Source organism: Pristis pectinata, chromosome 34 (assembly GCF_009764475.1).
Source record: "Pristis pectinata isolate sPriPec2 chromosome 34, sPriPec2.1.pri, whole genome shotgun sequence".
Classification (NCBI taxonomy): domain Eukaryota; kingdom Metazoa; phylum Chordata; class Chondrichthyes; order Rhinopristiformes; family Pristidae; genus Pristis; species Pristis pectinata.
In genome coordinates this window covers 9093710-9212765 of record NC_067438.1, presented here as the reverse complement: position 1 = coordinate 9212765, position 119056 = coordinate 9093710, and the positions used below count along the sequence as shown (strand labels likewise).

The following is a 119056-nucleotide window of genomic DNA, read 5'->3' as shown; positions in this document are numbered from 1 at the left end:
CCTATCTGTAAATCTCATTTACCGGCACTGGCTTGGTAACCATTAGTGCTGTGGTGATTCAAGTGCTGTTCAGTGAGATCAGGTTTACGATGTCCCAGTGTCTGAATCAACTCAGGGTCCAGTCCGTGGTATCCAAGCTGTGCTCTGTACACCCCACACCTACCGGTTCTTGTATATTTCCTACTGGTTCCTCTGACCCCCACCACCTCCTCTCCGAAGAATGGTGATGGGCTGAGGGATAATTCTCCGGCTCTTCAGTGATCGGGGCCATTAGGTTCCAAAGGTGGGAGCTACAACAGTGGGTGCGGCAGGATAGTTGGAGACGGACAATTCTGGTTGGCACCGACACACAGGCTGTGGACCAGTGGAGCTCACTGGTCAATGATCGGCAGCAGGAAGTCGGACTGGTTTCTCTCCCACACCCAAGGTTCAACTGAGGTCAGTTACCACACCCTGTTGTGGCAGTGATTAACTGAATGAGTGCATTTTCTGGTCAATTAGCCTGTCAGCCCTGACTTCCAAGCATCACATAGGATGCACCACAGACTGCTTGGTGTCCTGTTGTCCATTGACTTCACTCCCAGTATCCTGTGACATCTCCCAGTGCGTAGGGGCTCCCCTTCCTCTGGTCCTGCGTCATCCTACCAGCAGTGCACTTTGATCAGACGGAAGGAATGATTCAAAGTTTGCTGCTTAGACTGATCCTTCCCTTGGACGTCTCCCATTCCTCAGTGAGCAGCACTGAATCAGATGGGTGTGGGTTCAAGTCTCTCTCCAGGATCCAAGGACACAATCCAGGCTGACCTCAGTGCCATTTTCAGAAAGGAAATCTAACCAGGGTCCCATGCATCACCTCAACTCGATGCACACGTGTCAGAAGACAAAACCAGGATGAGTAGATAAGTTCTCCTGGGTGACCTGGCCGAGATTTATCAGCCAACATCACTAAGAGCAGACCACCTGGGTGTGACGGTCTGTGGGAGCCCACAGTGTGAGAACTGTGGCTGAGATTCTTCCAACACAACTGCACTACGTTCACTGAGGAACATCTTCCGAGTTTATGGAAGGCTTGGTGACGATGTGAGGTCTTTCCTTTCATCTTTGGATAAACTCACTGAAGAGACTGAGCTCCATAACTTGTGCCGGCAACACTTCATTGTCATGAGAACTGAGTGCCTTGTTTGTTCCCTTCAGAGAGCAGAAAGATGTTGACCTTGGCCTCCAGCCAAGCTTTCCCAGCAGGCATACAGCACTGGCATCTACCCGCCAATGTGGAAAATTGCCCAAGCATGTCCTGTTCACAAAATTCTGAAGAAATCCAGTCTAGCTAATTACCGCTCTCAATCAAAAGCGGAAAAGAGAAAGGTGTCGTTGACAGTGCCACCAAGCAGCACTTACTCACCAGTGCCCAGTTTGGCTGTTGCCAGGGCCACACCGCTCCAAACCTCATCACAGCCTCGGTCCCAGCATGGACTAAAGTGCTGAATTCCAGAGGGGAGAGAGAGATGGACCTTGACATCAAGGCAGCATTTGATCAAGTAAGGCATCGAGGTGCCCTGGTAACACTGAAGTCAATGAAGGTCAGAAGGAAGATCTTTCAGTGGTTGGAGCCATGCCGCGCTTAGGAAGGTGGTTGTGGTATGTAATGGACGTTACCATCTTGGCCCTAGGATGCCAGTGCCGGACTGCCCCAGGACAGTGTCCTACGCCCAACCACATTCTGCTGCTTCATCGATGACCTTCCATCCTATCGCAAGGCCAGGAGTGGGGATGGTGACTGATGACTTTGCAATGTTCAGTTCAGTGGGTAACCAGTCAACAAGTGAAGCAGCCCACGCCTGCGTGCAGCAAGACCTCCACAACATTCGGGCGCCCACCAGTGAAGATCCATACCACAAAGTGCTGGACAATGGCCATCAACAACCTGAGAGAATCTGTCCACCTACCCTTGACATTCAATGGCGTTACCACTGTGTGTCACCCACCATTGGTCTGCTGGGGGTCACCACTGACCGGAAACTCACCTGGACCAGCAGGTAAGTACTGTGGCTCCAAGAGGAATGGTGCCCTGCTGTGACATCCCAGTGCCTGTCTACCATCTGCGGGAGGTGATGGTGCATCATCAACTCCCCTCAGCACCATCCTGGACGCAGCAGCACATTTAATTGGCACCCCACCCACCACCCCAGGGATTCGAGTGCTTCAAGGTGGCAGCTCACCACCATCTTATGTCGGATAATTAGGGATGGGCAATAAATGCTGTCCTTGCGGGGAGAGCCCAGACCTCAAGTGAATTTATTAAGAAAAGTAGGATTGTGTAACCGTGACGTCCCATGTTGGCTTCAGCTAATAGGTGGCATGGTGAAGGACTTCAAACAGGTAGTTTGCTGCAACAATCAACGGTTGGTCATCTGCTCTGAGAATCCCCTCATTATTCTAACATGGAACCCTTTTAATTGCAGGTCTTCGTCCGGTGGAGACCGTCATTGTGGTGGCATCGATTGTTGGGATAGTATCTTCTGTAGTGTCATTTGTTGGATTGCTGCTACGGTGCTGCTTGAGGAGAGAGTTGATACAAGGTAGGTGTTAAAAAGTCTAAGTTACTCTTATAAACCCATGGATACTCAGTTAAGTTAATCCGAATAATTTAAAATTTTGAGCAAAAGTGTGATTGTGTGAATTTCATTGCATTCCCAGTACCACATTCCCAATACTACTTTTTCCGATCATTACTAAGTGTGCTCCATCTCACAGCTGAGTAATTTTTCTATTCACCCTGACTTCTCTCCTGATGAGAGTGTCGTGGGTGAAATATCCCCACGAGGGGTGGTCTGAATTCACTGGTCAAAAAGTAAGAAAACTGCAAATGCTGGAAATCTGAAATAAAAGGAAGAGTGCAAAGAAGGTTTACTAGGATGTTTCCAGGACTTGAGAGTGTGAGTTATAGGGAGAGGTTGGGCAGGCTCGGACTTAAACCCTTGGAATAAAGGAGACTGAGGAGTGACCTTATAGAGGTGTGTAAAATCATGAGGGGCATAGATAGGGTGAATGGGCACAGTCTTTTTCCAAGGGAAGGGAACCAAATATGAAAGGGCATAGGTTTAAGGTGAGAGGGGCAAGATTTAAAAGGATCTGAGGGGCAACTTCTTCACTCTGAGGGTGTGGGTATATGGAACGCGCTGCCAGAGGAGGTGGCAGATGTGGGTACAATTACAATGTTTAAAAGACACTTGGAAGGGTACATGGATAGGAAAGGTTTAGAGGGACATGGGCCAAATGCTGGTAAATGGGACCAGTTTAGATGGGCACCTTGCTTGACATGGACGAGTTGGGCGGAAGGACCGGTTTCCATGCAATATTACCCTGACTCTAAATTCGCTGGAAACACTCAGCGGGTCAGACAGCATCCGTACAGAGAGAAGCAGAGTTAACATTTCAGGTCATGACCTCTCGTCAGAACAAGGAAACGTTGGAACACGGGCATGTTTTAAGGGGGAGGTCTGGAGGTGACAGGGAGGATGTCCGCAGAGAACGGATGTCACAGCCAGTCACTGGCTGAAGGAGGGATCTGAAGCCTTGTTAGTGGCAACCCCTCTCAGTCAAAATCCGTCATCCATTTTGTCACGGTCTCTGCTCTTATCTAAAGTGTATGTTTTGTGTTCTGAGCATTTGTGGAATTCTGGATACAACTTCTGGTGTATTCACAAGTTCCTGTCTGGGAGCAGACTTAAGTCCAGTGCCTGGAAACAGCACTGCGGCCTCTGATCAATGCAATCACAAGGAATGCACACCAGCGTCTTTACTTCTTTAGAAGGTTAAGGAGGTTCAGCTTTTCATCGAACACTCCAACAAACTTGTACAGATGTGCTGTTGTAAGTACCCTGACGGGTTGCATCATGGTCTGGTACAGCAATTCGAATGGGCAGGAACGTAAGAGGCTGCAGAGAGTAGTGGACCCTGCCCAATACATCACGGGCACATCCCTGCCCACTGTCGGTAGTATCTACAGGAAGTTCTACTTCAAGAACTCAATGTTATCATCAAGATCCCCACCACCCAGGCCATGCCATCTTCTCACAGCTACCACCGGGCAGGAGGCACAGAAGCCTGAAGTCCCACACCACCAGGTTCAAGAACAGCTACTTCCCTTCAACCATTCTGTTCTTGAACCAACCTGCGCAACCCTAAACACTACCTCAGTACACAACACTGTGACCACATTGCACTAAAATGGACTTTGTTTCTTTTTGTTCTAATTGTGTTCTTGCATAATTTTGTATAATTTAATTTATGTTTTTCTTGTGAATGCTGCTTATCTGATGCTCTGTAAGTTTTTCATTGCACCTGTGCGTACATGTACTTGTGCAGATGACAATAAACTTGACTTTGACCTCTGATAAACTGTCAACATCTGCAGCAGAATTCTCAAGAAAAAAGTGTAAAATAACAGGTATGATGTGAGTCTGGACAATTGCAGACAGCCTGACACTGCCAGGGATGTGAACAAGGAACCTGTGTGCTTTGTTACCTGATGTGCACAAGCTGGGTGTGAGGATCTTCTGGGCAGTGCAATGCGTTTTATAAACGGTACCACTCTTCCAGAGGCTCTGCTTTGTGCTCTCCTCCTGCCCCCGACAGGAATGAGTGCCCAGACCTCCAATCCCCTCATCTTTAAGGTGCAGTCTTTAGCTGAGGCAGTGGTGCTGTTCCATAACTGATACGATTAGTGTCGTCTGCAGCCTGACCTCCACAAAGACAAGTACTCTTACCCAGGATGTACTGTTCACCTTCTCACTGTAAAATAGCTTACAGAGGGTTCCAAATGTTCTAATGTTTGTCTTCATTTCTCCACAGCGTCAGTGAAACAGTCCAAAATTTTGTCTTTGCTCCTGTTTATCTTCAACAAGGTGTCTCTTGTTGCCATCTTAATTGCCCTCATTTCCTGGATTGTGATTAAAGGTACGTGCATGAATAATATTCGTTGTTTACATGAAACTGATCTGTTCAGGCAAGGAGGGAGGGAGGAGGCTGCGGACCTTTGCCATCACAGAGTCTACTGGTTCTCTTTAAACCATTAGCATCTGTGGCCCCACGACGGTGGTGGTCTTCCATCGCTGTACGTGGACCAATCCGCCTGTTGTGTTTTCAGTCGCCCTTCCCCGATGCTGGTCATGTTTGTTCAGTCAGGGACTGCACCATTGGTTACTGATTGGAAAATCATACCCAGCTATTCTTCGACGGGCAGAGGTAAGAGGACCTTACGTAAGAAGTTAGACCCCAGTAACCACTGCACTATTCAGTAAGATCTTGGCTCCTTTTACATCAGCTCCACTCTCTCTGTAGGAGCTATGTTGCAGCTACATCAGGTGCTGGCTACTCACACGGGTGTTTATGGGGATCATACATTAGGACGGAGCACAAAACAACTTACCAAAATGATAGCCGAGTTCAAAGGCTCAAATTATGAGCCGATATGACACTGATAAGTATCTATTAATTTTGGGAGTATTTAATCAAAGTTTTTTAGTACATTATGGGAAGTGGTCAGGTAGATTGGCTGCAAGTATTTCTAGTAGTTTGGGAGTCTAAGACCAGAGGAGCAGAGACGAACAAACAAAAAACAGAGCCAACATTTCAGGGCAAAGGTGGGAAAGGAAAAGGTGGCAGAAGTCTCACTGGGTGGAAGATCAGCTGTTACCTTCCGATGGAGACTGGTCGATCTTTGAGCAAAGGTGTGAGGGGATGGTGGGAGATGTGCGCGAGTGGAGTCGGGTCTGGACCAGACATGCTCTGGTTCAGGAGCAGAGCAGGTTCGGGGGGTTAAATGACCTGCTTGTGTTTCAATCTTTCTGTGTTCCTGGAAGGTCCCTCACCACTTTCTCAAGGAACTGGGAAGGAATGTAGTCGTTCCAGTGCCAGCCACAACCTGAGGCAATTTGTATAAAGTATGAGTGAGTGTTGGGGAATGGTAACCGTGCATTATATTCATTTAACTTCCCTTCCTTAACTGTGGGTCATAATTCCAGGAGCTGCCTCTGTACCTGTGGTTGCTTTGTGCATTGCACTTGTCCTGCTGGCTTTGAACGTCTGCCCGACCATCAACATTGGGAACTTGGGCTACCCGTGTATCAGTCGCTTCTTAGACAGCACAGGTAAAGAGAAAATCATTTATCAGATAAAATCCATTCATAAACAGTGAAATTGTCCTTCTAATTCATCCCACCATCCGCACTTAACAGGTTTGCAAGCTTCGATTGACTTCTGCGGAATCATAACCTTCTTTCTTGGGATCGTCTGTTCAATCGTCATCCTTGTTAAAGAGATTCAGCAAAGCAGTGAGTTTACCAACAGCCCTTCGTTGCCTTTTGTTTCAGTTCTACCAACTGTATTCAGCTTCGTGACGTCTCTGCTGTGAACAGGTGAATGGCCGAATAGGAAAGGCTGCAGGCCTGGTCCATGCTGAGTGAGCCTTGGGAAGAATATGATTGATCTCACTGAGTCCCCTGCCAGATTCAGGAGGGTAAGGCCGCTGATTGGGGCACGGTGGTTAGGTCACTGGACTGGCAGACAGACTTCTGTACTATTGATCCAGAGGGGAAAATTCAATCCCACCATGGGAGCCTGGAACTTAAATTCAAGTAATTTAGAAAAACTAATCTTGAGAAACTACTTTTCAAAAAAAACCCTCCTGTGGTTCAATAATGTCTTTGAAAGGAAGGAAGTCTGCCATCTTTACCCTGTTTGACCCATGTACAAACGCACCATGGTGGTTGTCAGGGACAACAGCAATTAGGGATAGACCACACCCTGTGAACAAATAAATCAAAGTAAGCTAGCTTCATTAGAACCCCATTAAAGGAGGGCACAATGGAGCAAAATTTTCCACTGATCCTGTTGCATTGACACTCAGTGAAGCAGCCTTGTTCTGCCCCTTTATGAGGGGCCACAGAGTGAGAGCAGATTGGCGCACAACGGTAGTTCCACCCGTTATTAGAATAACAATTGAAGAGCCTTGGCCAAACCAGTGACATGAAGGACTGGAGAGATGTCAGGAAGTGTTCTTCACTGGAAGTAATTGGTCTCTGGAACATCTCTAAGACAGGACAATGAGGGGAAAAAAGACATCTCGCACTCTCCCAGGACTCACCTATATCAGGTGATGTGTAAACGTAGGCTTGTTGTTTGGATATGTGTCAGGCCCCCTTTGTCAGAATTAATTTTTTGATCATAGAGTGTTCTAACAGAGAATCATGTTATTTATCTAATCAAATCTACATTGGTAGCATATCCTTACATGGTCCATCTTGTCTATTCCTACTCTCCTGCTTGCTCTGTAACCTTCTCAATGTTTCTCTGTCTGTGATCTTTCTCCCGAGACCGTTCTCGGTTTTGAACCTCATTCTAAGCTCAGTGCTTTCTTGGAGTTGGGCTTGAACCGACAACTTACTACCTCGGAGGCAAGAGCCATTGAGACCCAGCCAACAGCTGGCAAAAGAGGGAAGTTACTGAGGGAACCTTGTCTGTCTCTGATCATGGAGATAAAGGCAAGTGTTCCTCATCAGGCCTGGGAAGGAGGGCTTGGTCAGAGTCGATTATCATGGTTAACGTCAGTAGAAAGTGGAACTGGGAGCAGGAGGAGGCCATCTGGCCCATCGAGCCTGCTCCATCGTTCAATAAGGTCATGGCTGATCTGGCCGTGGACTCAGATCCACCTGCCTGCCTTTACCCCACAACCCTTAATTCCACTGTCAGCAGCTGGTGTCTAACATACAGTGAACACAGCTCATCAGACACTTGCCCTTGGCTGAAGAGGAGGATCTCCCCTCGGATTATAGAGTTGTACAACATGAAACAGGCCCTTCTGCCCACCACGTCCATACTGACCTTCTTGTCCACCTACACTAATTCCATTTGCCCGCCTTAGGTCCATATCCTTCTGTGTCGTGTCTATTTAAGTGCCTGTCTAAATGTCTGAAACGGAATTGATAAAAAAATGTCATACCATGTTCTCTTCTCGCCTATTGAGCACCCCTGAGTTTAATTGCCTCCCTGAATGTCTTCACTTGCCCTCCTGCCTATCTCTCTTTCTTCTCATTTAAGTTGCTGACCAAACATCTGGCCAGCAGCCCTGGTGTCTCCTTTAGGCAGTTCCGTTCCAACTATTGTGTCTGTGCTAAAGCTGCAGTGAGATTCTGGTGCTGCTGTTATAATTCAAATGTGATTTTTGCACAATTCACTTTTGTACTTTTTCAGATGAAGGTTGTTACGTGACAATTCCAACCTGGAGCATACTGACCCCGTTGTTCACCGTTCTTGCTGTAATCTTCACTGCATGTGCAGCAGTGTGGTGGAGTAAGTATTGAAGAGTTGAGCATTTTTTATATAAGATGCACAGTTGGAGTGAAAGCGTTTACCACTGGGTCCAGCTGTTAAAATATTTCAGTAGAACTGACTCGATGAAATCTAGGGAGCGTGTTCTGCCCCTTCATATCACACATCACCGTTGTGTAAACTAAGGACCAAATGCCTGGTGGTTTGTGTGGGACTTGGTTGTTACTCAGTGCAACAACAGAAATGAGCAGTACCTCAGGCAGACACATGCCAGTTGGGATATGTCTGAGATACTTACTGGTCCATAATAGTGGGGTCTTCCTCACTTTGTGCCGGGGTTTGTTGGAGAATAAGTGGCAGAGATTTAATTGCTTTCATTGGGCAGCAACTCCCAGGACACTTGTGGATGAATTACCATCCTGCGATCAATTCTGATCAAGACATTCCAGTGCCCCAACCTGCCGTGGTTCTGGGACTACTTACCTTTCACACACTTTCTCTTTCACTGCTTTCACATTCTGGGTTGTGAGGGGAAGACTGGGGAGCGATGTGGGGAAGCACCTCTCCTAAACAACCCTCAGGTTCTCGAGCTGACCAGCATAACCCAAAACCTACCTCAGCAACGGAATACCACGGACCACCTCCTGCACCACTGTGGACTTGTCTCTGAGTATGACTTTGCTTTTTGCACTAAGGTCCTGTTTTTGCACAGTCTTTTTTCTCTCTCTCTTGTATAATTTATCTGTAATTTATGTTCTGTGTGATGTCTGTACCGATGTCCCTGTGAAGCTGCAGCAAGTTTTTCAATGTACCTGGACCTAACCGTACCTGTGCACGTGACAATAAACTCAACTTGGCTCAACTTGACTCCATTACAATCACTGTCAGGAGGGATGAGTGGTGGAAACCCAGGTCACTGGTTCATGTACAGAATCCTGGAAGCTCCAAAGGGAAGACGAGAGGGAAGTAGAGTTCTGGGAATGGGACATTAGGTGAACTGCAGCCCCTCCTGGGGAAATAGAATGTGCAACTTTGTGTGGTGGGGACCGGAGGTGTGGACCAGTGTGTCTCACCCACGGGGAGCAGGTATCAGACAGCCCGGGTGATCAAACACCCATCGATTTTTAACTATTTGGAAAAAAAATTAAACAGTGAGTGCTGAAATATTCAATTATGGGGACCTGTTGAGAGCAGGAATGCATAAAATAACTCCCAGAAATCAGAAGGGCATGGCAGGTTTTCTCCCGAGGGAGTTTCATGCAGTGAGGGCAGAAATGTAATGCAATGAGAGGTCGTCAGGCTTCCACCACTGGTTGGGTGGGAGATTGTATCCTGACAACTGCTCTCCAATCCCAGGAGGTTCCATCCAGCTACCGTCACAGTTTCCGAATGAAGTGGAGGTTCATGTTCAGGACCTGCTGGGTTAAGTGATTTAACCTCTGAATCTTTAGCCCTTTCCACTGTCAGGACCTGCGCCTTCCCCAAGCCCGTTAGCCAGAGATACCACTGGCATTTACTGTTCAATAAACTGTGGAAGACGCACACCAAGTGGACCAAATCACAACAGTAAATCAGAGATGGTTGTAAAAATTTTTAAAGGCATAAATAAGACCAACCATATAACAAGTGCAAGGACCAAGAAACATTTTATTTCATTCCAGAAGGAAATGGAGATACGAGCAGTGAATCAAATGATCAAGGAATTAACAGCAGGTAATTAACTATTTTTATTTCAATGTTGTAAGTTTTTTAATTGGTGATCTAATGCTGGTTTAATATGAGCTCAGAATGTCATTGGTGTACAGAGCAAATCCAGAGTGCACTTTCAGGCTGTGCTAATCATCTCATACACGGGTTCAGACACGTACCAGAGGGAAAATTGGATTGTTTCTCATGTCACACACCACCCACTGTACTTACATCACACGTACGCATGTACACTTTGCCGTCTTGATAACGTTGCAAAGATGTGTGCAAAATAAAGGATATGTTACCCCTAGGGTAAATTCATCAAGGTCTGTTAGTTGGATCTAATTTATGGTGTCATATCCGATGTTGCTGCTGTATCTGGACATGCTGACTGTTCTAGCTTAAAGACATTTACCAACGTCAGGACATTCTCTGTTAAGTGGGTGGCCCGGCAGTGCAGCAGGTGGAGCCACTGCCTCACAGCTCCAGTGACCCAGGTTCGATGCTGACCTTCGGTATCCTGTACGCCGAGTTTGCACGTCCTCCCTGTGACCGAGTGGGTTTCCCCGGGTGCTCCGGTTTCCTCCCACATCCCAAAGGCGGATTGGTAGGTTAATTGGTCACTGCAAGATGCACCTGGTGTATAGGTGAGAGTCAGTAGAATTTTGGGGGAGTTGATGGGAACGTAGGGGGAATAAAACAGATAGGATCAATGCAGGATTCGTGTTAAATACATGGTGGATGGTCAACACAGAGCTGGTGGGTCAAAGGGCATGTTTCCATGCTGTATCTCTCTCTGACTCGAAATTGTTGTTAGCTTTGGTCTTCCCTGATTTGATGATCAGCTCTCTCCATTTCACTGCCTTTATCTTTATCTGGTCTAGCTCTGTCTAACTATGTATTGTCTCGGTGGGGTATCCAGTTATTGTATGTTACAAGTGAATTATATTTATTTCAGAGAAAGGTATACATTCTCAAAGGATGTCCTGTAATTAAGGTGATGAATGAGTTTGGTAAAACGTTCCTGTTCATGTCCTGTAAATAAAGCGATGGATGAGTTTTGGAAAAACGCCCCTGGACTGTAAATTGAGGCGACGGATGACTTCTGTAAAATCGCCCCTGCACTGTAACTATTAAGGCGATGGATGACTTCTGTAAGATCGCCTCTGCACTGTAACTAATAAGGCGATGGATGAGTTTTGTAAAATCGCCCCTGCACTGTAAATTAAGGTGATGGATGAGTTTTGTCAGATTGTCTCGGTGGAGCTCTATGGAGTAGGTTGTATTTCGGCACTGCTCCACTCCCTTTTTAATTTTTTTCCACCAGCCTTTTACTACCTATGTTAAAGTATTAATAATACTTTTATATGTTTGGACTTTTTTTAACTGCTGGAAATGACTACCAGAGGGGAAAGCAACAGCTGAATCTCAACTTACTTTTTAAGCTATATCCAAACTTTTGAATGAGAAAAGTGAAAAATTCGATCAAAGATTTTCCACTTTGGAAGTGTTGTTAAAGGAGATTGAAGGTAGATTAACAGCACTTAAACAGGAAAATGCTTAACAACAGAAACTAATTTCTAAACTGGAGGAAGCTGGCAGACAAAGGGGTCAGAGATTAGACTCATTGCAAAAGAAATTAACCTCGACTACTCAAGCACTGGAACAGTATGGACAGAAGACGATGGACTTAGAAAGTCGAAGTCGGAGAAGAAAACCTGCCGATAATTGGTCTCCGTGTAAATGTCGAAACTGGTAACCCTATTGATTTCTTTTCCAAACTTTTGATGGATGTGTTTGGCTCTGAAGTTTTCTCTGCTCACCCTATACTTGATCGGGCTCATCGAGCCCAAAGACCTAAACCTCCTGAATAGCAAAAACCACGACCAGTAATATTGAGATTCCACTATGTGAGTACTAAAGAGCATTTAATTCGAATTGCTCGTCGTAAAGGAATTAGCCAACACAAAGATCTTAAGTTCCCTCTGGTTGAAGATTACAGTCCAGAAATTATGAAAGAGAGACTGCTTTTTAAACCAATCAGAGAAAATTTCAACCTGCATTGCTATTACCAGCAAGGGTTGTTGGTAAGGGTTGTTCTCCTTGATAAATCACGTAAATGGTTTGGATCCGTGCATGAAGCTGAAAAGTTTCTTGAAAATCAACTTTAGACTTCAGATGACCAATAAATGTACTGTTGTTTTTTTTATTTTTCATATCTTCAGTTTATAAGTCAATAACTAGCTGATGGATCTGAACTTTTTAGATCCGGAGTTCTTTGCCCTTTGTTAACACTATCGTGTCTGGTTCTGGAATATGGATATTTATCATGCTCCTATTATAATTATTTTCCTTTTATTTAATTTAATTATTTTTATTTATTTATTTTTTTAAAATAATACTTATTTTGAATAATAATGAAATAATAATTTTGAATGCTCAGATTATTTTTGCTCAGTAGACTCATTAGGAAGGAGAATAGTCGGCTTTTCTTTGGGTTTTGGAAAGGTCAACAATTCCACTCTAATTCACAAGCCAAGGTGAAAGGAGTTTTTATTTTTATAGACTCCTTGATTTCATTTGTTCACTGCAAAACAATTTCAGACCTGAACAGTAGATTTTTACTTATTAATGGTTTACTTCATAACAAAAAAGTTATGGTTAATGTTTATGCACCTAATGCTGATTACCCCGAGTCCTTTAAACATTTATTTGCATCTCTTCCTAACTTAAATGAATATACGTTGATTATGGGTGGAGATTTCAACTGTTGTTTGAACCCTTTGATGGATAGGTATGTGACCAATCAGGTACTTCCAAACAAATCTGCTACCTTTATCAATTCCTTTTTAGTTGATTCTGGAATTTTAGAAGTTTGGAGGTTTTTGCACCCTAACAATAAAGAGTTTTCATTCTTTTCTCATGGTTACCACAATTACTCTAGAATTGATTATTTCTTTATTGACTCTCGATTAGCTCCATCTATTATTGACTGTAAGTACGATGCAATCACTGTTTCCGATCATGCGCCCTTGAAACTGTCAATTAAATTAACTGACGTAATTTTTGGTGCCAAGCAATGGCAGTTCAATGCTTCAGGATTTAAACTTGATTAATTTTATAAAAGGACAAATTGCCTTTTTCTTTTCAACTAACTCTACAGAAGAAATTTCCAATGGGATACCTTGGGATACTTTTAAAGTTTATATCCATGGTCAAATTATTTCATATTATGCTGGATTGAAAAAAACGAACTAATAATGAAATACGTATATTGGCCGATAAGATTAAAGACATTGACAAAAAAATACTCTGCTCCTAATCTGGAGCTTTATAAAAAGAGAATTGAACTTCAATTGCAACATAATTTTTTATTAACATCTCCAATTGAAAGTCAATTGCTGAAAACCAAGAGTTGGTTTTATATATGTGTTAATTAAATCTGGTAAATTATTGGCCAACCAACTGAAAGCTGCTTCAGCTAAACATCAGATTACCAAAGTTCCTAAGTGAGATGGTAATTTGACAGTTGACCATGACCAAATTAATAAATCTTTTCAAGAATTTTGTACCTCTTTATACCAATCAGAATTTCCTGAGGATTCCACCTTAATGTATGAGTTTTTAAGGAAATTGAACATACCGAAATTACCACTTAATGAACGTTTAATATCAGATGCACCCATTTTGGAGGAAGAAATAAAGAAAGCAATCTCTTCGATGAATTCTTGTAAAGCACCAGGTCTTGACGGGTATACAGTAGAATTTTAAAAATCTTTTTCGGATCTTCTTTCTCCTTGGTTATGTAAAATTTTTAAAGATCCCTTATTTGTAGGTAAATTACCACAATCCTTTTATGAAGCATCTATTTCTTTAATTCCTAAGAAAGATAAAGATCCTACTGAATGTGGACTCCAAAATTTTTTCCAAAATATTGGCTACTAGACTGGAAAATGTACTTTCACAAATTATTTCTGATGATCAGACAGGATTTATTAAAAATCAGTGTTTGCATTTTAATATTAGATTAATGAATATTGCATATACCCCTTCATCTAAAACTCCAGAATGTGTTATTTTGCTTGATGCCGAGAAGGCGTTTGATAGAGTCGAATGGGAATATTTATTTAACACACTTAACCATAGAACCATACAGCACAAAACAGGCCCTTCGGCCCACCATGTTATGCCGTCCATCAAACCACCCTCACACTACCTAACCCCTTCCTCCTGCATATCCCTCTATCTCACGTTCCTCCATGTGCCTATCCACCAAACTCTTGATCCTGTCCAATGTATCTGCTTCCACCACCACCTCAGGTAGTGCATTCCATGCACCAACCACTCTCTGGGTGAAAAACTTCCCCCTAACATCTCCCCTGAACCTCCCACCCATAACCTTAAAGCCATGCCCTCTCGTCTTCAGCATTGGTGCCCTGGGAAGGAGGCGCTGACTGTCTACTCTATCTATTCCTCTCAATATTTTATATACCTCTATCATGTCTCCTCTCATCCTCCTCCTTTCCAGTGAATAAAGCCCTAGCACCTTAAGCCTCTCCTCATATTCCATATGCTGTAATCCAGGCAGCATCCTGGTAAATCTCCTCTGCACCCTCTCCAACACCTCCACATCCTTCCTATAATGCAGCGACCAAAACTGAACACAGTACTCTGTGTGGCCTAACTAGAGTTTTGTAAAGCTGCATCATCACTTTGCGGCTCTTAAACTCAATCCCACGATTTATGAAAGCTAACATCCCATAGGCCGTCTTAACTGCTCTATCCACCTGTGAGGCAACTTTCAGTGAACTGTGAATATGAACCCCCACATCCCCCTGTTCCTCTACACTGCCAAGTACCTTGCCATTTACCCTGTACTCTGCTTTGGAGTTTGTCCTTCCAAAGCGTACCACATCACACTTCTCCAGATTGAACTCCATCTGCCACTTGTCAGCCTAGCTCTGCATCCTATCAATATCCCTCTGTAAGTTCCGACAGCCCTCCACACTATCCACAACACCGCCGATCTTAGTGTCGTCCCCACACTTACTAACCCAGCCTTCCACTCCCTCATCTGTCATCTATAAATATCACAAAAAGTAGAGGTCCCAGAACGGATCCCTGCGGGACACCACTAGTCACTGCCCTCCAATCCGAGGGCACTCCTTCCACCACAACCCTCTGCTTTCTACAGGCAAGCCAATTCCTAATCCACACAGCCAAGCTTCCCTGGATCCCTTGGCCTCTGACCTTCTGAAGAGAAATTTAATTTTAGTCAAAATTTTATATCTGCGATCAAATTGATATGTCATACACCTTTGGCTTCTGTACTTACCAATAATCAGAGATCCCCCTTTTTCAGGCTTTTCAGAGGTACTAGACAGGGCTCCCCCTTAAGCTCTTTACTATTTGATATTGCCTTAGAACCCTTGGCAATTGCTCTTCGTGACCCTTCCAACATATCTGGCATTAGTCGTGGAGATGGGACGCATAAGATATCACTATATACAGATGACCTGTTACTTTATATCTCTAACCCTGAGGAATCCATCCCTGCAGCACAATCATTGCTTGCTCAGTTTAGTGGTTTTTCTGGTTATAAATTAAATCTTAATAAGAGTGAGCTTTTTCCATTAAATATGCAAGTTCCAGTCTATAGGCAATCACCATTCAGATTAGTGACTGATTATTTTACTTATTTGGGTGTTAAAATTACCGAGAAGTATAAGGACTTATTTAAAGTTAACTTTTTACCCTTAATTGATCATGTTCAACAATTGTTTACTAAATTGTCCCCATTGTCCCTATCACTGATTGGTCGAATCAATTCTGTTAAGATGACTATTTTACCTAAATGTCTGTATCTATTTCAGGCAGTTCCATCCTTTATCTCCAAATCCTTTTTTGATATTATTGATTTAAAAATTCTTTCATATATATGGCAGAATAAAAACCCAAGGTTAAGTAAGAAATATTTACAAAAATTAAAAATGGATGTCGGTATGGCTTTGCCTAACTTTAGATTTTACTATTGGGCAATTAATATTCAATATTTAATCTTCTGGACACAAGATTTAGATGTAAAGCAATGTCCACGATGGGTGTATATCGAGTGTGAGTCAGTGCAAGGGTTTTCATTGGCTTCTATTTTAGGGGCCTCGCTCCCCTTTGCACTTACTAAATTGAATAAACAAATGATTCATCCAATAACTAAACACACAGTACGAATATGGTTTCAATTTCAGAAATTTTTTGGATTGAACAAATTTATTTTATCAAATCCTATTCTATCCAATTTTTTCTTTCAACCATCTAGAATTGATCTAGCTTTTCTTTTATGGAAAATGAAGGGAATAACATGTTTTTGTGATCTATTCATTGATAACTGTTTCTTGTGTTTTGAACAGTTGTCTAATAAATACAATTTTCCTAGATCACATTTTTTTTTAGATATTTACAGATTAGAAACTGATTAAATGTTACTCTACCTACTTTTCCGATACCACATCCAATTGAAATTACAGAAAAAATTTTGGGTTTTAACCCTTATCAGAAGGGCTTGATAGCCATAACTTATGATCTGATTATGAAAATACATTTAGGGATATCGGATAAAACTAAGAATGAATGGGAAAGAGAACTTCAGATACTTCTACCTATAGAGACATGGAAGAAAATTCTCCAATTAGTTAATAACTCTTCAATGTGTGCTAGACACTCTTTGATACAGTTTAAGGTGGTTAATTGGACCCATATGTCTAAGGATAAGCTAGCTCTTTTTTTCATAACCATATAAATCCTATCTGTGATAGATATAATTCGGAGGTGGCTTCTCTGACACATATGTTCTGGTCCTGCCCTCTTTTGCAAAAACATTGGAAAGACATTTTTAATATTATTTCAGTGGTATTAAGTATTGATTTACAACCACATCCTATTACTACAATTTTTGGGTTACCAATGATGGATTCTGGCCATTTATCTGCCTCAGCTTGTCGTATGATTGTATTTGTTACATTAATAACCAGAAGATCCATTCTATTTAAATGGAAAGATCCCAAACCCCCTACTACATTCCAATGGTTTTCCCAAACTATAACATGTTTAAACTTAGAAAAAATTAAGAGTGGTACTATTGACCCTTCGGTTAAATTTGAAGAAACTTGGAGCCCATTTATCCAGCATTTTCATATGATGTAAGTTGACCTTTTCCGAATCCTTCTCAATAACTTTCTATTCGAATATAGAGGAGCGGAGTTAATGACATCGTAATGTTTTTAATCGATGAAATACGACAGCCCAGCTTTTGTTTAGTTCTTGGTTAGTTTTTGTTTATTATTACAAGTTTTTTTTGTTCTGTTACTGTGTTTTTTTATTTTTGTTTTTTTTCCATATAATCAAATTTGTTTTCAAATCTTTCTCATGTTTAATTATCAAGAGATTGGGAGGTTCAGATTACATATTTTACTCTATGTCTGTACGTGTTAACTGTTATTATTGTAATCCCGATCTCTTTATATCTTGTGTATCATTACTATTGTTATGTTTATTAATTTGAAATTTAATAAAAAGATCGAAAAAGAAAGAAAGGATGAGTTTTGTAAAAACTCCCCTGGACTGTAAATTAATGCGATGGATGAGTTTTATAAAACGAATGTAATAGTCCTGTAATTGAAAGCGTCATGATTTTTATTTGAAACTATGTAATCAATCTTTTAAGCTTTTACTAATTAATAAAGAAATATAGTAGGAAAAGTCACTTTTCTGGTGTGGTTTGTGGTGTACTGCATCAAATGGATAATGTCCCAGCTACTGTTGGCAGAAAAGTTGAGGAATCAAACAGGATTCCATTTTGGACGAAGAATCCTGGGAAAAATAACTGTTGGTGACAAAACAAATTAGAGAAGGAAAATAATAATAGAGGTTAAATGCAATGATTTGTGAGCAGCAGTAAAAGTCCTTCATTAAAATAATCATGCTGAGAGGGAGAAGGGTAGGGTGGGGACAATCATTCTGAATATCGATGGGAGACTGATGCACTGAAACAGTAACTCGGCGCGCAGAGGGATTGTGTGTGTGCTGTCACGACAAGCACAGCACATGGGGATGACGTAGATTGGGCTTCAAGTGAGGAGGATTATACCTCATCCAGATGAGGATTATGGACCCCCGCCAACGAGGGTCTCATTCCCACACCAGCCATATTGTTGGGAGGTGAGGAGAAATTTGCTCAACCCCAGCCGGTGCCAATGAATCCCCCATTGACTGTTCAGTCATCTTCAAACAATAATCAACAGGAGGCAGTGTGTTAGGAGTCTCTATTTTCAGTCACATACCTAGTTGAGGTAGACCAGAAGAGAGGTCAAAAGGCGGCTGCAGTTGTGGTACTTAGCATCACGTCAGATAGAAGCCATGGCAGGATGCAAACTTCAGGATGCACATCCCATACATGAGATTTGAATCAGCCTGGAAGGAGATATGTTGCAAAGTGGGACACGTTGCCTGGAACTGAACAACAAACAGGTCCTGTCAGAGTCTGGAGTGTGAGAAATCTTGGAAGTTGTTGGAGCATTGGTTGATGTTGGGATGTTTGAATGTTTGCTTGTTCATGATCACTAACTTTCAGGGGTCTTTTGTAACTATTTAACCTTTGAAGAGCAAGTCACTTACTGGCAGTCCGCCAGGTTACGACAGGGTTCCGATCCTGAGAACTCTTCATAAACCGAACTGTTCTTAAGTCAGAAACATAGTGTGTGGGAGAGGATCATGGAAACAGCTGCAATAGGAGAGGGAGCAGGCACAAGAAGAGCGGCCACCAGCCGGCCTCACTGACACACCGAGTGAGTCTGCTCAATGCTCCCAGCTCTGCTCAGCTCCACCCAGCTCTGGTTGTTGTGGCACCTCAGTAAAATGTTGCATGAGGTGTGGCAACTTGTGAGGTAATTCCTCCATCACGGAGGTCTTAGATGACAGCAAGCGGGAGAGTCTGGACCAGCCACGGACCCTGGAGGAGCTGACAGGCTCCGTCCGTTCCCTTGAAAAAAACTCCCAGAAGCGACAGCTTACCGGCGGAGTTGTACTCGGCTCTGTGGGACTGGATGGGCCCGCAACTGCTGGAAGTGTACAGCGCTATGCTCCTGTCTGGCAGCATGTCAGAATCCATGAGGAAGGACACCATTACCCTCATCTACAAGCAGAAGGGGGAGAGGGAGGACATCAGAAATTGGAGACCCATTTCAATGTTGAATGTGGATTATAAGATCCTGTCCAAGGACATCGCCAACAGGGTCAAGTCTGCTCTGGGACAGGTGATCCACCAGGACCAGACCTGTGTTGTACCTGGCAGGAAGATCTTTGACAGCCTCGTGCTGCTTAGGGATACCATTGCCTACGTGCAGGACCGAGGGGTGGACACCTGCCTGGTCAGCTTGGCCCAGGAGAAGGCCTTCGACAGGATATCACACACGTACATGTTGCATGTGCTCTCCAAAATGGGCTTTGGGTAGGGAATCAGGAATTGGATCCAACTGCTCTACACAGACATCAGTAGCACCGTCCAAATCAATGGGTGGGAAACAGACAGCTTCCCCATGACGTCTGGAGTCAGGCAGGGCTGCCCTCTCTCCCCTGTCTTGTTCGTGTGCTGTATTGAACCTTTCGCCGAATCCATCAGGAAGGACTAGAGCATCAGAGGGGTGACGTTGCCGGGCAGTGAGGGCATCCAGGTGAAAACCTCCCTGCACATGGACGATGTCGCCGTCTTCTGCTCGGACCGGAGGTCAGTTCACAGATTGATCAGCATCTGCGACCGGTCTGAGTCGGCATCAGGGGCCAGAGTTAACCGCGTGAAGAGCGAGGTCATGATCTTCGGCAACTGGCCCGACCGATCCATTGTCCCCTTCACCGTCAGGCTTGACTACCTGAAGGTGCTGGGGATCCGGTTCAGAGGCGCCGGGGCGTGAAACAAAAATTGGCGGGAGCGGATTGGGAAGGTGAAGCAGAAACTGGGACTGTGGGAACGGTGCTCACTATCGATAACTGGGAAGAACCTGGTCATCAGGTGTGAAGCACTCTCAGAGCTGCTATACGGCGCAGGTGTGGCCTGTTCCTCGCTCCTCTGGCTCAAAAATCACCCGTAACGTCTTCTGGTTCATCTGGGGATCCAAGGTGGAGCGGGTCTGACGGGTCGCCATGCACAAGTCCCTGGACAATGGGGGTAAAGGTGTCCCCAATGTCGCCCTCATCCTGATGACCACCTTCATCTGTGGCTGCATCAGGCTGTGTGTGGAACCAAAGTACGTGGGCACCAAGTGTCACTACGTACCGAGGTTCTACCTGTCCCCATTGTTACGAAGGATGGGCCTGGCCCCATTGCCGCGCAACACCCCAGTCAGCTGGACGCTGCCGCACTACTTGCCCTTCGTGGAAAAGTTCTTTCAGACCAACACCTTTGACCACAAGTCCATCTGGCAGTGGTCAGCACGGAACATCCTGCAGACACTGCAGGAGCAGGACTAGATGGATAATGTGGGGTGGTTCCCTGAGCAGACTGTCCAGACCATCTGGCAGAATGCCTCATCGCCAGAACTCACCAACAAGCACCAAGACCTTGCTTGGCTGGCGGTGAGAGGGGCCCTCCCAGTCAGATCCTTCCTGCATGGTTGGGACATCACTCCCAGTGTGCGCCGCCCCTGTGAGGACTGCGCCGGGGACGAGACGGTCACCCACCTCTTTGCGGGCTGTGAGTTTGCGAGGAGGGTGTGGCGAAAGATGCAAGGGTCCTTGTCACGGTTCATCCCCAGCAGCAGCATAACAGAGGATTCTCTGATCTACGGGCTGTTCCCGGGGACACACACAGAGACGGACATCAACTGCTGCTGGAAGGTCATCAACTCGGTGAAAGACGCCCTTTGGTCTGCCCGAAACTTGTTGGTCTCCCAGCACTGCGAGATGTCTGTAGGGGAATGCTGCTGGCTGGCACATTCCAGGCTGCAGGAGTACGTGCTGAGGGACACACTGAAGCTGGGCGCAGCCAATGCAAAGGCTCGGTGGGGAAGGACAACAGTTTAGGGTTCTTCTGTCACTGGAGAGGGAGGGGTGGGGTCAGGCAAGGAAGCCCCTTAAATATTGTAAATATGGGATTGGGGGTAGCACCCCAGGGAGCCACATGAGTGGCATCGGTGCTGTGGGTTTTTATATAAGAAGGTAACACTAATGATTGATCTGTGCACAAATGTAAAGGTTTGCACTGTTATATTGTTGTATATAGTTTGTTTTTTATGATGAATAAAGTTTATTTTGGAATAATAAAAAAAAAGCCAGGACGTCCCGGTGGCCGCCCACTTCAATTCCACATCCCATTCCCATACTGACATGTCTGTCCATGGCCTCCTCTACTGCCACGTTGAGACCAGGCGCAGGTTGGAGGAACAACACCTCATATTCCGCCTGGGGAGTCTCCAACCTGACGGCCTCCACATCGATTTCTCTAACTTCTGGTAACCCCTCCCTTTCTTCTCCATCCCCCCCCCACTCCTTTGTCTTCCCTTATTCCTGTGGCTCCCTTCCCCCGCCGATGACCTGCCCATCTCCTCTCCTCCCCTCCCCTCCCCCATCCTTTATTTCATGGTCCACTGCCCTCTCCCACCTGATTCCTTCTTCTTCAGCCCTTTGCCCCTTCTATCGATCACCTCTCAGCTTAATACTTCACCTCCTCCCCTACCCACCTACCTTCCCCCTCTCACCTGGACTCACCTGTCCCCTGCCTGTGCGTGTGCTCCTCCCCCTACCCCCGCCTTCTTATTCCAGCTTTGCTCCCTTCCTTTCCAGTCCTGATGAAGGGTCTCGGTCTGAACGTTGACTCTTTATTTCCCTCCATGGATGCTGCCCGACCTGCTGAGTTCCTCCAGCACTTTCTGTGTATTGGTGTATATTTGAATCGATGTGGTGCCTGACAGGCTCAGCCATTCAGAGCTGATGTCCACATCTGCCCACCTCACCTTCCTTCTTTGGTTCCATGGTCTACCTTTCCCATCGGATTCCGTTAGCTGCAGCCCGTTGTTGCCTCCACCTACCACCTCCCGGCCTCTGTCGCTGTTTCCACTCTTCCCACCCCACCCCCCCAATCTACCTGTCACCCCTCCTCACCTGGATCCACATCACCAGCTCTTGCTCCACCCCTACCCCCATCCCTTTACACCGCCGATCTCCCCTCTGTCTTCCAATCCAGACGAAGGGTCTCGACCTGAAACGTCGACAGTCCGTTCCCCTCCGCAGATGCTGCCCGACCCCCCTGAGTGCTGCCAGCAGCTCGTCTTTTGGCCTCAAACTGACTTGAGGAATTTGGCCGCTCTCCGTCATGTTTGAATGGAGGTTCTGTAGACAACCTTGAGTTGTTCTGGATGTTGGAGGAAGTCTCGACCGGTTCCTTCATTCTCTGCAGCACGTTCCCCTGTGTTGCTGCCACACCACTGTAACAGTGACGGTGTACCTCACGACACAGTCTTTCTGCTGTTCAGTCAGAGTCGACCGTTCAGGTTATCATGTCACTGGTAACTAGGCAACCATCTACCGTCAGCATCTCCTCGTCTGCGAGCACCTTGACCACGTGAATGGAATTGAACATTATGCAGTCATCAGAGAACATCCCCACTCCCGAACACGTGATGGAGGGAAGGTCATTGATATGCAGTACAGGAACAGGCCATCCTGCCCAATCAATCCGTGCCAGGATTTATGCTCCACTCAAACCTCTTTCCTCAGCTAATTCTAGCAGCATGGCCCTCTTTTCCCTTTTTCCATGGTTTCTATTCCAGCCTCCTCCGCTGAATGTTATTCCAGCTTCATCTCTTCAATTCTATACAATGCGAGTTCCACGTTCTCACTGCTCTTTAGCTGTAGAAGTTTTCCTGAATCCGCCACTGGCTGACCTGTAATTGAACTGTGTAACCAAACACTCCCCTCCTTACAGCACTTCCCCTTGCAACCACTTTGATTTCACCTCTTCCTTTCCCACCATCCAGGGACCCAAGCAGTCTCTCCAGGTGAGGTAGCCATTCAGTTGTACATTTTCCAATCCAGTGTGCAGCATTCAGTGCTCATAATGGACACGTAAGGTTAAGAGGGAGATGGACCAAATGCAGGCAAATGAGACATGCTCAGATGGGCATCTTGGTCAGCATGGACGAGTTGGGCCGAAGAGCCTGTTTCTGTGCTGTATTGCTCTGTGACTTTGTCGATGTCAGGAAGTGGACATTGGCTTTGTTGGGGAACTGGAGATTCACTCACACAAATCTGTTCTCAGGTCAAACAGAAACGAATTTAGTCGATCGATATCTCACCTCAAGGAGGGGGAGAGGGTCAATCCCCTCCCGGTGTGATCCACACACCCTCCGTCTGACCGTAGAAACTCAACAGTGAAGCAGGAAATAAATATAATGACCATCTCAATGAGTTACAAACTGAGTTTAATATTCACAGTTAGAGGCACACAGTAATGTCAGCTTTTGATTGGATGTTTAGACATATCGTATAACATTTACTCAACCATCTGCACATTGAGCCGTTAAAATCGTAAACAGCAATGGTTCCACTTACTGTAAATATATTCTTTTCTTCATTCACTGCAGCAACAATGTTAATTCATCAGTTTCCTTACCGATATAAATCGGGTAATCAATATCTTCTGATTATTTCCTAATCTGAATCCGAGCATAATCTACATTCTCTTCAGGATTCTGCATCTTCCTTCCGTCGGTTCTTGGAACGTCCGGTGACTTCCTCTCTGTGTACAACACAGCAGGGCAGTTTGGTGATGAATTCTGAGAGCAAATAAAACAAACCTGGTTACAAGTTGAAGTTCTAATAAACCCCAAAGCATTTCAAAGGACGATAATGAAGCAAGAGTTGGCACTGTGGAATATACTGGGATCAATGTCTGAAAACTTGGTTAAAGGGATGGATTTTAGGAAGCTGCTTCATGGAGGAAGAGGCGGACAATTTTTGGAAGGAACGCCAGAGTTTAGCCGTGGCCAGGAGAAGACAATTGTTGGACAATTGAAATGGAAATTTCTGTAAGAGACCAGGATTGGAAACCCCATCGCTGGAGAAGATTAGAGAGTTAGGAGTGGAAAAGCAATCGATTAATCTGTAAACCTAACATTGACCGACCACCAATTGCAAACACAGTAAAATTGTTCTCCAACCACTCAACCATGCAAAGTCCTCCTCACTAACATCTGGGGAGTTGGAAGAGCTGCCCCACTGACCAGTCAGGGAACAGCCTGACTGAATCACACCTTGCAGACAATGTGCCGGACTCATGGGTTCCATCACACTCCCTGGGTATACCTTGTCCCACCAGAAGGTGGCATCACATTGCTGTACAGGCAGGAGTGAGGAGCCCTTGGAGGCCTCGGTATTGAATCTGGACCCATGAAGTCTCAATGCATCAGGTCAAATATCAGCAAGGAAAACCTCCTGATTACCACCCACCATCCTCTCTCAGCTGACGATTCAGTGCTCCTCCACGTCAAAAACACCTGGAAGCAGCACTGCCAATAGCAAAGGCACAGAGTGTACACTCCATCAAGGTGTGCTGGTACCATGACTCTCTGTCTGTCCTATTGCAAGTTGTGATTCTGAGTTGTGCAGTTCACAGGGATTGGAAGGGAAGGTGCAGGGACAATATTTCCCTTGGTCTGGTGTCTAGAACCAGGAGTCGATCTCACAATAAAGGGTCAACCATTCAGGACTGAGGTAAGATTTCTTCAAAGACTGGTGAAGTTTGGGAACTTCCCACACAAAGGGGCTGTGGCATTATATTCAGGACAGAGATCGATAATTTTTTTATATTAAGGGAATCGAGGTCTATGGGTTTCACGCAGGAAAATGGCACTGAGGTGGAAGATCAGCTGTGAATGTGAAGACCTTCACCTTCAGACTGGTGAGTCGTTGACCCTGGAGGGGCTGCCCTCCAACTAACGGTGTCTGCTGCATGTTTATAATGTTCTTTGCCAGTAGGACAAGAAACGTGTACATGAGTGAGTGAACGAGTCTTTTGCCATCCACAGCTCCCCCACCACCATGCTTCTCTTAGACCGGTTCAAGCTTGTTAACAGTTGTATACTCTTGAGGAAAGGGAATATCTCTGCCATATTCACAGGCAATGACGTTGTTTCATGGGCTTTATTAATCACTCCTGCTCCATCTCCTCCTCCCCGTTTCACATGACGGGGAAGCAGATGCCTCTCTCTCTACCCTGGAAAGACAAAACTGGACAGTTGCACCCCTAAGCAGTGCCAGCAACAGTTTAATGACGACGCAGCAACATGGATGATACTGAGTGTGTGTGTAAAATGGACTAACTGACAGGGCAGGTACAAAGCAGTATGAAGGTTGGTTAGTGAACATTCCTGACACTACAGACGTCAGTGACTGAACATGTTGCTTTGAGATTGACGGTCCCTTGCCCATCAGCCTCAAGATGATCTCCTCAAATGGAGGACGACACCGAACTGGCGAGGGCCCCACTCCCGAATCGGCAGCTTTCCTGATGCCCCCTCATTGTTTCTTTCCAAAGCGGAACAGGTGAAGGACGTTGAGCAAACTTTTAGTTCTTGTCCCTTCGGAATCTTGAAGTGAGTGTGGATGGTAGAGGGTTGGAATGTCAACGTTGGGGTGAGTTTTGGGGACGAGGCATTTATTGATGGTTTGTGGATTCTCACCACAGGCAGACTGAATATCAGCCACCTCCAACTTGTATGGCAGGCATGGCTGGTCTTCTGAACTCCCCACCCCCTCCCCACCTTCCCTGGCACACAGGAACCTCCCCCAGCCATCACCTGTGTAAATCTGGGAACTCTTTTCTCCCTCTCAGCTGTAATGTGTGTTATGGGGAGTGTGCCTTTAAAGCCTAATGCCCCTCTGAGATTAGTGCACAGGAAAGTGTCTGTGGTTGTACCAAATGGATGAGGTTCCCTGTGGAACTGCACACATCTCATTTTAACATACGATTTTGGATGCAAAGTGCTCAAAAATGGTTTGATGAGTTTTCTGCAGGGGACCTATACACATTGACACACAGCAACCATTTAGGGCTCCAAGGGTGGAAGACATTCAATTTTTAGGCACCAGTTCTGTAGGATGGTGAGAGCAAGGCCTTCTTCATCTTGTGACTAAATGTCTGCACACAGGAGTAGAAAACTTTGATAAAATGTGACACTGAATCCCCAACCTATCCTTTTCTGGTTTACTACTTTTAATGTTTTTTAAAAACATTCCAAAAAAGTTCCCATTTTAATATCCCAGGATATTAAAAAAAAATCCTTACGGAACAAATAAGTGAATAACAGAAAAGGCCCTCTCTTGGGCTCCAAAGTACCAGGATGACTGCACAGACAAATGAAACAATGTCAGCAAAACGAAGGAGCTGGTCATTGATTTCAGGAAGTGGGGTGGTGTTACTCACCCCTGTCTGGATCAATGGTGCTGAGATGGAGATGGTTGAGAGCTTCAAATTCCTAGGTGTAAATATCACCAAAACTTGTCCTGGTCCAACCATGTGGATGCTATGGCACAGAATGCGCACCAGTGCCTCTACCTCCTCAAAAGGCTAAGGATATTCGGCATGTCCCTGATGACTCTTACCAATTTTTTTTAAACAAATGCACCATAGAAAGCATCCTAGCTGGATACATCACAGCTTGGTATGGCAACTGCTGCCCGTGAGCACTAGAAACTGCAGAGAGCTGTGAACGCAGCCCAGTCCATCACAAAAACCAGCCTCTCCTTCACTGACTCTGCCTACACTTCGTGCTGCCTCGGGAAAGCAGCCAGCACAATCAAGGCCCCCTCCCACCCCAGTTATTCTCTCTTCTCCCCTCTCCTGTTGGGCAAAAGATACAAAAGCTTGAAAACATGTACCACCAGGCTCAAGGACAGCTTCTATCCCACTGTTATCTGAACGGACTTCTCGTACACTAAAATATGAACTCTTGATTTCCCAATCTACCTCATTGTGGCCTTTGCACATTGTCCACCTGCACAGCACTTCCTCTGTACCTGCAACTCTGTTCTGCATTCTGTTTTTCTTTTGGCTACCTCGATATACTTATGTACGGCATGATCTGTCTGGATGAACATAGCACATAGAACATTACAGCACAGTACAGTTGGAATACCGTGATGATAGACATGAAAGTTGTACAGGAACACAATTCCCTCTGAAAAGTTCCCAACGCGTTCCAGAAGTCATGAAGTGATGTGCTCCACCTGCACACAGATTCTGAAAGCTGTTCTGTGTTGAATGTAGTGACGCTTGAGTGGGACATCTGACACTTGTTCGACAGGGTGATAAAAGTTGGCTGGAACTCTGCCACATTTCCCTTCTCACTCACTCAGCTTGTCTGTGTCCACTTGAAGCCTCTTTACATCCTCCTCTGCACTCACAATCGTACCTCATTTTGTATCATCAGCAAACATTTGGTCAGCTCAGCCAAATCGGTGATGTGGATGGTGAATAGCCGGGGACCACACAGTGACCCCCACATCTCAGCTGAAGAGGGATCTGTTTATTCCCACTCCTTACTTTCTGTCTGATAACCAATTCTCAATCCGTGTCAGAATTTTACCCCGCCCCCCCCCCCCCCAGTTCCACATCCTCTAATCCTGTCAACCAATCTTCTGCACGTGATCTTATTAAAAGCCAAAAATCCACATACACCACACCCACTTGAACAGTCTACTAGTCGTCTCCTCAAAGAGCTCCAGCAGATGAGTCAGACGTGATTTTCCTTTCAATGATCAATGCTGGTTCTGCTTAACATTGTCTAAGTTCAATAATATGCATGACAGAGAAGCAAGAGACCAAGTGCTGAGCCATCACCCAACTGATACCCTTTAATTCCTGTCACTGAGCCAGTTTTAGATCCCATGGGTTTTATTTTGACCAGCTGACCATGCAGAACCTTGTCTACAGCTTTGCTAAAATCCACATCAACTGTATCAAGTGTGCTGCCCTCATTGTTATCACGTCAAAAGTTCAATCAAGTTAGTTGTCCACAACTTTGCCTTAACCGCTCACTGATTAATCTATGTCATTCTAGATGAACACTTATACTGTCTCTCAAAACCGATTCCAACAATTTGCTCACCACCAATGTTAAACTAATTAACCTACCTTTCTTGGTTTATCATTACGTAGAACACAGAACAGTACAGCAATACACCATCTCTTCAATCATGCTTTCATGTCCACTGTTCTCTGATACTCACTGACACAGAGCACTGGGAGTACTCTGGAGTTTACAGCCAGTGAAGTCCTGTCCGTAACCTCCAAACTCCTAAAGTTTTGGGGACCTCAGCTCTTTTCTAAGCATTTTGGGATGGACCACAACATCTGTCTGTTACCCCTCTCCCTCCTGAATATCCAGTAGGCACTCCGTGGCACCCTTGACTTTGGCACAAGGGAGGCAAATTCCTTATCGGCATTGATTATTACTATGGACTCTGTTTACTGAGCTTTATGCAAGCAAGAAATTTCATTGGACCGCAGTGTATATGACAATGAACTAATCCGAATCTGATTCTGAATCAATCCTGGAATCATGTTTGCCACTGCAGAAACTTCTACTTGTTCCCCTGCCCACACTATTCCCCACAACTATTTATCCTCCTGACTTCTCTTCTCCCTCCCTGTACTGCTGAGGCACCCAGGACACCTTGGCTCTGCTGCACTCCCCAGGAGAGCTGTCTTCCCTATTTGTGTCAAGAACCAGGTACTGGTTAGAGAGCAAGATGACTTTAGTTAGCCTTGTAAGTAACTACCAGCTCTTCTGTCCATCTGTCACTGAGTCTCTGCCTGCTTTGTGATTTTAAGCAGTGGGATGACTGCCATGTGTAATGTGCTGCCCACAGTCTGTAGTGTGGGTGGACTGCAGTAACATCAGCTGTTGCTTGAGCTCCGATGCCAGAGATTTGGACGGGGAAAGGGGGGAAAAGAGAGAGACAGAGAGACAGAGGGTCTGGCAGATGGAGTACAACATTGGTAAAAGTGAGGTCGTCCACTTTGGGAGGAAAAATAGATCAGATTATTATTTAAGTGGTGAAAGATTGCAGCATGCTGTTGTGCAGAGGGAATTTTAGAGTGTTTGTACATGAATCACAAAAGGTTGGTTTGCAGGTGCAACAGGTTATCGAGAAGGCAAATGGAACGTTGGCCTTCATTGCTGGAGGGGTTGAATTTAAGAGCAGGGAGGTTATGCTGCAACTGTACAGGGTACTGGTGAGGCTGCACCTGGAGTACTGCGTGTAGTTCTGGTCTCCTTACCTGAGGAAAGATATACTGGCTTTGGAGGTGGTGCAGAGGACATTCTCCAGGTTGTTTTTCGGGGATGAGGGGGTTAGCCTGTGAGGAGAGATTGAGTCGCCTGGGACTATATTCACTGGAATTCAGAAGAATGAGAGGGGATCTTATGGAAACATATAACATTATGAAGGGGATAGATAAGAGGCAGGAAGGTTGTTTTCACTGGTGGGTGAGACTAGAACCAGGGGACATAGCCTCAAGATTCGAGGAAGTAGATTTAGGACGGAGATGAGGAGAAACTGCTTTTCCCAGAGAGCAGTGAATCTGTGGAACTCTCTGCCCAGGGAAGCATTAGAGGCTGCCTCATTAAATATATTTAAGACACAGTTAGATTTTTGCATAGTAGGGGAATTAAGGGTTATGGGGAAAAGTCAGGTAGGTGCTGCTGAGTCCAGGGCCAGATCAGCCATGATCTTATTGAATGGCGGGAGCAGGCTCGACGGGCCAGATGGCCGACTCCTGCACCTAGTTCTTATGAAAAGGGAGTGAGGAAGGGAGTGAGAAAGGGAGGAATGAGAGCGAGAGAGCGAAAACAAGGGAACAATGACAAAAACAAGAAAGCAGGTGAGAGCTGTTGCTCAGAACTGAAAACAAAGAACATTGAAATGCATAGGAAATCAGGCAACGTCTGTGGAGACAGAATTACAGTGAGGATCACAGATAGATAACCTTCTAACACAAACAGAGAAAGTGTTACCTGTTACATTCCATACTGCGTCCAAAGACTACAACATGCCAAGTTAAAATGAAGTCAGCTCTGGCAAACCGATGGAAGAGCGGTTGCATTACATTGAAAGTTACAATGTAGAAACAATTTCACACATCAGGTGTGGCTGCCACAAGCACTTAGAGTCACACCTATTTTTGTGTTAACTGTTTTCCATTGTCAAGCTCACACCTGACCACAGCACAACATACTCTTTCCATTTAGAGGTAAACAGTACGCACTTTGCAACTTGTTTCCTGTGAAGCTGCACTTGCTCTTGACCTGGTTGTATCTTTTGCAGTAACCAGCCAGGCTCTCAGCTTGACATGTAACACCTCTGTGGCCACACAGAACACTACTGCTTGCCGCACCCTTCAGACAGGAGAATTAAGCAAGGAACAGCCACTACCAAGTCTGGTCTGTTATTTTAACCCCAAGAACATGGATCTCTTAATGTCAATGTCCTTGTTGGGACAAAACTCTTAATGCTGATGGATCGGAAACTTTATCAATCCCGTCTACACTCATGTAAGAAATCACCTAAATCCTTGACCATGATGGTTCCCATTCTAACCTCTGTGGGAGATACAAGATGTTCAACAACCCAAATGATAGTCACCTGCCCTTCCCTGTGAGCAGAAAGGCAAACTGTTAACCTTTGGACCCAGCTCTGTTCATATAGTCAAGTGTAAGGAAAATATAGATATGGATGAAAGGGAAAGGTTGAGTTATTCAGCCGAGGACTTGGAACCAAGGAACAGATGCAAGTCCGAGTGACAAGAGGAGCCACGTGAGATACTCCGTTCAGACAGAGGAGCGTTGACACTGCGGGGGTATTCACGGATGTTACATTTCTGCTTTGGACACCACATTGGTTTTTTTGGGTGGGCGCCCTGTTAGCCTCTTGTCCAAGGTACAGCAACACATTTTGTCTGACATGAGTAACAGAGAGCAGCTGCTGTCACCAATACAGACGAACCTGAGATTCATTTGAATTGGGTGTTTAGGATCAGTTGAGACAAAAGCCCAATACCAACAATCATCTAACAATTTGGAGTGACCTCTAAAGTCATTGTTCTCACACAATGAATCTCCAATCATACTACATGCTTATTCTGAAGAAGGGCTTGCTCTAGGGATGATTATGCTTTCTACAATGTAGCCTGACTTTAAGCATGGTTGTTCATATGTACAACCACAGAATATATCATACTTGTAACTGTAGCATTTTACAGGTAGTTCTTTTCAGTCACGATGTGTGTACCTGAAAGACATCCTGCATACCCAGTGATGAACTCACCTTTCTTGTCACCATCCTTGGCCTGGAAATGGAGGGGGAGAAAATTCAGATGTTGTTCCATGACGAAACCAACAGCAGACCAGAGATCAGGGAAGATCAGGGCAATTAGAGGCAAATAAGCTTTAGCAAAGAATAATGAGGTGGTGCACTTTGGAAGTAAATTAGAAACATCAGCTGCACCTTGTAGAACTGATTGGGATAGAAGAGTAAAACGATCCAGATACAGTGGCAAAGTGGCCACGAAAAACAGCATCAATGGTCTATAAAACAGGAAAACTTGCTGAGCAAACAGTATTTCCTTGGGTGCAGAGGTCAACATTAGTGACCTTCAACTTACACAAGATCTTGCCCAGTTTGCACATAACATCACCAAAAGCCTCTCCTGGTCAAATCACGTAGACACCACGGCCAAGAAAGCTCACCAGTGCCTCTACTTCCTCAGGAGGCTAAAGAAATTTGGTTTGTCCCCTACTCTCACCAACGTTTACCGATGCACCATAGAAAGCATCCTATCTGGATGCATCATGGCTTGGTATGGCAACTGCTCTGCCCAGGACCGCAAGAAACTGCAGACAGTTGTGGACAGCCCAGCGCATCACGGACACCAGCCTCCCCTCCTTGGACTGTCTTTACTCTCGCTGTCTTGGTGTAGCAGCCAGCATAATCAAAGACCCCACCCACCCAGGTCATTCTCTCTTCTCTCCTCTTCCATCAGGTAGAAGATACAGGAGCTTGAAGGCACATACCAACAGACTTAAGGACAGCTTCTACCCCACTGTGATAAGACTATTGAACAGTTCCCTTATACTATGGGATGGACTATGACCTCACGATCTACCTTGTTGTGACCTCGCACTTTATTGCACTGCACTTTCTCTGTAGCTGTGACACTTTACTCTGTTATTGTTTTTACCTGTACTACATCAATGCACTCTGTACTAACTCAATAACTGCACTCTACGATCGGTTTGCAAGACAAGTTTTTCACCGTACCTCGGTACGAGTGACAATAATAAACCAATACCAATAACAGTAGACTCGACTCATATTACAGGTGACTCATGATCAGAGAGAAATGTATTGAAGTTTGCTGATGACACCGACGTAGGTGGTGCAAATGGCAGCAGGAAATTGCAACGTGATGTTGACAGATGAAGTGAATAAGTGAACCTGAGGCAGTTGGACATAAATGTGAGGGAGCGCAAGGTCATCCACTCTGGGCTGAGAAAGATCAATCAGAGCACTTTCCAAGTAACAGGAAGCTACAGAGTAATGCAGTTTTATAAATCTCTGCCAGTTCCACGAAATGCACCCCAGCAATAAAATATTGGCCTTCGAGTGGGGTTGGTCTCACGTGAGAGATGCCATAAGTAAACCCGTCCTCCTGTGATTATAGAAGAGAGGTGGATACCAATGATGCGTTCAAAGAATTCGATAGGTTAATGGAGAAATTATTCCTTCCGTTTCTTCTGGGAGTGCATTGAGGTGGGTCGCAGTGGGGTGGGATGGGAATGTTGCCCAAGGCAAGTGGAATATCTTTAAAATTCGAGCTTGAACATTTTAAGCTGATGCCAGAAAACACATCTTCACATGTGGAAGAGTGGAAATATCTAACTCTCTCTCCAAATGCTGTTGATGTTTGGAGGTCAATTGAAATCTCATCTATAAGAGAATTAGATAAAATTCAGATATAGATCAGTCATAATTTAATTGGAAGGGGATAATTGGTCTCCAACCACTGCACTCCCTGCACCGGAGCCCCCATCCGCACGGTGTTCTCACTGAATACTTCAGTGGTGACTCTGGTGTGATGCAACACATTGGTTGTAAGGTGACGAAAGGAGGATAAAAGGGAATGTTACTAGAATGACCAGTCGTCAGGAAAGGTTAAATATTATTTTCAAAGCACAATTCTTACCAGCTTTTGTGATGTGAAAAAAAATTGAGATTAACACTCAGGGTCAATTCTATTGATAGAAATCCATCCAAAGACAGACTCAGCACATTTTGGTTACCTGAGACTCTATCATGTTTACCTCTTCGCATTTTCACAATAAGACACAAGATGATCAAAGCAACAGCGAGCACAACAACTCGAATGACGACTTCATTCTTTACCGTTGGACTCCAGTCTGTACCTGTGCACAAGAGCAGAAGGAACTGTCACAGCAGTAGGTTAGAACATAGAACAATACAGCACAGAACAGGCCCTTCAGCCCACAATGTTGTGCCGACCTATATAAACACCTACTCCCTGATCAATCTAACCCTTCCCTCCTACACAGCCCATAACCCTCCATTTTTCTTACATCCATGTGCCTATCTCTCTTAAATGTCCCTATCCTATCAGCCTCTACCACCACCCCCAGCAGTGCTTTCCAGGCACCCACCAGTGTAAAAAACCTACCTCTGACATCTCCCCTAAACTTTCCTCCACTCACCTCTTCTAGTATTGGCCATTACTGCCTTGGGGAAAAGGTGCTGGCTGTCCACTCTATCTATGCCCCTCATAATCTTACGCACTTCTATCAAGTCACGTCTCATCCTCTGTCACTCCGAAAAGAAAAGCCTTAGCTCGCTCAACCTTTCCTCATAAGACGTGTTCTCTAATCCAAGCAGCATCCTGGTAAATCTCCTCTGCACCCTCTGTAAAGCTTCCACATCCTTCAGATAATGAGGTGACCAGAACGGAACACAATACTAAGTGTGGTCTAACCAGAGTTTAGAACCACCTCAAATCTTCACCATCACAAGCCTGCAACACTCCCCGCCCGTCCTCCAACTCCCCCCTCCTCTGCAACTTAAAATATGCCACGTTTGGAACTTTTCTTTGATGAAAGTCCATGGCCCTGAAACATTCTGTTTCTTGCTCCATTGATGCTGACTGACCAGATGAGCATTTTCTGTTTCCTATCAACCTAGCAATCTTTTGTTTCACTGCCTTCAAGGCAAGTATATCCTTCAAAGGAGACCAAATCTGCACACAGTACTCAAAGTGTGGTCTCAACTGAGGCCTTCCAACTGTAGCAAGACTCTCTCATTTTCCCTCAGTCCTGATACAGGACCTCGACCCAAAACTTTGACAAATCCTTCACCTCCACAGATGCTGCTTGACCCAGAATACCTCCAGTAGTTTGGTTTTTGCTCCAGAATCCAGCATCTGCCATCTTTTGTACCCCCCTCATTCTTGCACCCAGCACCTTACAATAAGGAGCAATATTCGCTCTGGCTCTCGAATTGCTTCTTGTACCTGCACATTAACTTGTAGTAATTTATTTACAAAGACACCCAAAGCACCAATATTTAATACCTTCTCCAAGAGAAATTTGTTTTCATGTATGGCAATCTAAGACCACAAGAAACCGCAGAGAGTTGTGAACACTGCCCAGTCGATCACGTAAACCAGCCTCCCTTCCGTTGACTCAGTCTACACTTCCTGCTGCCTTGGGAAAGCAGCCAACATAATCAACGACCTCTCCCACCCTGGTCATTCTCTCTTCTCTCCTCACCCGTCAGACGGAAGATACAAAAGCCTGAGAGCACAAACTACCACACTCAGGAACACCATCTATCCCACTGTTATCAGACCCTTGAACGGACCCCTGATGCACTAAAAGATGAACTCTTGATCCCCCAGTCTACCTCGTGGCACCTTTCACTTCATTTGTCTACCTGTACTGTCTCTGTAACACTATATTCTGCATTCTGTTCTCTTTTCACAACCTTGATGTAATTATGTATGGAATGATCTGTCTGGAAGGCAAGGTTTTCATTGCATCTTGGTACATGTGACAATAATAAACCAATAAGATGCGTCTGTCCATAACTGCATCAGTAGAAGTGACCACTGTAGAAGTCCCATCTTCACTCTGAAGGCAGCCTTCATCATATCGTGTGAAACCTTCATGCTAAATGGGATGGACTGAATCTAGATCTGGCAGCTCAAAACTAGACACCCCTGAGGTGCTGTCAATGACCAGCAGCAGAAATCTAAATGACCACAATCGGTAACCTCACTGCTCAGCACGTCCCACACTCCACTGTTATAATCCAGTTAGGGGTTAACCGTGGTTCAGTGTGATGCCGAACCAGAACGCCAGGAGCAGCATCAGGTTCACCTGAAAATAAGGTCCATCCTGGTGACACTGCAACATAACTACATGTGTGCTGAATCACAAAAGACAGAGCTTTATGACCAGAGTGAGATTCTGTCGTCTCACCTCTAGTCATAAACTGTGGTGGACAATTAAACAACAAGAGTAAGAAGTTCCCAGAATATATACAGACTCAATGAAGGCAAAACTCAGCACAACAGCACTGGGGACAAGGGTGAAGTATCTGCATCCATGTTCAGCCACAGCTGCTTCCACCTTGGCTTCCTCCAGAGATCTCCATCCTCACACATGCCAGACTTCAATAATTCTGTTCACTCCACAGCACTGGACACAGCAAAGGCTGTGGGACCTCCCAGTTACAGTACTGGAGACCAGAACTAGATGTGGCTTAAGCCAAGCTGTTGCACAACACAAGTACAAATGGCATCTACCAGATAATGTGAAGAATTGCCCAGGTATGTCCTGTTCACAAAAAGCAGGAGAAATCCAATCCTGCTCATCACTGCCCAGTCTATTCTCACCCAGCAGCAAAGTGCGGAAGCTGTCATCGACCGCGCTATCAAGCCGCACTTACTCACCAATAACGTGCTGATGGGTGGGCAGTTTGGGTGTCACCAAAGCCGCTCCACTCCAGACCTCACCACAACCTTGGTCCAAGCTTAGGACAAGGAGCTGAATTCCAGCAGTGAGGTGAAACTGATCGCCCTTAACACTGAGGCAGCATTGTTCCATGTGCGGCTACGAGGAGTCCTAAAAAAAACTAATCGGTGAACATCAAGGGGAAAACTGCAGTGCTTGGAGTCAAACCATGCACAAAGGCAGGTGGTTTGGATATTAACGAACAGACATCAAAGCCACAGGAATTAACTCCAAGAACTAGGCCCAATATCTTTTTTTATACAAAATAAACTTTATTCATAATAAAAGAAACTATATACAATAATAAAAACTGTTGAAACCTTTAAATTCGTGCACAGTTCAATTCTTAGTGTTACCTTTTTATATATAAAAAACACAGCACCAATGCCACTCATGTGGCTCCCTGAGGTGATACCCCAATACCATATTTACAACATTTGAGCGGCTTCCTCGCCTGACCCCGCCCCTCCCTCTCCAGTGGCAGAAGAACCTTAAACTGTCGTCCTTCCCCACCGAGCCCTCGCTCTGGCTGCACCCAGCTTCAGTGCGTCCCTCAGCACATACTCCTGCAGCCTGGAATGTGCCAGTCAGCAGCATTCCCCTACGGACATCTCGCAGTGCTGGGAGACCAAAAATTTTCGGGCAGACCAAAGGGCGTCTTTCACCGAGTTGATGACCTTCCAGCAGCAGTTGACGTTCGTCTCTGTGTGTGTCCCCGGGAACAGCCCGTAGATCAGAGAATCCTCTGTTACGCAGCTGCTGGGGATGAACCATGACAAGGACCCTTGCATCTTTCGCCACACCCTCCTCACAAACCCACAGCCCGCAAAGAAGTGGGCGACCGTATCGCCCCCAGTGCAGTCCTCCCGGGGGCAGCGTGCACTGGGGGTGATGCCCCAACCGTGCAGGACGGATCTTACTGGGAGGGCCCTTCTCACCGCCAGCCAAGCGAGGTCTTGGTGCTTGTTGGTGAGTTCTGGTGATGAGACATTCTGCCAGATGGTCTGGACAGTCTGCTCAGGGAACCACCCCACAGTATCCATCGAGTCCTTCTCCTGCAGTGTCTGCAGGATGTTCCGTGCTGACCACTTGCTGATGGACTTATGATCCAAGGGGTTGGTCCGGAAGAACTTTTCCACAAAGGACAGGTAGTGCGGCAGCGTCCAGCTGACTGGGACGTTGTGTGGCCACAGGGCCAGGCCCATCCTTCGCAACAGCCGGGACAGGTAGAACCTCAGTACGTAGTGACACTTGGTGCCCACATACTTGGGTTCCACGCAGACCCTGATGCAGCCACAGACGAAGGTTGTCATCAGCATGAGGGCGACATTGGGGACACCTTTACCCCCATTGTCCAGGGACTTGTGCATGGTGACCCGTCGGACCCGCTCCATCTTGGATCCCCAGATGAACCGGAAAACGGCCCGGGTGATTTCCAAGCCGGAGGAGCGAGGAACAGGCCACACCTGCGCCAAGTACAGCAGCGCTGAGAGCACCTCACACCTGATGACCAGGTTCTTCCCAGTTATCGATAGGGAGCGCCGTTCCCACAGTTCCAGTTTCTGCTTCACCTTCCCAATCCGCACCCGCCAATTTTTGTTGCACGCCCCAGCTCCTCCGAACTAGACCCCCAGCACCTTCAGATAGGCAGGCCTGACGGTAAAGGGGACGTTGGCTCAGTCGGGCCAGTTGCCGAAGAGCATAGCCTCACTCTTCGCCCCTGATGCCAACTCAAACCGGTCGCAGATGCTGATCAATCTGCCCACTGACCTCGGGTCCGAGCGGAAGACGGCGAAATTGTCCATGTACAGGGAGGTTTTCACCTGGGTGCCCCCGCTGCCCGGCAACGTCACCCCTCTGATGCTCTCATCCTTCCTGATGGATTCGGCAAAGGGTTCTATACAACACATGAAAAAGACAGGGGAGAGAGAGCAGCCCTGCCTGACTCCAGACTTGATGGGGAAGCTGACCCAATATCTTCAGCTGCTTCATCAATGACCTCTTTTCCATTACAAGGTCATTGGTGGGGATATTGGCTGATGGTTCCTCCAATTTACTTGTCACTTCTCAGCAAATGTGACACTTTGCTTGTGTGCAGAAGCAGACTCAGACAATATTAAGCACAGGCTGATAAATGGCAAGTGATAATTGCAATGCAGAAGTGCCAGGCAATTAAGATCTTCAACAAAAGTCTAACCACCTACTCTTGACATTCAAGGGCACTTCTCCCAAGTCCCGCACCACCAACATTCTGTGAATAATCATTGACCAAAGTCCCATTCGAACCAGCTACACAAGTTCTGTGGCTGCATGAACATATCAGAGGCTTGGTATTCTGCAGCAAGTGACTCACCTCGTCACACTATCTCAAAGGCAAATGTCACGAACACAATGCAATACTTTCCACTACCCTGGATAAACGCAACATTCCAAACTCCAGGGCAAGGCAGCCCATCCACCACCCTAAACATTCATCTGCTTGACCACTGATATACAGTAGCTTCAGTGTGTTCCGTCTATGGAATGAAGTTACTTCCCATGTCTACTCCTACAGTCTCCCCGAATCCAGTGGCTTCTTCCACCAGGAAGGACTAGAGTCGCAAGTGTAGGAAAACACCACTGTCTGCAGACTCCAACCCCCCCCCCCCCCCAAGTCACATACATAACAACACAAGAAACAGGAGCAGGAGGAGGCCATCGGGCCTGTTGAGCCTGCTCCGCCATTCAATCAGATCACAGCTGATCTGGCCGTGGACTCAGATCCACCTACCTACCTTTTCCCCATAACCCTTAATTCCCCTACTATGCAAAAATACATCTAACTTTGTCTTAAATATGTAAAATGAGGTAGCCTCTACTGCTTCTCTGGGCAGAGAATTCCACAGTTTCCCGAACCTTGAGGCTATGTCCCCTAGTTCTAGTCTCACCTACCAGTGGAAATAACCTTCCTGCCTCTATCTTATATATCCTTTTCATAATGTTATATGTTTCCACAAGATCCCCTCCCATTCTCCTGAATTCCAGTGTGTAATGTCCCAGATGACTCAATTTCCCCTCGTAGGCTAACCCCCTCATCTCAGGAATCAACCTGGTGAACCTCCTCTGCACCGCCTCCAAAGCCAGTATATCTTTCCTCAGGTAAGGAGACCAGAACCTGACGCAGTACTCCAGGTGCAGCCTCACCAGTACCCTGTACAGTTGCAGCATAACCTCCCTGCGCTTAAATTCAGTCCCTCAAGCAATGAAGGCCAATGTTCCATTTGCTTCTTGCAAACCAACCTCTTGCGATTCATGCACAAACACTCCCGAGTCCCTCTGCACAACAGCATGCTGCAATCTTTCACCGCTTAAATCATACTGATCTTCTATTTTTCCTTCCAAATTGGATGACCCAGCATTTACCAACATTGTACTCCATCTGCCAGACTCTTGCCCACTCTCTTAACCCATCTATATCTCTCTGCAGACTCTCCACATTCTCTGGACAATTTCTTTTTCCACTCAATTTAGTGTCATCAGCAAACTTAGACATGCTACACTCGGTCCCCTCTTTCAAATCGTTAATGTATATAGTGACTTCTCTGCACTCCACTCTTACTTTACTGTTTTTTAACTTTTGCTCTGGTCTCTTCTTTGCTTCCCTCTGTCCTTCTGCATTGATTCCCATCCCCCTGCCATATTAGTTTAAACCCTCCCCAACAGCACCAGCAAACAATCCTCCTAGGACGTTGATCCCAGTCCTGCCCAGGTGCAGACCTTCTGGTTTGTACTGGTCCCACCTCTCCCACAGCTGGTTCCAATGTCCCAGGAATCTGAAACCCTCCCTCCTGCACCACTGCTCAAGCCACATCTTCATCCTAACTGTGCTGCTCTTCCTACTCTGATTGGCACATGGCACAGGTAGCAATCCTGAGATTATTACCTTTGAGGTCCTACATTTTAATTTATCTCCCAGCTCCCTAAATTCGGCTTGTAGGACTTCATCCCTCTTTTTTTCCTATATCATTGGTACCTACATGCAGCACGACAACTGGCTGTTCAGCCTCCCCTTCCAGAATGCCCTGCAGCCGCTCCGACATCCCTGACCCTTGCACCTGGGAGGCAACACACCAACCAGGAGTCCTGTTTGCAGCCACAGAAGCTCCTGTCTATTCCCCTCACCATGGAATCCCCGACCACTGTCACTCTGCCACTCTTTCTTCCTGCCCTCCTGTGCACTCACGATGCAATGATCCTGGCTACTGCTGCCTACCCCTGATGACCCACCTCCCCCAACACTATCCAAAGCGGTATGTCTGCTTTGGAGGGAGACGACCACAGGTGACTCCTGCGGTATCTTCCTGCTGTTGCTCTGCCTGTTGATCACCCGTTCCCTGTCTTTCCCTTGGCCTGAAACTGCGGTGTGACCAACTCACTAAACGTGCCATCCACAACATTCTCAGCATGGCAGATGCTGCAAAGTGAATCCATGCACAGCTCCAGTGCCGTCATACGATCCGTCGGGAGCTGCGGCTGGACGTACTTCCTGACTTGGGAATATGTCAAAGTTCCTTCAGCGTCACTGGGTCTAAATCCCAGAACTCCCTCCCCAACAGCCCCGTGGGAGCTCCTTCACCAGAAGGATGACTGCAGTTCAAGAAGGAGGCTCAGCAGCCTTTTCTCCAGGGCAAGAAGGGATGGGCAATAAATAAACATTCTTTCAGTGACATTTGCCCTTCTAATTGTTGAGACGATAATTTATTTTGGAAAGGCTGCGGTTTGAGCTCTGCTGACACAACATTGGCCACCTTGTTTCCCCCCAGTCACTCTGACTTATCCTCTTCAAAACCTACAACACTTGATTCACTAGAAATCAACCTTGATATTATCATCAAACCTGCCGATAAAGGTGGTGCTGTTGTACATAGAACACTACAGCACAGTACAGGCCCTTCGGCCCACTATGTTGTGCCGACATTTTATCCTGCTCTAAGATCTATCTAACCCTTCCCTTCCACATAGCCCCCTATTGTTAGTCTGAAGAACTGACCCATGCTTCACAAACGTCAGCTCTCAGACCTCGCCAGTCTCACTCTGGACCGTGACTCACCACTGTCTCCCAGATGGTTAGGGAATTCATCTCCTTGAGAGATCTCCCCACCACAGCTTCCAACCTTGTAGTGAGCCAACCCCACACAGCCCACCTCTACCTCCTGCCCGTCACTCACAAGCAGGACTGTCCATGCAGATCCATTGCTCATCCTACACAACTTCCACCTCCTTCAATGAGATTCCACCACCACGTGCATCTTCCTCTCCCTTCCCCTTTCACCATTCCAAAAGTACCATTCTCCTTGTGATTCCCGGGTCCTCTCTTCCATCCCCACCAACGACTCCTTCTTATGGCATCTTCCTGTGCAAGCAGAGCCTCTCCTGCCCTTTCACCTCTTCCCTTCCCACCATCCAGGGACCCAAACAATTCTTCCCAATGAAGCAGCGATTCACTTGCACTTCTTCCAATCTGGAGCTCCACCTTCAATGCTCACAATGTGGTCTTCCTAGTGTTGGAGAATCCAATCTCCCATTGGGTGACTGCTTCGCAAACCACTTGTGTTCAGTACACAGGGGTCACTCAGAGCTCATTCTCCAGCCCACTCCCACTCTGACCTCTGTGTAGCCTCCTGCACTCTCAGAACCAAGCCCAACATAAACTGAGGAACAAGACCTCATCTTGTGTTTGGCCACATTGCGGCCGTCCAGACTCAATACTGAATCCACAACTTCAGGTAACTCACATTTCTCTGACGGAGAGGTGGCCATTCCTGCTGTAAGTCAGCCCTCTGTAATATTGGCCCTACTTGTATCTGGCCATCAGCACATCCTGACCACTGAACATGCCTTACACTCTCTCACATCTCCTCTGTTGTATTCCTTCCCACTAACTGCTTCACCACCAAAGGTTTGTTCCATTTTTCCTGCCCCAATTAACCCACTTACCGGATGACTGACGACTTATCCTCAGGATAGCCCTGGCCTCACCCTATCACAGAGAACATGTTTGCCGCCTTTCCCAATTCTGATCAAGGGTCTTCAACCGACAACATTAACTGTTCATCTCTCCACAGATGCTGCCTGACCTGCTGAGTGTTTTCAGCAATTTCCGTGTTTACAATTCCCCACACACTGGGAAGGTACCTACTCGTTGTATTCCCGGCGTTGGTTCCATTCCCGATGTCGCTTCGGTTCCCGTTGACGATTCTACCTGCAGTGTCAGGCTGGACCACTAACGTTATGTTGCGTTTTTCCGTTGCCTCTGAGTGGCTAACGGATAATTCGTAAATCCCGCTGTCGTCGATCTGCAACTCTCCCAGTAACAGTGAAGCGTTCTCGTGGAACACTAGCGCCCGGTGTTTATACGGATCGGAGACAGTGATGTACAGGCTCCTTTCCTCTGAGACGCTGATACATTCCACAACTTCAGCCTCCGCTCTGGTCCATGCGATCCGCAGATACCTGTGTGGGTCTGGGACGGTGTAGGAGATGGGCAGGAGCACAGACTGGCCGGCGGTCCCATTCACACTGACCTAAGGCACCCTCAGTGTTAGAGCGGCTACAGGTGGAGATGGTAATTGTTTCAATATAAAGTGACAACATTTAAACAACAAACAAGCATTGCTCGGGCTGCAGAGTGGAACTCACTGTAATAAACACTGACCGTGTTTCACACATTTCACCACTGCGGGTGATGTTCTTGCTCCCGTTAGGTTTGATGCGGCAACTTTCTGTTCTCCGGGTCACAGGGTCTGAGCTGTTCCCCAACATCAGTCACAGCCCGGGACGTTTACTGACAACATTCCGCCGGTCCCCGGGGAAGGATCAGCCCGCGCGGGAATTCTGTACCTTCCCGTCCCCGTTCTACTCCGACTGGTGCAACTGGGACAGGACCGGGTCCATCCCGGGAGAACCGGCGGCAGTCCTGCCCTGGAATTATCCCGGACACTCTGGTTCAGCCAAGAGTGACTCTGATTCGAATCAGACAGCACAGGAGGCCAATCGGCCCATCGGACCGCTGCCGACCAGAAAGGTCTTTCACCGGCAGCTCTTTCCCCACAGCCCTGTCGTTATTTACACAAACCCAAAGTCCGAACAGAAACCAAGTGTTGAAGCTGCGCGAGTTTTAGACCTAGTTCACTGAACGGGGTGTGGAACCGACAGATTATCCCAGATAATTCCCCCAACACGTTTACATCCCAAATAAACGCGACAGCACATCATTCCAATGGTTAACCGTGGGAAGTCTCACCGGTAACAGCAGAGAGGTAAGTGAAAAGCCCGAGGCCGCACACCCCAGGAGCCTCTCTGAACGGCATGGTGCCGCGGGCTGTGTTCAACTTTTGAGGGACGTTGAGTTCCCGGGGCGAAGGTCCAACCGCTGTCGGTGCGGAGATGTCCGCAGTGATGCTCATCCAGACCCGGGTCCGGGGACCGGCTGAGGTCCCGGCATCAACAACCCAACATTAACCCTTTGATTCACGGATGGTCATTAACCTGTGGGGTGTGTCGGGACCCAACCGGCGGCACAAGGGTGTCCACTTTCTGCAATCTCTGCACCCCGCACCGCAACCTCAGCGGAATGTCAGCGGAATGGTGGAAATGACCATCTGCTCCGTGTCTGGGAGCTCCCGGAACTCGGAGCGGACTTTCCCAATAGAAATACGTCGGCACTAATTGTAACGAAGGCAGTAATTGCCTTCGGGCGTCTGACACTCACTGAAGACCGGCGGTGGGTCAACAGCCCAGCTCTACGGGTGGGGGGGGGGGTGGGGGGTGGAAATGGTTGGCAGCAGAGTGAGGCTGGTGTCTGTGGAGACCAGTGGGCAGCGATCAGAGACAGGCTGCAGTGGCGGCTGTGAGTGGTACTGAGGTCAATAACGGGGGAGCTCAATGTATTCGCACCTCCACTGGCGGAGCAACCGGCCGCTGCTGAGAGCGAGTGGACCGTCCGCTGTCCACACGGAGACACTCAAACGACAAAGATCGCTCATTTCACTTTCCTTCCAGTACGAATTGGTGACCAGTTCCGTATCGCCAATAAAAGGTCGTGGTTCGGGCGAGGGTTGGGCCGCTGTTACCCTGGATCATGGGTACTGGGACCTGGCGTCGCTGGAACGGCTGAGACACGTTGCAGTGTCCCCTGTTCCCATCACTCACTCGAGCAAGAGCCGAGATAACAAGAGATCTTCAGCGACTGATGCAGTCAGTGCGGGACAGACAGGCTCAGGTCTGTTGAAATTAAAACTATGTGTTACCACTCGGGCAGTAACTTTCCCCAATGGTAGAACATGCGGGGCATCACCCATTATATCAGTAACACTTCGTTGGTCTCAGTTGCTCTGGGGGTCTGCGCTGGGGGTGGGGAACAGGAAATGTTTGTGCTGTTCCTCGGTAATTTTACACAGTTCTCTGGCCGTCCCTTGGAAGCACCTTTGGTGTTTTCGATAAGGTGTTCACCAAACCATGTGTCCTGACCCAGCCACGTCTCTTTCCTTGGCAAGTGCGTCCAGGTCTTACTCACCCCACGTCAATTCCAACCCTCTACATTTCAGAACCACGCTGGATCACCGGTGTTGGAACTATCGGGCGTTTCTCCGTGCAGTGTTTCTCGTCACACGCTGAGGTCCGGGCTTCAGACGCTCAGACGTGCATTCCCTTGACCCCTCTCTCTGCAACAAGCCCACTCACTCTGCCTCGGTGCTGCCGTGGCCCACAGTTCCACGTGGTCATTTGTAACACTCCGAGCTGCCACAGGCAACTTTTTTCCTTCCTTTCAGAAGTGAACGGCTGAAAACCTCAGCAGCTCTTGGATTCCGAAGCCTCTCCAGGGTTTTCGCCCCCTCTCCCCTTCACCTTCCTCTGACCAGACCCACCCCCGCCGCGTTCTCATCGTTTATCCTCATCTTCCCCTCCCTGCTCCCGAGCGACCGATCCTCAGCTTCGCCTCTCTCTTGATTGAATGAATTCGAGCCCAACTTCTGCCGCTTTGTGCCTCTGAGTCCATTTCTTTCTGGGATAGCGGACTATCGGAGTTCCACTGATCCCTTTATCCAGTCCAACCCTCCCTCTCCCCCCACCCCCCACCCCCCCTGCACCTTAATATTAACCCGTTCCTTCTTTCCGAGTTCTGGCGAAACGTTTTTGACCTGAAACGCCGACTGTGTCTCTTTCCGCAGATGCTGCCTGACCTGCCGAGTGTTTCGGCCATTGTCTGTTTTTAAAACTCTGCCTGACCCTACGAAGGACCTACCTGTTGCAGCGGGTCGGACTGTTAACATTACGCTTCTATTTTCCGTTCCCGTTGAGTGGCTAACGGATAATTCGTAAATCCCGCTGTCGTTGATCTGCAAATCTCTCAGTAGCAGTGAAGCGTTCTCCGGGAACACTTGCGCCCGGTGTTTATACGGATCGGAGACAGTGATGTGCAGCCTGCTTTCCTCTGAGACGCTGGTACATTCCACAACTTTAACCCCCGCTCTGGTCCATGTGATCCGCAGATACCCGTGTGGGTCTGGGACGGTGTAGGAGACGGGCAGGAGCACAGACCGGCCGGCGGTCCCATTCACACTGTCCTGAGGCACCCTCAGTGTTAGAGCGGCTAAAGGTGGAGATGGTAATTGTTTCAATATAAAGTGACAACATTTAAACAATAAACAAGCATTGCTCGGGCTGCAGAGTGGAACTCACTGTAATAAACACTGACCGTGTTTCACACATTTCACCACCGCGGGCCATGTTCCTGCTCCCGTTGGGTTTGATGCGGGAACTTTCTGTTCTCCGGGTCACTGGGTCTGAGCTGTTCCCCAACATCAGTCACAGGCCGGGATGTTCACTGACAACATTCCGCCGGTCCCCGGGGAAGGATCAGCACGCGCGGGAATTCTGTACCTTCCCGTCCCGGTTCTGCACCGACTGGTGCAACAGCGCCGGTGTTGGGAGGTTGTGGGACAGGACCGGGTCCATCCCGGGAGAACCGGCTGCAGTCCTGCCCTGGAATTATCCCGGACACTCTGGTTCAGCCAAGAGTGACTCTGATTCGAATCAGACAGCACAGGAGGCCAATCGGCCCATCGGACCGCTGCCGACCAGAAAGGTCTTTCACCGGCCGCTCTTTCCCCACAGCCCTGTCGTTATTTATACAAACCCAAAGTCCGAACAGAAACCAAGTGTTGAAGCTGCGGGAGTTTTAGATCTAGTTCACTGAACGGCGTGTGGAACCGACGGATTATCCCAGATAATTCCCCCAACACGTCTACATCCCAAATAAACGCGACAACACATCATTCCAATGGTTAACCGTGGGAAGTCTCACCGGTAACAGCAGAGAGGTAAGTGAAAAGCCCGAGGCCGCACACCCCAGGAGCCTCTCTGAACGGCATGGTGCCGCGGGCTGTGTTCAACTGTTGAAGGACGTTGAGTTCCCGGGGCGAAGGTCCAACCGCTGTCGGTGCGGAGATGTCCGCAGTGATGCTCATCCAGTCCCGGGTCCGGGGACCAGTTGAGGTTCCGGCATCAACAACCCAACATTAACCCTTTGATTCACGGTTGGTCATTAACCTGTGGGGAGTGTCTGGACTCAACCGGCAGCACACGGGTGTCCACTTTCTGCAACCTCTGCACCCCGCACCGCAATCTCAGCGCAATGTCAGCGGAATGGTGGAAATGACCATCTGCTCCGTGTCTGGGAGCTCCCGCATCTCGGAGCGGACTTTCCCAATAGAAATACGTCGGCACTAATTGTAACGAAGGCAGTAATTGCCTTCGGGCGTCTGACACTCACTGAAGACCGGCGGTGGGTCACAGCTCTACGGGTGGGGGTGGGTGGGGGGGAAGTGGTTGGCAGCAGAGTGAGGCTGGTGTCTGTGGAGACCAGTGGGCGGCGATCAGAGACAGGCTGCAGTGGTGGCTGTGAGTGGTACTGAGGTCAATAACCGGGGAGCTCAATGTATTCGCACCTCCACTGGCGGAGCAACCGGCCGCTGCTGAGAGCGAGTGGACCGTCCGCTGTCCACACGGAGACACTCAAACGACAAAGATCGCTCATTTCACTTTCCTTCCAGTACGAATTGGTGACCAGTTCCGTATCGCCAATAAAAGGTCGTGGTTCGGGCGAGGGTTGGGCCGCTGTTACCCTGGATCATGGGTACTGGGACCTGGCGTCGCTGGAAAGGCTGAGACACGTTGCAGTGCCCTGTTTCCATCACTCACTCGAGCAAGAGCCGAGATAACAAGAGATCTTCAGCGACTGATGCAGTCAGTGCGGGACAGACAGGCTCAGGTCTGTTGAAATTAAAACTATGTGTTACCACTCGGGCAGTAACTTTCCCCAATGGTAGAACGTGCGGGGCATCACCCATTATAGCAGTAACACTTCGTTGGTTTCAGTTGCTCTGAGGGTCTGCGCTGGGGGTGGGGAACAGGAAATGTTTGTGCTGTTTCTCTCTTAATTTTGCACAGTTCTCTGGCCGTCCCTTGGAAACACCTTTGATGTTGGGTGTGAACAGTGACCGAGAGCACTGATGTACAAGGCGGTGAGCTTTGAAATGCAGATGATTAAAATTGGGTGAAAGTTTGTCTCGGGAGATGACACAAAACAAGCAGTTCGGTCTGATGTTGAACGCAGTGCGGTATCTCCAGAAATGGACGTGACCTCCATTAATTCGTTCAACTATTGAACTGTGCGACTCCCAAAGTCTATTCGGCAAATGGGTTCAGTTATGTGAACGCACACAATGGGCAAAATTCGTAACGTCTTCTGATTCTATTGACCAGTGTCTGTGTGCTGGTGTCTGTCTGTGTCTTGGAGACCTGGGTTTGTGTAGTGAAACCGCCCGGATTCACAGGGTTGAACCATTTGTATTGATGGAGCAGGGCTTCAGCGTGTGATCGGGATTGAGTCTCCGAGGGAGGGCCGTGTTTCTACATCTGCTGTCTCTTGATGATGTACTAAGGAGCTGCTTGCCTCACCCTCACGGATGGGACTGGCAAAGATCTCACATCGCTGTCTGAGGAAAGGAAGGGGCGGGGAGTTCCCAGGGTCTTGGCCAACAATGTTCCCCACTGTCCAGCAAAATGGTCCTCACAGCGTTTTTAACACCAAGAAAATATACCACGGAGCTTTCATATGCCCAAACAGGCAAATGGCATTTGTGACCATATTCGCCTATGGACCATACATAATATATGCAAATGAAAAAGAGACTTAGTGACAATTAAGCCGTGCGTTGTGTCAGTACAGGATATCTTCAGGAGGACTCGACTATTATAGGAAGAAGAACTTTGTCTTTTACCCCGGGGGACAGAGATGGTAAATGAATCCATCCCGTCCATTTTTTAAACATTGGCTTTCAAAGTTACAACAGCTACAATTAAAAGCCTGTAAAACTGCAGACTGCACAGTCAGAAGCAGCCCTACATTCACGGCCAAGTTAGAGAGCTACAGAGAAATTTGGAACACCAAGCGGGTGTGCTGGGATGATATTAAAAATATGAGTGTCCCTTCTATTTCAGGAGAATAGCTGAACCTTTCCTTGTTGCACGGCCACCGGCCACAACGCAACAGCGGGAGCTGCAGCGGAACTTCGTACTGTTGGACCTGATAATTTGTCTTCTTGTCTTCCACGGGGCAACCGGGGCGAGAGAAGCGGCATCGGCGCGGGGACCATTCATCCGCTGTTCCTACATTTGTTTCCACATCCAAGTGTATTGTTAACATTCAGTGTTGGTGAAACTGCAGATCTGCAGCTCTCTGTTCAAAATGAGCTCAGTTCAGCCCCGTGAAGATGATGTTACTATTTTCTGGGATTATGGCCCGTATCTGTAACGTTGTGCGGTTATTGCATCCCACAGGCGAAACTTTAACTCGCCGCCGGATGGGACCGCCGTGGGATTGAGAGAGACACGAACTTTTTAACTTTGCCGAACATTTTTCTTCAGTGAATTCAGAAGAATGGGCGATGCCGTCAGTTTTCGTTTAGAACCAGGCGTCGCTGTCAAGACCAGCTGTTATTGTCCGTAAGGAGGTGACGCTGAGCCGCCTCCCTGAACCGCTCAGTCCTTCTGGTGAAGGAACTCCCGCGGAGCTGCTGGGGAGTGAGTCCCAGGGTTTAGACCCAGTCAAGATGACGGAACCGCGATATGTTTCACAATCAAGGTGGTGTGCGACTCGGAAGGGGGCCTTTGGGGAGTGGTGTTCCCGGTCACCTGCTGTCTCCATCCTGTTTGGTGGCAGGGGTGGGGGGTTTGGGAGCTGCTGTCGGAGTAACCCGGGCGAGTAACTGCAGTGCATTCTGTAGACGGTGCGCACTGCGGCCCTTGTGCGCTGGGGGGGGGGGGGGGGGGGGGGGGCGGGCGGGGGGGCGTAGAGAGGGGAAATGTGTCAGGGTGCTGGATGAGGTGTTGTACAAGGAGACGGCAGATGCTGGAACCTGGAGCAACGATCTGCTGGAGGAACTCAGCGGGTCACAGATCCCCTCCAGTGGGGTGGAGGGGAAAGGAATTGTCAACGTTTCTGGTCAAAACCGCGCATCATGATTTCGGCCCTCCAGAGATATCCGGACGCAGAGTTTTCATCCGAAACGTTGAGAATTCCTTCCCCCTGCACAGACGCTGCTCGACCCGCTGAGTTCCTCCAGCAGACCGTTTGTTGTGTTGAACGAGCCAGCTGCTCTGTCCAGGATGGAGTCAATTTTCCCAACTTGTGAGTGAAGTTAAATAAGCCCAGGAGGATCAGAAGTAATTCTGACACTGTGAAGTACTTCTGTGCTTTAAAAGATTTCATTAAAGAATTCTAAATGGACTTTAGTGTTGAATGGTTAGTGTGAGGTAGAGTTTGCTTTGGATTGTTTTGCCTGTGGGAAACTTTCATTCTTTGAAGACAAGAGACGGCAGACATTGGAATCTGGAGCAACAGACAATCTGCTGGGAGAACTCAGGGGTCAGGCAGCGTCCGGGAGGGAAATGGGTCCAGACCCTTCATCTTTCTTTGACAGTGTTCGGTCTCTGGCCGCCCCCGGGTCAGTCTATAGAATTCATAGTTATACAGCACGGAAACAGGCCTTCGGCCCAACTGGTCCATGTTGACCAAGGTGCCCCATCCAAGCTGGTCCCAGTTGCCAGCGTTTGGCCCATAACCTTCTAAACCTTTTCCAATCCATGGACCTGTCCAACCGTCTTTTAAAAGTTGTTAATGTACCTGCCTCAACCACTTCCTCTGGCTGCTGAGTAGACATATCTACCACGCTTTGTGTAAAAAGTTGCCCCTCAAGTTCCTATTAAACCCCTCTCCTCTCTCCTTAAACCCATGCCCTCTAGTTCTTGATTGCGCAGCCCTGGTTCGGCTCAGCACCGCCCGGGATTTTTCCGGTTTGGTGCCGGCCTCACTTTCCAACGTGCAAGACCGGGTCACCTCGCAGGGCCTCGGCCCGACGATCCAACCGGTCTGCCCACATTGTCACTGCGGGAAAATCGCCTGAGCGAGGTTTGGGACTTGTTTCCTCACAGCAGCCAGGGACTCTGCTCCAGAAACCCTGCAGTGATCTGCACAGAGCCTCGCCCTTCACCCAGTGCGGGAGAGATCACACGGTGAGCATGGAGTGCAGTGCACTGAACTGGAGGATGTTCATGTCAATCGCTGCTTCACCGGGAAGGGCTGAGGATCCATTTCTGGTGTCCGCGACTCTACGACTCTATCACTGAGTGGATCAGGTGGTGATCAGTCCAACGGGCATCGGGAACTCTCCTGGTGCAGGTGAGGCGGACAGTTTTACAATGTTTCACTCCGATCATGACATAATCTAATAGGTACTAGCGCCAAGATGAGGGCATTTCAATGAGGTCTTGTGCCTGCCTCCTTGAGCAAATAATGTGTCAGACGCTCTCCAAACATTTTGTCAGGAGGGTGAAGTTAGATTTACCCACTCCCTTGTCTATCACACCTTGCTGGAAGGCTGGTCTGCCCTTATCCTGAGGCTGAAGTTGTCCACAAGGCCTGGTTCCCTCCGACCTCAACTCGCGCGAAGTTTCTGCCCCTACCGCAGGACAAATTTTATTTCACTTTAAACAGTTCGGTGATTTATTGGGACAATGAATTTCTTACCTCTTCCTGTGTAGTTTTTCAGTAGACACAGGTACTTCAGAAAGCATTGGGTCGGTGGTGAGGTAGATTGTCCCCTTCACTTCCGTTGACGTTTGCTCGCATGCAGTAGAACAGCAACAGTTCAAAGCACAGAACTGGCTGAAAAGGAAACAAGTCACCACTAATGTCACCAAATGTGCTCAACAACAGACTGACACAGTAACATTGGACCACCGTGTTAAACTGTTCTCTACGGTTCTCGATAGTGATCTAATCTTCAGATCTTAGACTTCCCAACTCTGGGTGACAATTTTTAGCTCAAGATCAGAAATGAATCCCTTTCGCTTTCAGGAGAGATCGAAGCCCAGACCTTGGCTCAATCCCAAAAGGAAGAAAATGGACAGGGAATCCGACCAGAATTAACTGACTAAACACTTTACACAGGTGGAGCCAAGAAAGGGGATTGACAATGTTTATTGGGGCTGTGTGAAGTTATCAGCACAGGAGTGAGGTTGGCATCTCCTACATTCCACATAGAAAAGGCATCAGAAAACATAATGGCACACCGACTGTTTAATAAAGGAACACACACACACACACACACACACACACACACACACACACACACACACACACACACACACAGGGACAGGTGTAAATTGCACTCAGCCTTGCTTGGTGCTGGTGGAGATGGGTTCAGGGTCTTGGGCGGGGAAGGGCCTCAGGAGTACGACTGGGTGTCCAAGATCTTTGGGGGCAGAGAATCCCAGAGATTCACTACCTTCTAGTTTATCCTCCCAAATCTCACTTATTCTACCATTTGTTCAAACAAATGCGAACCATCCACCCATTTGCATTGGTAAGTTTAACAGCCACCATCACGTATCGGAGGGGGAAAAAGAGAGTGGTGAACAACTGGAGGACTGGGCATTGGCTTCTGATGTTCACCTAGTTTTCAATCCCTGACAGGCACCTTCTTCTCTGCTTGGTGATACGAGCATTATTACTGGCCTTTCTCAGGACTGGCAACAGTACAGAACGGCCACAGGCTACTCCTGGAAAACCCACAAGAAATATCCCTGTTCACAATCCCACGGCCATCACGCATGAAGGAACTGAGTGACTGTAGCTAACTCTGGCCTGAAAACAAGTGGGGCTCCATGTCCTACCTCTGCAATCATTGCTGAGGAAACAACCCAGTGAATGGGTTCAAGCTGCTGCAGCTGGAGACACTTCCCACACATTTGTTCCTGTTGGGACTGGAAGTGTCCACAATTTTCCTTCTGGTCCCAGATACACATCCCCCGCCCATACCTTCATACCTTATAATTTATAAAACAGACCTCAGCCACTGGTGCCAATCCCACAGACCCACAAAGGGGCTCCCCAATAAATCCAGGCCCTGCCGGTGACACCCAGACCCCAAGACAGCCAACCCTGGAAAGTCTGCCCCAGAGATGACGGGCAGAGCGGCCTCCTTCAGTGCTCCATTATCCTGTGACTCTGACACTAAACCCGGAGCCCAACGAAGAGACAAACCGCCAACCATGTCCCCGGCACCAACCGCAAACATCTGAGTGAATAAAATTCTCCAATTCTGTACTGAATGCCCATTTCTCTATTTTAGTGGATTGAGAGGTGATCACCAGCCTGCAGTTCCCCGGATCTTCCTTGCAAACCTTCTTCACAGTTAGAAAACAAAGGACGTCATTTGTGAATCCCCACTGGTGTAGTTCCTGACAACTCCATGATCTGTAACTGTTCACTGGCCTGTCTGGGACTTTGTACAGCACATCCAATGGTAACACCTCTGCTGGATACATCATACATCTTCAAAGAACTCCTTCCCTTCTGACTCCCCCCCCCCCCAGTGAAACCAGATTCAGTCTCAGCATCTGTCAGTTCTGTGGATATGTGCTGTCCATGAGCAGAGTCTTTGTTGTGCCAGCGGATGTCTCACACTCGTCACCGGCAAAATCAAAGGAAACTTGGCATTTCCATTGCTGTCTTATCCTGCTCCAACTCCAGGAGGATTTCAGCAGCGGGACGTAATTGGGAGATCACCGGTTGAACACCTGCCAATATAAATGACAAATAACAGTGGACCCAACACAGATCCCTGTGGCACACCGCTGGTCACAGGCCTCCAATCTGAATAACAACCGTCCACTACCACCCTCTCACTCCTTCCCGTCAGCCAGTTTTGTATCTAATTGGCTAGCTCACCCTGGATCACGTGATCTAACATGCAGCCCTTGTCAAAGACCTCGCTGAAGTCCACATGGACAACATCTACTACCCTGCCCTCATCAATTCTTATCTTCTTCACTTCTTCAAAAAAAATCTTCACCAAACTTGTGAGACACGATTTCCCATGCACAAGACCATGCTGTCTATCCCAGATCAGTCCTTGTTCCAAATGCTGGCTGTTCCTGTCCCACCGAATCCCCTCCAGTAACTTCCCTACCACTGATGTGAGGCTCACCAGCCTGTAGTTCCCTTGCAATCCTTCTTAAAGAAAGGCACAACAGTAGCCACCCTCCAGCCCCCACACCCATGGATAAAGATGGTGCAAGTATCTCTGTTATGGTTCCCACAATTTCGTCCCGAGCTTCCCACAATGTCCTAGGACACACTTGATCAAGCCCTGGGGATTTTCCACCTTAATGTGCCTTAACACTGACAGCACCTTGTCTCTTGATGTTCCAAGACATCACTATTCATTTTCCTTAATTCCTTCGCCTCCATGACCTTCTCCACAGTAAATACAGATGAGAAATATTCGTTTAACACCTCCATCTCCCGGGGCTCCACACAGAGATGACCCACATTGATCGTTAAGGGGCCCTATTCCCTCCCCAGTTACCCTTTCGCTCTTAATGTAAAACCTCTCAGGATCCTCCTTTACTTTATCCACCAACACTATCTCTTGCCCTCCCTTTTCCCTCCTGATTTCCCCACTCGTGTGCTCCTACATCTCTGATACTCCTCAGGGGATTCTTTTGATCCCAGCTGCCGACCCCTGGCATACACCTTTTTTCTGACTGGTGCCTTAATATCCTTCATCAACCGGGGTTCCCTAATCCTGCCCACCTTGCCCCTCACTCCAGCAGGAACACGCTGAGCCTGAACTCTCCCTATCTCACTTTTTAAGGCCTCCCAATTGCCAGGCGTCGAGATGTTTTCATTAGTGGGAGAGCCTTAAATGAGGGATAAGATTTAAAACTGAGGTACAAAGAAATTTCTTGTTGCAGAGGGTAATGTCTTGCCCCAGAGAGTTGTGGATGCCAGATCATTGCAAGTATTTAAAGCGGAAGTAAATATATTTTGAAAGATCAGGAGATTGGATGCTATGAGGAACTAGTACTGGGAAAGCCTGGGATCGATCAGCCATGGTCAAGTTGAATAGCGAGTGCCTACTCCTGCTCCTATTTTCTTGTGTGAAATGATCAGAAACTAGGAATATGTGATGAAAAATATCCAAAAGTGACAGGAAGAACATTTTGTTTTACAGAACGAGCGGTTAGGGGTCTCAATTGCACCACCAGAGATTGTACTGGAGGCAGATTCAATGCTAGCAGTCAAAATGGAGCCTGCATTTAGTACCAAGGAAAGAAGCTCCAGGGCTATGGGGACAGGGTCCAATGTGGCGTGCTCTTTATGGACAGGATATGCTATGAGACTTCCTTCTCTGCTGTTGCAACTGATGGAGTTGTCACTGTCCGGGTGACAATAGAGACAGCTGGGGGGAGGGGGTGAACGAATAACTCCAAAGCACAGTTGGGAGTTTCTCTCAGCAGGTAACTTGGACGAAATTTCAAGCAACTGGAAAAGCCGGTTGGTGAAGACGACCTGATTAAAGCTGCCGGCACAATTCGCCGCCGTGTCACGAGAATAACACTGCTTGGAAAATAACGTAGAATATATAGCGAATATACTACAACCAGAAAGCAATGAACGGATGAATGAGCTCTGTCTTTAGATGAGTGACCAGGGGAGAGCGCGAACGCAGTCCCCCACTACCACAAATTATGCAGTCGAGTATCCCGCATTTGGGGACATCGCAGGCGTCAGCACACCCGCAGTGCAATGGGATAGCCTCGTCCTGGAACCTCGGCCATCCTGATCACCGACGGTTCCCTGCCAGGTAAGTATGCTTTACCCCGCTCCCGCTCACCCAGCCAGCCACATGCATCACCCCTTAACATCAACACGAGCCACATTGTCAAACATTACATTGCTTCTGTTTACCCACAATCATACTAGAGAAACACATAGCTCCATATTTTGCCTTTCCCGTCTTCCTAGTGTTACCTTTCCCCGTTTCACGCTTTCTTTTCGCCCTCCGTATCTGCATATCTTCCTTAAATGGAAGCGGCCGCCCTGCAGTGCCGCGGCTCCCCGCTGGGTGTCACACCGCCCCAGGGTTTCATTCACAAATCGCGGGCGTGGGGCTGGGAGCCGGTCCGGGGCTCCCGTCCGCTCTCTGAGCCTCTGCAGACCCCGCCTCGTCCTGTCCGGCCGGGACCCACAGACCGGGCTTAGCCAGCGCTCCCTTGAGCTCGGCTCACACAGGGTCAGGGCTCTGGAGGCCGTCATCCAAGCAAGGGCTTGGAGTGTGTGAGAGCTCTGATGTTGGATCAGTGTCATGAGGGTTCATTGAGGAAACGTGCTGTTGTGTAACTCGGAAACCATGCACAATTACACCCAGAATTGAAGTAAAAACCCCGATATGATTCCATTCCATCTAAAACTGGGGCCTTAAATCTGAATAAAGACCGTGGCATGACTTGGCCGTGACCGAGGGGAAAACTTTTTTTTACAAAATAAACTTTATTCATAATAAAAGAGAAACTATATACAATTACAAAACAGTGCAAACCTTTACATTTTTGTACAGATCATTCATTAGTGTTACCTTTTTATATAGAAAACAACACACGTGTGGATCCCTGGAAACTACCCGGTCCAGTATTTACAATATTTAGGGGCTTTCTCCCTGTCCCCGCCCCTCCCTCTCCAGTGGCAGAAGAACCTTAAACTGTCGTCTTTCCCCACCGAGCCTTTGCGTTGGCTGCACCCAGCTTCAGTGCGTCCCTCAGCACGTACTCCTGCAGCCTGGAATGTGCCAGCCGGCAGCATTCCCCTACAGACATCTCGCAGTGCTGGAAGACCAACAAGTTTTGGGCAGACCAAAGGGCGTCTTTCACCGAGTTGATGACCTTCCAGCAGCAGTTGATGTATGTCTCTGTGTGTGTCCCCGGGAACAGCCCGTAGATCAGAGAATCCTCTGTTACGCTGCTGCTGGGGATGAACCATGACAAGGACCCTTGCATCTTTCGCCACACCCTCCTCGCAAACCTACAGCCCGCAAAGAGGTGGATGACCGTCTTGTCCCCAGCGCAGTCCTTCCGGGGGCAATGCGCGCTGGGAGTGAGGTTCCAACCATACAGGAAGGATCTGACAGGGAGGGCCCTTCTCACCGCAAGCCAAGCGAGGTCTTGGTGCTTGTTGGTGAGTTCTGGCGATGAGACATTCTGCCAGATGGTCTGGACAGTCTGCTCAGGGAACCACCCCACAGTATCCATCGAGTCCTTCTCCTGCAATGTCTGCAGGATGTTCCGTGCTGACCACTACCTCCTGGACTTGCGGTCAAAGGTATTGGTCTGGAAGAACTTTTCCACGAAAGACAGGTAGCGCGGCAGCGTCCAGCTGACTGGGACGCCGTGTGGCCATGGGGCCAGGCCCATCCTTCGCAACAGCCAAGACAGGTAGAACCTCGGTACGAAGTGACACTTGGTGCCCACGTACTTGGGTTCCACGCACAGCCTGATGCAGCCACAGACGAAGGTGGTCATCAGGAGGAGGGTGACATTGGGGACACCTTTACCCCCATTGTCCAGGGACTTTCATATGAAGACACGAGGGTAAACAGGTAATGACCAACAGGTTCCAATGGATCAACACATGGTTCCCAAGTCGTACACGTCCCCTTTGGGTCGGGACTGGGTGACGAGTGGCCTGCTGCTGGGGTGGGTGATGGGCTCCTGGCTCTTCACAGTCTCAATCAATGATTGGGAATGAGGGGATCAAGTGCACTATATCCAAGTTTGGTGATGATCTGAAGCTCACAGTCCACCAGCACACAAAGGACATGCTGATTACTCGGAAGAGAACACAGTCGTTTGCACTGGTGGGAACGGTAATGAGGTAAACTCACTCACCTGCCAAAACCTTTCCCTTGAGGATGATGATGCAGATGGTGATCACAATAGTTCCGCTAAATTCCAGGAAGATCCAAAAACCTGCCAGGTACAGATGGTGTGGGGATTTAGAGCATATTGTTTCATTACTAATGGTGAAAATTTTAGACAACAAATGAACTGCTCCTTACCCATCTTCACACGTGGATGAGATAACTTCGGAATATCCATGAGTGCAAACATGATCCAAAGCAGGGCAGACACCGTGTACAGAACAACTGTTAGAGCAATGACAACACCTGGACCAAAGATCCAACACGTTACTCCTGAACTCCCAGGTGACAGAAACAGTTTCTACCTCCCCCATCGGTTACCATAAGTGACCTTGGAAACTTCCATCAATCACCCCTTAAGCTTCTCATTTCTGAGCAGCAACCTTGGTTTGTGTGATGTCTCCTGGTGTGTTAACCCATGAAACCAGGGAGTGTTTTGGCAATCTATGCTGCAGTCACTCCAACATCTTCTCCCCGTGATGTGGGCCCACAACTATAGTCTGACCAGGGCTTTGTATGTCTCTGACATAACTTCTACCCCCTTGTAACCCACTCCTCTGGATTTAAAGGCCCGAATTCCATTAACCTTCCCGTCGTTGTTGGTCACTTCCCGTGACCTTGCAGTCATGTAGATGGACCCCTAGGTCAGTGTCCACTACTTCTGGACATTCTGTTTCATCCTTAGGACAAACGTCTCACGTGTAACTCAACTGAAATCCATTTGTCCCACTGTTTACCAACGAGAGTTTATCAATATCTCTTTATAATTTAATATCACCATCCATACTGCTTAAAGAGTCACTTACCTGTGCATGAAATTTTTTCCCTATCAATTGGTGTGGTGAAAAGTTGCAGTCACCACACACGTCCCCGTGGGACACCCAGTCACATTCTGCCGGTTATTCTCACACACCAGCCCCTGTCGCTGGGCCAATCTCCAGTAACTCAGTAACTTGCCTTCACTTCCCTGATCTTCAGCTTTAATTAGCAGCATCCCATGGTGGAACTTCTCAAATGCCTGCAGTGAATTGAGATGAACGACACCCTTCAGGATTCCCCCGTTCACTCCTTAAGTTACCTCTTCAAATACTCCAATCAAATTCATCAGTTATTTCTCACCCTTACAGATCCACATCAGCTTCTTCAGAGCAAGTAAAACATTTCATGGTCCTCAGACAATTGGCCCTAATTTCTCAACAAAACGGGATTAGTCCGGGTGTTGCCCACTGGTCAGTGTGGACTGGGTGGGCCGAATGGCCTGTTTTCCTGCTGTTTGACTATATGAATGTTTTACACAGCGCTCTATCATTCCCCGAGTTCCCCCTCTCTTCTCTTCGTAAAACAGCAGGGTGACACTTGCACACTTCCCAATGAGCTGAATGGTTCTTGAATTGAGAGAAGTTTGGAAAATTAGAATGAGGACATCTGCAGTGTCCTCATCCAATTCCTTTACAACCCTGGGATGTAAACCACCAGGTCCGGGGGGGGGGGGGGGGGTGGTTTGCTCAGCTATTGTGCCATTATTTTCTTTATTGTTGTGATTTTACTTACACAAGACTCTTGGGATGTCTGGAATGCTGTTCTTTTCCTGTGGACTTGCGTGGGATGCCTTAGGGGATATATGCCAAAGAAACGGGAATTCATGTCAATCAGTCCGTACCATTTGTTTCAGAACTGGGGGAGTTACGGCAGAGGAGAGGAGGGATCTCTGTCCCCAGGGACGTGGGGAGGACGACAGAGACAAACTGTTACTGATTTTTGTTTACTGACCGATTCCTGTTAAACTTTGTTCATTATATTACCACAGTAATCTCTGTTCCTCACTATTGTCGTTCTTTTTGTGTTGATTTTGAGATTGCCCACAAGTTATATTTCTGGGTTCCCTGTTGTAGCTCTTACGATTTGTTTTATCAGCTTTTGCCTTATTTTGCATCTCTCAGTCGCTGGGATCTGCAGTCGCTTTCACTTCCACCTTTAGTCATTTCTTGGCAACCAAAATACTTGTCCCGTAGAGGGGCCGTTTCGCACAGAATTCCTTTCTGAACTCCTGCTCTGCCTGTTGCTTTAACAGGTTAATTGGTTTTCTCATCAGATCTCAGTAGCCGTTCCACCTTTCTCCCTGCTAAACACTACTGTGAATCGTGACCTCTGTTACATAAATGGTCTTCTATCATTTCACTATTAACTAAATCAGTCTCATTACCTGTTACTAAATCCAGTGCAAACCCAGAAATCCAGTGAAGTTTCTCTCAGGATTCTCCGCTGGGCGTGTCAGTGCAGGACGAGAATGGAAGCAGGAATTTACAGCAGTTCCCCAACACTTATAGTGTGGAATCTGCCTGCAGATTCCGTGCCAGATCAAAGGAGGTGCAGGGAGAGCTTCCTCACTGAATGCAGGCGAAAGGGTGTAAAGTATTAATTTAGATTGAGGTAAGTCATGTTAGATCAGACTGGGATAGTTTGGGGGAAAGCAGGGCAGGGTGAGAGTTGTCTTGAGGATCACCATGGATCTGACTAGTTTTCCTCTCCAAGCTCTCATTGCAAAGATTGCCCCAGAAGTGTATTTTACCCAGGCCACCTGGTCATCCACTTCACCCTGCAGAGGGCAGTAGTGAGGCCCACACACTGCTGGTTGCAAATTCTACTCCATTCCTGTGAATAACAATTCTGAACACTCTCTGGATATTCATTACCTTTCAGTCATGAGATACCATTTGCTTATTCCAATCTGTGAAAGTTATAATCCCCCTTTAAAACCACCACACCTTTGCTGCATGAGTGTATAAGTTTCTGAATTTATACATTCTGCCATTTCACAGCTGATACCATGGGGCCTAAACACAGCTTCCAGATCGATGAATCTTTCCACTCAGTTCTACTCTCAAACCCTCCATTGCCTGTTTACTTCTCATATTCTCCCCGTCTTTCCCACAGACTGTATGGTCCGGCAAACTTACCTCCCCATCCTGACCCTCTTTCAGCCGTCCCTCAGTGAACCAAAGGCTTGAATGTGTGTTTGTAATTCATTGAGATTGTTCCTTTCACTTCTATGTGTTTGCCTGAAGAACATTTGAGCCACACACTATAACCAGCCTTTCTACTCTTATGTTTCAGTTACCCAGCTCTTCCATAGAGTCACACAACACAGAAACAGGCCCTTCGGCCCAACTCGTCCGTGCCGACTGTGTTGCCCAGTGAGTTAGTCCTATCTGCCCGTGTTTGGCCCGTAGCCCTCTGAATCTCTCCTGTCCATGGACTTATCTAGATGGCCTTTAAATGTTGCTCACCTCAACCACTGTTTCCGGCAGCTCATTCCAAATACGCACCACCCTTTGCGTGAAGCTGCCGCCCCTGATGTCCCTTTTAAATCTCTTGCCTCTGATCTTAGAACTTATGCCCTCTTGTTTTTAGCCCCTCCCCCCCCCCCCCGGGAAAAAGATCTCTCCTCTAATTTAGTTATTTAACATGCCTTACTTTTCCTTTAATTCTCATCACAAAATTATCATTTCTGTTGGGCCGCTCTCTTCCCTTTAAGTTGCTTGAGTTCTCCCTTTCCTTCTCTAGTTACTGGTCCTTGTGACGATATTGTTGGCCCTTTCTGATGGGACGCTGGTCCAACTGTGGTCCAGGTGGAGCCCCCCCCCCCCCAAAGGTGCAGCTCCTTCTGGTGCCGCACGTGGTGTCCCGTGAGATGGAGCCTCACGTTCGAAAACCAATCCTTCTGTCACATACACCCTTCCCTAATCTTCTTATCCCGCTGCAAACGGGAATGTGGCTCCCGGAACAATCCGGGTGTTTGAACTCTTCAGATCCTGATCAGTCATTCAGCTCTTCGCACCTCCTCCTCTCCCTGTCTGGAGAGGAGGCCAAAGACCCTCTGTCATTGGACACAATGCACAGGCGTGATCGCTTCACCATAAACTCCCACGTTCAAACACACAACCTGTTCTTCCACAACTTCATCTATGTTATTTCTGTCTTTTCAGTGAAAGATAGAAATAACATAGGAGTTATCTTTGTTAATTAGTACACTTTCTTCATACTGAATACTGGGTAACATTTTAAAAGCATCCTGAGATTGACATGAACCACAAGCAGCCCTGAGTTAAGTGACAGCACCTCCCCACTCTGCACCGAACCTCCATTTAACAAGTGCTCCATTACAAACCCTCTGTGCCTCCCCTTGGGTCAAAGTCTCCACTGTTCCAGGAAAACCCAGGCTCACCTGCACCTGACTGTGGGATGTGAGGCTGTGTGTGGATGCAGCTGGTGCAGAGAAAGCAGCTCACAATGTAGTGACTGACACACTCGTCCGCTCCATCAGACATGCAGTGAGACTCCAATCATCCGTATCCAATGGCTCAGTGCCTGGCTCACCTGCTTCTGATCCCGCACTTCCTCTAAACCCACCAGGGTCCCATTCCTGAACTCCCTCTAAACCCACCAGGGCCCCATTCCCCACATTTTCTTCAAATCCACCAGGGTCCCATTCCCCACATTAAACCCACCAGGGCCCCATTCCCCACATCCCCTTTGAACCCACCAGTCCTTGTTTCCTCACACTCCTTTTAAACTCACCTGGTTCGCTGGAAAATTTATTGGACTACTGTGTAACATCTTAAAAAAAAAGTGAATTAAAAGTATGTGGGGAATTAATATCTCCAGACACTCTACGCAAAAGATGCTTTTCACTGTGTGTTTCGATGTACATGTGACTAATAAAGAAATCTTATCTTATGTGTAATATCCAATAGTCTGGAAAATCTGCCAGCCCGGCTGCACTGACGTGCCGAGGGTGCCAGATTATTGGAATTTTACCCTCCTGCCGCCTCTTGTCCAACTGATCGGTTTCTCATCAATGGAGAGTTCTTGTGCGCATACCTTCAGTAATACTCCAGGAAATGAGGGCAATCTGAACGACAACAAGGGATGGAATGTTCCAGCCAGACAGCCACAGCAAGAAACGAAATAATTTCCCCCGAGATTCTACAGAGCAATGAACAAGAGCATTAAAACTGTTTGTTTCACAGTAACCTGCTGACCGATCTACAGATAACAGATCTGACAGATCTACAGGACGAGGGACAGGTACAGACGGAGTGATCCAGGGGTGGTCAGGCTAGAGGAGAGGCTCAGTTTCCACACACAAGGCAATCCAACCAGTTCAGAAGTGGACGGACACCAGAACACTGACTGAAGGAGGATCAGTGAACTCATTCACACCAGGAGCAGGTCAGACTCCCCGGAGAGTCCGGAACAGAAGCACCTTATGGGTAGGTACTTTACACTCCAGTGCCAACTTACAAAGTGCCCACTGTCCAACGTGAAATCGGCCCTGCTTTAATCATCTCACAGATGAAACTTTATAAAGTGAACTAGTTTGGAACCAGGATTCCACCTCTGTTGCATCTTTGGAATACAAACACATTCCCAGTGGGGCTTTAACTTTCATTGACGGGTGCATTATCTATCTGTATGGCTTTATGTCATGAATATTACCTCTGACCCTCAAGTACCCCATCAAACTGCAGTTATTCATGAATTCTATCCACTGGACTTCCTGTCATCCTTTATCAGATCGTTAATGCTTCAGTGTTTGACAGATTGACCCCCACTAAAGGCTACAATTTCCCACTCAGTTCTTACAGGGCTTTGCTGCAAGTGCCACAGATGCACTTTAACATCTGCTGCTTCATAATCTGGCCTTCACTGTAGTTATGTCAAATGGCAACACCATACTGGTCAGCAACGTGGAGATAATGTTTCACCCACCTGAGGACCTTTTGCTCTCTTGCTGATTGCTGATCGTCTGACACTCCAAATATTCAATCCCAAAGCCCCAACAATCTGAATCAGACATGTTGAGCCTACAAAAAGCAGGACAAATCCAATCCAATCGCACTATTCCCAACCATCAGCAGAGTGATGGAACATTTTGCTGAAGATCCAATCAAGTGGCAATTTTTTTTCACCAATAACTTGCTCACTGATGGGTCAGTTGATTTTCTGCCTGAAGTTGTCTTTCACAGACTACACTGTGTCCTGGTCCAAACACAGGGGAAAGAGCTGGTGACCTGCAAGACTAGGGTGACGATCCTTGATAGCATCAGGTATGTGATAGTTGTGCTGCACTTATTTGGAGGAACAACACTTTAAGAAGGTAGACATTCACTGAATGGCATCGACATACCACCCAAAATGTTTACCCATCCTGTACTAGTGCAGCCAGGCTGCAGTCTGTGCCATCCACAAAATACATTTCAATAACTCACCAAAACATTTTGATTTTCCTGCATCCACAGAAAAAGCCTGCAGGCTGAACCATTTAAATCAGCACATTCTTCATATTCTCCAGCAAGATACAGGTTGAGACAGGAACAAGTTTTACTTTCAAACATACTAATTCATAACTCAAAACCAAAAGAAACTGCTGGTGCTGGAAATCTGAGACAAGTACTGCAACAGGTAGAACAGCTGCCTCCCATCTTCAGCAGCCGAGGTTCAATCCTGACCAGTTCTGTGTGGCTTTTGCATGTTCTCCTTGTAACCACATGGGTCTCCCCCAAGTGCTCCAGATTCATCCCAGATCCCAAATGTCCTGGCTGCTAGGTTAATTGGCAGCTGTAAACTATCCCTAGTGTGGATAGGTTGCAGTGGGATCAGGGGAAGTTGATGGGCATGTGAGACAGAACAGGTTAGAGGGAAGTAAGTTGATGGGTTTGATCAAGGGCTGGTATAGACACAATGGGCTGAATGGCCTGTGCCACAAGAAAATATTAAATACCAAATAATCAGGAGGTTAGGGAGAATCTACAGAGCGAGCGAAAGACTGACCTTTCACCCGAAATGGGGAAAACTTAGAGATAAAGCAAGCATTAAGATGCAGAGAAGGACATGGTGCAGGAAAATTAGGGGAAGGTCTGCTCTGGGGTGGAAGGCAAGGTTAGTTAAAGTTCAAAAGAGCCAACTGTGCAGGGGGAAGTTATCACATAAATGTGGCGCTGAAAAAGCAAACTAATCCACAATCAGGTTCTGATATTTCATATCCCTGCCACAGAATGAAATACAAAGGCAACAATATCATGGCAGAAATAGTACAAGCATTTGTTTGTTTTAAACAAAAGCCCTGTAGAGGATATGGATAGGAGGGGTGGGGGTAATAGAGAGGGATGCTGTGATAAAGTGGAGATACAAGGAGAGCTCACTGAATGGGAAATGCAGTGATTGGGGTACTTCCCACGAGAAGAGAGGGGCAAGGAAGTCAAGAAGTGGATCACTGTGGTGCTCTGTATGCAGAAAGTGCTCATACTAAAAATGAATGGAACCGATAACACTATGAATGTGTAGAATGACTGATACCATGAATGTAAGGAGATTCATGCAGTTTTTTGTATCTCTTGCATATAATTTTTATGAAGACAGTTTATTTTTGAAATAAAAAGGTGGCTCACTGCTGAGGAATGCATTGAAGACTGCATTTGGAAAGGAGGTCTGGAGAAGAATGCAAGTGTCCTGTTTTTTGTTCACCGTACAGGTGCATAGAAGATCAGATAGTCCTCTATAGGCTGTTCCTGGGGACACATACTGAGATAAACATCATATACTGCTGGTAGCTCAGCTCAATGAGACACTCACACAGTTTGGTTTGCCTGAAACTTGTTGGTTTTCCAATGAGATGTCCGTGAGGGAATGCTGCTGCCTGCTATATTCCAGCATACAGGGATACACACTGAGGTTTGCACTGATGGTTGGTGCAACCCACACAAAGGCATTGTGGGGGAAGGAGAGCAGTCTAAGATCCTTCTGCCAGTAGACAATGAGGGGCTGAGTTTTGTGTAAAAGCCTCTCAAATACTTGAAACATGTTTTGTCCAAAGATAGTTAAGATATTTATTTATAAGTCACATGTACATTGAAACACACAGCAAAATGCATCTTTTGCATAGTGTTCTGGGGGGCAGCCCGCAAGTGTCGCCACCCTTCCGGCACCAACATAGCATGCCCACAACTCCTAACCTGTACGTCTTTGGAATGTGGGAGGAAACCAGAGCACCCAGAGGAAACCCACACAGTCACGGGGAGAACGTACAAACTCCTTACAGACAGTGGCGTGAATTAAACCCGGGTCACTGGCGCTGTAATAGCGTTACACTAACCGCTACACTACCATGCCACCCAGAATCAGGTTTATCATCACTGAGATGTGCCATGAAATTTGTTTTGTGGCAGCAGTACAGTGCAAGACAAAGACATAAAAATTACTATAAGTTACAAAAATAAATAGTGCAAAAGAGGAATAATGAGCTAGTGTTCATGGGTTTAATGGACCGTTCAGAAATGTGATGGTAGAGGGGAAGAAGCTGTTCCTGAATCATTGAGCTTAGGTCTTCAGGCTCCTGTACCTCCTCCCCGATGGTGATAACATGAAGAAGCCACATATGTGGCAATGGTATCTTGTACACAGTGTACTAAGACTACAAATAAAGTAAGCCATACATATTTTTGTGCTGTATATGTTTTTATAAAGTTTATGCTTGAAATAAAAAATTGCACCAAATCTCAATACAGCTACCACAAGGGTGGTGGGGGAAGAGCCACAGTCTAAGGTCCTGATACCACTGGAAACTGGGTCCTGTGCAACAGCTTTCCAAACATTTCACAGATGTATTGTTTAATGAGAAAACATGAGTGGTATTGACACTTTGAAAGAAAATGGATTTAACTGATGTTACAATGAACCTAGAGAAAGATATGTTCCAATTCTATTTACAATATATATTATGAATAAAGTATATTTTTGAAAAAGAAACTGAGAGATGATCATTGAGACAGAAGGTGTGAGGGGAAAAGGGAGATAAAAGAGGGTGCTGACTGCAGGAGAAAGAACAGCGCTGGGAAAGAGGGGAGCACTGAATGAAGAGGCTGGCTCCACTGACCTCGCCTACCTGCCGACTCTCAGTCCAAATGCCAAAATTGTTCTCAGCAGAACAAAGAACTTCAAACAGTGTCTGAGCATGAACCCCAGTCACAGCTCCAACCCATCCATATAAACAAGTACATTTATGCTACACCTATAATGCTGTAAAAAGCTCCATGGCACACTACGCGAATGCAATCAGGCACATTCAGGTGAGAAATATTCCCCTTTCCCACCCCTGCTGCCTTGGCAAAGCTCTCAGAGAATAGCCAATCCCATGTGAGTTCTCACCCACAGCAAACCAGGAGGGGGTTTATTTAATTGGCTTTATGTAATTATTCTTAGCTTTTTTTTTAAAAACAATGTAAGTGCACCAAAGGAGTCAGTTATACAGCACGGAAGGAGGCTGTTCAGCCCAACCGGTCCATGCTGACCAAGTTGCCCACCTGAGCTAATCACAGTTTCCTGTGCTTGGCCCATGTCACTCTAAACCTTTCTTATCCATGCACCTTTCCAAATGTTTTTAAAATATTGTAATTGTACTCACTTCTACCACTCCCTCTGGCAGCTCACTTAACATACCCACCACCCTCTGTGTGAAAGCTGCCCTTCAGGTCCCCTTTAAACCTTTCCCCTCTCAGTTTAAATCAATGCCCTCTAGCTTTAGACTCCCCTACCTGGAGAAAAGGCTGACCATTCACCTTGTAATATGCTCCCCCATAATTTTATACACCTCTACAAGGTCACCCCTCAGCCTCCTGTGCTCCAGGGAAAAAAGCCCCAGCATATGCACTCTCTGTAGTTCTCTGGCTTTTCCTTGCAGTTCTTCTTTTAAAAAAAAGACAACATTAACCACCCTCCAGTTTTCCCATAACTTACCCATGGCTAACGATGATACAAATCTCTCTGCCAGGACCCCAGCAATTTCTTCCCTAGCTTCCCTCAATATCCAAGGATATTAAAAGATTGTTTAAAAATCATAGGAAATATTCAAATAAAGAAATAATGCACAAACATTTTTGTCTCAGATTGCTCAGCAATGAGTCATTAAAGGCTCAGTTTAAAGTGCAGTCACGTTAATAGACACAGCCATCCACAGATCTTTGGCCAAGACTGAATGTGGCTGATCCTGAGAACTGCATGTCTGGTTTACTGGAATTGCACAGAGAGCTCATTTTGTCGTCTTGAGATCTTTCTCTGCATTGATCCTCAGCGAAGTCCAGCTCTGTGCACAGGTCTGTATCAACTTTGGTGGATAAGACCTCGGGCACAGATCTCGCGTCTCTTCCCACAAAGTTTCTGATGCTGATGAAAAATTCTGCCAGATTGTCAGAAATGGAAATTTTCAGTCAAGAGCCAAAGGATTGAAATGAGTGCAGTGTTGCTCTAATCCAGGTCAAGATCATTTCAGCTGCATGCCACTCTCTCCATGAGCATCATCCCTCCACCAGAGATGTGACAGCAGCATTCCAGGCTCCAGTCTACATCTGGGAAACCAAGCCTCTGACAAGAATGCTCCCTCGTATAAGATAAAGCTTTTCTGAGGCAATGACATCCAAAAGCAAAGACTGTTATGGCCCATTCCAATTGGTATGCAGAGATCCTGGATCATCCGTGCGAATGGGTTGGAAGTTTTGGAATTCTTTATTACCCTAAAATAGAGAAAGTGCACTTGTGAAATGTAATGACAAATTCCAATCAAGCAGACACTGAGCAGAAAGAGAGCAAAGGAGGGAGATATGCTCGCAGAGAAGACCAAAACAACATTAAGCTACTGCATCAGAGTCTGGGAGAAAATGTCCAAATGAGAGTAAATCTCCAACTTAAATAGGCAATGTGCCCAGACACAGAAAAAGTAGGAGAAATCATATATCAAGTTAAATCTAATCACTTATCATGCATGTTCACAGAAATTACCTTAGAGGCCAAGACCTCCTCTGGACTGTGTGTATTAATGTCTGAGAGACAGGGGTATTATAAACAGAACAGGAAGGTATATGTGAGCATGAGTTTGTAGCTGCATGTCAGTAATTTATAAAATATTAAATGAGTTTTACAGCAGAACGCTCTGTAGGAATGTTAACAAAATACCTGTGGTCCATTTTCATTACGGTTGCATTTATTTCTGCCTGTAATAAAAGAAAATAGTTAAATATTATGGAAACATAATATTTCAATTATGTGTGTCACACTGATAGTCTCCAAAATGTTACATCAACTCTCATTTGCTCTAATATTTTCTCAGATAATTGAACACCAAGTGCTGACGGTACCTCTGGTTAACTGGTTGGGGAAGGTCCAGGATCAGACACTGGGAAAGGGTTAAACCGTCAATGGAAGAGTCACTTTGCCCACAGGGTCCCAGTGACCCCCGAGAGTAAAGTGAAACCCCTGCTCCTGTGAAACATGGAGCAAATCAGGAAATTCTGCTCCCCTGGCCTGTGACTGTCACTGGGTGGAAACTCCTGGGCTCGGAGAGCACGGAGTCTGGATACAGGCTCCCAACCTGGACTGGGAGCTGGATCAGGGAATCTGCCTTCTCATTACTTGTCTTCAGAGACCGAGGCTTTCCACAGGACAAGGTCTGCCATCTCGTTCCCATTCACTTCATCATTCCCTGTATCCCTGTTCCTGGTGAAGCCTCATCAATTGGACATTCCACACACAGTCCACAATTTCCAAACAGTTAAAATGAACGGGCAGACAATCGAGCAGCAGCTCATTCCCCAATTTCCCACGTCTGCTCCCAATGGGCGAGGTTCCCTTCAGCCCCTCACCCCGGGAATGTGTGGGTGGAAACTCACACTGGGTCTTGTCACAGGAGCGGTGACAGATGGAAGATGTCCTCCAGCTCACTTATCTCCTCCTCCCAGAACCCTCCATCCCTGCCCTCCTCCCACTGGAGCACCCAGCTGTTCCCTCCATGGAGCCGGGAGTGGGCCTCACCCACCCCTCCCATCCTGGGAAAGGTTCCAGTGACCGATCAGCCTCTGTGGGACAAAAAACTTTCCAACTCAGACCCTGCCCCTGCTCCAGACCCTCTGCCCATAGGATTGCTGGAACCTCCAGATGAGAAATGACAAAGGTCCCATCGACCTCACCTTCAGTTACCCCAGGAATCTGACCATGCAGTAATGACAAAGGCTGGATTTTCCCATGTGGGGACCCTGCACTCAACACTCTCCCAAATGTACCCTCCCCAAAACCAAAGGCAGATCCTGCTGTGCAGATGTCCAGGGCAGAGGATCAAGTGGTGTAATAGGCCCACATATCGCTCTGGAAAACTTAGACACCACAGCCCTTCCCCACTCTGAAACATCAAAACTAATAAATCAATATTAATGAAATACCAAATTATTTAAAGATGCAATAAAATTAGAAAATGCTTGGGATAGTCACAGATCAGGAAGCATCTGTGGAAAGTGAAATGGTTAATGTTTGAGGTCTAGGATCTTTCATCAGTCCATGCAGTCTCGTGGCAGGCACAGCAAGAAATCACTGGAGCTCAGCCAGGAAGTTCCGGATATCCACATTCCAGCAGAACTCCCAACACCCTCTAGTACTTGTCCTGAAAATGCCCACAGCTCTGCAAGGAGCTTCCAGCAAAACCTGGGAAATATGGGCCAGAGCTGTTCCTGAATGACAGCAGCCAGTCAGGGTCAGACTGGGTAATGTGCTGGTGATTTCCCCACACCGCACCCTCTCAGAAGCCAAAGTGTCAGTGAGACCTGGGGGAAAGTTTTCACCGTGACCCAATTCCCTGGAAAGTGATCAAACCGCTGAAGGCTTTTATACTTACAGCAATAAATCATAAAGGACACAAAAATGACGACTGCATATTCGACCTTTGAGGTGAGGAGTAAACTCCAAATTTCAACATTACATCCCTGATCTGAAAATATAGAATGGTAAAGACACTGAGTAAACTGACACCAAGGGTCATCACATCCATTCACATCTCTAACACATCAATGGCACTTTCCAGAACAGCAACCTCAAATAAAATTTGAACAGAACAATTTGAAGAATGGACGTGGGGCTGTCAATGAATCACTGAGAGCTCGTGCTGCCCACATCTGATCAACTTCAGAAACTTGGCCACTGCTGTTGAACCTTGACGGACAACCAGCCTTCCCACTGCCTTGCTGGGCCGGGCAGACCTGCCCCACTGATATCCAGCACTGCAGCGATGAAGCCACCTCTGTTCAGTTGCTTCCTGCTGCTGCTTGGTGGGGGGGGGGGGGGGGGGGGGGGGGGGAACATACTGCCTTCTTCCTCCCCTCAAACAGACTCAACGTCCATATATAACAGGTGCCACTGATCCAGGCCATTGAGGTTCAAACTCCCCAATTTTTCCCTTCTAAAACTAAACCCTAGTGCTTGGTTGGTTTTCTGTATGGGCTCGTTAACCTGTGTCCCTGTACCACAACTTGTAGTGATGGGTCTACTTCTACTCCAACATTCCTTAGACGTGCACCTTCATGTGACCAATTGAACTTCAGCTATTATTTGACCTTACAACAGATTTACTGATGTACTAATGAACTGAGAGAAAATGATCCCAGCACAGATCCCTGTGGAACATCACTCCCGACCTTCGTCCACTGTCTCACAGCTCTGGTTATCCTGAGCTCCACTAACAATCCATACTGCAATCTCTCCCCAATCCTGCATCTTCTGGCCTTTGTCATTAATTATGGGATACTTTACTGAAGGCTTTTTGAAAAATTTGCATAAATTGCATCTAGCTCAAAACCCTTACCACATCTCTGTTACTTCCAAAAAATTCAATGAGGCTGATCAAGCAAAATTTTCCATTGAAATCAATGCTGATTATTCAATATTATATTTTTAATTTCCAGTTGTTCTATTTTCTCCTATTGCAGGAATCAGTTGCTGAACAGTCCATTGCTTTTCATAATATATAATAACGATTTTGACTTAAAATGGACATTTTAGATGGTCTGTTCAGCTGAGCATAAAAATGGTAAATCCAAAGAGTGAATGCATTTGGGAAGGTGCAACAGGGCAAGGGAATGTACAAATAAACAGGATGAACAGAAGGACCTTGGAATGCAAGTTGACAGATTCTTAAAGCAGAACGATAAGATTGTTGGTAAAGGAAGGCATTCTGCCTGCCTTTTAAACTAAGACACAGAAAACAAGAGCAGGGAGTTCCTGCTGGAACTACATACAATATTTGTTGTGCCACAGTTGAGCAGGTGGAGGCTCATCTCATTGGTACCAGCCCTTCCAAAAACTGATGCCAGCATCCTTTTAAAATAAAAATGGAACCTCAATTTCTCTTACCGGCCTTTTACCCATAGGCCAAATCCTCAGACATTGTTTCTATGCAATTTAGCGTGCAGCTTGAGCAATAATTCAGAGATTATTACCTTTGACTAAAGTAAATATTTTGTTCAGCAATTATTTCCATTTGCAAAATCCAGAGCTTCCTGCTCGAAAGAACCAAGATTCCATGCAACTGTACTTGCTACCTTGTACATCAGCAAACGCCCCCTTCTTTTTTTACATGCAAAAATTCTGAAGACCTGTCAGTCTCTGCTGACATTGATTATCTCTTTAACAGCTCATTTCAAGCCATGATTTAGCCTTGTTCCAATTTTATGAATCCAAGATTTTGTTCTTGGAAAAAGAGAGATTGAAGTACCTAACAACACAAACAGTATAGTTGCTTATGTAAAGTCCTCCTCACCAATATTTCATGGACATGCCATAATTGTTAAGCAATAGTAGAAATCACAGACTACATCTGAAAGCCAATGTCATAGACTCCTGTGTCCTGGTACACTGGCCAAAAAGACCCACCCACAGCAAGCAATATTGTGGGATCTGGTCAGAAAATAAATGACCTTAGTTCTGATTAACGATTCCAGATCCATGAATTCTGATAATAGTAAGTAAAATGAAGGAAACCTCCTGAATACCATCTTCTGCACTCCTCCTACTCATGAATCAGGACTACTCCACACTGAACACCCCTTGGAAGAAGTACTGAAATGAGCAAGGAGGCAAAATCTACTCAGGGTGGGGTATTTCAATGTCCAACAAGAATTGCTCTTGTTGCAGCACAACTAACAGCTGTGCACTGAGGCATCAGCAGACAGAAAATAAAATAGTGCGAGAGAAAAACCTCTTTGACCTTGCATACACAACTCTAATTGCTGCAGATAGATCTGACTACCAAGTTACAAAATTAAATAAATAGCACAAAAGAGAATAACAAGGTAGTGTTCACGGACCGTTCAGAAATCTGATGGCAGAGGGGAAGAAGCTGTTCCTGAAATGTTCAGAGTCTTCAGGCTCCTGCACCCCCTACCCAATGGTAGTAAAGTAAAGAGGGCAAGTCCCGGATGATGAGGGTCTTTAATGATGTGTTATCATGATAATTATGAACAGTACTGAGAAGTTGTTGGCAAACTCACAGTTTTGATGAATCTCTTTACTCCAGAAAGCGACTGAGATGATTATCAACGCAGTGTGCAATCCAAATAGAAACAAATTCCCAAGTTCTGTCAGGTACAGATGACATGATGATTAGAGAGTGTAGTTTCATCGACAAGATTGGAAATTTTATACAACTGATGATCTGCTTCTTACCAGTCCTTCTGTGGCATCTGAAAATACGCCAGCAATTAAGTCGCTGAACAGCAAATAGTTGAATCAAAGTCAAAACTAGGAGGATCGAAATGCATGTAGCAATCACTGGTAGAGAGTCAGAACCTGGAGCAAAGACCCAACAGTAAGGGTTGGCAATTCATGCAGAACTTAAGAAATTAAACCAGTAAGATGCAGTAATCCCATTCCCCAACACCGTTTATATATTGGTTCCAGGGATGTAGATGACACTGGAAGGGCCCACTCTCCTCCCTCCCTCCCTCAACCCCCCACCCCCCATCACCTGGATCACCTGCTAGCTCTTGCTCCACCTCTTCCCCACCTACCCCACCCCCCCCCACCAGCTTTTTTTTTAATATACTGGCTATCTCCCCTCTTTCTTCCAGTCCTGATGAAGTCAACTGTCCATTTTCCTCCATGGATGCTGCCTGACCCACTGAGTTCTAGCTCCTTTGGGTGTGCCACTGGAAAGGCTCCATTTATTTCTCATCTGTTTGCCCCTGACAGGGTGATGGTGAGCTGCCCACTGTAACTTCTGCTGTTCTCATGGTGATACTGGGTAGGGAGTCTAATGGCAATAAAGTTCCTTGGTGTGATCATGCTGATACCATGATGTGATCACTATTTTGTCATGGAGTCACAAGAGGCTGCACATGCAAGGATCTGGAGCCATCCAGAGCCCTGAGCAGCCCTTCCAGGTGAGTCAGTCTTACACATGAGAATCTCCTGGTGTTATTTATTGCATCCAGTGTTCCCGTAGTGGCCCCCTCTACATCGGTGAGACTGGACACAAAACTGGGCAACCGCTTCGCTGAGCAGCTTTGCGCCATCCATTGTTGCTGTTTGACTCTCTTGGTTGCCGGCCATTTTAATTCCCCTCCCTATTCCCACACGGATATGTCTGTCCTCAGCCTCCACTGCCAAGCCGAGGCCAAAAGCAAACTAAAGGAACAGCATGTTCTGCCTGGGTAGCCTACAACCTGGCAGCAAAAAGCACTGACTTCTCCAACTTCTGGCAATGGCTCTTCCTCTGTCCCGTCTCCCTTTCCCTTCTCCTCCTGCCCCCATCAGCACGTCTTTCCCCCTCCCCCATCCTCTTCATCTGCCCACCATCCACACACTCCTCCCACTGGTTCCCCTCCCCCACTGCTCCCCTCTGCCCTCCCCACCTCCCTCCCTTTTGTTTTTGAAAAAGGTCTACCTTCTTCTCCTATCCGTCTATCTCCTCTCTCCCATCTGCCTATCATTCCCCCCTCACCTGGCTCCATCTATCACCAACCAGCTCTTGCTCCACCCCTTCTACACACATAAAACACACACACCTCTCTTCTATCTTTCAGTCCAGACGAGGGTCTTGACTCGAAACACTGACTGTCCATTTTCCACCATAATGCTTGTGTGGTGCACCATTCCTTACAGGGAGCCATCATCACATCCTACTAACTTCAGCCTCTGCAAATTATCCCTGCAGTCGACTTCCACACAAATCAATTGTCTACTCATGTCAACAACATGCTGTCAATTCCACAAGTTTCAACATAGGGATTTTATCACATGCCTTCTGGAAGTTCAGATACCCAATATTTGCCCATCCACAACCTATCAATATTGAGCCCAACCATGCTGGGTGTGACCAGCAGCTCTGAACAGAACCCCGATATTCAACCATTAAAATCAAAACCTCCAGCAGGATTCCCTGCCCCCAGCTGTGGGGCCGAGGACTGCAGGTGCTGGTGGTCTGATAAAGCAGCTGTAAAGAAATGTACTGACCAAGATACTCATCCATTCCAACCAACCCTGCAGAGATTGGAGTTAGTTATTTTTATGTAGATAAATAACATTTGTGCTCAAACCTTTCATCATATTCCAGTGAAAGAGGGTAACAAGGAAGACAACAAAAGGCACAGTGTTACATATAAACAGGAAAGGCGTCCAAAATCTACACCTTGGTAATTCTATGGAGGAAAAGAAAACATGAGTATTAAAACTTTGAAAGTCAGAGAAACGGTTCAACACATGCCTCGAGAGAGAGTGTTCCACGTAACAGAACCGGACTCTGGATTGGTCAGGGTGGCGGTGATATTGAGTGTCCTAAACATGAGGCATCCCGACAACTCCAGAAGTGCAGAGACAACCCCCAATTCATTAACATCTCCATAATTCATCTCCTGAAGTCTTCCTACAATATGCATTGACCCATGAATAGCTATGACTGAGACCATTCGTCTGTTCCATCAACAAACTCTTTCTCCACTCTGAAATAACTGAACATACTGGTATCTCCTAATGATCCCCCTGTTCCTCTGCACTTCTGGATTTTGATTTGTGGAACATTCGCATCAGAACTGGTGAAGGAGAGCACTATCCCACTGGGAGAGACTATACCCAAACCATGCTGGGACCAGAGTTCTAACCAGTCAAATGTGGAGAGGTAAATAGGGCTTTAAAATGAATAAAGGCAGTGGTGGGGCAGGGGGAAGGAAGCAATATGGTTAGAGGGTCCAAAAGAGGGAAATCTGGAACGATCAAGAGAAATGGAAGCAGAAAGTGATTGTACAAATGAAAAAGGTGCCAAGCATGCAAACAAAAAAAAAATACATTAACAGATAAAGGTCTGGACAAGAAAATATGGCAATAAGACAAGGAAGTGTACAATTCAAATTAAAATTGTTAAGATGTCCACTAAATTACAAAGATAAATTGAAAGGTGCTTTATACAAAAGCAAAAGCATAAAGTACTTGCAACAAGGGAGATGAAGAAGCAGTGTAAATAGATACAAAATGATTGCCATTACTGAGATGTGGTTGCAAGGTGACCCAAGGCTGAATTTTTAAGGACATTCAATATTGAGGAAGGACAGGCAAGAAAGAAAGGAGGTGGAGTGGCGTTGCTTGTAAAGGATGAATTCTGTGCAATCTCCATTCATCGCAGTCTATATGAAAAAGAGATCTAATTGAAACTTAGAAATTTTGACAGGACTAGGCAGACTGAATGCAGCAGGATGGTTTCTCCTGGCCGTAATATCTACACGGAGAGGTCACAGACTCAGGATACAAATTTAGGATGGAGATGCAGAGAAATTTCTTCACTCGAAAGTGGCTGATGGGTGGAATTCACCACCAGAGGGCTGTAGAGACCAAGACCCGTAATATATTTAAGGAGGAAATGGGTAAAATGTCTTAATATAAAAGACATCTAGGGATATGAGGAGAGAGTGGGATGCAAGATCAGCTAGAATCCTACTGAATGGAGAAGCCAGCCTGAGGGTCCAAATGGCCTGCTGCTACTCCTATTTTCTATGTTTCTATTGTTAACTGTGTATCCCTTGTCCGTTTGCCCTCCCCAAATCACCCGACACTTCTGATTGAATTCCATTTGAAAATTTTATACATGCAATTAGTCTGTTGATATCTTCCTATAGCCCAGGACTTCCTTCCTCACCTTCCCATACTCAGTGGCCCCTACGTGTTCAAATCATTGATAAAGTAAAACACTAGAGTCAGCGGGAGATAGAGGAGAGATGGATAGGCAAATCATTGAGGAATGCAAGAGTAAGAATTATAGCAGTAGGGGATTTCACCTTCCCCAATTTGAAATGGGAATCGCCTTAGTGCAAAGGGTTTGGAGGGGAAAGGGTTGAAATTTTTCAAGTAATTTTTATAGTCCTACTTGACCTGATCTTAAGGAATGGAGCTGGGCAAGTGGAGGGAGTCTGACCAATCTGATAGAATTTTTTTTTCTTGAAGAGGTAACAACTTGTATTGATGAGGGTAATACAGTTGATGTGGTCATCGTGGACTTCAGTAAGGCCTTTGACAATGTCCCACATGGGAAAATGGCCCAAATAATTATAGCCCATGGGATCCAGGGCAAATTGCCTTAGTAACATTCAGAGGGTGATGGCAAGGGATAGTTTTGTGAATTGAAGCTGTGGTCAGTACTGGGACCCTTACTGCTTGTTAAATACATGAATGATCTGGATATGAATGTAGGAGGTATGATTAGCAAGTTTGCAAATGGCACAAAAATTGGTAGTTTTGTTGACCTCGAGGAGCATAGTCATAGGTACAGGACGATGTTGATCAGTTGGTAAAAAAAGGGCAGAAGAACGGCGGCAGATGGAATTTAAATCCGACAGATGAAAAGTAATGCAGTTTGGAAAGACGTACATTATGAATGGTTGGGCCCTACTAAGGAACAGAGGGAACAGAACCTTAGTGTAGAAGGCCAGGATCCCCGAAGGTAGTACTACAGGTAGGCAAGATGGTGAAGAAGACAGAGGGATATTTGCCTTGAAGAAGTTCTCCCTCAGATCACTTTTCAACCTCCTATCCCTTACCCTAAACTTATGCCCTCTAATTTTAGACACAGCTATGGGGAAAAAGCTTCCTGTTATCTATATTAGCCTGGGCATGGACTACAAGACCAGGGACGTTATGGTACAAAGGGGAGGTATGGTACAAGGCACGGTGGTATAGTGGTTAGCGGAATGCTTTACAGCGCCAGCGACCTGGGTTCAATTCCGGCTGCTGTCTGTAAGGACTTTGTACCTTCTCCCCGTGTCTGCGTGGGTTTCCTCTGGGTGCTTCAGTTTCCTCCCACATTCCAAAGACGTATAAATTAGGAGCTGTGGGCAAGCTACGTTGGTGCCGGAAGAGGGGCGACACTTGTGGGCTGCCCCCAGCACATTCGCAGTAACGCACAAAGATGCATTTCACTGTGTGTTTTGATGTACATGTGACTAATAAAGATATATTATATACATTGGTTAGGCCACAATTGGAGCACGATGTGCAATTCCAGTCGCCACACTATAGGAATCAAGTTGTTACATTGGACTGAGTGCAGGGGATGGAGTGTTTCAGTTGTGAGGAAAGACTGGAGAGCCGAGTTCATTTTCCTCGGGAGTGTAGGAGGATGGGGGGGGGGGGGGGGGGGGGAAAGCCTGATAAGAGGTGTACAAATTATGAGGGGCATAAATAGTATAGGTAGTAGAAAACATTTCCCCATAGCAAGTGCCCAAAATTAAAAGGGCATAAGTTTAGGGTAAGGAGTAAGAAGTTTAAAAGTAATCAGAGAAAGAATTTTTTCACCCAGGTGGCGGATGGCATCTGAAAGATGCTGCATCTCAGTTCACAGGAACTGGTGGTATCTGGGATAGGGAGCAGTTGATTAGTCATGTTTTACACTGTCATTTTTTGTTAACGTTAGTCAAGATTTACTTGGCAATGCCTGCATGTTTATATTTAAGTGCACAATGGACAATGACAATACCTTTGCCTGATTTCATCTTCCAGCAGTGCGCAAATATAGATGTAATAAGATTTGCTGAAGAAAACACCACTGCTATGATCGGTACCGCAACAATTACAGCATCGCTGGCAGAAAGGCCTGCAATTAAAATCAAGTCTGATTAACCAAACATGTAACAGGGTAGCAGAGAAATCATGAAAGCTGTCAACTGTTGCAACAACCATTTATCTCCTGCAGGGAAGGGAATGTGCCACCCGTTCAGTCTTACCAACCTGTGACCCAGGCCTGCACCAACTGACTCAACATGCCCGCTAAGGTGTGTTAACAGGTGACTGAACTGTTTGATTTCCCAGCCTAATATGGATGATTTATGGGGCCTATTCAGTCTTTCCCAGGACCTCCAGTCCAATCTTTCCATGCCGCCTGCAGCCCATCTTCCGCATTGGCTGCTCCTTTTGGCATTGGGATAGCCAGATCTTACAGTGCAGCCAGTTATCCAAAAAATCTATGGTTAGTTTCTCCTGACACCCACAATAACCTGTTATGGAAAGGCCACATGATATCATGGGAAAATTACCAAATCTCCCTCCCCAAGCACATAATTCTCTGTTGCATCTGCCAGGCATGAACCTCTCACAGGGGGAAATTCCTTGTTGGTGCCATTCCACAGCTTTGTCACCCAATTCCTCCCATTCTTTTTGCCAGAGGGTAGTTCTGGCTTGATTTCCATGATGTGGTCAACGATATGTTAGAGGTGAGAAAGCACTCTCAGTTAGGAGGTTGGTGTCCATATGGTGAGTGACAATCATCTGACAATTACATATCATGGTCACCCACCAGCCATATCACTCCTGTTGTTAGTAACTGGTACACCAGATGATGCAGAGTGCCAGGGAATAGGGGTGAGCTTTAGGCAGCTGCTACAATTCTCCAATCCATTCAGTGATGCCCAAAAAACTTGAAACATTTTGCCAACTCCTGTGACCAAAGGCTGCAATGAATTTCTCCAATGAGAAACAGGAACCTGCAATTTCACACCAACTTTCACCTGTGGTCCAGGAGCAAGTCCCAGCCAATGAAATGCAATCACTGTTGGAGGGAATGAGGCATCCAGTCCGTACTGAGCGAAGCTGAACAAAACAGCAATGTGACAGGAACCAGCGAAGCTGCTTTCGTGATGCTGGTTGAGAGAATTAGTTTCTTGGATATTTGGGAGAACTCTCCCACTCTTTTGGAAATATTGTCCTGGGACCTTTTACATCCTCCCCGAGGAGCACGACAGGACCTCATCTTCATGTCTCACCCAGAAGCAAAGATCTTTGAAAGCATAGCCCTTCCTCAGCAATGTGTCAGCTTGCATTGTGCTGAATACTCTGGAGTGAGACTCGGACCTACAACATTTGTAGGTCCACGGTAGTGTAGCAGTTAGCGTAATGCTATTACAGCGCCAGCGACCCAGGTTCAATTCCTGCCGAGTTTGTACATTCTCCCAGTGTCTGCGTGGGTTTCCTCCGGGTGCTCCAGTTTCCTCCCACATTCCAAAAAGACGTACAGCTTAGGAGTTGGGGGCATGCTATGTTGGCACCAGAAAGGTGGCGACACTTGCAGGCTGCCCCCAGCACATTCTCAGTAACGCAAAAAGACGTATTTCACTGTGTGTTTCGATGTATATGTGACTGACAAATGAATAATATCTACCTTAATCAAGGGAAGGTTGAGAAATGTGACAAGGGTTAGTCTGACCTGCAATGTGGTTCAGTTTCATTGCAGATTCTTTGGCTACAATCAAAACACGCACCTGCTTTTACTAGTATTGGACAACTTAGGGAGTGAGAACTTTAAAAGGGCAGATTCGCAACAGAGTCAGTTTCAGAATATGTTGAGCAAAACATGGATGGAAAATTACAGAGCATGACTTGATTCACAGATAGAAACTTACCCTCTTAAAGTTAGACTAGTAGATGGTGTGCTTACAAGGAGAGAAACAAAACAATGGGAATGAAAAGGCCGAAATAGTTGTTCTACCCAACAGAAAACCTTCTGGTGATTTCAAGCATGGCTTGAAAAATAGCAAATCAGGCAGGGAAGGGGAATAATGGCCATAATGAAGCCTCCCAGCTCTCCTTCCTTTTAAATGAAAGGAACAATGGGAGGTTGCACAAGCCAAGCTTCTGATTTTGCATCCTTGATGGTAGGTTGATTGTGGGGGGGGTGGTAAGAGGGGTAGGAAATGATCTTGGGTGACATGCAAAGTGGGCAAATGGCAAATCAGCGGCCAGTCTGGCACCATGAACCATCTTCGTTTCCATTTCTCATAACGGAAATATAAAACAGGCTGCCAATTCCCTATCGTTCAATTTCCAGGACAAATGTCATGAGCAATTTACTAAAAGATATTCTCTCAGGAAGGACCATAGCAGTAAGCATAGCTTGATGTCTCTTTCTTTAAGATGGTTCATGTTAATTGCAGAAATTTTAGTCACTCTTTCTGCAATAAACTTGGACGACTCTGTACTGGCCTGGTCTTCCTACTTAAGGAAGGACACAAGAGCTACAGAAGAGAGTGTAGGAGTAGGCCAAATTGCACCCGAGCCTGCTCCATCATTAATCAAGGTCATGTGACAGAGTGCAATGAAGGTTTGCCGGCTGTTTCATGGGAAGGATTATCCTATAAAGAAAGATTAAGCAGACTGTGCCTGTACTTTCCAGAGTTTAGGAATGGGTGATATTCTCACCAAATCATTCAAAATTATTTCATGTGTCAATGGGATTGATGAGGAATGATGTATGTCCCTTCTGGGGTGTCAAGAACCTGGGGTCATAATCTGAGTACAAGGGGTTGGCTATTCAGGATTAAGGGGAGGAGAAATTTCTTCACTGAAAGCCAGTGGATCTTTGGATCTCTCAACCCAAGAGGTGTCAAATGACCTACTCCTGCTTTCATTCATTTTCTTCTTGTTTAGGGCTGAGACAAGGCATAAACACGGCAACAATTGCCCAAACTGACCCCCATTTCTTTACCCTCCCCCCACCTGCAATCCATCCCAGCCAATATGCTTTCCATTTCCCTGCCCACTTTCTCCCCAGCTGGGATCCACATTGGACTTGTTCCCAACAGGAACAGGACCCCAGGAAATTTTCCCAAGTTACCATTTATCCTCCACTATACCTGGCAGATTAAGCAGAGCACAATGGATAATCAAGAGCAGTAAAACTGGAGCAGAGGAAAAGATACCAGGTTGCTAACACGTCAGAACCAGGCCGACTAAAGAGAGTTCGAAGTTGATAAAAAGGAGAAGAGAGCAAAGGAAAAGGATAAGCAAAATCAGGCAGCAAACACAAAAGAGAACCCAAAAACTATTCTATAAAAATATGATCAGTAAAAAGGGAAGTAAGAATAGAGGGTGACCAGGGTCCAACAAGGAACTTTACTCCCAGAGCCAGAGGGCATGGCTGAGCTACTGAGTGTTTTATATCAGCTTTGCCTAGGTAGAAGTTGCTGCTGGAATATCAGCAAAAGAAGATGTAATGGAGATTAATAGCATTAGTAAGTTAATCAGCCACTGTAATCTGCCCCTACTGAGAGGAGTGATAGAATCTGGGGAGTAGGGGGCATGTGATGGGAATGTGGGGAGAATAGATTACAGGAAAAATTAGTGAGGTAATACAAATGACTCCGAGTCAGCATAGATTTGATAGGCTGAATAGTTTCCTTCTACTTAGAAAGGAAATATGAAATATGGAGATTCTGGAGGGATAAAAGATGACAAAGCTGTTTCTAAAAAGGTTAGCTGTACTTAAGATGAATAAAATCATGTGGTACAAACAGAAGACATCCTATGGTGCTAAGGAATACAAGGGAGGAAACTGCAGAAACCCTGGCTATGATCTCTCAAACATCCATAACTTCAGGGGTGGCATCTACAAATATTACATTCTGTGTCACAAAACAGTGTGGGGGACAACCCATCAACTGCAGATTGATCAGTTTAACCTTGGTAGTTTGGAAAATTCTAGAAACAGTCAAGGAAAGAGTTAACAGTCATTTGGTAAGTTCGGATTGGCTAGAGAAAATTCAGCATGGATTTGTTAACCAACGTGATACAAAATTTTGTTGAAGTAACAGGTTGTCAATATGCAGTGGAGGAGATATACAAAGAATTCTAAAAGGCATCTAAGAAGGTGCCATCACTGTGGAATAAAAAGGGCTGGGCAGCATGGAGAGAAAATAGGTGACAGGAAACAGTAGTAACAAGTTATTCTTCAGACAGGAGGGAAGGGTACAGTGAAATTTTCCGGGGGTCAGTACCAGGATCACATTTCTTAATTTATATCAATAATATGGATGTGTACAGAACACAAATTCTAAATGTGCAGATGATACAAAACATGCAGGTGTAGTGCCTACTCCCATGTAGGGTAGTTAAAGATTTCAAGGTGATAATATACAGCCTGTTGGAATAGGTGACAGATGAAATTTAATGTGGAGAAATGCGAGGTATTACATTTTGATATAAAAGTGAGAAATAACAATATAATAGAGGGCAGAATTCTAAAAATGGGTACAAGAACAGAGATCTGGAGGTAAATGGCAAAGGTCATTCAGAGTGACAAGGCAAGTTGAGACGGTGGCTGGAAATAGACATGATCCTGGTCATCATAAATACAGACCTATGGTACAAGGCTGAGAAAGGTCATGAACTTTTCTGAAACACTATTTCAACAACTGGAGGAAAGGTGTGAAGGCTTTGGAGAAGCAGAAGAGCTTTACCAAAGCGGTTACTGGAACGAGGGACTTTTGTTATGTGAATAGACTGCACATCAGAACAAAGGAGATTGCAAGAGGATCTGACAGAGGTGTTTAAAATCACGAATAGTAGAGGTGGTGGGGGGGGGGGGGGGGGGGAAGCACAGTGGCACAGCTTGCAGAATTACTGCTCACGGCTCCAGCGGCCTGTCTTCAGTCCTGATCTCGGGTGCTGTCTGCATGGAGTTTGCACATTCTCCCTGCACCTGCATGGGTCCCCCACTCCCCCAACACCCACCGCCCCCCAGTTGTTCCAGCTTTCTTTAAAGACACGCGGGTCGGTAGGATAATTGGATGCTGTAAATTTGTCTAGTGTGTAGACGAGTGGTAGAAGCTGGGGAGAGTTAATGGGATGTGGGGAGAATAAAATGGGATTAGTCTAAATGTGTGGTTGACGGTTGTTGCAGATTCAGTGGGTTGAAAGGCCTATACCTGTGCTATGCAGATAGAGAAGATCAAGAACCAAGGGACAGAATGAAGATGAGTGGCAAAAGAACTAAAGCTGGTTAGGATCTGGACTGCATTGCCAGGGGTCAGAATGAAATCAGTCTCAATTTTAGTGTTGAAAAGAAACCTGGATATAAGAATTTGCAGGTTGTGGAGAGCAAAGTGGAGAGAAAGACTAGGTAGTTGCTCTGACAGATCAATCCATTGCAAATGCAAACCCGATAGACCTTTCTACTGATTTTCATTCTCCTCCTGTCCATCTCTGCTGTACTGCTGATTTGCACAAGCTGTATTCAAAAGTTCGCCAGTAGTAGGTGATCATAAATTTACCCTCATGATGTCATCCATAAATCAAGCTTACCATGAATAGTTAGGGTGTAGTTTGCCTGGACGGAGGTGACAGGATTGCTTGCAACACAGATGTAAATTCCACTGTCACCTTTGGAAGCATTTGAGATAACAAGTTTTCTGTTCCGATCTAGTAGCTGGTGATGCGGGGGCATTTCCCCTCCATCTTTCCGCCACTGATATGCACGGGCATTTCCAATGACCTGACAGATGAGCTGGATGGTGGAACCAAGGCAACCAGACCTGCCCTGTATTGAAGGTTGTGACAGTTTATCTAAAGAGAAAAATATTGCACTATGAGCTAAACCATTTCAGTCTTCTCTTGAAATATCACCCATGACATTGCATCAAATGCATATGAAAGAAAGGATTTTCATTTGTACATCTCAAAATGTTCACTTCCACGAGCTCATTTTTAAGGAGCTTTACTTTAGCAATGACTGTGCAGGGACTACTCTCGGCTTTGTGATGAACAGGAATGGGATGGATGACCAGTCAACGTGACATTAGAGAGCTGGAAGAACAGTGACTGGGAAACAGGGCAACCTTCTCCACAAAGTATGATGGATCTTTATCTCCACCCAAAACACTGCAGGGCAAGAGGATGCTCCGGATTATACAGCCATCACTAAAATAAAGATTACATTTTGTACAAAATCAATGTAATGTGACTAATATCATTCAAATATGTTTATGTTTTGCCACTAGTAATAATCTATTTTATTAATCTATTATTAGCCATATCAAATTCGCATATAATGGGATCAATGGACAGATATTGGCTGAGAAAGTTATTTTATTTTTAAAAGGATCACAAAATGCTTATGTTTAAAGAGGTATCATGGCTGCACCAGTGCCAAGAAAGGGGAGGGAGCGAGCGAGCTCCAAGAGTCACCCAAAGACAAGTGGTAGGATGAGGCACGTGCAGTGTGCTGGGGGAGAGGTGGGATACAGAAACAGGTTTCATTGCTGACTTCACCCAAAGTGATAAAGATGCGAACCCAAAGTCAACAAGGAAACAGACCAGGGAATGACCGTAACACTATAAAACACAGGAGTATGACATGTGATATACTAGATCTATTGGTTTTAATTTTACAGAATTCTCTAGATTCAGGGAAGGTTCCATTAGACTGGAAAATAGAAAATGTAATTCCTTTCTTCAAAAAAGGCAGATAAAAGCCTGAAACTACAGGCAGCTAGCTTAAGATCTGTTAAAGAGAAAATGTTAGAAGCTATTATTAAAGGTATGTTATGATCAGTGGAACACTTAGAAATAGTCACAGTGGTCAGGTAAAATCAAGGTAGTTTTGTGAACGGGAAATGATGTTTGACCAATTTATTAGAATTCTTTAAGGTAGTAACACGTGCTGTGAATAAAAGAGAACCTGTGGAAGCACTTAAGTCAGATTTCCATAATGCATTTCATAAGCTGTCATATCAAGGATAAGTGTGCAAAATAAATACTCATGGTATAGGAAGTAACACATTGGAGTGAATAGATGATCATCTGACTATCAGGAAACAAGCAGTCAAGCAAATTTTTTTTCTGGTTAGTATGATGTAACAAGTGCTGGGCCCTCAACATTTTATATAAATGAAGGCACCAAAGATTGCTAAACTTTCTCACGTCACAGAGACAAGTAGAAAGTAAGCTGTAAAGAAAACAGGAGGCACCTTTAACAGGATATGTACAGGTGAAGTGAGTGGTCAAAGATCTGATAAATGGAAAATAACATGGAAAAATGTGAATTTGCTCATTTTACAGGAAAAATAAAAAAAAAAGCATCATTATCTAAACGGTGACAGATTACAGAGCTCCAAGAAACATGATTTGCAAAAGGCTAATTACGCAGGCAGTGATTAGAGTCATGGTTGTAGCATAGAAACAGGCCCTTCAGCCCACCATGTCCATGCTGACCTTTTCTGCCCATCTACACTAATCCCATTTGCTCACATTAGGTCTGTATCCTCGTCTATTTAAGTATCTCTCTAAATGTCTCTTAAACACAGTGATTGTATCTGCCTCCACCTCCTCTAGCAGCGAGTTCCAGATATCAAACTGTGTGTATAAAAGTGCCCCTCACATCTCCTTCAAAAATCCTTCCCCTCACCTTAAACTTATGCCTCCTTTTTTTGATACCTCAACCATGGGAAAGCCAATAGAGTATTCTCCTTAATACTGGGGAATTTAACACAGAAGTAGGGAAATAATGTTTCAATTGAGTACAGAATTGTTGAAACCTCATCTGCGGCATTGTGTATACTACTGGTTTTCTTACACTGGAAGCAATCCATAGAACATTTACCAGACAGATGCTTGGAATGGGTTGGTTGTCTTAAGATGAAAAGTTGGACAGGCTCTGCTTGTATTGGCTGGAACGGTGAAAGGGACTTGATTGAAACATACAAGATCCTGAGATAACTGGGAATATATGCCCACAATATATCCCCCAGTGGGAAAACCTAGAACTAGGGGACATTTACTTAAGAAAGATGAGAAAATATTTTTTTTGAGGGTTCAGAGTCTTTTAAGGCAGAGATTAACATATTAGTGATAATCAAGAGCTGAAGGACTACTGCAGGAAGATGGGATTACAGTTATACTTGGATCACACCAGATTTTATTAAATAGTGAAGCACGCTTGATGGGGCCAAATGACCCCATAATTCATATATTTGCACAAAAGCAATAAAGAGAAACTGTTCTCACCAGCAGAAGGGGAAAAGGACTTGAGGGCCATAAAATGGAAATAATCTGCAAAATAACCAGAAAATGCCTAGAAAGTCTCTTTTAAGCAGCAAGTGCTTAGGATCTGTAATGTACTGCCTGGGATGGTAGTGAAGACAGATTTATTTATAGAATTCAAAAGGGAGCTGGGTAACTACATTAAAGAAAATAATTTGCAGTGGAGCAAGATTTGTTGGATTGACTTACAAAGAACCAATGAGGACTTGACCAAGCCGAGGAGCATCCAACCCTGCTGTAATCACTCAGTGACAGAAAGATTGAAGCTACTCACCAATGATTTGCACATTTATTGTTCTCTGTTCTTTACCATCTACGCTGATGGTATAATATCCCTGGTCACTTGTGCTTAAATTGCTTAATAATAAAGCTCCAGTGGAAGGATTAAAATTTAAACGGCCTTCAAAATGTTTGTTTGGTTTCTCCCCTGGATGATTTGGTGCAACATTCACAATAGTGAACCAGTCTCCATCGCTGCGAGTGAACTCCCATACAATTTTACGACCGTGGAGATCGTCACCGTGCCCAGATTCCAGCAAAACGCTCGAACCAAAGACACCGAACACTGGCTTCATTTCTGCTGGTCGTTAAAGAAAGAAAAACATCAGTTAAATCGTATCCTTGAAAAAGCTGAAATGTGGGCAGGGATCAAGGCAAGGTGGTACATGGCACACAGGCACGAGAAAAGCTCTCAACAAGAGGCATATGTGTGACACTCAGGCCTAGAAAAAAAACAGAAAATGTTGGAAACATTCAGCAGGTCAGGTCGCATCTGTGGAGAGAGAATGAGTTCATGTTTGAGGTCGAAGACCTTGCATCACAACTGTTGAAAGTTCACAATCTGAAATGTTATTTCTGTTTTTCTTTCTACAGAAACAGCCTGGCCTGCTGAGTGTTTCCAGCATTTTCTGGTTGTATTTTAGACTTTCAGGATCTGCAGTTATTTCCCCGCCCACCCCCCTCAACTTCACCCACAGGCCGTAGCCTGTTTCCAGCTTAATCCAGTTGCAGCCACACAAACTCTCCCAGCCGGAGCTGGCTCTGGGATCATTTTTGGACATCTCAGCCAGCAGCGCCGACAATGATCATGAACCATAATTAAATCACTTTCCTCGCATTACTTCTTACCTTTTGCATTGATTGGCTTCCACAGCAAGTAAAACAACACAAATGTCACCAGGCGCTTCACCTGCCATCTCAAAAACCTCCACAGCCTGTGAAAACTCAATGGTATGACTCCAATAAGCCCCACCTAAATGTGGGCGGCACCAGATCTGCAATTGCACAGCAGGGGAGAAAAAAAACTCCCAAAGATCTGGAAGTTTAGCAATGTAAATCGGATCATATATGGGTTTGTTTGGTTGGTAACGTTAAGTTGATTAGGTGGGTGGGTGGTTGCCCAGTGGAAGGCCACCATCTTCCAAAGTGGGTGTTGCATTTGAGTAGCTGAAGCAGAGTGAAAAGAGAAGTCTCATACATCCAGACCTTTCAAAAACACGCTACTTTTAACTTCTTTAAGAAAATAATAAGGGTGGCACAGTGAGACAATACTTAGCGCTGCTGCCTCAGCTTCAGGGATTGGAATTTGGTCCTGAGCTCGGGTGCTATGTATGTTGAATTTCTGTTGAGTGTTGTGATTTCCTTCAATAATCCCAAAGACCAGGCTAACTGGCCACAGTCAACTGTGTGTAGGTAAGTGGCAAAATAATGGTATGGGAGTTGATGGGCATCAGTGAATGATTTGCTGGACTATAGGGAAATAAGAAGGAATAGGACTGATGAGACTACCCTTCCAGGAGGTTGCATGTTCCTGATGGGCTCAGTGCTGCTTATCTGATGCTATGTGTCTGTGATGCTGCTGCAAGTAAGTTTTTCATTGCACCTGTGCACACATGTAATTGTGCAGATGACAATAAATTCGACTTTGACTTTTGATTCATTGATTGCCGTCCTATGTCATAATGAGTAAGTAACAAGATACGGGCAATACCTGACGTCATCTTAGGAAATGAAAATGGCAGGTGGTGAAAGTGGACGGTTTGGAACACTTTAGGAACAGCTACCATAATTCTGTATGTTTCAAAGTCCCAATGGAAAGAGATAAGGTTGGTCCTCAAGTTAACGTCCTAAATTATGGGAAGACATAGTGCAAGAAAGGACCTGGTGAAAGTAGATTGGGAGCAGACATTTGTGGGGAAAATGACATCCGACAATTGGGAGTCTCTTAAAAGAAAGTTGGCCAGAGTTCAGTGACAGCGTGTTCCTGTAAGCATGAAAGATAAAAATAACAAGATCAGGCAAAAGATATTGAAGGTTTGATAAGGAAAAAAAGGAAGCATAGAACAGGTAGAGGCAACTACAATCAAGTGAGTCCCTTGAGGAATATAGAGTTGCTAGGAGAGTACTTTAAAGAGAAGTTTGGAGGGTAAAGGGCGGCCATGAAGTATCCTGTTCTGAGGATCATCTGAAGTATCATCTGATCATCAAGTATCCTGTTCTGAGAGAGACTGATCTCACCAGCAGAAGGGGAAAGGACTTGAGGGACAAGAAATGGAAATAATCTACAAAATAACCAAAAAATGCCAAGGAAGTCTTTTTTAGACAGCAAGTGCTTAGGATCTGTAATGTACTGCCTGGGATGGTAGTGAAGACAGATTTATTTATAGAATTCAAAAGAGAGCTGGGTAACTACATTAAAGAAAATAATTCACAGGGGGGCAAGATTCGCTGGAAGTTGTGAAGAGAACAAGGCTACAAGAGGATCTGGACAGGTTAGGTGAGTGGGCAAAGATCTAGCAAATGGAATATATTGTGGAGATATAGGAACTTGTTAGATTTGGCAAGAAATAAAACAAACAAAATTATCTAAATGGCGACAGATTACAGAGCTCCCAGATGGATGATTTGTGAAAGGCTAATTTGCAGGGGAGCAGGATTTGCTGGATTGACTTAAAGAACCAATGAGGACTTGACCAAGCCAAGGGGCATCCAACCCTGCTGTAAACACTCAGTGACAGAAAGATTGAAGCTACTCACCAATGATTTGCACATTTATTGTTCTCTGTTCTTTACCATCTACGCTGATGGTATAATATCCCTGGTCACTTGTGCTTAAATTGCTTAATAATAAAGCTCCAGTGGTATGATTAAAATTTAAACGACCTTCAAAATGTTCGTTTGGTTTCACCCCTGGATGATTTGGTCCAACGTCCACAATAGTGTACTGGTGTCCATCGCTGCAAGTGAACTCCCATACAATTTCACGACCGTGGAGATCGTCACCGTGCCCAGATTCCAACAAAACGCTCGAACCAAAGACACCGAACACTTGTTTCATTTCTGCTGGTCGTTAAAGAAAGAAAAACATCAGTTAAATCGTATCCTTGAAAAGCTGAAATGTGGGCAGTGTCACGGAACCAGCAACAAAAGAAACACACTGAGCATGATTCAGTGTTAAAAACTATTTTATTAATTACTACTTATGATAATACGTAAAATAAAAGTAAAAATGTTAGTATGTTAGAATTCAAAAATGTTAAACCTCGAACGTTAACCCCAAAACTAAACTCGTCGTGTGTGTGTGTGGCAAAGTCCAAAACTCCCAGTTCCGGAATGGTTCTTAAAGTTCAGTTCCGCAAGCCATAAGGTGAAACATGAGCAAGGGCTTCTTCAACAACCACCATTGTTGGAAGATAAGACGTAGACGTAGAAAAACAGAGAGAGAACACATACGAAATCCAAATGTTCCACGATGGAACCCAAACGACACTCCAGTGTTTACTCGTTAGTGACTTGCTCACCCCGAAAAGCATTCGAATCGTGGTCGTCCACACACAAATACCTGTTTCCTTCTACAGGTCAGCAACAAAGTGAACTCCACCGGATTACTTCCAATTTCCATACATGGATTTCAGTGGCAAACACAGTTATAGTTTCTCATCCATCGATAGAGAAATCTAGCAGGCTGGTGTCTCTCTCCCTTCTCTCTCTCCTTCTTCTTCTAACTTCTTCAACAACGTCATTATGTCCTTTATATTCTATTGATGTAAGCACGTCCCACACACACATACACACACTCTCTATCTTAAAGGGACTTTCACTGAGTCCGTAACAGCAGGGACCAAGGCAAGGTGGTACATGGCACACAGGCTCGAGAAAAGCTCTCAACAAGGGGCATACGTGCGACACTCAGGCCTAGAAAAAAAACAGAAAATGTTGGAAACATTCAGCAGGTCAGGTCGCATCTGTGGAGAGAGAATGAGTTCATGTTTGAGGTCGAAGACCTTGCATCACAACTGCTGCAAGTTCGCAATCTGAAACGTTATTTGTCTTTCTTTCTACAGATACAGCCTGGCCTGCTGAGTGTTTCCAGCGTTTTCTGGCTGTATTTGAAGACTTTCAGGATCTACAGTTATTTCCCCGCCCCGCCCCGCCCTTCAATTTCACCCACAGGCCGTAGCCCGTTTCCAGCTTAATCCAGTTGTAAAGCCGCACAAACTCTCCCAGCCGGAGCTGGCTCTGGGATCATTTTTGGACGTCTCAGCCGGCAGCGCCGACAATGATCATGAACCGTATTTAAACCACTTTCCTCGCATTACTTCTCACCTTTTGCATTGATCAGCTTCGACAGCAAGTAGAACAACACGAAAGTCACCAGGCGCTTCATCTGCCGTCTCAAAAACCTCCACAGCCTGTGAAAACTCAACGCTACGACGCCATTAAAGCCGATTTAAATGTGGGTGGTGCCAGATCTGCGATTGCGCAGCAAGGTGGGGGAAATTCTTAAAGACCCGCAACTTTGGGTTCGTATATGGGGTTTTTTTGGGCTGGCAACGTTAAGTTGGTAGGGTGTGTGTGTGTGTGGTTGCCCGCCCAGTGGAAGACCACCATCTTCCAAAGTGGGTGTTGCATTTGAGTAGCTGAAGCAGAGTGAAAAGAGAAGTCTCATACATCCAGACCTTTCAAAAACACGCTACTTTTATCTTCTTTAAGAAAATAACAAGGGTGGCACAGTGAGATAATACTTAGCGCTGCTGCCTCAGCTTCAGGGATTGGAATTTGGTCCTGAGCTCGGGTGCTATGTATGTTGAATTTCTGTTGAGTGTTGTGGTTTCTTAAATTATTTTTTTAATTTTATTTAAATTTAATTTTTAAAAAATGTATTTACAGCGCGGTGACAGGCCCTTCTGGCCCACGAGTCCGCACCACCCATTTTAAACCCCCAAATTAACCTACCCGTACGTCTGTAGAATGTGGGGGGAAACCGGAGCACCCGGAGGAAACCCACGCAGACACGGGGAGAACGTACAAACTCCTTACAGACAGTGATGGGAATTTTTATATATATATATATGCAAAAAACAGCACCGATGCCACACGTGTGGCTCCCTGGAAGCTACCTGGTCCCGTATTTACAATACTTAGGGGCTTTCTCCCTGTCCCCACCCCTCCCTCTCCAGTGGCAGAAGAGCCCTAAACTGTAGTCCTTCCCCGCGGAGCCTTTGCGTTGGCTGCACCCAGCTTCAGTGCGTCCCTCAGCACGTACTCCTGCAGCCTGGAATGTGCCAGTCAGCAGCATTCCCTGTCGGACATCTCGCAGTGCTGGAAGACCAACAAGTTTCGGGCAGACCAAAGAGCGTCTTTCACCGAGTTGATGACCTTCCAGCAGCAGTTGACGTCCATCTGTGTGTGTGTCCCCGGGAACAGCCTGTAGATCAGAGAATCCTCTGTTATACTGCTGCTGGGGATGAACCGTGACAAGGAACCTTGCATCTTTCGCCACACCCTCCTCGCAAACCCACAGCCCGCAAAGAGGTGGGCGACCGTCTCGTCCCCAGCACAGTCCTCCCGGGGGCAGCGTGCACTGGGTGAGGTTCCAACCATACAGGAAGGATCTGACTGGGAGAGCCCCTCTCACCGCCAGCCAAGCAAGGTCTTGGTGCTTGTTGGTGAGTTCTGGCTATGAGATGTTCTGCCAGATGGTCTGGACAGTCTGCTCAGGGAACCACCCCACAGTATCCATTGAGTCCTTCTCCTGCAGTGCCTGCAGGATGTTCAGTGCTGACCACTGCCTGATGGACTTGTGGTCAAAAGTATTAGTCTGGAAGAACTTTTCCAGGAAGGACAGTTAGTGCGGCAGCGTCCAGCTGACTGGGATGCCGTGTGGTTATGGGGCCAGGCCTATCCTTCGCAACAGCAGGGACAGGACGGGAATCGAACCCCGATCACTGGCACTGTAATAGCGTCGCGCAACTGCTATACTACAGTGCCTTCAACAATCCCAAAGACCAGGCTAACTGGCCACAGTAAAGTGAGTGTAGGTAAGTGGCAAAATAATAGTATGGGAGTTGATGGGCATCAGTGAATGATTTGCTGGACTATAGGGAAGTAAGAAAAATAGGACTGATGAGACTGCTCTTCCAGGAGGTTGCATGTTCCTGATGGGCTCAGTGCTGCTTACCTGATGCTATGTGCCTGTGATGCTGCTGCAAGTAAGTTTTTCATTGCACCTGTGCGTACATGTAATTGTGCAGATGACAATAAACTCGACTTTGACTTTTGATTCAATGATCGCCGTCCTATGTCATAATGAGTAAGTAACAAGATACGGGCAATACCTGACCTTATCTTAGGAAATGAAAATGGGCAGGTGGTGAAAGCAGACGTTATGGAACACTTTGGGAACAGCTTCCATAATTCTGTATGTTTCAAAGTCCCAATGGAAAGAGATAAGGTTGGTCCTCAAGTTAACGTCCTAAATTATGGGAAGAGATAGTGCAAGAAAGGACCTGTGAAAGTAGATTGGGAGCAGACATTTGTGGGGAAAATGACATCTGACAATTGGGAGTCTTTTCAAAGAGAGTTGGCAAGAGTTCAGCGACAGCATGTTCCTGTAAGCATGAAATACAAAAATAGCAAGATTAGGGAATCTGCTATGGCAAAATTTATTGAAGGTTTCATAAGGAAAAAAAGGAAGCATAGAACAGGTAGAGGCAACTACAATCAAGCGAGTCCCTTGAGGAATATAGGGTTCTTAGGAGAATACTTTAAAGAGAAGGTTGGAGGGTAAAAAGAGGCCATGAAGTATCCTTGGCAGGTAAGATTAAGCAGAATCCCAAGATGTTCTGTGAATATATTAGGAGCAAAAGGGTAGCTAGGAAAGAGTAGAGATCCTTCAGGACCTCGCCCACCCCTCCTGGCTCTACTCCCCTTGTGTGGAGCCAGGAGATGTAGGCAAGGTCCTAATGAATACTTCATGTCTGAAGTATGGACATGGAAGGTAGTGAATTCAGAGAGGGACATGTTGATAGACCAGTGCATGTCAGTATTAAGAAGGTGGAGGTGTTAGATGCCTTGGACTGCATAAGGGTGGATAAATACCTAGGGCTTGGCGACATCTATCCCAGAATTCTATGGGAAGGGAGGAGATTCTATGGGCTGGGGCCCTGACAGTAATTTTTCCATTTTTGGTAGCCACAGGCAAACTACTAGAAGACTAGAAGATAGCTAATGTTGTTCATTTAGTTAAGAAGGGCAGGAGGAATTAGCCAGGTAACTACAGGCTGGTGAGTCTTATGGAGACGTGAGAAACTACAGATGCTGGAAATCTGGAGCAACACACAAAGGAGCTGGAGGAACTTAGTGGGCTGGGCAGCATCTATGGAAGGAAATTGACAGTTGACAGCCCCGACCCGAAACATCAACTGTCGATTTCCCTTTATAGATGCTGCCTGACCCACTGAGTTCCTCCAAGTCCTTTGTGTGTTGCTGGTGAGCCTTTTGTCAATTATTGGAGAAAATTCCAATGGATAGGATTTATGTACATCTGGAAAGGCAGAAGCTGATCACGGATCGTCATCATGGCTTTGTGCAGGGAAAATCCTGTTTCACTAATTTGCTTTGAGTTTTTTGAGGGAGTAACTGAGAAGATTGATGAAAGCAGGGTGGTAGACATTGTCTGTATAGTCTACTAAGGCATTTGACAAGGTCCCACATGGTAAGCTGGTTCAGAAGGCTGAGGCACATGGGATCCAAGGCAAGCTGGCTAATTAGATTCAGAATTGGTTTGATGGTAGGAGGTAGAGAGTCATGGTGAGGGGAAACATTTAGAAACAATAACCTGAGCAAACTCGATTGAATTCCTTACTCCGGTAATAAAGGTTGACATTTCATTTACCTTAATTACTTGCTGTTGCTTCATGCTACCTTTCAGTGTTGTTTGAGGATACCCAGATCTCTCTGAAGAGTTTCACATTACTTAACTAATACTCTGCCTTGCTACTTTTCCTTGTAAAGCTGATACTTTCACATTTCCCTTCATTTTACTGCATCTTCCATTTTCACAACCAAATCTAAGCCCTTCCACAGAATCATTCTATTCCTTTGCTGTGTAATTTCCCACCTTTCTTTGAAACTATTTCAAAGGAGACTATTTCCAATGGCAATTGTTTCAGTAACTGGAAGACACAAATTTAAGGAGATTAACAACAGAAGTAGGGATGGACAGGGGAGCAAAAAATTTACACAGCAGTTTTCCATGATCTATAGTACACTTTATAATGGTATTATAGTCTTTGTGTGGGAAAGTGTGAAGCTGGTAGCAGGTCACCAATGACTGGGCATTTGGCTTATCATCCAGGAATCCCTGTGAAGTACCATACATATGACTGTCCACCCATCCCTAAACTTTTTAATCCCAAGGAATAATTCTCAGCCTCCAGGCTCCTTCACTGCAGATCCACTGTAGGAATAAGGTTAGAAGTGGATTCGGAGAATGAGGGGCGGTCAAAGAAAACAGAGGCATAAATGCCATTTAATCATTTATAATGGTGACGCTGATAAGGAAGGGGGATTTGAAGACAGACTGAAGCTAAGTTATGAGTTTGTCTGCTGACTTCTTAGTAGATGTTTCTTTGCCCAAATCCTCCAGGTGGTACATGGAATTCCTCAATTCCATGTACCACCTCCTGTACTATGACCTATCTGTACAATTTGGCCATGACAAACCCGTCTGTCTTCAGAGCATGAGAGAATTTGGCTGCACTTTGACCGCTTCTACAGCTTCCTACTTCTACCACTAGATGGGGCTCAAATCAGGTGATTGGAAGATCAACAGCCTCATCACCACACACTTGAGGGAAATTAGTTTTGACCAGATGGCGGGAAAAGCTGTTGAAGATCCAGTGGTTGTTATGAAATTTAATGTTTTATGTTGCACATTTCAGCTGCATAATGGAGTGAGGGTGAAAATAGGCAGTAACTTTGCAGCACACTTTAGGGAAAAGTCATTTGAAGATCGAGACCTCAGACCTGGCACAAAATTCATTGTCTACTGGGCAGCAGTGATCCTTACCTTCTATTTGCTTCTGAGAGCCGAACTGGTGGACTGTGCGTTTGCCAAGAAGGTCTGGAAAGGGCTGCAGTGGCCCTTGTCAAGGTTTACCCTAAGCAACAGCATAGTGGAGAAGTCTCTGATCTATGGGCTGTTTCCAAGGACACACACTGAGACAAATGTCAGCTGTTACTAGAAGATCATCAACTTGGTGAAAGATGCACAATGGTCTGCCCAAAACTTGTTGGTCTTCCAATGTAAGGAGATCCTTCTAATTCATTGGAAGATTAAGCAAATCTTTCCCAGGCCAACATCAACATTGAACAAGCGACATTGTTCACATGCCTGACACCAAAGTCCCAAATCAGACACTCTATTCTGAGCTCTGTCATGGGAAGAGTTACTAGGTGGACAGAGGAAAACATTCAAAGATGTGCTTAAAGTCTCCTTAAATAAATGCATCATTCCCACTGGATTAGTGTCAATGAGTGCCTGATGGCCATCATGGACACAGTGATCTGAAGAGCTTCTTTCCATGCTGTCTGACTCTATGACTTCTGGGAATCTTTGGCCCACTTTGAGGCAGCACAGTGGCATACCTAGTAGAGTTCCTGCCTCACAGTACTAGCAGCCTAAGTTCAATCCTGACCTCTGGTGCGGTCAGTGTGGAACCTGCACATTCTCCCTGTGACCACATGGGCTTCCTCTGATGGCTCAGGTTTCCTCACACAAGGAAATGGGGATTGGTAGGTTTATTGGCAACTGTAAGTAATTACTGGTGTGTAGGTAGAATCTGGGGGCAGTTGATGGGATTGTGAGGAGAATAGGTTACAGAGGAAGTAACTAGGGAATGGGGTTGCTTTGTGATGCAACATGGACTCCATGGGCTGAATAGCCTCCTACAGCATAAGGAAATATGGACAAGACTGTTCAAATTGGAGAAAGAGCACTCGAGATAACATTGAGAACCTCAAGACCACAGTATGCATTGGGAGCACACGGGAGGCCCTGTATAAGTGGCAGAAGGAGCAGATCACCTCACAAACTACCCCCCACCCCAGCCACCATCTTTATAGAGTCATATAGCTCAAAACCAGGCCCTTCAGCCCACTATGTGTGCATACCAACCATTGTTCTTATCTATATTAAGCCTATTTACCAACATTTGGTCTGTTGCCTTCTATACCTTAGAATCTGTGGTCCCCATTTTGGCTGCATAGCCACCTCAGAACCAACAAAACCTGAGTGGAAGTATGACTTCTATTGCCTAAGAAGGGGAAAAAGAAGCAGAAGCCACAGCAGATTTTATTTTTCATTGCAGTCAATAGAAAAGACAAAAGTCATTAAAGCTCTCACAGATTGGTACACCCAGTGACTTAAGTCCCTTTGCTTTCAGCTGGAGAGATATAAAAACCAAAGGAAAGAAGGACTTGTATTTATAAGAACATTTTATGACCTCAGAATTCCCCAAATGCTTCATAGAGACTTTAGAATATGTTGTTATGGTTGTAACATAGGAAACATTTCACCAGTTTGCAAACTGCAGGGTTGCAAAAGTGGCAATGTCATAATGTCGGACCATCTCATATTGACCTAGGCACTGGATGAGCGTGGGGACAAGTGGCGAGGAGGGAGGATCAGTCTGGGTGTGGTGCAAGGACAGGCTGGGTCCTAAGGGCAGGGCTGAACATGGGATTTGATGCTATGCTTGGGCATGGAGACGATAGTGCAGGATGATGGAGCTTGAGCTCGGAAATGAGTTCAGAGGTTGGGATCTGATGGTATTTTGGGATTGGACGGGGACAAAACAAAGGGATGGTTGGGGATTAAATAGTGTTGAGTTCTTACAGACAGGTTGTTGTGGACTCAATGGAAATTGACTATCAGAAGGGTGAGGTGGAAGCAAACCCTAGGAAAGCTGCAATGCAGTGCCTTTGTGGAAGATACATTTCTTGGCATAAATTAACGTCAAATTAAGTTTCATCCCTCCAATTACTATTGGCTTCAGTGCAAGTAGTCTCAGATGTATTGATCCACGTGCGCAGAAGAATTTTGTTTCAGTGATGCTAATATACCTCTCTTTCAAATGACAACCGCTTCCATGCACCGTCATCAATCAGCATTGGCTATTGAAATTAAACGTGTTAAAATTCCAGTCTAAATGTAACAAAGCTTTAGGTTAATGCATAGGTTAAAATACACAGGCGCCAATGTGCGAATTTTTTTTAAGGTTTATTGGAAAATAATACATTGGGACCATAATGCTACACTTTAAAATCAGAACATTAATGAAGAAAGGACAGAAGAGATATGGTGCCAACTATAGCCACAACAATGCAATACAACAATTGTACATGTCACATATTTCTGGGGCAGAATCTGTACCCAGAACAGAGGATAACAATGGCAGTCATGTAAGTCGATCAAAACACCTATTAACGCCCGGAATACACTGCATGTGTCGAAAAATGTTTATGCAAATGGATGGCAAACTCATGTTGATAATAATGCATTGAGAACTTGGAACAAATTCTCAAAAGTGCACTTTCCATAATGTGATCAGGAAATTCCATTCCACAGAGCACAATGTTACAGTACTAGGAGATAAGTTCTAGGCCATTGGGTTAGTAGAAGGCCAACTATTGCTCAGTGTGTGCTGGTAACATGTGTATACATTTTCTTTGAGCAAGTAAAAAGAATTACTTCTTTTGACCAGAATAATTCAATATAAGCAAGATAAACATTATTTTGAAAATGGCTTTCTTCATTAGTATCATCATTCGTCCGTCTTTCCAGTAATTCCTGCAGATTCTGATGAGTTGATGTCAGAGTATAATACCATGGGATTGCTTGCTGTTGGACTCTTAGATGAAATAAAGAGGAAAAAGAGGTCACAAATTTGGTTAAGGTAATCTAGTAAGAATAAAGTATAATGCATTGAATAATCTTGTTTGTTGAGAAGGTGAACTATTATCAGGAGAATTTCTGATTTTTTTTTTGCATTTCTAGAAATTCACTGGCTGTGCATATATTTAGTCACACCAGCACTGTTGGGTGAAGTTTCAGCTACCAACACTGAGCTCTGGAACTCATAAGAGCGATGGAACTTTAGAAATATGAGCAGAAGTTGGCTTTCCAGCCATTCGAGCCTACTCCACAATTCACCAAGATCTTTTACTTTAATGCCATTTTCCAGCACTACCACACATCCCTTGATTCCCTTAATATTTAGAAAGAGCTCGGTTTTGAATGAATTCAGTCACTGTGCCTCCACAGCTCTACAGGACAAAGAATTACAAATAGTTACCATCTTCTGAGTAACAAAGTTCCTTCTCCTCACAGTCTGAAATGGCCTACTCCTTCTTCTAAGACTGTTGAGACCTGATTCTAGACTCCTTTCATTCAGCTTGTTGAGCCCTGTAATAATTTTGTAAACTTCAATGAGATCTCCACTGATTCTTCTAAATTCTAGAGAATGCAAGCCAGGTCTACTCAGTCTCTCATACAGCAAACCCATTATCTCTAGAACCAGTCCAGTGAACCTTCGCTGTATTTCCTCTATGGCAAGTAGTTATGAAGTCCAAAACTGCACACAGTACTCCAGTTGTGGACTGGACTCCTGTACAAATGCAGTAAGAATTCCTCACTCCTGTATTCAAATCCCCTTATATAAAGGTCAAATAGGCTTTCCTAATTTCATGCTGTGCGTGTTGGCGTTCACTGACTTGTGTACAAGCACAACCGTGTCCCTTTAAACAAAAACATTACCCTATTTCTTGCCATTTAAAAAATACTTTTCTGTTTTGTGCACCAAAGTGAATAACCTCATAGATTTCCACATTATGTTCTCATCCACTTGCTCAGTTGTCTTTTTGCTCTTGAAACCTCTTTAATTCCTCTTCAATTTTCACAACCCCACCTAGCTTAGTATCATCAGCAAACTTGGAAATAAGACATATGGACCACTCAGCCAAGTCATAAATTAGCATAACTTGTGAACAGCTGTAGTCAGAGAAGTGATACCTGCGGCATCTCAATAGGCACAGCATGCCAACCAGCAAGATCCATTTGTTCCCAATCTTTGCTTTCTATCTCATAATTCATTCTTAATCCATATCATTATATGACCCCCAATTCCACGTGCTCTAACCTTGTTGACCAAGTTCATGTGTGAGACCTTATCAAAAGTCCTTGAAAAATCCAAATACTGATTCCCCCTTATTTATTCTATTAGCCACATCCTTTAAAAATTCAGTAGATTAGTCAAAACATGATATTCCTTTTATAAATTCATGCTCTCACTTTTCAAGATGTTCTGTTCAACAAACCTCATTACAGATTCCAACATTTCCCCTCCCATTAAGGTTATGCTAACAGGATAGTAGTTCACCATTTCCTCTCTCCCTCTTTTCTAAAATAGTAGGGTTGGTCACACTTGCTGTCCTCCAAACCACAGGAACGATTCTAGGATTTATGGAACTTTGGAATTCCCTCCCTAAACTATGCTGAAGTTCTGTTTGTTTCTATTCAAAGACACTTCTTAAAATTGAGCAAGGTTTTGGTTATTTGCCCCTATATCTCCTTATGTGACTTGGCGTCTGTTTTTGATTAAACCTCTGTGACATCCTTGGAGTGTTTTGCCATTGCTAAATTCTCAATGCTAATGGAGGATTCTGTTGGTCTTGTTGTATAAACATACAAATATATAAATTAGGATCGGGAGTAGGCCATTTGGCCCCTCAAGCCTTCTTTGCTCTTTACTAAGATCATGCTAATTAAATTAATTCTGCATTTCTGCATGCTTATTAACTTTACTATCTTAAATTTGCATTTCCATTTCCATCTATCCATGGCAGTCTTTATCCGTCTCTAGCATCTATCTGCATCTGCCTTAAGTATAGTCAAAGACTCTGCTTCAACTGCCCTTCAAGGAAGAGAGATTAAAAGACTTTTTTGAGAGAAGAACTTCTGTCTCATTTTTTTCTTAAATGAGGGACCCTTAATTTTAAAGTGATCCCAAATTCTAGGTTCTTCCACAAGAAGAAACATCCTCTCTGCATTCATCTTACCAAGACCCATAAAGATCTTGTATGTTTCAATCAAGTCACCTTTCCAGGTTCTAAATCTCAGCAGGTAACAAGCCTGGCCTTTTCTAATCTTCCCCCGTAAGGCAACCTGCCCAGTTCAGGCATCAGTCCAGTAAACCTGTACACCATATGTCAGTTGTGGTTTCAGTAATGCCTTATACAACTAAAACACAACTTCTCTACTCTTGCACTCAATTCCTCAAGCAATAAATGGTAACATTCTGTTAGTTCGTCAAATTACTTGCTGTAATTGCACACTAGCCTTTTGCAAATCATGCACTGGGACACCCAGATCTCTTTGCATCTCTTGGACTAAAATCCTTGAGCATTCCCAGTGATGGAGCAGGACAACTTCTGTGTTCAGCACCATTCAATGCAATGAGACATTTGGTTCTCTTTGCCAATATTACAATGGGCAGCTAATTCAGTGTCAGTCATTTGGTACCAATGGTTAGTCATATTATACATAACGAGAGCAATATCACAAACATTAATTTATTCTCTTTTAACATTCGTAACTGATGGAATTACAGCTAATTTTAGAAACATGATGCACCTGCTCAGAAAATTTGTCTTTGAATTTCTTTCATCTTTCTTTCTCTTCCATTCCCTCTCGTTATTCATTTATTTATTTTTCAGAGATTCCATTTCAGAGATACCACTTCCCAGTGAGACCTTTCTGATGAGGAATGCATCTGAGGCTCAGGTTTAGGACTGTCATCTGTGCAGTATGAAACATTCTGTGGGAGATCTCTAGTTGTGTACTCTGTGGAAATCAAGGTCACGTTGGCTATCAACATCTATGCTATATCAGCTGTAGCAGATAACTATCATGTCTTCCAATCTGTTGTCCATTGCTGTATCAGAGAAGGCATCCAGGCACTATATTCACAAAGAAATGATTCATTCAAATTTGATTTTGGTAATGAACGGATGGCATCTAGGGCAGTGGGATCTGCCAGCTTTCCATGACCTCAAACTTAGCACGAAGCTACCAAGCAACAATGATTTCAACCTTCCTTTGCTCTTTGGAGTCATGGACATCTCTGTTATCTATGGCACCTCAAAGCACTAGAGAAGTATCATCTCTGCAAAGTTCACCAAATAAACAGGCAAGATAATGTGAACTAACATCAACATCCACTCCCAGACAATATTCTCAGCATTAATGTTCTGATCATGCTTAATCACCTCTGGTGAGCTTGTCATGTCATCCACGTGACCGACACCTGACTTCTGAAACAAGCAAATTACTCCAAGCTCTGGCATGGATTTCCAGGAAGACAGAGAAAATCCTTCAATGTCTCCTTGAGAAAGCATAACATAACCAACTTCAGGAATCCTTGGACTGTGTTTCTTCAAAATGCAGAGGCCATTCATAAACAGGAGCGCATAAGATCTGGAACTATCTCCCACCTGCCCCGTCAAGTACCATCGACCTGACCCATAGCAGTGTCTGCAAATCCCACAGTGATCTACGTCTCTCCCTCCCTCTCTCCCTCCCTCTCTCCCTCCCTCTCTCCCTCCCTCTCTCCCTCCCTCTCTCCCTCCCTCACCATCCAATCTCTGGAATTGAATCTGTGAACCTTCCAGGATGTCTGACCATACCTGACATCCACCTTTATCTTACTTGCCCCGCTTCATTATCTGGCTTTCTTTCTCTCTTGCTATCTAAACCTTCCTCTGTCTCTCACTCACTCTCCAAACTATATTCTTTCACTTTCTCACTGTCAGAACTTACGAATCTACAAATTAGTAGGCCACAGAACATCTTTGACATTTAATAAGATTACACTATTTGTTACATCTTGCCAATGAGAAAATGACATATTTATGCCTACTTCCTGTTTCCTGTTAGCCACCAATGTTTTATCCACCCCAGTAAGTTACCTCCTACACCATGGTTTTATTTTCGACAATAACCTTTGATGCAGACATTTATCAAATGGTTTTTGACAATCTAGGTATAGCACACCTTCCAATTCACTTAATCCACACCGTATGTTATTTCAAAGAACACCAATAAATTGGTCAAAAACAATTTCCCTTTCACAAAATCACGTTGACTTTAGCTGTGATGTTTTTTGAAGTGTCTTGCTTTTCAAAAATATAGCAACAATTAATGCATTTCTTGAGCACTGTAACCTTACCAACCTTGCTTAGAGAGACATTAAAAGGTATGCAGCAATGTCAGGAGTTGCCATACCTGTGTGAATTATTTCTCTGTGCTGAAAGATATTATAAGGTTAAATGACACCACGGTTAAACATTGCTGGTGTCTTTGGAACCATATATGACCAGATAAAACCAAATAATGCCAGTGGGAAGAAGCAAGGCATTAGTTTGTCCAGTTAAACACCCTACTTCAATTCAATTCCCCTTGTTTACAATCTTGCTGGTTGATTTTGATTGCCTGGCATTACTTTGCAGTCTCTCCTCTATGACTGGAATCTAGCTGATGGAAGTCTGGTCCCTTTTGTTTCGAGTCTGTATGATATTGTTAATTCATGACATTTTTGCCACGCATGGGCTGCCTTCAAGATGTTAGCCCCAGCTATGTGGGGGAACAATCTGGCATATCAGTGGTGCAGAACTGACCATGTTGTCTGAAAGGAAGTGGTGAAAGGTGATGAGAGCAGGGATATCAATGCCCTAAATCTGCACAAATTGTTCAGCGGCGTGGGTAGACAACTGAGTACTAATTGATGGCACCACATCATATTTCCATCATTTCAACCTCCAGACCCAACATTCACCTGTCCGGCAGATCCTGATCACAGATATTTGAAAATCAAATACTGCAGATGCTGGAAATTTGAGACAAAATACAGAAAATGCTAGAAATACTCAACTGGTCTGATAGCAGATGTGAAAAGAGAAACAGAGGTAATGCCTCAGGTCAAAGACTTTTGCCCTTAACTTTCAATAAATCTGGGAGCTCTCCCGTCTCCTGTCCCCTGTCCCCTGTCGCCCTCTACAGCCTCTCTCCATCATTACTGCTGTCCAGCTGCCAAGCCAAGTGTGCATATAAGGACTGATTCTCTTTTCTTATTGCTATGCAACAAAGTCTTGGCAGTTGCATTAAAGTCATCTAATCGCAATGGGACTTTGCACCAAAACAAAATAGGTGCAATCTAATTTCTAGGCAGTGTGTAAAATATCTTAAAACTTGCATTTTTTTTGCATTTGAGGGAGACCCAACTGAGAGCTCATAAGAAATGCATTGATGTTTTGCACCAAAACAAAATAGGTGCAATCTCATTTCTAGGCAGTGTTTTCCATTTCGATTTAAGTTGAGGGATGAAGAAAAAAAATTGGGAGATTTTAACCTTCCTGTTTTTTTTCCTATTCTAAAAGTTCTGTCATTTGCTTCATTCCACTGAATTGAGAAAAGCAGAAAGATTGAGATTCTAAAATCAGATTATCACTAATTGTTACATTATAGAGGTTAGTTTAAAAGGGTTTGGTTTTTTTTATGATCATAATCTGCAGCAAAGCATACTCATTCACGCTGGTGTCATCTCCATTTCTCTCTGTTACTTTTATGTTTTCAGGTCAGTTACTATCTGCACATCCACAATAGGCTTTTGAATAAACATAAACCAGAAGTAAAGATGAACTAATGCCAACTGTCACATATGAAGCCACTTAGGCATTAACAAATTAAACATCTAATGTTCTAAGCTGGAAGAGTAAAGAGAGACCAGTTGTCCACAAATATAAATCATGTTTAAGTTAGAATATATGCAACATTTTTCTTTAGGCTGTTTGTCATAGTTAGAAATAATTCACAAATGGATGAAGTGTCATTTAAAGGAAAATGTGTTTTTACATTAAAAATATTCTAATACTGAACAATATGTTAATTGGAACACGTTTTTATTTCAGTTATAATGCAAAAGATAGAAATGCAGAACGTAGGAGCAAGAGTAGGCCGTTCTGTCTGATTGTGGCTGATCATTCAGATTCAGTACCCTGTTCCCATATCTCTTGATCTCTTTAGCCATCTAACTCCTTCTTGAATATATTTAATGATTTGGCTTCTGAGGTATTCTGTGGTAGAGAAATCCACGGATTCACCACTGATTGGTGAAGGTACAAATAACACTGCCTTGCAACTCCAGCCACCTTGACCTCTGGGGCTGTCTGTGTGGAGTTTGCATGTTTTCCCAGGTATGCCAGCTTCCTTCCACGTTCCAAAGATGTGCAGATTGTAGATTGGTGAGCCACTGTAAATTGTACTGTAAATAGTGGGTAGGTGAGGGGTAGAATCTGGGGGAGTTAATGGGAATATGGGGAGGATAAAATGGGATTATCATAGGATTAGCGTGAATGGGTTTTTGATGATCAGCGGGGACTCGGTGGGCCAAAGAATCTGTTTCTGTGCTGTACAACTCATAGAAACATAGAAAAACTACAGCACAATTCAGGCCCTCCAGCCCACAAAGCTGTGCCGAACATGTCCCTACCCTAGAAATTACTAGGCTTACCCATAGCCCTCTATTTTACTCAGCTCCATGTACCTATCTAACAGTCTCTTGAAAGACCCTGTCGTATCCGCCTCCACCACCGTTGCCGGCAGCACATTCCCCGCACTCACCACTCTCTGAGTAAAAAACTTACCCCTGACTCTATGATAATCGCATGCCACCAAATTGAATATGGACATGGCACTTGCATATTTATGTCAAGCGGACTACCTTCTGGGCTCCTGTTTTCAATCTGCTGCTTAAATCTCCAACTATCTGCCAATATCATCAGTCTCCCTAAATAAAAATACCCATTCAACCTTGCAAACTAGAATCCGAGAACTATTACAGTGCAGAAAGAGGCCATTTGGCCTATTTTGCCCATGCCTCCCTGTAGAACAATCTATTCAGTACTGTGTCTTGACAGGGACAGGAAGGAATTTTACAGTGATGAGGAAGAATTTTTCCTCTTCGAGGGTTATAAATCTTTGGAAGTCTCTATCTCAGAGAGCTGTGGAGCCCTGATCATTTTTTTTTAAAGTATTTTTTGGGATTTAGATGTCTCTGGCAAGGCCAGTATTTACTGCACATCCCTAATTGCCAGTAAAGAGATGGCAGAGAATCACCTTCTTGAACTGCTGCAGTGTCTTTGGTCAAGGCACTCCCATAGAGCAGTAGGGTAGGGGGTTGCAGGATTTAGATTCATTGATGATGGAGCACCAACGATATTTTTCATGTCAGGATTGGGTGTAATTTGGAAGGGGACCTATAGATAGATGGTGGTGTTCTCATTCACCTGCTGCTTTTCTCCTGCTCATTGGTGGAGGTCACAGTTGTGGGAGATACAATCAGAGTATCCTGGTGAATAATTGCAGTGCATTTACTTCATGGCACAGTGCCGCTACTGTGCACCTGTGGTGGAGGCAATTAATGTTTAGGGTGATGAATAGACTACCAGACAAGTGGTCTGTTTGGTACTGGATACTTCTTGAAAGTTGCTGGAGCTATGCTCACCCAGGCAGATAAAGGGGCACTCCATCACACCCTGATATGCCCTGTTGTTAGTTGAAAGGCCTTGGGGTGTCAGGAGGTGAGTCTCTCTCTCTCTCTCGCTCTCTCTCTCTCTCTCGCTCTCTCTCTCCAGGATACCCTAGCTGCAGTATATATGTGGTTGTCCAGTTGAGTTCCTGGTTAATGGTGTCCTCTCAGTATGTTGATGGTGAGGATCTCAGAAATGGAGTCATTGAACTCTCTCTTGTTGGCGATGGTCATTGCCTGATACTTATGTGACATTAATGTTCCTTGCCTCTTATCAACCCATGCCTGAATGTTATTATTCAATATAATCAAGGTGCAGATTAACAGTCACTGATACTACAAGCCAATCAAAGGGTATGGGGAAACTGGAGTTGAAGCCATGACTGGATCAGCCATGATCTTGTTGCATGGTGGAACAGGCTCAGAGAACAAATGACCTCCTGTTTCTTATGTTTTCCATGGACATATAAATTATTTATCCTCATTCTCATTTGAAAGCTCTGTTCCTACCATTGTTACAAAACTTCATCACCAAACCCTATGTTAAAAAAATAATTCCTTGCCCTTCACCTTTCTTTGTCCTTGAACCATCTGCTATTGGGAAGATGATATGTACTTCCCTTTTAGGAATGTTATGCATAAATTAAAGCATGTGCAACAGTTGTGAACATGCACAGTAGGTAGCCCAGGCAAGGAAATACAGAAGAATCATGAGATCTCCATTTCACTGAAGAATATTGCATGTGTTTAAACACACAGTTGGGAATGAAATTGTTGGGATAGATACCCTTCTACTTCTCATCTCCCTGCCCCATACTGCCCCTCAGCACAGTCATCTGAAAATACATCAATATAGGTGTGTTGGTCAGTTTCTACATGTTGAATGATGATGCACAGCTTTACCATGCTATCCTATTTCTCAAGCCTTCCACTGTCTCTAATTTGTCATGTCTTGGCGAAAACCAGTACCAGAAGAGCAGAGATGTTCTCCGAATAGATATGACAGAGGTCATGTCTCTGTAGACTGTAGAGGAACAGGAATTCAAAAATCAAATATCTACATGGATAAAATAATTGCTTTGTAGTTCCCCAAGGTTGTGCTTACCTGATCATTCTGATAAACATTTCCCTCTTTTGATTGTTCTTGAGCTGGGTTAGAATCTATGAAGAAAAACTCTTTTTAATCCTCCTTTGGCGATGATCATTTGTTGGTCAGGAGTTTAATTAATATACTCCTGCCAAAATAATCATATATCAAACAGTTAAAGTCGCACAGCTGACATTTCTACTTATTTTCTCTTCTGTAATCATCACTATTACAGGCAGTTTCTGGCATGCAAACATTAAGTACTTGATTAATTTTTAACTAGAAGAAAAATGCTCTATCAGAATTACATTAAAAATGGGATTGCGGAATATTCTTATATTTTAATCATTATAGGAAATTCACAATATTAATGTTTATTTATTACATTTATTTGTAATTTGTTTGTTTTACTACCAATGAGAAATGTTAATGTAATTCACATGTTGTGGAATTAATAGGATCAGGAACATCCCTCCTAATTTGGGCGGTATGTATAGCAGGCGCTCTATCCATACCCACGAGATTCCGATGCAATCAAAAATGTTAAAATTTTACTAACTGCGCATAATTTAGGATGAGAAGCAATCCAGATTGGAAATAAAATGAACAATGTTAGAAAAAAGAAATAGATTCCAGGAAGAACTATAATGTTATTTTTATGTGGCTAAACTGAACTCAGTTTGATAGAGGAATAAATAATTAGGTTCTGTGATCCATATAACAGCACATAATTTTATTAATATTGTGTATTAATAATATATTTGAAAGTTGTAACAGACATAGAAATAACATACTCAATATACTACAGCTGTGCCACACCAGTAATGCTCACCTCTTTGTGTTTTTATGGTGAAACACAAGAAAAACAAAATAATACCAAGGGTAACATATCGAACTTTGTCTTTGACTCCTGGTATCTGTTTCTTGTCTGTATCAGAAGAACAAGTCAGGATTTAGACATTTCAACCATAACAATTGTCATCCAGTACATTAATTTGGGAAGGGGGGGAAGCTCTACGCTGGGGAAAACCAGAACCTCGTATGTATTACCACTTAGATTTCATTTCTACATCCCAGACCATTGCCATACCTATATTAAATGCTTCAAAATAAATATTTACACTCCCATTAAAAAATGGAATACCTACTCTTATGTTTCCTGTATTTTTGTTTTATCTGGTCCAGAAAATCTTCTTTTCCTTAGGCGCACCCTTGGGACCAAAAAGTCTTTTAAGTGTTCCTTTCAGCAGGCACTGACTGTCTCTCCGTTCCCGATGAGTTCACTCCCCTTTCTTGGCTCTCACTCAGGTGGGATAGGGTTAGGTGTTTGAATCATAGTTGGCCTTGACGGAGCTAAAGAATCCATGCCATACTGTCGGTGAGTTGCTGACCACCAGCCCCCACCTCCCCCCCAGTCTTTCTTTCTTCCACCATCCGATCTTTAGGTGACGGTTTTTCTGCTGGACCTCTGCCTTCAGTTGCCTGTACAATTGTCACCTTACTTATGAGGAATGGTGGAATGGTGGAATGGTGGAACTTCCAATCCAGGAGTACCTTGTGTTTGTGGTTAATTAGCCCATCGATATCCTTGTCACTGGCATCTTGGTTCTTCCTGGTAGAGAAGCCAAAAGACTCACAGCATGTGAGAATTATACAAACTGTTGGAAACTCTGTGGCACCTGGTAGCTAGGAGTTGACAGGTTGCACTAAGATGTTATCTGAGAAGAGATGCCCTTGTGGGGTCCTTAAGTACTTTGATACTGCTCTCCTTGCAGCAATGTTTCTGTTGAACGTGATGTTTTGGGTCAGGTGGATGGAGACGGTAGAGCAGATTAGGGAGTGGTCCGTCCAGTAGTCATTGGAGCCCATCATGGCATGAATGTTGCAGACATTTTTGTGGTCCCTCACTCAGATGATGATATAGTCTAACGGGTGCCAGTGTTTGGTTTGAGGATGTGCCGTGAACTCTCGTGCTTGTTGCTCTGATGAAATGGGGTGATCGTTATGATAAGACCAAGCATTTTCTCAGGAGAAGGACTCTGTTTGAGTTAACCTCCTGACTCCTTCCTTGCAAATCACGGCATGCCAGGCATTTGTGGCCCTTCAACCCCTGGCACCGAAGACAGCTCAGATGATCAGTTTTTCTTCCTGTAGGATGTAGACCAGAACATTTTCAAGGTCAAAGTCCTCCTTGGCCTCATCTGAAGCTTCCAGGCTAGCAAGTATTTAATGATAACTGTAATATGTTGGAATGAGCCAAAGGGTCGTAAGGCACTCACTATTTCCACAGGGGGATTTGCTGAAACACCAGACTTGCTCATTCTTGATGGAGAAGCTTAGTCCATGAAGATGATGCCCCTTCCAATTTGCTGCACCAGAGAAAGGTGTACCCACAGCCTTGTTACTCAAACGGCACATCTGCACATCATATCTCACTTATGGCAGCAATGTCAATGTCAAAGCCCCTGGATTCCCTAATTATGATAGCATTTAGAACTGTTGCTGTTGTGATTACCCACAAGGGTCCTCATCATCCAGGTCTTGAATTTCATATTGTGGAGTGGAAGTTGTCGTGCATGGTTTAGCTTAACATGGAGTAACATTGAACACCAGCTACCACATGGGGCTTCACAAAGCATGTTGATCCAGACTTGACCCAGACAGGACTAAGATGATTCGAGACCAAGCTGTTCTTGCATGGACGTTAGCACTCACAAATTATGTGGCCCAGACAGTAGGTACCCCTGAATCTGTTAAGAGGTTTTGGTTTTACAGACTTCTAACTTTAGCCTTTTAACTTTGAAGGTTAAATATAAGATGGACAAGATTGATTACTTTACTAGCTCTCAGTTGTCATCTCTAGTACCTGCATCTAGAGATGCCTAATCCAAGGCAAATATCTTATATTTGTCATATTTTCTTACAATATAGAAGGAGGCCAATTAGTCCCTTGAGTCTGTGCCTGCCATCACAGCAATCTCATCACATTCTCCTACTTACTTCCTGGTAACCTATCTCATTCTCATGCCCATCAGCTTCATTCAGGTTCCCCGACCACCCATCTACAATAGGAGCAATTTTATCAATTTAGCCCATTAACCCATCAACAAGCAAGTCTTTGAATGTCTGAGGAAACTAGAAAACCTGGGGAAACCCATATCTGCTCGATTCATCCTCAACAAAAATAATTGCATAAATACAATGCTTAATCTTCAGCTATGTCTTCTTCTCCCTGTACAAATACCACATTAATATTTAGACACAAATATCATTAGTTCACATGCTTATTTGTACATTTCCGTTATATAAACCACTCTCCTTCACAAAATAAAATAAACCAGTTTGGATTCCCATCTCATCATTTTCTCCTCAATCAAACTGGAGCATTGAGCAGCAAGTTTAATGGTTAGTCCTCATCTGGAATATTGTATCCAGCTCTGGACACCCCACTTTAGGAGGAACCTTTGGTTTGAGAAGATTTGCTACAATGTTAGGAAAACTACACAGAAGAAGGAATTCCATTCTATCGTGGGATTTTATGGCTTTTTCTTGCTGAAAAAGCTATGCAATGTTTAATTTAATTATTAAAAGCTGAATATTATTTTGATCAAGTAATTGAGTAGAAAGTTAGGTACCCATGAGGTAGATGCAAAGGGGCTTCAGAAAATGTAGACAGACTAGCTGAATTGGCAAGGCTGATGGAACATAATGCAGTAAAATGTGAAGTCATCCATTTTGGTAGAAAAAATAGAAAGGCAGTGTTTTCTAAATGGTGAGACGTTGAAAGGTATTGATGTTTAGAAGGACATGGCTGTCTTTGTACACAAATCACTGAACATTAATTTGCTGGTTCAGTGGGCAGTTAGGAACACAAACAGTATATTGGCTTTTATTGCCAAAGAATTTGAGTACAAGAGCAGAGATCTTCAATTATGTAGAATACTGATGAGACTCCATCTGGAGTACTGAGTACAGATCTGATCTCTATTAGGGAAGGATGCACTTGTGATTAAGGGAATGCAGCTTGGGTTCACCAGACTGATTCATGGAATGGTAGATTTGTCTTATGAGAAGGTATTAATCAGACTAGACCTGTACTCTTTTGAATTAAAAAGAAGAAAAGGTGATCTCTTTGAAGCATACTAAATTCTTCAGGGGGTTGACAGGTTAGATGCAGGTTTGATGTTTCCCCTAGTTGATACTATGGGTATCTCAAAGTAAAGGGTTTACTGTTCTGGACTGGGATAAGGAAAAAAAACCTTCACCCAGGCAGTGGTGAATCTTAGGAATTCACTACCCATTAGGGCTGTGGGGAGTCAGTCACTGGGTATATTCAAGGTGGATAGATTTTTAGAAATTGGGGGAAAAAATTGATATGAGGACAATGCAGGGAAGTGTCACTGAGCTAAGACATCATCCATGTTCCTAATGAATGGCGAAGTAGACACAAGGGGCCAAATTGCTTTTCCTTGTGTTCTCATCTTCAAAGTGGCAGGTGTATCATTAGGCAAAGGACGTCAAGATAACTGTGCAAAGAACCAGGGGAAAGAAAAGATTGTTTTCTATGCAGGGAGATGTTATGATCTGAAACCTGAAGGGGAATTGGATATATGTTTGAATAGGATAAATTTATAGTGTTATGGGGAAAGAGTGGGGGAGTGAGTTTACCTCAATATAAGTAAGGAAAATCGTAGAATCCATTACTAAGGAAGTGGTAACGGGGAGAAAATAAGAATAAGATTGAACATAGTCAGCATAAATTTATGAAAAAGAAATGATCCTTTACAAATCTGTTGGGATTTTTTAGGTTGTTACTAGCCGAATAGATTAGAACAAACCAGTTGTTGTGGTCTATTTGAACTCTCAGAAGGTGTTTGATAAGGCACCGCAGAAGATGTTGTTGAAAATAACTAGAATGCACACTATTGGGAGTAACATACTGGCTTTGACTGAAGACTGTTTAATGGACAAAGACTAGGAATAAACAGATTCAAGTTAGGAGGTTGTGACCGGCGTGGGGGTGGAAGGTATGGGGGTTAAAAAAATGCATTAAATCACGCTGAGCTCTTCATGCCGCATTTTAAATAGTCCATAAACGTGCTTTCTATAGCACAGGACAAACTCGTTAATGCTTTAAAATTAACCACCCTATCTAAAGTTCTATAGTTTATTTATTCTACCTCCTACACTCTGAACTGAAACATTGTCAACAAACTGAACAAAACTACTGGGAAGTTACCTACCCTTTATATCCCCGTGGTCGGTTTCATTAGCAGTGTCAGTCTGGACAGCCAATTTAAAGCTTCCCTTTTCTGTTCCTCTTGACTGGCTAATGGATAATTCATAAATGCCACTGTCGTTAATCTTCAAATCTTTCAGCAGCAGCGAAGCATTGCCCGGGTAAAGAACAATCCGGTGCTCATAGTGATCAGAAAAAGACATGATGTGGCTGCATTCCTTTGGGTTGCTATTTTGCTCTGATATGCATCTGTATTCCACAATTCTTTTCCCGGCTCTGGTCCATTTGATTCGCAGATACCCTTGTGGCTCTGAGATTGTGTAAGAGGCGGGTAGGAGCACAGAGTGGCCAACGGATCCATTCACACGGTTCTGATGCACTCTCAGTGTTGCAACGGCTAAAGGTGGAGATTGATTCAATATAAAGGGATAGTTAAATGATAAATAGAAACTTTGTTTAAACCACAGAGCATCACTAATTGGAAAAACACATCCTCTGTGTTTCACACATTTCACCACACCCATAGAAACTTAGAAATAAGGAGCAAGATTAGGCTATTCAGCCCCTGGAGCCTGCTCCTCCATTCAATATGATTATGACTGATCACCCATATTCAATATCATGTTACTGTTCTCCTCCCAGATCCCTCAATTCCTTTGCCAGAAGAAATATATCTAACTCCTTCTTAAGGTGGAGGCTGATACATTGGACAAGTTCAAGAGATTGTTAGATAAGCATATGGAGGAATTTAAGTTAGAGGGATATGTGGGAGGAAGGGGTTAGATAGTCATAGGTGGGGTTTGAAGGGCGGCACAACATGGTGGGCCGAAGGGCCTGTATTGTGCCGTATTGTTCTATGGTTCTATGGTATTTTTAATGTATTGGCCTCAGTTGTCTTCTGTGCTGGAGAATTTCAGATGAATTCAACACAGTGATGTTCTTGGTCCCATTGGGTTAAATGCAGGAACTTTCTATTCTCCAGGTCACTGAGTCTGAGCTGTTCCCTAACATCAGTGACAGTCTGGGACATTTACTGTTAACATTCCGCCGGTAATTCTATACCTGCCCGTCACAGTTAAACACTGACTAATGAAACAGCGCCGGTGTTGGGAGGTTTGGTGGAACAGAAGCGGGAATGTCCCAGTGGAACCGGCTGTAGTCTTCCCAGGAATTACTCCGGACATTTTTGATCAGACTCAGCACATGAGACCAATCGGCCCATCGTTTAATTGCAGACGTTTAATGGGATATCAGAATTCTTCTAGATCAGGGCAGGAATGCGGCCGATTCTACCGGTATGCACTTTTTGTCTCTCATTGTCGTCCTGCAAATACTTTGCCATTCGTCAAACCCGATAATTGCCAAAACATAAATCAAAGTGTTAATTTGACCAGAACCTCGATTGACGGTGTAAATATATTTTCTAAAACGGATATATGTTCTCCAAGGCCATCATCCCAGATAATTCCTCCAAATTATTGACAATTACAGTTATAAGATACACATTGCATGTTCTAATTAATAAATTCTTACCCATTGGAACAAGTAGAGTAAAAGTGAAAAGATCGACACCATACACTCCAATCCTCTCATTTCCTCTCAGTGACATTTTGTGCAGTTGCGTTTGACTGATTCCAGTTGAGTTTCTTAGAGGAGAGTTAACCTATTGTCAATGTAAAACCTTGAACATTAACTGTAATATTATCCAAATCCCTTCTCAGGGAAACGGATGAGGTCACTTCTGGTACGAATCTCTTTCGTTTTAACCGGTAGTAATCTTAACACCCAAACCAAAAGCATATCGTTTCCTGTTATCTGAAATGCACCCTTAAAGCACAACTTGCATACCCGATGCAATTAGATTCCAAACTATCATCTTGGTATGTAAGGGTAAAATTGTTACTGAGATTTTCTAGTCTTCTGCTGTAACTTTCAGAATGTTTCAATACTGAGGAAGACCCCATTCAATTAGATCAGGACTGATAGGTATCTTCATTTCTTTACCACCACCTTTGCCTCCCATCCTTCCCCATTTGGTTCTATGCCCCTCATCTAACAAAAATCTGGCAATGTGCCACAAGGATCATGTAGTTCATCTTTTACATTAATGGTTTTGCCTTGGGAATCTATGAGTCCAAATTGGGAGTGTTGGGAGAGAGCGGCAGGCATCATAGTATAGTTATTGTGAAAAAGAAATCAGTGAAATATAACAAATAACAGATTTAGAAAAATAGAGAAGTGGGTATAAATGACAAGACAGTTTCAAAATGGACAAGAGACGGGTGTTTTATTTCTGCAGGAGCAATAAGAAGACCACATATTTCTTGGAAATAACATTTAAATTAGACCGATGATCGAAAGGAACCAGTGTAATAGTTCCGAGTGCTGGCCCTCGATTCGGCCCCATAGTTGGTGCCTCGTTGTGCAGCACATGGTTTCCATGCACTACTAACTGCATAATGACACACACCTCAGTCCCATCAGGAGACCAGTATAAGAACCCTGGTTCCACTAGCATTAGTTGCCAGAGTATTGGTCCACTTCAGGGTATTTCTGGCTGTTTGGAGCTGGTAACTCTTGAGCAGTCCTGGTTTTGCTGTGTCTCCTTGAAAGTCCTCTGTTTCCGTGTCGGGACTCTGGTCTCAGAGGTTTCCGTGTCAGGACTCTGGTCTCAGAGGTTTCCGTGTCGGGACTCTGGTCTCAGAGGTTTCCTTCTGATTGCTGCCTGTGTTCGGTTCTGAGGAAGCATTCTGACTCCAGTCTCGTACTGGGGTTCTGCATTTGGGTTCTCTGTGATCTCGTGTGACACTGTGACAACCAGTTCAGTTCTGGTTGCCTCATTATAGGAAGGATGTGGAGGCGTTGGAGAGGGTGCAGAGGAGATTTACCAGGATGCTGCCTGGATTAGAGAGTATTGAATATGAGGAGAGGCTTAAGGTGCTAGGATTTTATTCACTGGAAAGGAGGAGGATGAGAGGAGACATGATAGAGGTATATAAAATACTGAGAGGAATAGATAGTGTAGACAGTCAGTGCCTCCTTCCCAGGGCACCAATGCTCAAGACGAGAGGGCATGGCTTTAAGGTTATGGGTGGGAGGTTCAGGGGAGATGTCAGGGGAAGGTTTTTCACCGAGTGGTTGGTGCATGGAATGCACTGCCTGGGGTGGTGGTGGAGGCAGATACATTGGACAGGTTCAAGAGCTTGTTGGATAGGCACATGGAGGAGTGTGGGATGGGGGGATATGTGGGAGGAAGGGGTTAGGTAGTGTGAGGGTGGTTTGATGGATGGCACAACATGGTGGGCTGAAGGGCCTGTTTTGTGCTGTATGGTTCTATTCTATAGTAATAGTTTTACAAACCATTGACAGTATCAATGTAAATGAACAAAAATATAAATTGTTTAAATAAAAAAAACTAGTTTTATTTCAGGAGAAATAAAATTCAATCTGAATTTCCAGATCCTTATCCCAACTGGTTCATTTTCACTGTGGAATTTCCATCCCTCTGATCTTCAGCCAACACCACTATGTCATGGTTCCTCTTTGAAAAGAGGGTCAACCAGTCCCTCTCCACCCTCACGCTTCCCTGACTGGCTGAACTTGGTTTCACCATGAACAACTTCTCCTTTCACTTCACTCACTTCTTCTAAATCAAAGCACTGGCTCTGAAGACCCGTATAGGTCCAAGCAGTGTCTGTCTCTGTGGAATGTATTGAACAGTCCTTGTCTGAGTCCTACACACCTCTCTTTCTGGTACATTGATGCCTGTATTGGTGCTTCTTCCTGCTCTAGATCAGAATTTGAACATTTCTTCACCCTTAGTACCAACTTCTATCCTGCTCCTACATTCATGGTTCATTTCAAAGTCAGGTTTATTGGCGGATGCGCAAGTGCAATGAAAAAATTTACTTATAGCAACATCACAGACTCATAGCATTAGAGACAATGTTCACAAGAAAACATAAACATAAATTATACATTAGAACAAAAAAACAAAGTCCATTGTAGTGTGAAGTGGTCATAGTGTTGCTATACTGAGGTAATGATTAGGGTTGTGCAGTTTGGTTCCAGAACTGAATGGTTGAAGGGAAGTAGCTGTTATGTAACATAGAACACTACAGTACAGGCCCTTTGGCCCACAATGTTGTGCTGATATTGTGTCACCACTGTTCCTGAACCTGGTGGTGTGGGACTTCAGGCTTCTGTACCTCCCGCCCGCTGGGAGCTGTGAGAAGATGGCATGGCCCAGATGGTGGGGATCTTTAATGATAGGTGTTGCCTTCTTGAGGCAGTGCCTCCTGTAGATACTAGATACTGCTTGATAAATTCATTCCCCAGTGGGCTCAAACCACAGCCCAGTGCAATCCTGAGTTTACAGAATAAAATGTTTCTGTTAGTTTTGTCTTTGCTGAAATAGGTGATTTCATTTGTGGGAGAGGCCAAAAGCTACAATTGACATTATCCTATGAAACTGGAAGTCCTATGAAGTTCCACTTAAAGTTTATAATTTAATATCATATATGCCCCAGTAATTAAATCTATGTAGTTTGTTGTGCACAATCTAAGCATTACGATAAAGCATGATCAATTTAGGTCTGAAGTAATATATTTTTCACTCAGCCCACTTAGTTGATGCAGATAACCTTTTAACAGTTTCCTGTTAATGTCCACTACTATGCTTATGTCCATAACAAATTATCACTTTATCACTGTTTAGCCTTCTCTGTGGAGAAGTTTCATCAGAGTTCTCTTGATCTGCCAACATAACTTCTCTTCTGGTTGCACAAATCTTTTGATGTATGAATCCCAAGTGTGTATGTTTACACTTTGATTTTTAAAGCAGTAATTATTTCAGCTGAAGAAGCCATTACTTAGTTTTTGTGGATAACCATTTTCTTCTGTGCTTTTGGTCCTGTTGCTTTGGTTATTTTGAGAAACTGCATTGGTCACTACCCATGTAGAGGACAGGAAATCTGCTTGTTTGTGGTTTCTACCTCTCCAAACTACTCTCAGTAACTGCACGCTTTTCTGGCTTCAAATAATAGAAACATTTGTCATTGTTTCAAGGATATTCTTACTGAAAAGTAGTATGTTAAACAAAAAGGTAGTGCTCTGGGTTAAAATTAACAGAACCAATCTTAGTAATTTTTTCAGTGGCTGAGGCATTCAGCCATTTCTACACAAATACATTGAATAGAGAAAGCTGACAAAATGCTAGCTTAAAAAAAAGGTTCTTGGTAGAAAATTAAAGAGTTGAGAGAGATAGAGAATGAGAGAGATTTGGGAAGGGAATTCTCAGACCTTAGAACCAAAACAACTGAAGGCACGGGCCACCAGTGGTGATGTGAAGAAAGTGAAGCACAAATGAACTATTTATGCACTTTATTGTTCCAGCCAAATATTCTGAAAAGGGAGTTATGCCAAGTTACCTATTCACTAGGACCCTACTTATATTGACTAAACTTCATGGCTCTGGATATAGAACACTACAATGTATTTCAAACATGAAACAAGCTGCTGGGCAATATGCCAAACAGGAAGGTTTGTAATAATACTAAACAAAGTCTATGAGTCATGAAACAATTGTTGCTATATCATTAGTACCTTGAAATGGGAATGTGCAGTGCCCATTTTTATGTGGAAATTGTGCATAAAATCCAATGTGTACATATTTTAACGCAGTTACCCCCATTTCCAATTGAAGTCCTGCCCAATGGGAAAATAGACCTGGCACTATTCAGAAAATACTGAAGGAGATCTTTGACTCTATACCTCTTTCCACAGATGCTCCCTGACCTGGTGAGTGTTTCCAGCATTTTCTGTTTTTATTTCAGATTTCCACCATCTGTAATTTTGATTTGTGGGAACAATTCATTTTAGTGTTGCTATCATTTCTGAATGTCATTTGTGCATGTGTTGGTGCCATCAATGCGTGCACTCATCTCTGCCTATCAGAATTGGACCAATTGTGTGCAGCCTATAATCTAATATATTATAATATAGAGATTGCTACCTTTGAGATCTTTATTCTTTTTCCTAGCACCTTAAATCTGCTTGGAGGACCTCAGCCCTCTTTCTGACTGTCATTCATACTGATGTGGGCCACAACCTCTAGCTGTTCACTTTCTGCACTT

At 45.0% G+C, this 119056-nt stretch overlaps 3 protein-coding genes and 1 non-coding gene across 6 annotated transcripts in view; 1 reads left to right on the top strand and 3 right to left on the bottom strand.

The window, feature by feature from the left end:
- The window catches only part of LOC127586085 (uncharacterized), a 15112-nt gene extending 3933 nt beyond the window's left edge, over window positions 1–11179 (top strand). The window contains exons 3-9 of the mRNA XM_052043894.1: window positions 2463–2579; window positions 4855–4959; window positions 6027–6152; window positions 6240–6335; window positions 8254–8352; window positions 9993–10044; window positions 10979–11179. Of these exons, the coding sequence (XP_051899854.1) occupies window positions 2463–2579; window positions 4855–4959; window positions 6027–6152; window positions 6240–6335; window positions 8254–8352; window positions 9993–10044; window positions 10979–11012 (629 nt within the window). The 3' untranslated portion in view covers window positions 11013–11179. The remainder of the gene's footprint in view (window positions 1–2462; window positions 2580–4854; window positions 4960–6026; window positions 6153–6239; window positions 6336–8253; window positions 8353–9992; window positions 10045–10978) is intronic.
- Window positions 11180–55246: 44067 nt separating this feature from the next.
- LOC127586144 (U1 spliceosomal RNA) lies at window positions 55247–55410 on the bottom strand. The gene has a single exon (XR_007958649.1). It is a non-coding gene; the product is annotated as a U1 spliceosomal RNA (small nuclear RNA).
- Window positions 55411–65440: 10030 nt separating this feature from the next.
- Window positions 65441–91430, bottom strand: LOC127585946 (hepatocyte cell adhesion molecule-like). 3 transcript variants are annotated; one of them, XM_052043701.1, is made up of 12 exons: window positions 91277–91400; window positions 90513–90865; window positions 89708–90010; window positions 86946–87248; window positions 83936–84196; window positions 78342–78458; window positions 74920–75021; window positions 73049–73171; window positions 72874–72960; window positions 70227–70319; window positions 68519–68556; window positions 65441–68079 (listed from the first exon to the last, which is right to left on the bottom strand). In XM_052043701.1, exons 3-12 carry the CDS (start codon window positions 90006–90008, stop codon window positions 67999–68001), a joined length of 1506 nt encoding a protein of 501 aa, XP_051899661.1. In that variant the 5' UTR covers window positions 90009–90010; window positions 90513–90865; window positions 91277–91400; the 3' UTR covers window positions 65441–67998. The 3 variants fall into 3 exon arrangements, with proteins under 3 accessions (XP_051899661.1, XP_051899660.1, XP_051899662.1); XM_052043700.1 differs by lacking the exon at window positions 90513–90865 and having other exon boundaries at window positions 91277–91430; XM_052043702.1 differs by lacking the exons at window positions 86946–87248; window positions 90513–90865 and having other exon boundaries at window positions 91277–91430.
- A 7348-nt stretch (window positions 91431–98778) lies between these two features.
- LOC127585841 (uncharacterized) lies at window positions 98779–114565 on the bottom strand. Its single transcript, XM_052043542.1, has 5 exons — window positions 114456–114565; window positions 112927–113319; window positions 108516–108611; window positions 107702–107757; window positions 98779–98865 (listed from the first exon to the last, which is right to left on the bottom strand). Exons 1-5 carry the CDS (start codon window positions 114529–114531, stop codon window positions 98779–98781), a joined length of 708 nt encoding a protein of 235 aa, XP_051899502.1. The 5' UTR covers window positions 114532–114565.
- Between the last annotated feature and the right edge of the window lie 4491 nt (window positions 114566–119056).

Bases quoted from the DNA above. Each gene is read 5' to 3' on its own strand.
- LOC127585946 (XM_052043700.1), bottom strand. From the start codon at position 91,337: ATGAAGCGCCTGGTGACTTTCGTGTTGTTCTACTTGCTGTCGAAGCTG. The intron at 90,011-91,276 runs GTGAGAAGTAAT...AACGACCAGCAG, and splicing joins GAAGCTGATCAATGCAAAAG to AAATGAAACAAGTGTTCGGT. The intron at 68,080-68,518 runs GTATTTTGTTAA...TCTCTATTTTAG, and splicing joins GTAATGAAAATGGACCACAG to GGTAATAAAGAATTCCAAAA.
- LOC127585841 (XM_052043542.1), bottom strand. From the start codon at position 114,531: ATGTCACTGAGAGGAAATGAGAGGATTGGAGTGTATGGTGTCGATCTT. The intron at 108,612-112,926 runs GTAGGTAACTTC...CTTCTGATACAG, and splicing joins CGACCACGGGGATATAAAGG to ACAAGAAACAGATACCAGGA. The intron at 98,866-107,701 runs GTAAGCACAACC...ATTTCATCTAAG, and splicing joins ATGTTTATCAGAATGATCAG to AGTCCAACAGCAAGCAATCC.